This window comes from Zeus faber, assembly GCF_960531495.2.
Source record: "Zeus faber genome assembly, chromosome: 15".
Taxonomy (NCBI): Eukaryota; Metazoa; Chordata; class Actinopteri; order Zeiformes; family Zeidae; genus Zeus; species Zeus faber.
The window spans coordinates 18,801,468-18,944,655 of record NC_137194.1 but is presented as its reverse complement, the minus strand read 5'-3'; the positions used below and the strand labels follow the sequence as shown (position 1 = coordinate 18,944,655).

Sequence of the window (143,188 nt, the reverse complement as noted above, 5' to 3'; positions counted from 1 at the left end):
CGCCCCCTTCCACTCAAAGCCTCCACCCGCCCGGGAGGAACTAGGCTGCCGCCCATCGGCTTACTTTGACCCGGTGGTGGCGTGCGGACTGCTACACTTCCCGCTGCGCCGCGTCAATTAACCGACGGGGACGCCGACTCACACCAATCAAATCCTTCCGCACGTGGCGGAGCTCCCTTTTCGAACCGGCGCCCTTTCCCGGGGAAGCGCGCCTCTCCGCCGCCGGAACACCGTGTCCTTTGCGGAAGATGACAGCCAAGCACCGCAGAGGGAAGAGCAACCCCAAGCACGAGGATAACTTTTTCAAACATGACTCCCAGGAGCCGGAGGTCCGCGCCGCCGGAGGAGGTGGAGGCGGCGGAGGCGGCGGCGGCGGAGGCGGAGGAGGCGGAGGAGGGGGCCATTATTACACTGTGTTGTTAGCGGTGTTGCTCGCGGTGGTGGTCGGAGGTGTTTCCGCGGCGTGGCTGTGCTTCCAGCAGCAGCAAACCGTGTCCTCCTTGTCGGACAGCGTGGTGGCCATGCAGCTGAAAGTAGTGAGACTACAGGCCTCGCAGGAGGAGAGCAGGCTCTCAAATAAGGTACCAAAATTGCCTACTTAATCTCATGTAAATGCAAAACTATTAATGCCATTAACTGATTTTTCAACTTTGTTGTTTTTTTTTTAATATGGTAAATGAGATATATATATATATATATATATATATATATATATATATATATATATATATATGGTCCTTCGTTTTTGGAATAATATACAACTTAGAGAAAACAAGTATCCCGATTTTAAACGTGCATATATCTGTCAGAAGTCGGAAGGAAAGTTTAGATCTCCGGGACTCAAATGTCAAAATGCCTGGAGCGTCATTTGAGTGTGTGCGACTGGTTCTATTTCCACAGTGACAAGGTGAGAGAGAGAGAGAGAGACACACACACACACACACACACACACACACAGCTGTTGGCGTTTGTTATGAGGCTTATTCTGGGCCGTAACTTGCAGGCACAGTTCACTGCCACTTTCCCAGTGACTCCAGGGGTGTTGGCCTCTGCCTACTTACATAGACAAGCAGACTCAAACGTTGTGTGTTCCATTTCAGAATTCAACCCCGGCCCCGCTTACTGGCGGATTAAATCATATACCGCGTACTAGAAGTGTGCCAAGGTTAAATTTAGCCTGCCATTTTGATATGGCAGTTGAGAGGTTGCTCCAAGCGCAGGGTTTCGATTTGGAGCGATCATGTCGACAAGTGTGTGACTGATTCGGGCCGCACAAAGCTGTGGAGCAGAGATGTTTATCGTGCAAGATGAACCTCTTTTGGGGGCTAAGCCGTCCCTCTCACTGATGTAAATGGTCACTGTTAACGTGAAGTGTGCCTACAGTACATTGAATGATACAATGAATGGATGAAAATATATTTAATTCATGAAATGCAGACTGCAGGATGTTGCCCCATTTCTTATGTATGAGATGATCACTGTCCCCTGCCAGCTCCCGTGCCTCCATGACCCCCTTTTGAGACCTGATTCTGGCTGGTTGGTTCTCTGGTTTAATTGTTGAGGAAGGTTGGCGATTCCCAATTTTGTAGCCAGTAAAACTATGCCCCCTTTTTTTTTTTTTTTTTTTTTTTTTTTTGCGCTCATGGAAGTACAGTTTTCTTGGAGTTCACTTTGAATAAACAGAGCCAAACAGGGAAAATTCACCTTAAATCTACAGAGGATGCCGCTATCCCTAACACAGGACGTTGTTTCATTGCAGGAGCACATTACAGACGGACTGGAGAGTCGTTTGAATGCCCTGGAAAGGTCTCATGCGTTGTCCCAGAAGCAGGTGGGCCTCGCCATAGCCACGTTGGAGCAGCTTAAGACGTCGGACCTTCCCACCCAGGTTCTGTCCATCCACACGGAGATGAAAGCCCGACTGGGGGAGATACAGCAAGCCACCGTGTCCACGGAGCAGCTGGTCCAGCTGAGAGCCATGCTGAAGGAAAAGAGTGACGAGTTTGAGGGCGTCAGGCTGCAGGTGGAGCGACTTGCCGCACTCGGTTCTCAGCTCTCCGAAAAGATGGAGACCTTAACAGCGAGCCTCGGTGAGACGGAAAGCAAGATGGAAGGAAGAGCTGGACTGGTGGTCACACTGGGCGCTGCCCTGGATGAACAAGTGTCTGAGGTGCAGCTACTGAAGGAACAGCTTGTGGTTTACAAGAGTCGGCTGGAAGCCACTGCACTGGAGATCGCTGCTGTCAGGTACATCTAATTTAGAGGGGGGAGAAGCAGTAGCTTTGCGTGCTGTGGGGGTGGAAATAAATAAATAAATATCTTGCCTCCTCTGACCCATATCATTATGTTGACATTGCCAAAGCCCCTGTGTCTGCAAATGGCCGTGTGCACTCATCTGTATTTCTGTCTTACTGAAGTCTACTGTCACTGGCTCCCATATTCATTGTGTAAGTTTCCCTGATCTGTAAAAACATTTCTGTAGACACGGATGAATTGCTTGCTCTACAATTGTCTTTTATAAGAGTCATGAAAGGGGGGGGTTCACAGGCTATTTGCGTGGCCAAATTAAAGAAATCAGAGTTTTAAAATCAACAAGATGAGTTAGGCAATTGTCGACTATTGTGCAGTCTGGTCGCCCCATTGTTAACGACAAGTATGGTATACCACTGTATTTTTTAGAAACAAGTGAGTATTGACATATGAATTATAATTAAATGGGTTTATTATATTCATTATCTGTCTGTTTGTCTTTCAGAGAGCTGCTTGTGTCTGAGAGTGTCCAGCAGGCCAGCGTGGCACAACAGCCCAGCATGGTATGTTAGTACTAGCCTGCTACTAGTAGTAGCTGTAGTAGTGTGCAGGATCAGAGCACATTAGCCCCCAGTCTGCACTCAGGGCTCAGCTGGAGAACCTATGTCTCCAGGGGAACCCCCCCCCCCCCCCCCATGGAGCAAATTACATAGTATCCAGGGTCATGAATCTAAGAACACTGTTTGGTTATACAGACGTGGACAAATTTATTGGTACCTTAACAGCTCATTGAAAAAATGCCTCATTCCTCCTGAAAAGTGATGAAATTCAAAGCAATTTTCTCATGTATACCTGCATGCCTTTGGTATGTCATAGAGTAAAGCAAAGAAACTGTGAAAAGAGAGAAATTGTTGCTGAAGAGATCAATTATATTCTAAAATGGGCTGGACAAATTTGTTGGTACCCTTAACCTAATATTTTGTTGCACAACCTTTGGAGGCAATACATTTCTGTAGCTCTCAATGAGACTTCTGCAGCTGTCTCAGATTAAAAGGGTGCCTTCTCAAGACTTCATGTTTCAGCTCTTTCCGTAGACGTTCGATAGGATTCAGATCAGGGCTCATAGGCCACTTCAGAATAGTCCAATGTTTTGTTCTTATCCATTCTTGTGTGCTTTTACCTGTGTTTTGGGTCATTATCCTGTTGGAGGACCCATGACCTGAGACAGAGCTTTCTGACACTGGGCAGTACGTTTCACTTCGCCTTGATAGTCTTCGGATTTCATTGTGCCCTGCACAGATTCAAGGCACCCAGTGCCAGATGCAGCAAAGCAGCCCCAAAACATAAGAGCCTCCTCCATAGTTCACAGTAGGTATGGTGTTCTTTTCCTTGAAAGCTTAATTTTTTCGTCTGTGAACATAGAGCTGATATGACTTGCTAAACAGCTCCAGTTTTGACTCATCTGTCCAAAGGACATTCTCCCAGAAGCATTGTGGCTTGTCAATATGCATCTTAGCAAATTCCAGTTTCTTTTGTATGTCTTTCTTTAAAAATAGGAGTCCTTTTTCCATGGAGCCCACTGTCACTCAAAAAGCGGATGGTTCGATCAGACACTGATGGACCTTGGAGTTCAGCTTGTACCTCTTTGGAAGTTGTCCTTGGCTCTTTTTCTACCATTCGCACTATCCTTCTGTTCAATCTGGGGTCGATTTTCCTCTTGTGGAAACCTCCCTGGACGTCCAGGGAGGTTGGCTACAGTCCCGTGGACCTTAAACTTCTTAATATTTGCAACTGTAGTCACAGCAACATCAAGCTGCTTGGAGATGGTCTTATAGCCTTTACCTTGAACATGCTTATCTATAATTTTCTTTCTGATCTCCTCGGACAACCCTCTCCTTTGCTTTCTCTGGTCCATGTTCGGTCTGGTGCACACGATAATACCAAACAGCAAAGTGACTACTTGTCTCAATCATTAGGCTGAATGACTGGTTATAAGATTGAAGACATGTGATACCACTTAAAGAAAAGTTAGTTTGAAATATCACTAAAATGCAATTATTTGTAATCTTCTTTCAGGGGTACCAACAAATCTGTCCACGTCTGTAGTTCAATGATCTTCTTCCAAGAATTTTCAAAGGTAGATCTGACACCATGTTTTACACACGTCTGTCCCTTAAATAAAATTGCCAGCAGCTCTCCTTATGTCTGCAAAGTCCAGAAGAGCACACATTGTCCCCTTCCTATTTTTGTTCTACTGTGTCCACTGGGAACTTTAATGAGATTTTCATCTCATTAACCGCAAAAAGGCTAATTACCTGGCCTGGAGTCTTGGATGATTTCATAGATTCCAGTCTTTTTCTTGTAATAACCAGTTATGTTGCAATGTAAATCCCTCTTACTATATATCAGATGTTTTTGTTGTTATTAGCCCGCAGGACTGGATCCACTATATATTTATTTATTTATTTATTTATTTATTAATTAGTACGGGACATGTCAAACACCTCATGGTTGAAGTTTCATCCAAATCAAGCCACATACGGAGCAGAAAGTATTGGAAAAACGGACGAAGTTTGACCCCAAGTATTCAGCTGGTCCTGCTTGACTGACATGCCACTATTCGTAAACAGAATGAATGAGATGAGACTTGCAGTAAGATGCTTTATGACGTCATTGTACTACATACTATAAATGTGTTGGTTCTGATTCACAATGTCCATTCAGACCCTGCATAGTGTCTGGGGTAGAGTAGTGTCACTCTGTAGTAGTTAGAGATTACAAACTATGTGTTTATGTGCATATTTATGTATCTTCTTACCTTGTAGAGGTCTGTGGGTCTGTCTATTCATATTTTATCTCCATAGTCCCCATTACTTCGCCAGATTATTGAAAAATACAGAAAAAAGTTGTCCACTAAAACTCATGACCACTTGGAGTCCACTTTTAATGTGCAAGTAAGTAATCCGTTCTAGATTCAGTGAGCAGTCGAAAAGATGCCATGCAATGGTAATTACTTACAGAAACACCTCAACTTTATTCGTGTTTCATGGAAACTAAACTTATTGAAAATGTAATTCATGAAAAAGTGACCACTAAAATTACGTAAGTTTGACTACTATTGTAAAATCTCCATTAATACGTCCTAATTGACCCAACGTTACCTGTCACTGAGACTGCACAAAAGGTAAATTCAAGAGATTTGTCATACATAATGGCAAGGTTTGGTTTAAAGTCCAAAATAAACAGTTGTTTTCAAGAAACTTCATGTATAAACAATTTCCTACATCTGAACTTAACACTGTCTGCCTTTTCATTTAAGTTTGCTAAGTGTTGTGAAGTTCTTCCATTATAATTCTAATGCCTTATGTTAAAGTTCCATAAATGTCTGCATTAGCCATAGAAAAGTAATCTAATCAACTTAATTTTCCAATTGTAGATTAACAGAAAAAATTCCATGAAGTACTAATTAAAACTGACCTTTATTTTTTATGTTAATAACATATTTATTTAAAGTAATTACAAAGTTATTTTTCCAGATGACAAAAAATAGCCGAAAGTTGGACATTGGCGTATTTGAGAATACATAAGTGGTGTAAGAATATAGAATTTAACAATGAATGGAATAATCCTCTTTTCAAAATTGAAGAACCAAAAAACAATTTTGATAGAGCATTGATAATATTGAAAATTCAGATTTAAGTTCAGAAGAAAAATATTAATGAAACATTCACTGATAATCAACATGGTGTGTTTATGGACACATGTTTCCAGCCAGTTGATATTGTACAGGAAGTATTAGAGCAGCACTTGGATGACATGTTGTCTGTAGCACCGGCAGAAGGGAACAACCCTGCACCATTATTGGCAGATCAAACGACTGAAGCAAAATGTTTCCCAGTTCTTTTCCCAAACCGGAAGGTTTCATACGTGTTGTCGTTCAAGTTTTTGATTCACACCGCTCTACATTTGAATCAAGAAACATTGATACAACTTTCCATACCCGCTGAAAATTTAATATTACCGTTACGTTGAGAACAGTCACTTTGTGACATGAACCAACGCCATAAATCCATGGTTCGTCTGAGTGGTCCTTAAAAATCAAAATTGTAACTCGTGCTACATTGCACAGACTCCAGAGAACTGCAACACCTATCTAACACAACTAAACTCTGCCCCATGTATTGCTCCCTGCAACTATATTTTTTTATTATTATTTATTAAGGAGGTGGAGTCTCATTCTTTTCTGAACAGCGGAATCTGATGTGTAAAAATTGGCTTCACTGACAGCTTAAGATATTGAAAGGACCAATCTGTAATTTTATTGTGCAAATTGTCCATGAAACACTATAGGATCAGCAGAGGTTTGCAGATGTTGATGTCAGTCCAGGGTCTATAGGAGGAAATACTCCTCACCCCATGAGCAATGGTGGAACATTTTAGATTTCAAAAGTGGAGTGAGCTTCGGACTGTTTATTTAAAAAATAATAATAAATAAATAAATAAGACGTAGAGGTCTGACTTAATGATATTGAGTATAAGGCAAAGGTTCGGGCACCTTGGGCCAAAACGGAACTGACCCCTAAACTGTATGTCAAACATGACGCCCTCAATACAGCTTTCAAATGTTTCCTGTTGTCAACAAAGTCTTATTGGGATTTTTTCACTTCACTGCGGAACACTTTTAGTTTGGAATATTAAGCCTCCTTGCATGAATGGTATGTTTGAGCGTTTCAATACTATTTCAGTCCGAGGACTGATATGGCCATTCCAAACCCTTTGCCTGTATTTTCTGGAGGAACTGATTTAATTTTGAGGTTTGCTTTAGGTCATTGTCTTAGTGGACTTTGAGTCGACTCAACCTCTCCTACTAGCTTCTTTTGATATTTGATGGAATGCATTCTTCCGTCCACCCATACAATATTTCCTGTGTCCCCCAGCTTCCACACAACCCCAAAGCATAATGGGTCCACCCCTTTGCTTAACATTTGGCACAGTGTTCCTCTCTACAATGCTTCACCATTTTTATTCCAGACATTTTATTGCCAAAAAGTAAAATTTTCGGTTTAATCAGTCAAAAGCACATTGTTCCAAAAGATCCTTAGGCTTCTCAAGGTTCTCTTCTGCGCGCTTCAAACACTTTGTTGCGGATGCCTCCCAGCAACTCTGCCATGGTTGTCTTTGTTGGCTGAAGTGTGTTGTGTTAGTCTTATGATATCTAACTATATCAACTAGACCTGTCTGTGTGGCACCATGAAGTAATAGTTCCTATTAGGGCAGAGCTCCAGACTGTGACCACTTAGTCGCATTTTACGACCATTTGGAGACGGTGCTAAATATCTGGGGCGGTTTACCTTTCTTTAATTTAATGAGCATAAAGCTGTACCTGCACCTGCTCAGCTAGTGTGTTTAAACAAAAAGCAATAATAGAGCACACGGACAAGGTTAATTCACTTGCATGCACAAAAAGGATGTATGTGGACATTTTTATAAATTTCTGCTTAAGCCTTTTACAATTTGAATAGCATTCAAGTAGTTGTGTGTGTGAGCTGAGGCTTTCGTCATGGTTAACGACAGTAATGCACTGACCACATACCTTGTGTTTACATTTAATTTATTTGGTATATGTTTAAAAAACATTCTTTAATTTAGTTTATTTTCTGTTAAAGCACTACTTCACTTTGACTTTTTTCTTTACAATAAAACAGCACATTGTTATATCTGTAAATTGTCTATTACCAAAGCATTTATCAGTAATACAGATAAGATGGAAAAAAATATGAGTATTGCAAGTCTATTTCAGTGGTGCTCCTAAATATTGCGCTGGTGCTCCAATTTTCAGCAGGGAGCACCAGTGCTACTAGTAGAAAGTCAGTCTGGAGCCCTGTATTAGGGGTGTCACAATTCTCCAAATATTCGATTGAAACTTTTTTTCCAGCACTGATGGCTATGCCATTGTTAGACAGTCTTGATTTGTAAAGAAACTTCTTTCTCAAGTAACTTTTATTTGAATATTATAAATTTATGGACCATTTTCCATTAAAGAGATGCAAGTCCTGGCTTGTTAGTTGACGACTGCCCTCCGGAAGCGTTGCCAAGATGGTGCCAACTTCTCTTAAATAGACTTTGACTGCAGCACCATATAATGTTCAGCCGTTTGACACTTAAAATACTCCCTGTCCACTTTGAGGATTCTAATTTTATGTCAAAGGTTTATTTTTAATTTTAATTTTTTTCCCAGTCAGTGGGTGAATCTCAACCTTCTGCTCAGGAAGAGGAAGAAGCGGCACAAGATAACGAAGAACCTGCAGCACAAGACGAGGTAGCGTCACCTACTGAGCAGCAGGTCCCTGCAGCTGACGATGAGGAAGCTCCCGCGGCCCAGGAAGAGGAAGCTCCCGCGGCCCAGGAAGAGGAAGCTCCCGCGGCCCAGGAAGAGGAAGCTCCCGCGGCCCAGGAAGAGGAAGCTCCCGCGGCCCAGGAAGAGGTAGCTCCAGTGATTGAGGCAGGGGTTTCTGTAGCCGCAGAAGAGGAAGCTCCTGCAGCCGCAGAAGAGGAAGCTCCTGCAGCCGCAGAAGAGGAAGCTCCTGCAGCCGCAGAAGAGGAAGCTCCTGCAGCCGCAGAAGAGGAAGCTCCTGCAGCCGCAGAAGAGGAAGCTCCTGCAGCCGCAGAAGAGGAAGCTCCTGCAGCCGCAGAAGAGGAAGCTCCAGTTATCAAGGCAGGTGTTGCTGCAGCTGTGGAGGAGGGGCTTTCTGCTGCAGAGGATGTGGAAGAGAGCACAGAGGGAGAGAAGGACATGGATGCAGGTCCCGTGGAACAGGAGGAGACAGAGGCAGGGGGAGATGATGATGATGATGATGTGAAGAAGAACCTATCTGCCTCACTGCAGAAAGAGCCTGTGGAAGAGGTACAGACAGAAGAAGTAGAAGAGGAGGGAGACGAGGTAACTGAAGTAGAGCAGGAAGGAGAAGAGGAAGACCCTGACAAGGACCAGGAACCACAAGAAGTGGTGTCCAAGAGGGAGGAAGACGCTGAGGAACAGATTGTCAAGGATGAGGAACCGCTGGAGGATGACACCCAACCCAAGGAAGAATGTGAGTCGCACTGAGAAGATAAATTGTTGTTCTCTTTGTCAATTGATGGGTTTATTATTTTTCCTGGATTATTTAACATTTCAATAGGCGTACAAATATACTCAATCCTAATACATTGGGTTTTGGTTTTTTTTTTTTTTTGTATTTTTTGCAGAGTTGTGCATTTGGGTGATGAAGGGACGGCCTTCGACTACTGTTCAACTCACAAAGGAGAATGGACCATGTAAAACATGACACAGAGGAAGGAATTATCCACTAGATCGCAGATGTTGTCTGTGTAGTGTGTTCTGCATACGCCGTTGAGTTGGAGCACTGCTCTGAAGGCCATGTTGGATCTTCATGTACCTCAGAAGTGCTCAAGTTAGGCAATATAATATTTGATTCAGGTTTTGTCTGCCAATACCAACCTCAAAGCCTTAATCTATTTTAAGAAATATACTTGTCTGTCTACAGTGTTTCCTCCACTATTTTTAATGAGCCTCACTATGTGTACTGTACTTGAAGCATTATGTACAAAGTCACATACTTTGCTTATGTAAAAAAAAAAAAAAAATTTTCAATCAATGTAATCACTTATTTTGGCCCCTCGGACTACTGTTTTTTTCATATGAGATTTACACTTGACGTTTATTTGACATCTGCTCAGGGTTGTGGGAGGATTGGGGACTTGACCTCTTTACTGTCAGACCTGGTGAATAGAATCCCCCAAATTCAGAAATGCCAGACTTCTGCCAGGGCATCATAATGCCTCACAGACGCTGCCTTGCCTTTCACCACATCATATATGTGACACAAGTTTAAATGACCGATTTGCGATTTGAATCGGCTCCAAATTTGACTGATTGTTTTGTAGTTTGAAGCAATACACTATGTACGATGTGACTGGCAGGAAACCCAAGATTTTCGTCGTTACCTGAAATGTAATGTTTTTATGACTGGGTGGGGGGGGTTGTGCTACTTGTTTACACTGGCAAAAACAGACACATGATACATCAGTAAAAGAAGGGGGTGATGTGATCAACTAAAAGTTTCAAATATGGAAAAACGTATAGGTACTTAAGGGTCTTTTTTTTTGTTTTACTTTTTTGTATTGAATTGTCATGATTGTGATTTAATACTTCATGTGATAGTAGGTTTAATTAATGTAGAATGGCTCCTTGTATTGTTTGCACTTCTTTTGTTTAACAAGTAATTCCAGCCAGACAAAATTTATTCTGCAGTATTCTAGATCGTCGGACCCTTGAGGTCAGCTCAACTTATTTCTTTTTTTAAACATTTAAAAGCATCTTTTTTTTTTTTTTTTTGCCTTTTTCTTTCAAATAAACCCAAATTATTTTTTTTTTCTACACTGAATTGTTTGTTTTTTTTATGAATTATAAAATGTATTGTGGTCCTATTGGAAATGAATTGCTATAATACCATGACACCCACGTTGGATAACTAAACATACATTGTATGAGTCTACGGCCTGTTTGAAATACGTTTTATAAATATACTCTTTGCATGGAATTCAGACAAAAGCCGTAACGCTGATCTGAAGCCCCGTGCAGTGGAATAATTGGACTTCATTTAAGGTGTAGGTGTAAAGCCAGGTTTCGTGTGCAGCCTTTTGGAAGCATAATGGACGCCATTCAAGAAAGTGCAGACTTGTTTACACCAACAACTAACACTGCGGCTCTTTATGCTGTTATGCCTTGAGAAAAAGAGCTTTTACCTTTTATTTCGGCCTTCATGTATTTAGTTTAAAAATGGCAAAAGTCTATACGTTTCTCAAGATAAGGCTTGGGTTCACTCCACGTTCATCTGTCCAATGTTATTAGAAGAGGAAGTAAGGACAGAATGTGAAATATTTTCTTCAGTATACTGTAGGTCAATATTATGCACTTCTGCTGAATTCTTTGACATGGGATTTTGAATTTATAAGGTATATTTTCTTAACCCATGTAAATGTACTTAATGTGTCTCAGACATATGAGCATATTGCCAGTGAGGGAGGGGTAGCGGTCTCAATCTATTAGACAATCTCTGCTAAAGAGCCAAAAATTTGCGAAACAAATGTGATGTTTCATAACACTGTAGCAGCCTCTTCATACAATGTTTCCTTGGCTTTTATTTTTCCTACAATGTGTTTTAGGCTTTTGGTTGACAACAGCAAACAGCAGATTGAAATTAACAAAGAATAAATGTATTTTCAGAACACAAAATTATATCACTTGTCAATTTTTGACAAATCATACACTTGTCCCATGAGCTACTAGAGTAAATACGGTGATGTGTCCAGCCACTGCAAAGTGCATCCATTCAGAATTGCTTGCATCAGACTTGGTTTGTCGGAGGTCCCGTCTGGACGGACTCGGCTGTGCATCGATAGAAACCATCGCTCCCACCCTCTCTTTCCCCCCTTCGCTTCCTCTGCTCATTCTGGCAAAGTCATCTTCGCCAGCCTTTCCCATTCCATTCTGCTCCTCAGTCTCTGACCTTCCAAAGGGACCTTGCAGATGTACTTTCCCAGGTAAGGTACAGAGCCTGAGCCCTGTCTTCCTGTGGCTGTACTGTAAATCTGTGTCTTCATCTTTAATTTCACTTAAATGTACAGGATTCTTAGCTGTATGTGAACCGAACTCTGGATTTTGGGCTAAAAGAATGATTGCTTGGAATTTTGTTAATATTAATATTTCCTCTGGTGTATGAAGGTGTTTTTGGTATAAATTTCCACCAGCGAGAGGCTGCGGTGCAGCACTTCGCCGCCATGGATCAAATCTAGATTGCAGGGCTCTGATTTACATTTTGGCGAGGTCTACATTTCATACTTTTTCCTTTATCAATTACGCTATTGATCTTGAGATAAGGCGGCGCGGTTTTGTGAAAAACAAATCTCTTTTCTAAAAGGCAGCGCTGAGTTCTGTTCATCTGTCAGGATGCAGGGAGACTCCATAGGGGAAGGATCGATACTCTGTAAAAGCACAGCAGAGGAGTGTGTGTGAGGGCGAGGGCGGCTCTGTATAAAACATGACCCTCCTCCAAGATGCTTAGTCAGCACTGTGTCTGCAGAGCCTCTAAGTCACTTCTAACGGACTGGCTTCTGTCCAAGTGCTTGAATTTTTTATCGATCACATGATGCCCAGACCTAAAAGCAAGTTCCTGCCCGCTGCCCCTTTTTACTATTTACCATATGCCAACTGATCAAATCTAGCATTTATCTAGGATATCATTTCACTTTCATTTGAATGACCAGAACACTGAAGCGTATTAAGAATCAAAGCACTACACTGCGAATGTGACACCTTGGATGGACAGAAAGTCATACTGTTAAATTGCAATAAGCTCTCTAGGTTGAGCTCCAATCTCAAAATGTCCAAGCTCTTCTTGAGACATTTTGAGATGAGAGATTTATGATGCTGATTTAAAAAAACGGTATTAAATGATATTGGACAGTAAATGATATGGAATTTGTATTATGTTACTGAAAAGGCAATAATGACTATGGTGTGGAGTTTTAGAGCTCATCAGTTAATAAGGCATTGTTTTTTCTGGCAGCATTTCTCTCCACGAGGCTCTTAATAAAACACTTCTTAACCCTCTGTACACGGACTATAACCTGTGCTCGCTACCCCAGGCCCTACCTCACGCCGGTCAGAGATGAGGAGGCGGAGTCCCAGAGGAAAGCCAGATCTCGCCAGGCCAGACAAACCCGCAGGTCAACACAGGTCAGCAACATAAGGGGTTTAAACCGTCTTTTATGGTTTTATTGGTTTCCATTCTTCCGCTATTTGAGCCGAAGTGTGTGTGTGTGTGTGTGTGTGTGTGTGTTTCCGTTTCCCCGGCAGGGTGTGACTCTCACAGAGCTGAAAGAGGCTCAAAGCACCTACAGCTTCTCTGCTCAGGACACGCAGGAGGAGGGTGAAGGAAGGCGAGCCGACGGCTCCGGCGTTTGGAGAAGCTCAACCGAGCACAGATCGGTCAACATCGGCCGGGAAAGTCCAGCGCGGAGCCGAACGGACGAGGTCGCCGCATTAGAGTCACTCAGATTGTCCTGAAATCATTTTGAACGGTGACTTTGTTGTTATGTGTAAATATGTGATATTTTTACATTCACAGCAGGGTAATATCGAACCCAGACTGGAAGTCCATGCTGAATCTCCCACGGACATCCGTTCATATTCCTCCGTGAGCGGATTATGGGGCCTACCTCGCACAGACATTTCCACCGACAACTGCTGCAACGGTAAGAAAACAAATCGATAGAAACACAGAGGAGCAACGGCTCCAGCAGAAAGATAAAATACCCTGAACAGTTCGAACTACTCCCTTTGTGCAGTGGTCGAGGGATGGTGGAGAGATGAAAATCAGAATCCTGTCGAAGATGCCGCCCAGATCTCCTTTGCCCCAAAACCACAGCAGGGTCTGCGTTGCTACGACCTGGAAGGTTTAGATGAGGCAAATGCAAAGGTGCGTAGGAATTATCTCCATGCAGAAATCCAATTTACATCAGCACAAAACACCATAGAAAAGTTAATCAATACTGTACAACCAATGGCCGATGAAAACTAAATGCAGCCTGTAATTTACCGTCGATGCCACTAGATGGCGCTATAATATTATGCAACTTTAGCAGGGAGGAGACCTTGAACCGCAGCAGTTTCTGTGCACTTGTACTGTGATGATCTTGACGCAAGCCAGTTAGAAAAAACATATTTCTTACAATAGTGAAAATCCCTGTATTAGCCATGTTAAAAATAGATAGAAAGGGTAAAAATGTTTGTGTATATATAGTACAAATGTATGACCATATGTATATGTATGTGACAAATAACCTCTTGAACTTGAACTTGAAATGTACAAAATACACATTGTACAAGTACAAGTACACATTGTATATAAACACACATATATATATATATATATATATATATATATATATATATATAGATATATAGATATATATAGATATATCCCATCCCGCCTATCCCATATACACAACTCTATTCCCTTCTATTTTGTACCCCCACTTTGTATTATCTTTTTGAGTCTTATTTTAATTTATTTTATTTTATTTTATTTAATATTATTCTATTCACTAACTGCATTACGTTTTAGGAATCAGGTAGTTTCAGTTAGTTAGCTATGTAGGAATTAAGTTACCTATTATGTTCGGTTTAGTGACTATTGTGCATAATCTCCAGGTGCGTTGCAAAGACATTTCACTGCATATATGTATGACAGTATGTATATGTATGTGACAAATAAACCTCTTGAATCTTGAATATATACATTGAATCTTGAATATATATATATATATATATATATATATATATATATATATATATATACCGATCAGCCACAACATTAAAACCACCACTAATAACCACTAATATTGTGTAGCTCCCCCTTGCGAAGCCAAAACAGCTCTGACCCGTGGAGGTCTGCACTCCACAAGACCTCTGAAGGTGTCCTGTGGTACATGGCACCAAGACGTTAGCAGCAGATCCTTTAAGTCCTGGAAGTTGACAGGTGGGGCCCCCATGGATCGGGCTTGTTGTTCCAGCACATCCCACTGATGCTCGATCGGATCAGACCCTAACCCTGACTATCCACATGATGTAGAAGAAAATGTGATTCATCAGACCAGGCCACCTTCTTCCATTGCTCCATGGTCCAGTTCTGATGCCCATCGTAGGGGCTTTGGGTGGTGGCCAGGGGTCAGCATGGGCACTCTGACTGGTCTACGGCTACGCAGCCACATACGCAGAAAGCTGTGATGCACTGTGTGTTCTGACACCTTTCTATCATAGCAGCATTAACTTTTTCAGCAGTTTGTGCCCCAGTAGCTCGGACCAGAGGGCAAGACTTCGCTACCCGCACTCATCAATGAGCCCATGGGAGCCATGACCCTGTCGCCGGTTCACGGGTTGTCCTTCCTTGGATCGCTTTTGGTAGGTACTAACCACTGCATACCGGGAACACTCCACAAGACCTGCCGTTTCGGAGATGCTCTGACCCAGTCATCCCAATCACAATTTGGTCCCTGTCAAAGTCTCTCAGATCCTTACGCTTGCCCATTTTTCCTGCTTCCAACACATCAACTACAAGAACTGACTGTTCCCTTGCTGCCTAATATATCCCACCCCTTGACAGCTGCCATTGGAACAAAATGAGCAATGTTATTCACTTCACCTGTCAGTGGTTTTAATGTTGTGGCTGATCGGTGTGTGTGTGTGTGTGTGTGTGTGTGTGTGTGTGTGTCTGTGTGTGTGTGTGTATATATATATATATATATATATATATATATATATATATATATATATATATATATATATATATATATATATACATATATATATAATTTATATAATTTATATTAATGTATTTATTTTTTATTATTTGATATATATTATTAAATAGAAATAGCAAGCAGCAACTCTTAATAACATCTTTCTTGGAAGTCATAACACGTTCACACACAGGAAACCTCCGCCGGCCAAAAGCCTTAATTGTCAGCGTGTGCCTCAAAATGATGCAACGCTGAGAAACCCGACACAAATCACTGAATCATTAATCCGTCTGATTTCCAGGCGTGTCGTCGGACAGCCTTTTGAACTAGAGTAGCTTCTAATGCTATCCGATTCAGGGGGATTCGAGGAGGACCAAACGCTCCCTCCCTCCCCCTCCTGTCTTCTGGTGTCTCCACATCACATGGCTGCGTCTCAACATTCCATACCATATTGGGCAAAACTCAGAGGCACTCTCTTGTGCTATTAGCCCTGGATTCAGAGGGAGCGTGGATCTGCCTCCATCTTTTCCACCCGACTCCCCAGCCACAGTCCGAGTTACACCTGCGCTTTGGAGCCGCCCTGACCCGGTTCCGCTCCTCGTCTCGAAATCTAGAAAGGGCACGAAGGTAGCCGAGCTAAAAAGGCTCGGTCCAACCCGCAAAGACGCCACCGGGTCACCGCCCAGTGCGGTGAGTCTACTCCTCCCGCGAAACAAATTTAGTATCTAATTGAGGAGATCACTCCAGATGGGCCTATGAGGACGTTGCACGAAGCAGGAACGCCGGGTTTTCCCGGACGGCCGGCGTCCGCCAGGGGTTCAGCTGTCACCGGGGCAGAATTTGAAACGTGGCCGTGCCAGTAACACGAGAGTCTCCCCGAGTCACCGGGGGCCTAAATCCGTTCCACGATAAGCTTTTTCAGAGAGGAGGAGACGCCGACACCTGTCAGGGAAACGCCTCCGCTCCAAAAAAGGAGGATTTCGACTCCTTCCTCTGGATCCCCGTGATGGAGCTCTGCGAGCGTCGCCTCTCACGCCCGCCCCAAAAGCTCCAGAAAGAAAGCTTTCTGGAGCTTTTGGAGCGGGCGTGAGAGACGACGCTCGCAATAAGGCTAAGGCCAGTAAGACTCGGGAATGTTTTTCCACATGGAAAGTGAAGAAAGGAGCGAACTGGCTTCTCAGTTAATGGCTGGGGAGAAATCTTGGGGGGGGGGGGGGGACCTGAAGCTGAAATGCATACTGGTCTCTGAAGGCCCCGGCTCTGAACGGTGCCACAAATCCACTTCACTTCCTGAGGGATCGTCATGGAGTTCAGCGGCTCTCCGAGCGTGAATATCCGACCACGACAGTCGCAGCGCTGGATTTCTGATTTTTGTTGTTGCTGTTTTTGCTTTTTCATACTTAACACCTAATTAATCCCCGGTGGGGGAAATTCAAGAATGTCTTTTGGAATATCACGGATGTAATAAAACAAAATACGGCAGGAAGAAAACCCTCCCCACATATAGTTCATGGCATTGACGTTGAAGGTTTGGTGTGCATATTATATTGGAAATAGGTTGGTTACAAGGTTAGGGACTTAAGATCTGAAAAAAGTACACCTCTAATATGGCTCTTTAGTTTGTTATTTATTGAATACTTCTGAAAATAGGTGTATGCTAGAGGTTTTACTTTCTACAGGCCATCTACAGTATTTATTCTAAATTATTTTGAAGAAATTAAACATGAATAAATAATCAAAAAATAAATTATATATATTAGTACACTATACTATACCACCATCTTTAGTGAGCAGGGTCAGCAGAATATTTATTCTATGAAAATCTTTTAATTAAATTTAAAAAATTTTTTATTATAATATAATAAATTAATTCTGCTGACCCTGCTCACTAAAGAGGCAACCAGCGGACGGCACCTCCATCGTACCTAAGCCTGCCTGAATTGATCTATTCTTCTTTTTCTTTTTCTTTCCATCCTTGCTCTCTGGCAACCTGGCTATCTCTCCCGCTTCCTCTCAGCAGAGGATAAGGGATTTTGTAAACCGCCACCATATTGCAAGCCTCACTATAAAAAGCAAGCGGCAGCACGCACGTCAGACCGCGGAGGAAGACGGTCGATGGAGATGAAAACTTTCGAGGGAAATTAAAAAATAAATAAATTAATAAATAAAAGCAGCTGGATAAAGAACCAGACTAGATTGTGAGAGGTCACTGGCCGAGTCCTTCCCGGCGACACATTATCAGGATAAGATAAGAAAACACTTTCACATTGTGCAGGAAAACAACCACGGTTCTAACCGCAGAAACATGATTTATGCAGACTTGGTTCAGCAAATCCCTGAATTTTTTCCACCTGGGGGTCATTCCAGTGCTATCTTATTTTAAGATTTTGGAGGATAAAATGTAAAGTGGGGGGGAGGGGGGGGACATGACCTTTGACCTCCCACCAGGTTCACCTTAAGTCAGCTTTGATGACCACCAGCAACAAGTATGACTCGAGCTGTCACGGCAGACCGCGGCTCCTCGGGCGATAACGACTGACGTTATAGCCGCTGACATTGCGCGCGCGCGCACACACACACACACACACACACACACACACACACACACACACTCATTTCTACCCCCGTCCACATCAGTGGATGGTTTTCTTCCTCGGCCCATAGCAGAGTCTCTGGCATGCTGCCAGACAGGGCTGCCAGAGAGGGGGGGGCGACCAAACAGTGGAAGGCAAAGAGAGCGAGAGTGAGGGAGAGAGAGAGAGAGAGAGAGAGAGAGAGAGAGAGAAAAGGGGAGATGGAGAAGGTTTGTGTGTGATTTCAGGGGAACGCAGGAAGAGAAAGCATCTGGAACCAGCTCCTTCTTTCCTCGGACGGACCGCCTTGCTCCCTTTTCGTCAAATCTACATTTAGCTTTTCTTTCTTTCTTTTTTGCTTTACTTTTTTTGGGAGGCACAAGTTTTTTGTTTTTTTTTAACTTTCAGGTTTTTTTTATCCGAGCAGATTTGGAGAGGACCATGACGACAACTTCACAATCCGTCCAAATTTAGCAACATTTCTGTCCGGCCCTGGGGATTGTGGAGCTGAACTTAGACAGACACACACACACACGCACACACACACGCACACGCAAACGCACGCACACACACACACACACACACACGCACACACACACACACACACACACACACACACACACGCACACCTGTTGAGTGAGGATCCCCCATGAGTGCGGTCATGGGCATCATTAGTGCGGTTGTCGCCTGAGCGGTCGGCGGAGTGGTGCAGCTGTCGTGCTCTGCTGAGCGTCTAAAAGTTTGGAGGTTCCGCTGCTCGGCCGGAGAGGAGATGTCCTCCTACTTCCCCCGCTCCAAGGACCTGAGCCGCACCAGGAAGTCCCTGTCCGACTCCCCGCCTTCCTCTCCTTCTCCCACCGCTAAGAACTTCAGAGTAAGAGCCAAACTTTTTTTTTTTTGTCTCTCAGAGATATCGAGCGGACGTCACGCACGAGCATAGTTTAGGGGATGGAGGGGTTGTTCATGTCCAAAGTGATAGAACACGTCTGTTTGCTCATGCTCTAGGAACTTCAAAAAACAAGTATTTGCAGATGAGGGTATGATTTTTTTTCATATATATATCTTGTTTGCATTCATTCAGATATTGCTGGATGGTTGCTCTTGTATTTGTTTGTTTTAAACCACCGGAAGCATCCTCATCTTTGACAAAGTTTGTTAAAGTGTCCAAATACTTAGACACACACAGCTTGATCAACAGCCACAACATGCTGTTTTTGAACCAACGATCTGAGGAGAATGAAGCCGTTCTTTATTTTAAGGGACATGGATTGTCAAGCGGTGATGTAATGTTGTGGGGAAATATGCGGTTTCACATAGAGTAGTACTGGTAGAATTCTCCTTTTCTTTTTTTTCTGACTTTCATTTTCTATTCCCGCTGTATTGTGTCTGTGCTGGTAGCCAGAAGTGGATTTTCCATGATGTCACTGCCTGCTTTGCATTGGCAATGTTTGCAAGAGAGGGAGGGAGAGAGGGAGAGAAAGAGAGGGAGAGAGAGAGAGAGAGAGAGAGAGAGAGAGCGAGAGGGAGAGAGAGAGACAGAGAGAGAGATTTTCAGAAGGGGCCTTTCCCCCAAATTAGCACAAAATTATCTGTGTTCTACAGACACAGAAAGGAGAGAAACAGAAAAAAAAGGTGTGAACAGAAGCTCCGCAGCCTTCAGCTCATAAATCTGACTTGACGCCAGATTGTTGTGTAGCCATTAAGGCGTTATTATCAGTCCGGAGGCGTCCGGAGAAAGGTACTTTATATGAATAAAGCATTTTATTCTCGTGTGAGGTGTGTGTTGGGCTATTTCCTACTATCCCAGGCAGCTGAAAAGCAGCATTTAGTTGAGAAGGGGAGTAGGGGAAGCCTAAAACATAGTCAGGATCGTTCTATATTTGATGAGGTTTATCGGCCATGTTGATGTCATGCTTTAGTGATTTTTACAGCCCTCCTTCGCGGGGCCGTCTCCATGTGCACACCGGATCTTACGCCTTGTGTTGACGCGTTGGCCGGAGAAAGCCGTAAAACAGCGCTGTCATGTTTACAGAGAGGCCGCGGCCCGACCAATGCCTCCGTTTACGGGGTGTTTCGATCAGTCGCAGGCCCCGTTCTGTTGTTCTTTTCCATAGCGAAGGAATGTCGGGCCCAGCTCCTGCCGTATAGCGCACAGAGCCACGCCGGCCGGTGCTGTATCCCTATGTTTCTCCTAATAAGGCAACATCGACCGGGGCTTCTGTCAGCAGGTTCCCAACATCCACGGCTTTTGATGATAAGATCGTTAAACACTGTTTCTATCCTCCAGAAAGATCGACTACATTCAAACACAGTCGCTCAAGGCCTGATTCTTTCTCCTTTTACATAGAAACTCTTCCTTAAGGCTTTGTGAATATAGCATTGGTAGCAAAAGCTTATGAACAAAATATAAGTATAGATATAGATCTGTACAGTGTAAAACCCTGACACTCAATCAACTTACTTATAACAATGCATTTGAACAATAGTTGCATTACATTTATCTGTGAATCCTTAAGACCCCTGGGGGACCTTGGACCTCACTTTGAGAACCGCTGCAATATAGGACTCAAAGCCACTAAGAGAAACCAAGAAGAGTGTCAATTTAGGAGAGAGATTATTTCAGTGGACCCTCTTACTCTTCCATTGCTCTGTCCGGTGGAACAGAAACAGCAATTATATTTAAATTCCAAACAACAAATCCATCTTTTGCTAAATCCGCCGTTGGACCACAACCCTGGTGAATGGACCACCTGGGAGCGTCCTCGGCCCTTCTTCACGCGGGGGTCACGGAGGTCTGTTTATCCCCCGGCTTCGCCGTCCTGCCTCGGCACATGACCACATAAGGACCGGCAGCGGTGGCTCAAGTTGTGTAAACAGCGGCTGAGGAATTGCTCTTTTGGTGCAATGCGAAGCATCCCGCCCACCCACCCAAAGGAGAACCCAAAAGTGTCCCTTTTACACGCTTTCCTTTTCCGATGTGAACGCTTTCCCACGAAGATTGCGCTCTCGGCGTCTGAACCTGCCTCTCGGACCACAGTATGAAAAGAGCCGGGTGAAATCCAAACCACTTCCGAACAGAAACTCACCGCTTTTGGGCAAAGGACTAAATATCACAGCTCAGAGCCAGTCATGAGAAGCCCAGGAGAACATTAGAACAAACCGTGAAATGGCAGTCTGTCTCTCTCTGACCCTCAACATCTCAAGATTCAGGATTCAAGAGGTTTATTTATCACATACATATACATACGTTCATACATCTATGCAGTGAAATGTCATCGCAACGCACGGAGGCGCTCTCTCTCCTCATATCAGCCTCTTTTTTCAGGGCCGGCGGCGGCGGCACATCAAGGTGTTGTTCTCCTCGATGCCTTATAAGCCTATAAGCTGTCGCCGGCCATGTTTCTTGTCAGTAGAGCGGAGGCGGTGGGCACGGACCAGGCCTCGCCCGTAAAACTTCAGCCTCTAAAGTCGAGATATGTAAGGAGAAGTAATGCGATAACATCGTTAACCGCATTGCACACCGATGATGTTTTCCCACTAATCTCTGGATAAATAAATGGAAAATGGAAAATGGAATGCGTTGCACTCGTGGAAGTCTTGAGACGGGCGTGAAGGTCTGGAGTTCCCGAGGCTGAAGGCCGGAATCAGAAAACGGCAAATCTCCTCCGACATCCATATCAGACCGCATCCTCACGTCAGACCTCGAAAGGTGTCGCACAATAGGCTCCGATGACGTCATCATGGCGTCGGTGGCGTCTGTCCTGGCATTGACAGGATAAATGATATGGGCTCGCTTGGGTGTTTGCACTTCTCTCCTCCGGGACCCGAGACCCGGGAAAACACTGTCATAAGTCACTTAGAAGTTCACGCGGAGTCTTCTCCCGACGGAAAATATTTCACTCACTCTCGAGGCCTGCACTTAATTTTTAAAGTTCCAGCTGTATCTTGCGCAGTAAATTTTGGCAGGAGTGATTATCACACTCAAGCTTGAGGCCATTTTATTTGTGAGAGCGTTGGCTAACTATTTACTTTTCTTCCTTTTCAGCATGAAAGAGTGTCGCGGTAAGTGCTTTCTTTCGCTTCCCCTACGTAACTAATTCCCCCCCATAATCGTCAGAAAATAACGCAGAAAAAGGAGGGAAATAGACGTTGTGCTCCGCCCCAGGGTGGACTCCAGTGGAGGAGACGGCGCTGCAGACAAAGCCCTGGGTCGAACCAGCTCCTACATGAGGAGGGAGGCCAGGCTGGCATCACTCAATCGACTGGACGATGACTCCGGCCCCAAGGACTATAAGAAGGTATAATAATATTAAAAGCTATAAAAAAGAATATAATGTGAGAAGGTATCATTCTCAGCCCAGTGGCAATTACAAATTCAGCTGCAGTAATATGTTTAAAAATATGATAACATATTTTGTGTCAAGTGGAAAAGTCTCAAACCACGTAAGTAAGTGAAGAGGCACAGTGGTCGCTAGTTGACACTTATTCACAGGATAGTGGGAAAATGCCGTAACAGCAAAGCCTCATAAAAGGCCTTGTGTTTATCCTGATATACTCGACAAAACTTTGGTTCCACTCGGTCGGGATTAGACTACTCGTTTCCAGGAAGCGTCTACATTGTTGTATTTATTTCCAGATGTACGAGACGGCCCTGCACGAGAACGAGAAGCTCAAGTCCCGGCTGCAGGACAGCAAACAGGAGCTGGCCAGGATCCGCTCGCAGCTGGAAAGAGTCACCCAGGTAGGAACTAGAAACCCCATCACGTCTGTGTCCGACGGCAGCAATAAACACAAATCAAAACGCTTTTGGTGGAATAAATTAAGGTTGCTGAGGATGGACAAGGGTGATTAATGCATGACATCACCTTCTTCCAGCGTTTTGCATTAACGGCGCCTTGACTTTTTGGCTTTCAGAGACAAGACAGAATGTCGGAGAGGTCGTCCTCCGTACTTGAATCGGAGAAAAGGGTGAGTACCTTCACCCGCACTTTGGCTTTTTCATGGTTCAGAGGCGACTCCGTATTTCCGTATTATCAGTCTTTGAACGGCAATCGAACGATGCCTCTTTTAACATTTATTTTAGATTGCAAGAGAGCGTAGAACCGAAAAAACATTTGAGTTGTGAGTGCTGGGAAATAATAAGTATTAAAAATGTAGGACGGTTCTCGTTACTTTCTGTCCCAGGAAAAACACACCCTCGAGAAGAGAGTTTCAGATATGGAGGAGGAGGTGAAGGTAAGTACTGCCTCGCAAAGACCACATGTCATGGAGCCGGCGCGATGCAAACAAGATTAGAGTCCCATTTCCTTCAGACACTTGAAGTGTGTTTTATGTATGCTTTCTAAAACTCATTCAGATCATAAAAGAGTTCGTCAAAAAAACACACACACAAGTCAGTCCAGAAGGATTTACTCCAGGTCTGGTGGTAGTTGGTCTAACGGGCTGAGGGGGAAGGAGACGGAAGGTCAGGGCTGGAGGCTCATTACCCGCAGTGTCCCGCTGTGATGGGTCTGTTGTGTTGTGCCAGCCCTCCGCTCCGCTTGCTCCCCTTGTCAGGGTGAGCGCTGTGACCTAGTTCCAGCCGAATACCAAACCTCCTTCCAAGAGCGGGGAAAAAAGAGAGACCCACGTTTCTAAAACATTCCTGAACTGATTGTGCGCCCGGAAGAGACGGAGCGGGAAACGAGGCGAGGCCAATATCGGTCCCGGGGTGATGTGGCCTAGTACTGGGAGTCCACCACGCCTTTTTGACAAAAAACATTGGACCAATTCATTGGCCGATGGTCCATTGGATGAATCCCCATTTATCTGGACCATCAACCAATGGTGATTCATCAAACGGACCACTGGATGAATCTCTCCCCACGTCCTCGCAAATCATCGTCTGGAGTGCTAATAAATACATGAGAAATATTTTGTAACAACAATTCAATCTTCGGGTTTTGAGGCCATCGTCTTTGCCAGAGCGAGCCAACGGACCCTTTTCACGCGAAGAATAATGTGAGCAGTGAATGTCTGACCCCATGTTGTCGTAGTTTCCTCAGAGGGAAGCCCCAATGCGATTCCGCTGCGGGTACCAGCCCTGAGCTGGGCAGGCGGTCACGTGGGGAGTGGGGGGGATGGTGAGTGGTCCCCACCCGATGCGGACGGCGCGATCGACACCTGCCTGTCACCTCACGTTTAGGGCATGCCAACACGAGTGGAAGCGCACACACACACGTCACGTTACACCCTGAAAACACGTATGAGCAAAGACCCTCTTTTTCTCCTCACGTCAGAGTCCTTTGAGCACCGTACGGGTGTTGTTATCCCAGCATCTTCCGGTGTTTTTTTTTTTTGGGGGGGGGGGGGGGGGGGGGGGGGGGCACGATCGTTTCTGGCATCTGCTGGAATTATCTCAACTGTGAGAAATCCTCTGTGGTGTGTGTGTGTGTGTGTGTGTGTGTGTGTGTGTGTGTGTGTGTGTGTGAGAGACAGAGTCAGAGATGTGGGTCAGGATCTAAGAAGGGGGAGGGGGAATATCACGCGTTCTTTTTTTTTTTTCTTTCTTTTTTTTTTTTTTTTTAAGCTTAGCTCCTTCGGGTCTCCTCCTCCTCTTTCCTCTTTCGTCCGTCCGTCTTTCCAAAACGGCAAAGGTTTGTGGACGTTCTTTGAACTCCGTAACTGGGGGCTCGGCGAAGGGAAGGCTGCGATTTCAAGCGGTTTCCCAAAACAGTGTTCTTTGGGCTTGTAAAAACAGCTGGATGCACTCTTTACCTCATCCCTGGCACGTCCCCTCCGCTCTGCACACCAGTAGGCAGCGTGCGCGTAGACCACACGTGCACTGTGGTTAACCCCTAAAAAATGGCGTCAAACCACAGGCTTCTCCATTGATCCACGCTGAGGCTTTGGCCGATCCAGGCAAAGTGAAGGGAAATGCCGAAACATTTATTTCCCTTTGACGAATAAATGTTTTAGGTTCTCGTACCCCCACCCACCTTGCTGTTCCCCTTGCCCTCCTCCCCCAGCTGTACTTCATCTCTACATTAAGAACCTTCTACACCTTCAAGAGTTTCATGTACTGCTTCTCCTCGACGAGCCCCTTTAACGCTCCCTCATCTGTTTCCTGTTTGTGCACGCTTCCACTATTTGTTCGTCTCTGTACACGCTGTTTGTACCTGTCTTTCTCTTTGCACAAACTCCACCTCCTCGCACGCTCTCTCTCTCTCTCTCTCTCTCTCTCTCTCTCTCTCTCTCTCTCTCTCTCTCTCTCTCTCTCTCTCTCTCTCTCTCTCTCTCTCTCTCTCTCTCTCTCTCGTCCCTGTGTGCAGGCCTTCCCTGCCTTGGCTCAGCTCCAGGCCCTGCGGCGGGGGAACCAGCGTCTCTTGGCCGAGAACAGAGCCATGCTGCGGGTCCTCTCCCGTCTCTCTGAGATGTCGCCCCTGCCTGAAACCGAGGACCTCTGACCCCCGCCCCCACCCCCCTCCCCCGCCCCCCAACCACCACCACAACCGCCGCCACCCACCCTCCTCCTCCTGCGGCCATCTCTCCTCTTCCACTCCCCCCCTCTTTCTTTTCCTGATTCCTCCTCTCGTCTCCTCTCCAGGCAGGTTCCCTACCGTCTGACTACCGTCACCGCCCATCCGCAGAGAAATTGCACTCCCACTTTGTTTATGTTCCATTAACCCCCCCCCCCTACATTCCATCAGAGGGTAACCCCACTAACACCCCACCCACCCCATCCCCACCCCCCCAAACCAAACCATTGTCATGGGCCTCTCTAAGAACCTATTTTTAGTGGCGTTCATGGTACTTGCATAACGGCTGCTGAGCATCCCCGGAAAGATGTAATTATATTTTTCGAGTCTCAAACCGCGATAGATCCAGAGTCCACGCAGGCGTGAGGATGTTCAACTTCACATCCGCTGCCTCGTTGTTGCAGGTTAAAATTGAATGTGCGGTTTAATACGTTTGCAAAACTAACTCACTGACATTGCCTGCGATGCGGCGGGTGTGAGTTTCGTGTTGCTCAAAAGGGAATTGCAGAGAAAATCTTTAGCTAATAAGCCTGTATGTGTGTGTATGTGTGTGTGTATGTGTGTGTGTGTGTGTTTATGGACGTGTCTTTGTGGTTTTGTCAGCGGATCCAGGGCAGGGCGTCGTCTGGCCGCAGCGTTTTCCCTCATTATTACCAGCGCCAACGATAGTTTAAATGGAGGAGAGGGTTTCTCCTGACATGCATATTCATGGGGGCGCGTCGTCGCTGGAAACGTTTGAGCGAGCGGCACGCAACAGAGGTTTATTGTTCCCGTAGCTTCTCGGATGGAGGGGAAATATATTGACAAAGACTTTATGGTTATTTTTAGACGTGACTCATCCTGCGAGGGGTGCGACCTAGTTTGGAGAAGTTGACAATCTCCCTTTCTCTCTCTCTCTCTCTCTCTCTCTCTCTGTCTCTGTCATTCTTTCTTCCACCATTCACCGGCTGAGAATTGCCATATCCATCATCTTGTTGCATGATCTGACACTCTCAAGCATGTTCTCATTTATTTACTTGTCATTTTATTAAAGGCATTTCTTTTTTCTCCGCTAAAAGCCAAGATCCATTTGTCATTGCATCTGGAACATAGAGTTTTAGCATTTTAAACTACATGGTCCAAATATGCAATAGAATATTACACAGGGGTTGTAATAGAAACTCCTCTGCAGCGCTGTTTATATATAATACTGACCTCCATTTCCCCCACCGCTCCAGGTGTTAACCGAGCTCAAATCCGACAACCAGAGGCTAAAGGACGAGAACGGGGCTCTGATTCGCGTCATCAGCAAACTGTCCAAATGAAGCGGTCCCCGCGTCACACAAACCGATGCTGTTGATGAGATTTCAGCCCCCAAACACTCGCAGAAAACCATCCACTCGAACGTCGGGGAACCTTCCAGGGACCTTCCGTCCATTCAGTCAAGAGCCAAAGCACGAAAGATTGTTTCATTACAAGTTTGTTTTTTTCAATTCCCGCCCCGAGTGTGTGACTCATTTGCACCCAGACAGCCACTTGTTTTCCTTTTTCATTTCCACGTTTTAAATCCGGAAGCCATATGGAACGCCAGTCAAAGCCCGGAAGACGTCTGATATTGTGGCTAGAGATCACATCAGTAAATCCCATGAATTTATTTATTAATATATCTCTATGCACTCTGGAAAAATACTCTTTATCGTCTTGGTGACAAACAAGAGATTATAATCAGTAAACTTTTTTTTTTTTTTTTCTTCTCAAACCACAATAACACCGTCAAGTAGAACTTTTAATGGACCAGTGTAGTTTATTTATTTTACTTTTTTTTCTTCATGAATTGGTTATTCATTGAAATATTCCTGTTGCTTTTAATCCGTTTGTTCACATTGTTTGTTTTATTTTTGTTTTACTATCTAATGGCTTTGGAGCCCAAAAACTGTAATCTGTGACCTACTGTAAATATAATACAACATGTGGTATAATATATATATATATATATATATATATATATATATATATATATAAATAAAGAGTATAGGAGAACACCTTTATCCACACACACCAAGGTTTTCTCACTTTGCTAAATAAACTATAAAGGGCTGTGACTTTGATTCCCAATGATGGAGATGAAACCACATAAGACACGGACGCGGGTGATGGTAATTAAAAGGCCTTTATTTCCTATTTGTTTCTTACAGAACTGGTAACACATATGATAAACTCGTATTAATTTATTTGGTTCCCTTGAGGACTTTAATAAGGATCCCTAACGTTTGTCCACACAGGGGGAGGCGGGGCAGGGCGGCGGGGAGAGGGGGGTTCGAGAGGAGGTTTTTGTGAGCAACGTTTTTGTGTCCAGTCAAAGGGCTAAAGCATGCGATCAACAGTAGGCACAAAGTACTGACATGAACACGCGCACCACGACACAAAGACACGAAGAAACACAGCGAGAGGACACAACCTCGTTGTCCCCCGATGCTCAAAAAGATGACGGATGGGGGTCGATCGATAGAAAGAATAGGAAAGAAAGTCTTTTTTCGAATGCAACCGCATGGCGGGTGGAGGACGGACGGACGGACAGAGGGGACGGAGGTTTGGTACAGTCCTGCATGTTTGGCAGTAAAGAGTATGTCCACGTTGTAAACATGAAGGCCGGCGTTCTTTACACTTGGAAGAAAACATTGAAGGAAAAAAAATCCAATAAATAACAACACACGACAGTTTTCAAAATGGAGAGAGAACTCAGCTTTTCCACTAATTTAGCACAACATCAGCGGCGGCGTGGATGGGAACGGTGAACGCTGGTTTACACACACAGGACGACCTCTGGGAGAGAAGGAAATGTGGAAGCGAACAGGTTCTACGTTCAACAATAAAAAATACAATTAAAAAAAAACATAAAAAAAAAAAAAAAAAAAAAGACTCAAGATCGGATCTCACACACACACACACGCGGACGTAATTACAAATGGATGTTATGTTCAACAGAGGAGACGGGACGACGTGTCCTTTACCCGGCGAAGGGCTCCGGAGACATTTAGACGCGATGGTAAAATGGTCGACTGAGCTTTGGATGGTTTCCCTTTTTAAATCCCATCATTAAAGTCAAACAAAAAAAAAACTAAAATAAAAACAAACAGACTGGTGAACGGTGCTCTCAAACTGTCGTTGCGCAGCCGAAACAGCCAACACTTCCAGATGAAATTGTGCATAAATGACATCTACATAACTATCAAAAAAGAGTACACCATAACAATTTATATGTGTGTATAATTCAACGTGTGTGTCTGTGTTTTTTTTCGTTTTGTTTTTTTTTTCAAATAACTAAGATCTGTTTGGTTATAACACTGTCACCCATATAAGTGTCGATGTACATCTAAGGATGATAATGTGTCCCATGCATGCAGACCTGTACGGTACGAGGAGTTCGGTTATATGATCCAGTGCACGTCTGCTTTACATTTATTAGCTTTATAGATTCATCTCTTCAACGCGCACAGACACACGCACAGTTCTCAGTCTCTGTCCCCCATAGAACTTAGCTGTGACCTGGGCAGTGAAAAAGCATCGAAAATTACAAAAAATAAAAATAAAAAAAATTAAAAAAATAATAAAGTCACCCTGGATGTGCGCTCTGAACTTTGACTTAATCACATCCGTCCTGTTTGGGTCTCCGCGCCCTATTCCCGGCGGTGTGCACGCACGGAGAGCCAAACGGAATTCATTTGATCAAAGGCAATGGCAGCGCGCGGGTACTGGCAGTATTTCTAAAACTCGGGGCGACCGGGGACGAATCGGCGGCGTATCAGTCGGTCGCGGTCGATGCGATTCACCCTGACCTTGAACGGAGGAATCCTTTCCCGGCGGCGTGGAGAAGGATCGCCGCGGATTGGGCCGTATTAGCGTTGCCAGTCGCCAGGCGGCAGTTTAGCTTGAGGTCCACTAAATGAAACGGGATGTTTAACTCTAGGTGTGGCAGGCGGTAGAAACTGTAAAAAAAATGTTGCCACATATTTGTAAAAAACAAAAAACAGAAAAAAAAAAATCATCAATCATAATTGAATGCATAGTTCTATGGGTGAGATTCAGGCTCCAAACACTGAACGGGTTTTCCCTCATTAAAGTTTCTATGAACCGCTATGATATTAATAACAGTCACAGCTCTTCGCGACGTGGTTGGGGTGCACTGGATTAGTGGGAAAGGGAGAAAGAAACGAAATCCTGCTTAAGACCCTTCAGTCAGCGCGTTTTGCGCCGCGATGCTGCGCGTGGACGATTAAAATGCACATTCCACCGCTATAGGGGCACCGCGGAAAGTCCAAGAGCGCCCCGGATTGGTTCATAGATTGCACTCGGCCCTGGAATAGAACAAACTCTCATATAATATTTTTGTATTATTATCTTCGAGAACGTCATGTAGTATACTCTATGATTGGTACCACCAAAACGAGGCAAATATATTATTAACCACGACACTGTAAAATCAGCTCTACCTCTAGGAAAACAAGGACATCGTATAAAAGGACACACTCACTCGACTAAACACTCATTACTGTTCTCGGCGCGGACGTCGATATTAAAATGCGTTTTTCTGTCCTGTTTCGATGAGCAAAGAACCTCCGAACGGAATGTAAAAGAGCAACACTGGCCCGGGAAAATGAAGACGAGGTTTTTTTTTTTTTTGTAATTTATTTTTTTGTTGTTTTTTTTTTTAAACTTTTTTCTTTTTTTAATCATAAATCGACTCTAGCTTCTCAGCCGAGCTCTAAAGAGTTAGTGCTTGAGTTTTATGGCTTTAGTTTTTATCTTATTATTCGTCTATCCGTATACACATACACAAATTCGTATAATAAACACCTTGTAAAAGAGACACAGCCGTACGGGGGGGGGGGGGGGCGCGGGGAGGGGGTGTCAGGTCATTTCAAAGGAAGAAGGAGGAAACCCCATTTCCAGGAGGCGAGGGAGGAGGAGACAGACGGGACTCCGAGCCGTTTTTTCCCCCCTGAAGCTCTGCTCTCGCCACGTATTTCGACACGTTCCGGGGAAGGTGTCGGGATGGATTTCCTCCCAAATATCCGTCAATTCCGTCATCACCCGCACGCCTTGCGCACTGCGGCCAGCAGGGGGCGCTGTCAGGGGAGGGGGGGGGGGACACGACTTGGGAGACCCGACTATCCATGAAACCGTAATAAGACAGGAAAAAATACAAAAAAAAACAAAAACAAACATCAACAACAGAGAAGGAGTCCTGATAAAGCGCTGATATTTGCAAAGAAGACAAACGTTGACCTGCAAAGTAATGCAACCAAAGTACGAAGAACTTCTCAAAGCAAACTGACAGAATTCGGAAAAAAACACGAGGAGCGGAGGACGGCAAGCATGCGGCTACATCTTCATCCTACGTGAGGTCACACACGGTACTGGACGACACACTTGCTTGCGGAACGGCAGGCGTGGGGATGGGGGGGAAGGTTCTTATTAGTATTTACTCGTCTAATATAGTTATGACATTCTCTCCGACAATGGAAAATAAATTTGCTCGTTTAGAAAATATACAGTGCATGTTTGTTTTTTTTACCCCTCCCTTCTGTGAGTTATTAAAATGACGAATGACACCGATGGGGTTTTTTTTTTTTTACGCGCACAAGGTATTTTTGCTTTGTCTCTAAATCATGCTCTTATGTACAGTATTTTGTATAAACATGCAGTATCAACGTGGATGGACGAGGTGTCGAGGCAGAACTACGCGGCGACGGGTGGCTTGATTGCTTGCATGTTGTTCTTTTTTTCTTGAGTGTTGTTTTGTCAACAGAAGGAAAAATTTAAAATAAACGATACGAAACGCAATAAAAAAAAAAATTTAAAAAATGCAACTCGGAACGCCACATAAATATAAGGTTACAATTTCCGAACAGAGATTATTTAACGATCAACCAACATTCATTAAAAATCCCCCCCCCAACCCCAAAATATCATTTTTTATTTTTTTAAGTTACGAAACTGACTGTCGCTTGTTTGGAGACTTCGCGTTTGTGATTGTGTGACACTGCGTCTGTTTACGTGTGAAATACACCCGCTCCGCTCGTAACCCCGTCAACGGGAGCAAACCGCTTCGATCGCTGCAAATCTTTTTCCCGCCGCCGTCTTCCTGTATTAAAATCCACAAACCTAAAACCTAAAAAAATGGCGTCGAAGTCGTTGGGGAGCGGCGTTGTTTCGGTTTTCCCAAATCGCCGCGCACAGATCAATCCAATCTCACAACATTTCATCACAAAGAAAACGACATTGACCAGAGAACAAGGTAGTGCAATAAAATTCAGCAGTTTGGTAAAATGTGTATTAAAATACACACCGATCGATGCCTTCCTCCAGACCGTACCCTTGCAATCAAGTGAGAGAAGTAATATTTAAACAAAAAAAAAAAAGAATCAAATTTCATTCATAAAAAAATATATAAATAAACAGAAAAAAAATAAAAAAAATTTCAATGTAACAAACTGTTCCGCACTCTGATTTTCTTTGTTTTTCCAACATTCTCAAAATTAATAATTAAAGCTCTGATGTTTTTTTTTTTCTTCCATAAAATAAGTTGAACCGAACATTTTGATTTAAAGTGCTTGAGGAATAATAAAAAATAAAAATAACAATTTGATTTCCACACATAGACGGAACCCCAACTGGGGACAATAAGAGTTCCAGCTACGGCATCGACTTGAAATGAATGAATAAATAAATAAAAACAGAAGGAGAAAAAACACCACTAATTGGAAGGCGTCCCTGGTAGTTTGAGAATTGCTTATTTTTGTTGCTTGGAAGGCTTGTCTCCTTTATGACTGTAAGACGGGGTTGTTTTTTTTTTTTCGGGGTTTCCTTGAAGCGATAGATACCCTTGTTGTGAGTCCATGACTAATGGCAGTAGCACTGGACGAGTGAGACACAGGATCACAGGCATTTTTGGGGACAGGAGGGTGGATCGCAGGCAGTACACAACAGCTTTTTAAAACATTGCGTCGTTTCTTGTTGACGCCCGTCTCTCCCAAGTCTAAAAGGAGCCTCTGTGATACGCAGAGCGTCAGACACAAGCTTTGGGCGATTCTTCCCTCTCTCTCTCTCTCGCTCTCTCTCTCGCTCTCTCTCTCCGACAACCCTTCCCAGACCTCAGATTGCGATGGAAAACACACGTGGTCTCCATAGCGTAATAATGACGACCCGTTTAGTTGAAGAAAAATAAAAATAAAATAAAATAAAAAGTCATGGAGTCTCCCGTTTTTTTTTTTGTTTTTTTTTGTCGTTTGTTTTTTTTTGTTTGTTTGGTTTTTTTTTTCTCTCTTCTCAGTGTTTTTTTCCTGAGAAAACGGACGGGAGTGGGAGTGGGAGGGATGGGAACGGCAGTGAGTTTGCGGGCGGCGGGATATGTGCCTAACCCTATGCGCTGCCCGGCTCTAGGAATGTACTTCCAACTAACAGCATCATCTAGGAGGACGACTGATCTTTTTGGCAGGTGTGAACACACGGTGCACCAGGATACACCTAAAGGAATGGACCTGCTTGTGTTACTCTTCTAATACATGGCAGTATAAAGCATTTTGTTTGTTTGTTTTTAAGTAATTAAGCGTTTCACTTCTAAGCAACAGTGTCGCTAAAAGTATGGGATGACGAATACAACATGAGTGAAGGTATGTATTATTATTATTATGATTATTATATTATTATTATTCTTCCCTCCATCGCCCGTGAAGCCCTCCTCTTCGTCATACACGCCTCTGTATTCTCACCGGTAAAACCACAACCCCAATACAAAAATATATCTAAAGGAAAACAACAGAGTATCTGTCCATTGTGTAGCTTGTCTTCTTTTTGTTTTTAGTTTTTTTTCTTCCAATGGTAATGGGTGATTATAGCATGAGAATTATTGAAACACTTATTTCCTCACCATGTCAAATGCTATCTAGGTATCTTTTTTTGCATGGTGATGGAGGGGAGGAGGGGGTCTGTAGAGTCGTTCTATTCATCGCCATGTTGTTTTGGGTTTGACTCAGATGTGTGGGACTAAATGGGCGGGGGGATAGGAAAGGGGGGGTGATAGAGGGGGCCGGGGGGGGGCTGTGCTCGTGGAGTTTTACTTTTTGGCCGTCAGGGCGGCCAGCGAGGCGTCCACCTCCTCCTCGGGCTGCAGCGGATGCCACTGGGCGATGGGGCGGCGCGGGTTGGCCAGCATGTCGGACCAGTGCTTCAGCCCGGCGCCCGTGGACTTGCTGCCAACCCAGATCTTCCCGATAGCGTCGTTCTTGCCGATCTTGTCGTAGTCCAGCACCGTGATGACAGCTTGGATTTTCTGGAACGAGTGAGAAAGGAGAAAAAAAAAAAAAACAAAAAAAAAAAACCCTTCAGCAAGAATTCTAATGTCGTGGAAAAATACGTTCGTTTTCGATCATTTTGGCTTGTCTGGCACAGGTCAATCAATATATTCTGTGCCACCTGATGCCAAATACCAATGGAAAGTGTCTTATTACTTTAGTGCCAGTGATTCAAAATCAAACTGAAGGTTTGGAAAGTAAGAAGGTATGTGTTTTTGGGGTATTTTAAGAAAAAAATGTCTCCCTGCATTAATTGTGAAATGCATGAAAACCTTATATATATATATATATATAATTGATTAACATTTTATCTCAGTATTTCCAATATTAAAAAACAAAAATGTGTACGGAAAAAGGCATTATTTATGAAACAAGAGTCAAAGGCGAGTTATCAGCACGGTATTGAAAGTGTTCAAAAACACACCCTAGAGAGTGGAGTTCCAATCACGCCACCTCACCTGCATCTGCTCGAGGGGAATCTCAAAACTGAAGGACTCGTTGTAGTACGGGTTCAGAGTGTTCTTCTTCACCGTCGTCTTCTTCTTCTTCAGCCTCTTGCCGTTCTGCAGTAGGTTGATCTTCACATAAGGATCTTGAAGTCAAAAAAAAAAAAAAAAAGATGGGAGGATTATTAAAAGGAAATCCACTGTGTGGCTGCAATGCTGCCGTGCGCCGGCAGGAGGCGGCAGTGCTGCGGCCAGGGGGAGTAAAGTGCTGCAGCGTCAAAGCAGGGCAGACCAAATGGCTGAAAGTCAAGTAAATAACTGGCAACCCTCAATGCAGTGATGCAGGGTGCATCATGCATGGCATTTTCACATCATCCCCTCTAGTGATCATCATTTCTTCAAGAAATTCAAATGAAATCGCACACAACGCTGTCCCCATCACTAAAACAACATAAGCCTTTCATTTTGAAATGGAAAAACTTCTCGTAATCCAATCAACTGCACAGAGGCCGCCGATCCGAAAACTTGCATCGTACTCAGACGGAACGGGGAGACTATTTTTAAAGACGAGACATCTGACGCCTCGCCGTACCTGAAAGTCCTCCCACGTCCATTTTCTTCAGGTTCTTGGCTTCCAGAATGCAGATGGTGAGTTTGCCAGCAGTGGGCACGTAGCGCAGAGAGATGCAAATGTCACCCAGCTTCTCTGGCTGTGTGGGATGGAGGCGAGAAGGCAACGTTAAACACGTTTTGAATACAAAGTTACCAGAAGCAAGGAACACAGAACAGGCAACAATAGAACAAGGTAATGCAAAAAAAATATTAAATTCCTCTTTCTAGTTTTCCTCGATGCCGTGTGATCCGGGGCCTTCCTCACAATCAACAATCTATATCTGCATCTCTGTGTCATTGTTGTTGTTGTTGTTGTTATTCTTGTTGCGACAGTGTTTCGCAGCTTTTCTCCCGCCCCCGTTAATCCCCAGGCGCGTTCACATAAACGTGTGATGGTTTTGGGAACAATCCGGTTGAGTGAAACACGGACAGGTGTAATGACTTATTTCCCATCAGAGAGCAAAACGATTAACAAACCAATCATGACGCTGAAAAGCGACACGACATAATTGCAAACTTTGTTTTCGGTCAACTTTGCTTTTAACCCTCCTATCTATTACTCAGGTGTATTTTAAATGTATGACTATATTTCTATTAGCCTGATAACAAAATATTTCACTTATATTTATATCTATAGCCACAGTCAATACCAGCAACCACCTTGCCATAGCCTTTTCATTTATCTGTATATTTTTGTATAGTTGGTTTTTTCTGCACCAACCCCTCACCAAGACATATTCCGATTCCGATTTATACTTGTATAAGCAGTATATTTGCTTTGCTATTTGCTTTTTCATAGTTTGTAAATATTTCAAAAGCAGCAATGCACAATGACACACAGGATGATATTAAATCACTTCTGCTGATAATTAGGGGGCTAGACACAGAAGCCCGGCCTCGCCAAACTACTTCAGATGTGCCTCGGGCGGTGCCCATAAATTTCCATAAAATTGGCTCCAAATGTCTCGGTTGGCCACCGAGCTGCGACAAGCAGCGCACATGCCAGCGACAGTGTTTCACCGGGGCTGGGCAGGGACCTCCTTTCACGGAGATTCCTTGAATTTGTCCCACTACACCTGCACAGGGCTCAACAGCGAGAACCACCCGCTCCCTACCCACGTCTGGCCATAATTAGTATATCAACATTGCTGGATTATTGGATGTATTGTGCAAGACACGCAATGCAATTTCAACTTAAAGCTGATAATATTTATTAATGCATTATGAAGATGATAGGAATATCAAACACGTTTGTGTTATCTCTTTGTGACTTTAATGTGTAATGTGTGAGCTGAAAGTTGGAAATATTTTAAGAACAGTGTTGAAATAATGCAAATGAATGGCATGACATTTCACTTGATATATAGTATGTATGACCGTATGTATATGTGTGTGACAAATAACCTCTTGAATCTTCAATCTATATCAACATATTAGATCTCCATACAGAGAAAATATATTTTCGCTATATAAGAGCGGTGGGGGTGAAATATCATGCTGAACTAATTCAACCAATAAATCCCGAGACAGGCCCCTGGTGAGTCTGTCAAATGTTATCAACAAAATTGATGAAACCACTTATGCTGCCTGTTTTTTAAAAGTAATGATGATTCTCCAAGATTTTTCCGCAAAATGAAAAGCTACTGTATTGTCTTCACTCAGTAATAAAAAAACATAATGCCTGGCTAAACCGCTGTACAACATATCAGAATATCTATATTGGCAAGAATGTGCAGACATGACATGAACAGACCGAGAAGCATGAACATGTTGAATGCTGAAACGTGCATGTTGTGTTTGTGTGGAGGTTTTTGTGTTCTTTTTACGTACCTCTTCTTGGTCGGCGCTGTCGAGGTCCCGCCACTCCTCAATCGGCTTCGCCAGATCCAGGGTGTTCATGGGGAATTTAATCTCCCCGATGACGTCGTGTTTGGAGAAGCGGTCAAAGTCGTAGACGGACATCACCAGAGTCTTGCCGCCCATTTCTTGGAAGGGAATCTAGGAAAACAAAGCCGGCAGACGCGAACGTTTGACAAAAATCTCATTGATGAAATGTCACACGTACGCTGCTGATTAATTACAGATTCAGAAGGAGGAGAAATGAATCAGTACGATGAGTCAGAAGCGCAGGTTGCGGCCTCGCCCAGACCTTGGAAGGTGTGAATCTAGCGGCTGCCTCTTTAATGTGCAGACTCGGCAGAATCTCTCGGAACGCTGAGTCAGCAGACGGCCGCACCGGGCCGGCACCGGCCTCTCCTTTAAACGCGTTTTCTATCAGGTTATCCTTGACATTAAAGCGGGAGCTGGTTTCAGCCTCGTTGGCCACATCTTGTCAAGGTGCATCATAGAATTCCTCCACAATTTTATGCAAGACGCAGCAACACCTTGGAATAGTCTGTTCACGTTCATATCTTGTGTTAATGTTATTCATTGTCATTTGTAATGATTTTTTTTTTTTTTGTGAAATCTGCCTCAGTTTTCAAAATGAATTTAAATTGTTTCATATTTGATTTTTATCATATCAGAACTATATTATTATAGATAAACATCAGTAATGGCATTTCTAACTAGGTGCACTTCAATTATAAATATTAATGATTGGATAACAGGATAATTGGATAAATGGTGATGAACTAGAGAAACAGAGAGAAGAAGAAGAAACAGTCTTTATTTGTCACACAACACACCACAACACATGCTTGCACACACACACGCATGCACATGCACATGCTTTGGATGGTGGCTGGTGAAATGGTTCCTCTGCATTTAACCCATCCTGGCCTGTCCTTCCTCCGGGGCCACAGCCAGGAGCAGTGGGCAGCGTACGTGGACGCGCCCGGGGACCAGGTGATAAGTGTCCATCGCTGGTCAGACGATGATGGGTGCATGTTTTTGGTGGGGGTCCTTACTGACGTGAGGTGGAGGAAACCCCATGTGAGCACGGGGGGGAACATGCAAACTCCACACTATTTGGGATAGTTATGAGCAGACTTTCATAACTTGTGTACGAATAAAAATGCATTACAAAAGAAATGAATGAGGTGAGAGCGCGACGACGACTCCATCGACCTCAAAGCGCCCTGCGCCCACCTTGAAGATGAAGGTCTCGTTGAAGACCGGGTTGAGCGTTTTCTTGTGGACCTTCGTGTCAAACTTCTTCTTCTTGTCGGGGAGGACGAAGACCTTGACGTAAGGGTCCGACGTGCCACCGCTGTCCATGGAGAGCAGATCCGCCGCTTGGAGGATGCCCACCGTGAGCTGCGGAGCGGGAGGCAGGTTCAAATGCGGTTATCGAAGGAACGGGAGGCGGCGGGGTTAAAGACGTGAAAGATGGTGGGAGCCGTCGATGAAACGAGCGTCTCTTCGAAGCCGAGCTTGTCGGATAAGGGAGATCAGTAAAGCGCGTTTACCTGTTACGCCCGGCGTTCTGCGCACGGACAACGCTCACCTTGTTCTCCTGGAAGTCGTAATCGATGGAGTACTGCAGCTTCCCCAGCTTCTCCTTCTCCTTCACCTCCTCCTCCTTCTCGTCGCCGGTCAGCCCGGTCTCGGCGTCGTCTTCGTCGTCGTCGTCCTCCTGTTGTTTCTGCAACGACAAAACGTTCCCCGGCGGCGCGATGAGGAACAGGTCGGCGGCTGGCGGGCGGTTTGTTATTTCTGAGGGCGCTCGGCGCACCGTGGCCCCGGGGCTCGGCAGTCGGGTTAGTAGCGCCACCTACCTGCCACTTACTTCCCCCCGAGCACCCCGTGGTTACTAGTGCAATCTGCTCATCGATGACCACTGTTGCAACCTGACTTGATTTCACTATTCTCTTGGCTGACACCATTTGCTGTTTCCTCCATGAGCATTGTGGAAAAATTCTTAAGTCACAAAAGGCCGCTTTCATTTCATTTCAGAGACTTTTTAAGAAACGGCATTTCAACACACTCCGCTGGGTTTTGTGCAATGACTGGAGAGAAAAGGCATCAGGGAAACCAAAAGAAACAACATAATGAAAAAAGCAAACATAAGTTATTTGGAACAAAGTGTCAAGACCCCCATGCAGCTTATTGTCCAGAGCTCCCCTACACTGCACAAGAATGCACATTATATGTATATACCGTATATACATGTATATATATATAGATATATATAAATATCTATATATATACACACATATATATATATATGTATATATATATATATATATACACACACACATATATATATATATATATATGCTATTGTAAATCCTGAAGCTTACTGTAAACCCTGTGCTGTTCACTGACAATCTAAACCAGTGAAGGCCATGCACAGTAGAAACTGAAATGTGTGATTTTATACTGTGCGACCAACAGAGCAACTACTTGTTCAAAGTCCCCAAATGTTTCATCAGTGCAACACTTTATTAGCATATTTGATAGATATGATAAAAAATAAAATCATAATTTAAGGATTTTTTTTTTTAAATATATTTTTCATCTAAAAATGTTTAATATATTTTTTAATATACTTTGTTATATATTTAAGAAAATATATTTTTTATAAAAAGTAAATGAATAGAATTTTTTATTAATTCATTTTGGCTCATCTTTATTATTGATTAATTAATTTGAATATAAATATTTTTCAAATAATGTAAAAAATATATATATTATATACATTTCTTCATCATCTATTGGCGGGCCAGACCTCAGGGGTCTTTGTCAACCTGTGGCCCTTGGGACGGACGCAAGTTGGGCACCACTGATCAAAAATGTTCAATAAACAACGACACCCTAGAGACAATATTAGTGTTTGACCTTTATCTCCGCCTGACAAAAGTCATCATCCTGACTTGTAAATAATGTGTTTACACTGATTTAGATAAGCTCGTTCTCGTTCTAACCCCTTCGTCAAATATTTGTGACTTGCTGAATCACTGGAGGATTCATAATGATGATGTCAAAATTTTGTATAAATTGGACATCTTTTATCTCTTAAGTCCCATATTTTGGATTACCATTCATCCTCATTTTGTGCTAGATTTGGAATTAAGAAAGGGACTGAAAGAAACCCTGAGGTGACGGAAAAAGGAAAGTATATATAATATAATCAGCGTTGACTAGTCTTACCACCACGCACAGTGTTTTATTCTCTGCTCTCTTCTAAGGCAGTCGTGACTAATTGTTTGCATAATATCAAAGTGAAGCTTAAAGCAAAATTAAAAGGCTGGGTAATATCTCCGTGTGGCCTACTTTCTATGGCTGTCTTCTTGAAATAACATTGATGTCTTCGTAATATTGGAGCGGTCAGCTACTTACTGCTGAACTGGAAAAGGAATAGGGCACACACACAAACACACACATTATACTGTACGCACAATCCCATATACACAGCATAGGCACCTAACACACACATGCACACACACACACGCACGCACGCACGCACGCAAGCACGCACGCACGCACGCACACACCTACGTCCAACTGAATACATGCAGATCCCCAGGCATGCTTGAAACCTTCTTCTTTCACACCGCTTACAACCTCACACGTACAAAAAACCAGATCATACCCTTATTTGTGTCATTCTCTATCTCTACGTGTTAAATGCTTGTCATTCAGGCATGCCAGGCCACAAAATGCAGTATTCAGTAAACAGGTCTCTCTGATAGTGAAATATGAATGAATTACCTTGAATTCTCTAAAGATTGTGACAGAATGTTCTGATGGGTTTTATAACCAAGGTATATAAAAAAAAAACAGGCTTTTGCAAGCTTTAAAAGCTGCTGTCCATGAAATATGTCCTTTTAAGTGAAATGTCCATGGGAGAGACCATGCTTCAGAAGAAAGTCGCAGTTTCATTCAAACTTCCGGTGGGGTGCAAAGATATTGTCGTGGTAAGCCCATTGTTTTATTTGCGGTCTTGCATCGACAGTCGTCCACAGCCAAGCGCTTTTGCTGAATCACAAACTTTGCTCACACAGCCAATCGGTTATAATCTGCAGGTTTAATTTACTGCCATCAGGCCTGAAAAGACGCACTATAGTTCACTGCGTTATTCGTCTGTGGGTAAATATTTTTGCCCAGCATTTTTCTCTTGCCTGACACCCAAATTCTTTGAGGAGAGAAAGGGAGTCATTGTTATCACCTCACATGTCAGCAGCATGGGTCATCCAGGAAAGTTACTCTCAAGTCAAGTTGTGGCCATTCAATGGTACCTACAGCAAGGGCAGATGTTGGTCTTTGTCAAGAGATTCAAACAGCTTTATCTGTCGTGGAACTCTGAGCAGGTTTGCACAGGCGGAGAATAGCTTTGAGTGTGTGTGTGTGTGTGTGTGTGTGTGTGTGTGTGTGTGTGTGTGTGTGTGTGTGTGTGTGTGTGTGTGTGTGTGTGTGTGTGTGTGAATCCAAGGCCAGCAGCCTTGAAAATGTGATAAGAATGTGCAAATGTACAATAACACTGCGTTATTGTATTGTTATTAACACACGCTACTTGACAGTGCAATCACCGTGAAGGTGCTGCTCTGGTGGAAACCTGCTCAAAGCCTCCACTGAGGTAAAGGTTCACCCATGATTTGACAAATATCCAACTTCACCCTTTGCACATGCATGTTAGTGATCTCTAGCGATTCGCTTGGTGCACTCGTCATTCAAAGACTGAACCATAGGATGAGTTTCACGTTCATTTTAAACCGTAAACGTCTGCGCTAAAAAAGAAACAGCTCTTTGCTTTGTTGGGTTTGGCCAAAAGTGCAACCTCTGGATACTCAAGACATGGCAGTTGGTGCAGCATATCATTTCAGTGGATTTGCGAAGCAGCTTAAATCGCTCCCATAGATCCTCAAGCACCCGCAGCACCTAAGCTTGCAAGACTAAGGAAGCCATAGCACTCATTTGTCATCACTGCAATCCATCCATCCCTCCAAGCCCAGCACCCCCCCCCCACCCCCACCCGCCGCCCCCCCCCCCCCCACCTCTCCCCACCCCACCCCCGCCCTGGTCTGCGCTTACACAGAGCGGCCAGCGGGGGGCGCCGCGTGCCATCAGACCTACCGTAGGCAGAGAAGTCCACCACAGTCAAGATACACGAAGCACACATAAGACACAAAGCAGGAAGGAGGAGAGCAGAGAGAAAGGCAGAGATTGAACTCACAGCAGACACCAAATAACGGTAATCACAGCAAATACAGTCGGCTACGCTAAGGGGTGCGGAGAAAATGACACGTGGAGGATCCTCCCAATTAGCGCAATCGCTTTCAAGCCAGAAATGGACTAAATGACTAAATTGCTAATAATATATATATATATATATATATATATATATATATATATATATATATGTATTTATTTTAATTTTTTTTTTTTTTTATGTATCGGTTGAAGTTAAAATGCCTCAAACTCACACGTCAAATCATCTACAGTCAGGGGTATTTTAACAGTCACTTCAGAATTCTACTATAACGTAAAAACGTGTTGAGTTATGGGGTCCGATTTTTTTCTTCATAAATAATTATCTGTGTTTAATTGACCAAACCTATGTCATTTTCCACCCGAGACCCGAAGCACAAGAGAGGGAGCAACAGTAACATTACAACAATACAGTAAATAACGACAAATATAGGCGTGGTAAATGAACTTTCGATTGTGATGACAGAAACTGTCGCGAACAAAAAGCTATGTCGAAGAACTGAGATAGCGATCTGCAATGGCTAATTTTGCATTTTTTATTTTTATTTCTTTCGCCAATTTTGGTATATTTGTGTCACGAGAGCCTCTGCTGTGTAGTCGCCTTCATTCCTACAAATCAAGCGCTTACTTTTCGGAAGGCGCGTAAGTCATTTTGAGCGTGAATATCGTCCTTCACCCCAAACACTAACCCCCCGCCCCCCGCCAAGAAACGTACCTCTCCCCCCTTCATGTTCTTCATCCCCATGTCACCCTTCCCCTTCTTGCCCTTCTTATTCTTCTTCTTTTTGCAGCAGCATTTCTTGATGATGCAGAAGCAGCACGTGAGAATGAGCAAAGCGGCGACCACGGCGATGGCGACGATGGCCCAGGACGGCACTAAGAGAAAGCAAAAGGGACGAAACACAGACGGACAGATCCACAGACATGCATTCACACCCCGTTAACCAAGAAATACAGGGTTGACATTTGGCCGCAAAATTATTAAACCAGACTTAATGATATGGCCGAGGCCAAAATGTAATTAGTAAAAGGTGCTAAGTTAGCAATTAGATTGGTTGAATATTAGATTCTCTGCTATTGGGAAGGGCAGCCCTTGATCGATACCGAATAAAGACATTACATGCCTATCAATGTCTGGCGGGAGGGAGAAATCTAATTTTAAAATCACTGCTTGAAGGCACATCAATAGAGGCTGGCCCGAGTCGGCCGACCGGCTAGGCCCGGCCCAGACACTCACGTGGGATCTTGTCGATTTCATTCAGGAACTTGTTCTTGATCTCGTCGAAGGCGTCGTTCTTGTTGACGGCTTCGGTGGAGTTGTCCCCGGGGGTGGACGCCATGGGGGCCGGGGTGCCGGTCAGCGCGGCGGCCCCTGTCGGCTCCGGGGCGACCATGGCCGCCGCGTGCTTCTTCAGCGCGTTCCAATTCCCTGGCATTTAGGCTACGCTCACGGTCCCTGGGAAACACCAGAGGGGCGGAGGTGAAGATCCTCGGCGACACCCAGAGCGTCCGTTCATCCTCACTGATTGATCGCACAAATCTGGTCACAAGTGCATCATATGCTGGTAATGCAGTTTGTTGACATTTTTGTGCCTTTCCAAGCACTCGTATAACCTCTGGACAATCACGGGGGAAGGTGCTTAAAATATGAGTGGGCGTGCTTCTACGGAGCACAGTGGGTGCTCATACTATTTTCAAGTTTAAGTTTAAGAGATTATTTGTCACATACGGTCGTACATATATGCAGTGAAATGTCATGACACCCGGTGATTACGCACCAGCTCTAAAAGCTCGAAAAATACTCGAATGTGCGTAATCGACACCAGGCGCTCGCGCAGGCGGCCGCGAGGGGCGGCGCCACAATCGCGATTCTGGGTTCTATAATTATATAATAGGGTTAATTGTCTGTGTTGTATTAAATATACATACATAAATATATATATAAATATCGAAATCCTCCTAAATGAAACTTTACCATAACTTACCTCCAGTACTTGCCTCACAGAGTAGAAATCCTAACAACACAGGGAAATGAAAATCTTCACCGAAAAGTGAAACCGAATCCTCGTGACGTGACGTCAGCAATTGTTACTCGACGACACACGCCCCCCCCACAACAACGTCTCCGTTGGTTGTGATTTTACGCTACAAATACAAGATTCACATATGTAAATATCACCGCTGAAGTCGTCGATGTAACAACATCCTGAATGCAATACAAAATCACCCGAAAGGCCTGGCGAGAAGGCAGTTTACACGAAACAGGCAGCGTGAAAAAATAAAAAGAAGTGAATTATGCAATTTGAAAAAGTATTATGGTTAATTAAATGTTATTATTCAAATAGATGGATGGTGTTTGGCTTTAATTGAGATACTATTGGCATCCATATTAAAAACAATTTAACATCTTTTAAATCCTTGGCAAATAAAACTCGGATTATAAGTATCACAAATATATTCTCATTAAGGTTGCGTGCTCCTGAAGAGACACAATATATTATTAACAATATCACGCTCTTACATAATGTAATAGTGTGATATTAACAATATGACACGGATATATTAGTTACAACAGTGCCTCAATGAAAAGTACAAATTACAACTCAAGGAGCAAACTTTAAAGCCAACGTCCCGAATATTGTGAAATGTGGTAAAGTAGATTAAAGTGTTAGTGAGGAAAACACTTTTATGTGATTTTCCCCTTTTAAAATGTTGTCGGGCAACGCAGAAAACCCAGGACAGTGCTGAAGCTGTTAACATTAGAGGAAGTAACTCCAAACAGTTCACCCAAATCTACAGAGAATCTACAAAATTAGGAGACTTGTAAGGTGAGTTGCAGTTGGATGGAGCCGGGGACGAACCTCGACAGGTTCGACCAAGTCCCTTGTGCTGCCTTCAAACCGGAAGTCGTGCTAGTGGAAGAGAGCATGAGGCCAGGCTGGCGGAGAACACATTGCTTTTCTGCCACAGTGACGGACCCGGTAGATGCCGTTTTCTGTGGAACATAGCACTTAAATGGCTTTGATAAAAACCGTGGATTGATATAAAAGTTCTTTTTTTTTTTTTTCTATTTATGCATTCCGTGGAGGCTGTTTGGTGCTTGTAGGGAGGAAGCAGATGGAGGATTTGGATGCGGTGGTCGTGCGTGGCGCGGTGGGGTCTGGTGATAAAGGTGGTTTGTACTTGTATAAAAATATAATTAAATATGAACAATTAATAATAAAAGAAGGGCTTCTTTTGCCAGTGAAAACCAGGTGATCAGACATTGATCACTCAGTTTACAGATTGTTGTTCTGTTTGGTCTGGTCTTAGGGGTGGCGGTGGCTCAGGAGGTGGAGCGGCTGGTTTAGCAATCGGAGATTTACCGATTCAGTCCCCGGCTCCTCCTGGTCACGTGCTAAATTGTCCTTGGGCAAGACACTTAACCCCCTAACTGCTCTCGTTGAGCTGGTGTGCCCCTTGCACGGCTGCCGCCACACTCCATTTACCATTTTTTTATGTGGCACAGCGCTGCCTCACAGCGAGAAAGGTCCCGGGTTTGATTCCCGCCTGAGGCGCTGTTGGCACCGTCCTCAGCTGGGTCATCTCCCAATCAGGGGCATTTCTGTGTGTTCAGAGTTTGCATGTTCTCCCCGTTCTCACATGGGGTCTCCTCCAACGTAAAAGGACCCCAATTAAAAACACGCAGACCACTTTTCTGTCCTGCGCCTGACCACAACATGGATACACCACCTGGAATTGGTACGTCAGCGCCCGGTGACATAGTGAGGGCGGCCCGCTGCTCCTGGCTACCGCCTGGAGAAAGGACGGCTGGGATGGTTCTCCAGTCACCACTCCCTGCATGTGTGTGTTGTGTGTTACTAAGTGCATCAGCACCCGTGAGACCAATAAAATGATGATTCTATTCTATCACTACCGGGAAACAGATCTCTATAGATGTCTCTCTTGAAGCCACATAAAAATATCCATAAATATATCCATAATGAAAAATAATCCATCGTCAAACCTGCTTGGAGATGAATATGACGCTTTGTATCGGGCTTCTGTAAAGTTCACCAGCTATGAATGACGATATGTTTAGGAGGGAATTTAACATTCATTTAAGTTTGCAATAAAATATTAATAGTAAGCTGCATTTTTGTAGCTACGTGCATGACTAAAATTCGTATACATAATAACAGAGACTAATCCATTTAGTTTCATATATTGCAGTCTCTGTACATCACCATAGCAACATATCGTCATGCGTGTCTCCTTTTGCCGTCGTACCTCCCCCTCGCTCCCCTGTGCCGCTCAGAAAGCGCCGTCATGCCGTTGCCGTCTACCGCGTCCCATGTGGATGCGGCATTGGCGCGATAGAAGGGAATAAAAAGTGGGACGTAGTGCGGGCGAGGGACGTGTGGGGTGTTCCCTCCGACCCCGCTGCTGTTCCAACCCGCTCTTATCGGCCCCGGATATCAAACTGTGACAACTGCAGGCGGCAGGCTCCCGGTGCTGGAGCCGTGAGCGATTGGACCGCGGCTGGATTCAGAAACCCAGAGACAGATGACAAACGTAACGAGAGGAGACTCCTCCAGCTGATTTCATTAAAGCCCCGGCGATATGGGCAAACAAAAAAATAATTTCTCATCTCTCAAGTGGCGACGACACTGCCTCTATTTTTTGCTCCGCGTAAATTATTGAAATCGAGGCTGACAGCGGGAAGGATACGCTTATATTATTCAGGGCCCGCGACCGGTTACGAATGTCTGCTTCTGGAATAGCTCGCGTTAGGGGTGTGAAGGCTGGCATTTCAAACTATCGGTGTCTAGCCATCTTACACACCAGGAGGCATGCTTCATCCCGGCTGGATCACAGACATTGCATTGAGTAACCTCCCGCCGCTGTCAAGGAGCCGCGCGTTCCGAGTTGTTCACCGTCCGGGTAGTCGACCCGTTTCTGAGAGAACACCGTCGCTTTTTTGGACGCCGATCGCTGCGTCTCTTCTTAAAAACACACACACACACACACACACACACACACAGATAAATGCGAACGGCGGGATTTACAAACGACCTGCGGTATGGGCCGAGTGCACGCCTAACAGCACGCTGTCCTGGACGTCTGTATCGCGGTTGTTTTGTGTCAAGGCGGCAGGAATTAAATTAACATTCACGGGTTATTTGAGCCTTTTATCTGTTATACTCTGAGGTGTCAGTGAGAGGGGACCGAGAGGGCAGGGATGTGTTCTCTTGTTTTATGATAGCTATTAGTCCCGCTTCATGTAGCCAGCTCTTTTCAGTCATTCTGGAAATTAATTGAATGAGCCGTTTTCCCTGCCAAGGCCCGAGCCTTAAACCGGTCGAAAAACAACTCCTAAAATCCGGCAGGACCTTCAAAAAAGATGCACGTACTCTGTATATACTGTATGTGCTCTTGGCGTCAATGACACGCTATTCTTTGGTAAAAGACTGTGAAAGTCCTCTATAGATGTATAACTGTGGGGGTAATTAGTTTCAGTCGTCGGTCCTTTAACTCCCAGCGTGCATCTCATTTCATTAGTCCTCAGGATACGTTAAAATGGAACCGCAGCCCCCCGCGGCCCTTGCTACGGTCACGGTTTGGCCCTTATCACTAAAAACACTGCTCGGAGTTGGATGGATACCAAGCACATTTTATCTTGGTACACAAACAAACTGGGTGTAGCTCCACCGGCACGTACCAACATAAAGCGGAGGCTAATAAAGGTTTGAACGCGTTGGAACGCAGAAGGATGAGGGTAAACGGTGAGAAACTTGGTGTTTGCGCTCGTACGGCTGAACGTGCACCTGGGCGGGGCCCTCCAACCACCGTGCACCTCAAAAGGGAAACCGCAGTTTTCAGAGGAACACCGGAGGGAGTTTCATTTTGAATAAAAATTAATAAAATGAACGGGGCGGAGCGGAATTGATCCCAGGAAAATGCCTTGCATCACTTAAAAAAGAGGGGAGGATGATGAAATTGAATAAATGGAAACGAATTTCATTTGATTACATTACATTGATTACATACATTGAGAATGAGATGTGTAGAATGAGTAACGACATTGTATTACCTTATCTATAAGAATAATAAGATAATTAAAAAATAATAAAATAAAATAATATTTTTCATGAAAAAATAAGTATTTTTCATGTCTGGGTTATTGGTTGAAGATGATATTCAGCCTCGCCAAGTTAGATGCCCGAAGGAAAATCTCACAATGCTCAATATGACCAGAGTGTAAAAACAAATTGACCTGTCTATTCCATTTTATCTCTCAATCTATCTATCCGTCTGTCCATTCATCCATTTATCCATCCATCCATCTATCCATCTATCAATCTATCCGTCTGTCCGTCCATCTATCCATCCATTCATTTATCTATCTCATTTATATTCCTCAACCTCCTTCCTGATAAAAAAAAAAAAAAAGGTTTTAAGTAAATTCCGCTCTGTGCAGGCATTGGAAGTGGACTGGCCCTTATTAGTACCCAAGTGGGTTACGAGAGCAGTCATCCTAGAGAGGGGGAGCTCTAGTCTTGCAGCTGTTTTATTACAAAACAACAAGTACCCGTTACAAGAATCAATTAATGAACTACAGAAAGGCGGCCAAGTCCTTTGTCCAGCCCCGGCAACTTGCCTCATCTCCACTTCAAGCAGCTGCCTGCTCATGCCCGTTCTATATCTAAGTGTGTGTGTAGATCTACTTAGGCGTGTGGGGTTGTCTAAGTGTGTATACGTGTTTTCTTCGCTACAAACGAATATTGTCCGTTAGAAAAAACAAAGGGAGTATGCCGTGGAAAGACTTAATGCCATTTCTCAAAATGGCTACTTCATATAAATAGAAAATTGGTCAAGGGAGCATGGGCCTGCAGCTTTGGGCAATTGTTGAGAGCACTGGAGCGACAAATGAAGTATTGGAAAACAGGCATTGTGAAAAGGTTGTTGTATTCAAAGACCTAGACATGAAGTTTAGAGTGAGGGGCTTCTTTGTCGTCCCGGGGTCTCCGACAAACAAACATTAACCAGGGTCCTGGGAGATGCAAAATCATTTGAGTATGACCCCAATAGAAGAACTCAACCCCCACCGAGCCCTCGTGCCATCTGTGCCTTTACAGGTTCTGTGTGGGCGGGTGGTGCTCTCGGCTTCCAGCTGAATTTGCTTACATCTCGCGCTGCTTCATTTCCTACGAATTGCACTACTGCGATGTGACAGTTAGGATTTGCTGAATTATTATTGTTGTTTTATTTTTGAGCACAGGGTAAACTACGACACCATTCTTTTTCAAGACCAACTATGTGCTTTTGCCATTTAAGATGTTCACCAGACTGTCCTCCGTGCCCTGAAATTGCCTTAAGCTATTTTGGTATGAGTCACATAAATTATTGAGGGAATTAATCAAAGTAACTTATCATGGCACATGACATTGCCCTTGCACTCATGATTAATATATGAAGAGATTGTTCCACGCTAATAGAATATTGGCTCAACCGCTGCTGTGTCACGGCTGATCAATGACTTTTTTTTATGAATTAGTCCGAAAACTGGGGACCTTTTTTCCAACAGATACAGTGTTCAGTTCATGCAAGTCAACATCTAGTCTGCCTATAATACCACAGAATTGTAGGGTTCCGTCTCTCCTTTTTTTTCCTTCAATTAGCTTTGGCACAAGATGAAATCAGGTGTGTGCGCATGTGTATCATGTGTTATTGGATCATGGCGTGTGGGTTGGGCCTGCATGTGTGTGCACTGAGATGGCTGGTGTAGTTTCAATTAGAGATAATGTGTAGCTTTGTTGCTGAACTCTCAGCTTCCCTTGCTGCGGTAATTCACTCCTGCTGAAATGGACTGAGGGCTCCCACAGTCACTACGGTCTCATTTTGGCCAAATCCTAACTGCATTACCGTGTGGATATTGTGATGGTTGCACTGTCCCCTAATTTACTAACTAGGGATGAGATATTGTGTGCAACACAGTTTGAGCTGTACGAGCTGTGGCAGTGTTTATATTTCAATGCTTTACCACTACATTGCGAATCCAATAATTAAAGTTTTTGCATTTTTTTTTGCATTTTCTGTTACTTTCAAAATCAATCTAGAATTGATGAGAGCTTTCTAAGTGCTTTGTGTTTGCACCACTGTAAATGATGCTGCGACTTCTAATAGAACCCTGAATTTATTCCATTTCTCAGGCTCCAATGGCTTCCGTCATTGAATGTCACTGGAAAACTCTGAAATTCAGACGGTTCCAGCGAGCTCTGAACAAAAGATCGCGCAGCGGCACACTGCTGGGCGGCATCAAATATTGTGACAGAACCGATTTGTGAAACCTTTCTGAACCAAGATGGTTCCAGTCGTTTGCCAGGGAAACAAGCACGGGTGTATCCAGTTATTTAAGCCAGAGAACTGTAATTTACTCTAATTAAAGGTTTGAACTAATTATTTTAACTGTCCAAGTGCAGCTTAATCCCTTCCACCACAATCTTTCTTCCTTTTCACCAATTTAACATCCCTCCATTGATTGTATGAGCTTGGATATAGACCCTCGGAGAAGGACATAAATTCAGTGCTTTTGCCACATGTGAACAGATTAAATGGGTTATTTTTTTACTACTACTAATATATTTAAATGCAATAAAAATCCTGTAAAATTATCTTTATGGTCCAGTGCACTCTTCACAGGCGAACAACAGGATGTTGACATTTACACGTTCGCTCAGCGACGGATCTGCAAAACGCTCCTTGGCAGTCCTGCCTAAGCAGCCCCAGAGGACAGGACATTTTACTGATGAGTCAAAGCCCCGGGTAAAACCCCCACTAGTACCAAACGGCGCACGATAAAGGCACACATCGTCAAGCACACGGACACACATACAAGCTGCCACGACACGTGTCTGTGACCTCAAACCTAATGCAGGTCCATTTTTTACACATCTTGCTAAAAGATCGTCGCCGGCATAATGTCATTGTGTCGGTGGTATCGCTTTACTTAACAGGGTCGTCTTATTACGATTCGGATTTCTTTTCCGAGACGGACCTGAGAACAATATTTATGCAAAAAATACACGAATAAAACCCCCAGTGCAATACATTCACATGTTACAGAATCACTTCGCACAAGAGAGACTAGAACAAACAATCATCCTGCCCTCATCAGCAATGTACAATTTTTTTTTCTGACCTTAAGACTCTTTGCAGTGTATTAATAATTAACATTGTGCTGGAATAGTACTGGAAACCACTGCGTCCCCAACTCAGTGACTTAACCAATCCTGTGACGCGTGTCATGATTGTCAATTTAACTTCACTGTACTTGACAGCAATCATCTGACATGATTGTAAGATGGTATTTTTACTAATTATAACACAGTCTCCATTCAAATTCAGACTATATGTAGATGTCTGGAGATCATGAAAGGTAGATTTTAATTTGGAGAAGGCCCATATTAATTGTGTCATCAGGATAGTAATATATATTACAATGCTCGATTGGGAATGAGACACTATTCATATATAAAGTAAAGAGTATAGATAGACTGTGGTATAGACTTGTGTGACACACCTTTACTGAACTTAACATCATTCACCGGTTCCTTCAGGGGGATATGACAGAACGCAGTCAGTCCTAACATCAAAGTGCAGCACAATGTTGTTTTGAATCAACAGGAGGAACGTGTGACAAGGTCTAAAAACCCTGATTTGCGTGGTTTGTGAATACCGTTGGCTTCGAGAAAGGAACAAAAGTGTGAACGAACCAGTGGTGCTAGATATTGGAGGGCAGTCATCTGCCGACCCAAAGGGCAGTCCCTCCGGGCTCATTTGCAAAAACCTGCTGGCGGGGCAGAAACAATGGCTGTTTTCACCTGCAGCTGATTGTGACTCAGCTATTATCTAGAGGCGTTGTTGTAAAAGGGGGTGGGAGGAACGGAGGTTTGAACGCGGAGCGCGGAGCTGCAGGGATCATTTACAGCCGGCTGATGTGCATCCTCCCTCTCCCCTCAGCGCAACCCCTTTCCCCGTCCCCTGATAGGCCGATTAATCACTCTGTCGTTGAGATAGTGGTCCAATCTGCATGTAAGGTGGTGCAGGGGAGGGAAAAAAAGCAAAAAGAAGACAGGGCTTCTGCAGCAATGCAGATAGGCCATGTCCATTGAGATCCTGCTCCCTCATCTAAAAATGGACGACTGAGATTACAAAGGTTGATAAGTGTGCTCTCTCGTGAAAGAAATCCCCCCTTGATAAATATAATATATTTTTAAATGTCCAGATATTTGGACTGGATGATTTTCACAAACACGCAAAAGCCATTAACAACACCGATAACTCTTTCCCCACGATTACACTTTCCAATTATCCAAGATCTTCTACAATCCAAGATGAGATTAAGGGGGGGAGGGGGCAAGTGAAGGTCTTGCTAAAAGGAAAAAAAAAAAAAAGAGAAAGAGAAATTGCCTTGTTTATCTTGCCGCTCTCCAGATTAAAGCGTGATGAAAATGCCCCGTCAGAGCGGCGGGATCCTGCGACCACTGACAGCGCCTGATCGCTTAGCGCTGCCGCTCGGAGGAGCCGGTGCCAACAGCACGCTGGCACGCGGGCCTGGAGCCAGGTTTTGGGGGACACTTCGCTCTCTCACCTGGAGACCAGGGAGACGGCGGCACCCTGTTTACGTCTCGCTCCTCTTCCACAGTGGAACTATTCGGGGGCAGGATTAGCTTCGGCTGGAGACTTAATTTGATTTGGGAATAACCCCAACGTCTTCATGTAATTCACTAAAATGCGCAGACCGTATCCCCGGATCCGAAAGAGAGATTTGAAACATCTGAACCTGTCCGTAGACAGAAGTCGTGCTGGGCGATATTGACGAAGTCAAACGTCAACATTTTGGGCGAACGGATCGATATCAATAAATAGATGATGTTGTGGGGATGACTATTGATGCCTTCATAAGGTATTTACACACAAGAAACATTTGAGAAACAATCATTAGTAATGTGGATATTATGAGCAGGTATGTAGAGGTATTGATTAGAGCTAGAACAGTCAGTGAAATTCAGAAAATTGCATTATTTTCCTGCCATGCAGCCTCAGAGACGTAACATTTCTCATCTACATTTATCATTTACAAATATCACAATATTAGGACGATATTACGATACCAAAATTCCAGACGATATATAATGTCTCACATAACAATATCAATATTACATCTATATGTTGCCCACTCCCAGATAGAACAACATTTCGCTTCCATGCATGTTACAGTTGCTATCTCACGATCCTTTTGGGAATCGGTTCTCTTGACGACGTTTTCTTTGCATATTGGTCTGAGTGCATTACTGAAGATTGTGGATGCAGAGTTGGTGGCAAAACGCTGGTGAGTCACTGAATGATTTCCGCTACAACCTCCTTAGCTCTATGTCAGAAATAACCATGTTCAACTCAAGGATTTGACAATGATAAATGACAATTTGAAAAGCATTAAAATCCTATTATGGAATGGGAATTTTTACTTAACATATCACAGACATGGCAGATTCGGACTCGATTAAGATCCGGTGAGCACCACAATTATTACAAATCACGATTCGCAGCTATAATTTGTACAATTTGATTGGGGCTTTATGATTCAAATACAGAAGGGTTTTTGTTTTTGTATATATATTTCACTTACACTATATCATAGTTACAAGCAAAATAAAGATGAAAAACGAATAATAACCAGAAAGGTCCTATACATATAATAGTGTGACAGAGAAGGCTGCAGCTCATGGAGAATTTAAAAGAGTGACGAAGAGAGTTGTGGGGGCAAGTGGCACAACCACATTAGAACCAAACGCGGGGAAAGCAGTTGAAAGTGAGTTTTTGTTTTCTTTCTAAGTGCACTTGATCACCCGCAGTTTTCTTGTGGGGAAAGAAAATCTCAAGAAGAAAAATAGGATTGGTGAGCTTCAAAGCATCCTGTTACATCTCAGGTTACATGCCAGAGACTGTGAGAGAACTGAGTTTCTCAGTGTGGGAGCCACAGAAGCTGGCAGCATGAGGGATGGGCTTTAATGAGCCTGCCTGAATGTTTGAAAAGCCTGCGGGAAAAAAATAATAATAATAAAATAAAAAAAACAACCTTTGGAGTATTCTTAGTATCACATCTTACCAAGAAGTGGGTAAATACAAGGGAGCAGTGCTTTAACCCTGTGAGTTTGAGAGACTTTGGATTAGGGTTTAGAGGAAAGTGCATGATTAGATGCAAGCATACGTTTTAACACTGTATATGTCTGTGTGTTGTTGCATCATCAAAATCACCACTCTGGGGACGGATAAAACTGCTTTAGATTTCAGGATGTCACCTAAGGACACAGATAGGAAGTCATATGAGTTATTCCGATTTTTGTATGGGCGGTAAAGAACATTCGTAAAATTAAGAACTGTGATGATGAAACTCATTGAAATTATGGAGTTTAAGTTCATAAAGCTGCTGGGTTATAAAATGGAGTATGATTTCCCAGCATCATATGAAATACTGCTTCAGCACTGTCCTCTGCACAGACAGCAGCCTCGCTGCAGAGCCCAGCCCAGCAATGAGTGGTTGCGAGCTGCCCAGGATAAGGTTTTGTCCTTGGTGCCGTCTCCTCACGCTAGTGCCTCTGCCATAAGTCCCGTGGGAGACATCAGGGAAAAGGCGATCCTGCAGCACTCCATAAAGCCCCCACCCCACACCACATCTGTCAGCCCCTTTTTCATGTCCACCACTGTGCCCCTGTGGGGATAAGGTGCACCGCAAGCGTCCATCTTCACTCCTAGATCGCAGGTACAATACAGTATAGAGCCGGGGTATTTCGACTGTGATGTGCTGTTATTTGGCTTCACTCGGCTGTTTCTTAGCACTCCCAGAGGCTTCCAGAGATGTCAGTGCAGCCGGAGGGGTACGCAGAGCAGCTGTCAGCAGGGCAGCCGCCTGGAAAGTGTCCAGGAAAGAGGTACTATACGCAGCAGGCAGTCATAAATAAGGCTTAATCAATGAGCAAAATTTAGGTCCTTTTTACACCGAGTGGCAAAGATCCGGTGCGATCATTTGTGTTAGGACTCACACACACAGTTTGCGCTACGACGTGTGTGAGGATGAGTCCCTGAGAGAAATGTGGAGCTAGCAGACAACAAGATATACATCAGTATAACCGTCAAAATCCTCATGGTTTGGTATCAGCGAAGTTTGGTTCACATGCACTAGAAAAGAGATTGCACAACCTACACTGCACCTCCATGACGAGTACAACATCCCGAAAGAAAGCCTTTTAAAATCTGTAATCAAATGCCTAACATCACCTGGATCACAAGTCCTGCAGCAACTTCAGCACTGGACAGCGACATTATGCATCCCCACATTCCTAATCCACATTCCTGCTGTGAAGTGTTTAAGCCAGACCAAGAAGTTGGAATAGACTCTTACCGGTACTACAGTATCTCCTTAATCCTGTTCTCCACGACAGACCGACCCATTCACCACAGAGGCACTTAGGGTTAATGTGACACTGCCTTAATAACGTCCCCCCACCGCTCCAGCATCAGCAAGAGAAACTGCAGTCCTCCTCGCACTGTTTCCACTGCAGCACTACTTGCTCTACCGTGTACACACACGTACACTCACACACACACACACACACACACACACACACACACACACACACACACACACACACACACACACACACACACACACACACGCGCACACACATACTCACTCATTCTCTCTGTGACTACCCCCACCTCTCCTTCCCTTGATCCCCTCCTCCTCTCCCTTTTTCCACTCTCACTGTCTCTCTCTCTATCTCGCACTCCCCTCCCTGAATGGACACCCCTCCCATCTTTTTTTTCTCCATCTTCTTCCCCCACCCTTCCTCCCTCCACTCCAGCGCTTGGTCGCTCGCACACCCTGCTGATTTGCGATGCTGCTCACACAGTACTGTATGCAGCACTCTGTGGCCCGGTGTGGCAGAGAAGGGCAATCCAAAAGAATCCATATGCACTACTGTCCACCCAACACACACACAAACAACAACATATTTCACCGATGGCAACTCCAAAGAGCTCAGCCACCCCGCAGCCCCCCTTCAATTCATGTTCCTGAAAATACACTGTGCACTGTATGAGAAGAGAGTGAAGTGAGGGGGAGGGACTGTAAGTAAAATGGTGCACATGGAATAGTTGAGGCACTTCTCACTGTGAGATTGAAGGGCAAGGAGGAAGAGGAAAGCTGATTCTGTGTGAGGTTTGCTGCAGCAATAGGAGGGATGCTGCTCATTCTCCATGTCTGTCTCTCTATCTCTCCTGCAATGTCTGCCTGGATATGCTGCCATTTGCTTCTGTCACCATATAGAATACGGATACAAAAAATACACATTATATACAGTATAGTATGGATATATGGATATGGATATATATATATATATATATATATATATATATATATATATATATATATACACACACACATATATATATATATATATATATAAGAGCTATCACCATTATTACATAATTGCAATTATTTGAGCTCACCTAAATTATTTTGTTCGTTAAATTGAACAGTCGTATGTTTCATCCATATGTCAAAGGCTCTGCAAACCAATGTTAAAATCCACAATAAATAGAATGTGCATTACATTATATCATTTAGCAGATTTTGGTGGTAGTATCAAACCACTGCATATCACAGTCACAGATAAAACCCTCTATAGCAATAAGTGACATTTGTGGAGGCAATTTATTTGTCTCCACAAATGTTTACGTTCCAATGGTCAACCAAAATGGCTCTTTGGTAATAGGTACATACGTATTATTACACCATTATTACATAATTATTATGTATGTGTCTTGAGGCATTGTCTGATAGACCACTCACATTGACAATGCATGGAGGAATATTTCAGCCCTACTGTAGGTGGAGGGTGTGGGAATATCTTCATTGGAATGAATCGATCTCAACTACTATCTCGTGGGGTAAAACATCAGGGATGCTGATAAGCCGGTGCTTCAGAAGGTTCTGATGAACGACAAATCCTCAACTTCCCACACTGGATTCTTCGTTAAAACAAGGAAGCTACCGCACGCTGGCACAGATGGTGACCGCGCGAGAGCATTGAACCAAAAACAATGGGACAGAATAACAATTTATAACAGAAAATATGTTTAGCGCCGCTTGGCTGTGATGGTGCAGATGCGGCGTGAGAAGCCCTTGATCGTCTCAACAGATTTCCTTCCTTTCATGCAAATCGTGTCACTTTAATGTCTCCCCCACCCCCCCCCCCCCCAACATTAGTCTTGCACCAGCGTAAATATTCTTATTGAGTGAGTGAGTGTGACGCAATTAGTCTCTTAACACCATTATGGAGCCAGACAATTTGGAGCCCGCTGGGCATTATAGTGTGTCACAGAAAATTATCATCTTCCTTTGAGTCAACCAGACGCCTTATTGGCCTGCAATGACCACTTGAGACTAAAATCAATACGGCCTCATTTGAGAAAGAAAAAGAAGGTGTAGCGGTGGTGTTTTATCAATTTAATTGTAGTGCTGGCTGTAAATAAAAAAACAACATGGTTAGGAACGTTCCTTTCACTAACGTTACGTGATTATGCCTATTGACTTTGACAAAGCGTTTCCCTTTTCCCTCACTTTGACACAGAATCAGGTGATTTGAGCGACGGAGGTCAGATGTTTCCTTCTGAGACTAAATGAGAGGGACTACGGCAACTATTGCATTGCATGACGCGCGCAAATCGAAATGCCTTTAAGCGGAGAGGATGCCGAATCAAATCATCAATTCAACAATCTTCCTGTCAACCTGAGTATCAATAAAGCAGCATTAGGCGAAATTCAAGGAAATGACGACTGATGTAAACACATTCTGACACCACCCCCCCCACCCCCGCCCCCACCCCCGCCGCCGCCCGTGTGTCCTCTACCGAGAAATGATTGCACGTCTACCTACCGACACCGAGAAGGGACAAAAAGCCTCACTAACACGACAAATCGCATTTGCTATATAAGATGTTGGACATTCCTTCCTCAGGCATGGACTCTCCTCCAGTTTGAGCTAAACAGGTAGGAGGATAATCTGTTCTGTTAGTTCTGTTAGCCAGCTATACAGACTGCCAACAGGACAACAGTTAGCCGAAAAGCACATGCAGTGGTAGATTGGGGAGGCGATTCTCAGGGCGATCAGCAGTATTATTATTACATTGTCGGATGCACCTTTAAGTCTTCTGCTTTTGTACTAGGACAGCGAAGTGGTCCTAGTCCTTCAGTTATAATTCTACGCTCTTTGATATTTCATTAAAAATCTATAGTACGCACGCAGGTCTGTACGACCCATTACAACAGCAAAAAGGAATCAGTTGTCTCTCCTCTTTTCTCATTGTTAATGCTATCTCACAACACAGAACCTTGAAACCAAAGGGCTTGAATTTGACTGGGCTTATAAGCAGCGGCGACGCATCAATCCAACCCAGATTTACAGCGGGCGGTGTAAAGCAGCGCTGGATAAAAGCAGCATCTGCACTGACAAGACGTGAAACATGATAGGATCGTGATTTGTGTTTAAACTCTCTCACTGTAATGTCAGAGAGTTTTTTCTCTGTATTGGGGAGCGAAAAAACTCCGCTGGCCGCTGATGCTGTGCCCCGTCGCCTTGGAAAAGTTATTAAATGTAAAAAAAAAAAAAAACGAAAAAATAATAAAAAAGTTAAAAGTCTTGATCAGATAAAATGCTCCTTCTAATGAACAGGCCAAGTCTCCAGAGAGATTCTGTGCAAAAATGGGCATGAATATTTAATGGCATGCGTGTTTTTGCAAAAGAGTAACTCCTTCGGCTGAGCTTAAAGCAATGTAGTAACACTGTTTGGGAAATGACTGTGATAATGAATGAAATCACATGCATTTCCACGTGTTTCAGAGTGAAGTAATTAAAAGTTATATTAGATTGTATTAGTTATAGAGTGAGGTGGGCAATGATCATAACCATAGGTACATAACATGACTTTCAACAATAAACACTGATGCTATGCACATGGACCCTGCAAAATCCCATTTATCATGTGAGATGTCAGTGGATTCATGTATTAGATGGCTCTCAAATACATTCGATTTTTTTTGGACAAATTGACTGTCTGAGATGGCATAATATGTGCTACTGTACATACTACAAGTTTGTACTATAATCTACAATAAGGTTTCAACTAAAACCTTTCATAACTCGAGCAGCACACCTACTCTATCCATCTGCACCTCAATGAACAGCTTCACCACTGTTTCAAAACTTATTCGACACTGTGAGAAATTTGCCCAATATTGTTTGTGTAGCTGCTATGAAATAGGTCATGGTGAGGTGTCCCCGGCATTAACACGGTGAAAACAATGTTAAATTGCATTGGCTGCGCTGGGAATTTGCTCTGTTGAACGTGATTAATATCAACTTTTTAAAGAACAAAAATAAATGTGTTTGGATGAGATGAGTTTCTCCTCGGATGTGTCCTTTATAATAACTGTGCTGCATATTACCGTCAAGGCACAAGTTCCCTGACACTGGTCTCCAGGGTCTAAATTCTCATTCAACAGACTTATCAATGTTTATGTTGATTGCCGTCGGCATGGCTCTGGTACAAAAGCAGCCGGGCAATATCTGTCTTTCCAGGCGTGGCTTTTTGTCGTCTAGGGGTTTTATTAGCCCGCTGCAGCCGCCCGGGCTCGGGAGGGACCATCACTCAAGGAAATGTCTGTGATTAATTAGGTGAGTGCTGAACATCGCGGGGCATTATGGAGACTAGCACATCGAGGCTCCCTCCTACAGTAAATCATCCCTCTTCGCAGTGGGCTGCACCTTCGTCCTCACCACGCCCATCCTTCATATTACACTGCAGTGGGCTCCCCTCCTTCCCTCAGAGACGGAGGCTGTTTTCTCTCTCTCTCTCTCTCTCTCTCTCTCTCTCTCTCTCTCTCTCTCTCTCTCTCTCTCTCTCTCTCTCTCTCTCTGTCAACACAGATGGGAGACTGGGGGGAGGGGGGGGGGACCCAGTTTGATGATGACATCTAGTGGAGTCCAAAACATGTCAGAAGCAGATCTGCCCTACGTCGCCGGGCGCACACACAAGGGCGGACTTTCCGGCAAGTTTTCGACGAGCCCACGCGAGCAAAATCACAATTAAAAGGGCCAATACGAGGGAAAGCTATTATTTAGAGACTGATAAAACCTAAACGGCTCCCGCAGGGCTCACCGGTTTTCAGAGAGCGTCCAGCCACAGTCGGCCCGCCATCTGCGTTTTTGCCTGGCAGAGTACAGTACAGGGCAGGGAGGCCAGCGGCTTGGAGAAACGACCGGCGATGGATGATAAGGAGGAGAGGGAGGAAGCCGCGGAAGATGGCAGCACGTAACAATGTGCAGCGAGCTGTCCCGGGTTAAAGAGGCCAGGGACAATCATTGCAATAACACTGGCTGCTCTGAAGGGGAAGAACCCTCCACCCACCCATTTGCTTCGCTTTGTCTGTCTGTCTCTCTCTCTCTCTCTCTCTCTCTCTCTCTGACCACCAATGCTCCCTCTCCTTCTCTCCCTCGCTCCCTCCCTCTCTTCTCTCGTCTCTCGGTCAGCCCAGAGGCTAAGTGCATGTTGAGGTATTGCCTCGGCGTAAGCTCAAGTCCTATTTGCGCCCCAGACAAGCTGTTTTTCTTCTGTTTGCATACTTACAGGCAAATGTTGAATCTTGACGGGCGGCGGCGAGTAATCACAATAAAAACGCTGTCGATCACAGACGGGGAAACCTGAAAAAAGGAAACAGGGAGATCAGAAACAGAGGAAGGGATACGCTAAGGATCCGGTTTGGGCTTCTGTAAAGCTCTGTTATGGGGCATCTTAAACTGATCATGCTCAAATGTGGAGAGCAAGTTTTATCAATTTACACACGTAATTTTCGCGATCCTTAATCCACGATTTGCGAAACTGATCAGAGGTAAATCTCGTCAACGCTTTTTGCGGCAATTTGCAGATAAGAGATATTTCGAATTGAAACCTCGATCGCACGAGTTCCTACGAATGTGCTCTGATAAAGACGCAGCTATCAACGCAATTCATTTCGAAATGAAATTAGACGGTTGCAATCGTCGACGTCGCATTGCGGCGGCCACGGGGCGAAGTGGATTCACCGCTCAATTGAATTTCGACACTGCAATGAATTCATAACTTGTTCTTAAAGCAGGAGCAGAAGCCTGTTTTGACAGTTGCCTCCCTCTTCCATTAGCAGGACCATAATGTCCACAGTTTTGGGTTCCCAGAGCTTTTGCACTAATGAGTGGGATGTGTGGGTTCTCCATGGCACAGACGGCGGCTCACCGCATTTATCGAATCCCCCTCATCGTCCCGGCTCCCTAATAACAGTCTAGCTGTCGCAAGGCAAAGGATCGGGTTACTACTTATTTTACCTGACTGAACCTTCCCAAAGTCCCAAAACCTGCGCACGCACCAATCAGGCTGAGTCACCAGCAGGCTTGCTGTTCACTATGCAGCGTCCCAAAACACTATCTCATTCCTCTCTCGCTAAACACCTCATTATGAGTGAAATGTTTTTGTCCCAGCCTTATTTGGAGATTTAAATAAATGACTCGTGTTTTAGCAATAGCCGGGTTCTCTCCTCTCTAATAGACAATAACACCGGAAAAGATAGCGCAATTCTAATTCAAAACTCTTTCCTGCTGCATTTTCGCTGAGCCAGATGTCCGTCAGTAATTACTTCCTTCGCTCCTTTTTTTAGATTTTTTGACGACGACGACGATGATCTGTGGACCGTTACTTCCATAGTAATAAAATTAAAGAAACAATAATGTCACACCCCCGAAGGCCCCGACACACGCCGCGATTCAGTTCGATCCAACGCATCAGAACAACCGGCCCGTCGCTCCTACGCAGGTGCGACGCAGCCAATGACAAACTTCTCCGGCTGCTTTCCAATAAATGCGTAACGGCTGACCGAACTCATGCAACCAGTCGTATTCCGCCACAGCTCCTGAGTAAAATCTCTGAGGATTGTTCTATTTGTGGCCCAATTTCCTCCCTTCATTTCGGTAAAACAATCAATTTCATGATTCACCAAACTTAATTGCTTTATTGTGAGTGTATCGTGGAAGCCATCCACGGGGACGGAAAACCAACTTCAATTTCTGCAGACAATGGAGGAAACGGTTCAGACGCGGGGAAGTTGAGAAACTGCCAGTCATCACCAGGAGGGTTGCATGCACATTGTGCGTGCACTCAGCACTTGATTTTCTTTTTTCGGGGTTAAGTGATTTGGCTCATGGAAATGTCAGAAATTAGGAAAAAAAAAAAAAAAAAAAAAAGAGGTTTTGTGATTCATCGCATCTATCTTGTTGGAGGTTTCTTTGTCTCCGATGGACAATGTTCACCATAGAACAGTCTATTCAACTGGTGGCCCCCTCGTCGGCGTAGACTGACCCTTTCAAGTAGATTAAAGGTTACTAATAGGCTGGAAAAAAAAAAAAGAAAAAGAAAACGCCATAAAAATTAAACCACTGGTTCAAGTTTAAATGACTAATTGTCCCCCAATCAAAATGGGACGTTTTCCCTGTTGTCCCCAGGGCCATCCCAACAAATAACAATTTTTCTAAATGTGTCTCACTTTTTGTCAAACTACTGTACATTTCAAATATTAGGCAGGTTATTTTCCTGGTCACCACAGGAACAAGTGGGAGAACATTTTGGTAAATTGGCAAAATTATTTCTTGCTCCCAGTTAAGATTAAAACAACAGCGGAATGCTTGAGGCGATTAAAAACTAAAAAAAACATTGGCTATGCAGAAGCATTATAAAACAATATGAGAGAAAACATCCAAAAATACAGTTATAAGATTTATTGATGTTTAATTTATTTTTGGTGCACTTCTTTTCCCGTTGTTTTATGAGTTTTGTTTAAAAAACACACCAAAACAATGTTGATTCCGAGGAACTAAAAAAAAAATCTGTATGGGCAGGAATTTGTGTCACGAGAAACTGTTTGAAGACAGCCTTCCGACGGGCGCACGCACGCACGCGCACGCACGCCCGCCCGCACGCACGCACGCACGCACGCGCACGCGCACACACACACACACACACACACACACACACACACACACACACACACACACAGTCAAGGGAAGGTGACGTGCGTCCCGGCCGAAAGGAGTTCAGTGGATCTGCCCTCGATGGCTCTTCCTCAACGACCCGGACGTGTGAGACACTGAGATGTAATTGCAAGAACTGAAAGGTAATTGTGAGAACTGAATGGAAAGTCAGGGAGCATCAAATACAGTTTCAGAGCAAATAAATTAAATCTCATAATATATAATATTCAATTTCACGTTTATCGGAATTCAGTTCCAAACGAATGAATTCAATTCCAAACGATGCCATTCAGGTTCTGTTTTTTGATGCGATTATTCAAGTTGAGCAATTCTAATTCAAATATAAATTCAGTTTGTAGTGACACTTGGCCCCTGAATGTAATTGAATACCCTGCTCTGTACTATAACCAATACTTACCAATGCAGTTAGAACATATAAAACATTGAGAGCAAGGATTTTTTACGACTACACAATACTTTCTCATACCAAAATCGACATCCCTAAAATTCTCTGAACCCATTTTTTTCCTTTCCTCGATACTGAACCATAAATCGTGATCCCTCTTATCGCATTTTCACAATAATTATAACGACTTATTACTTAAACTGTTCGGGCATCTTTGTATCCGGTGCAGGTAACGCATTATTCATTTCAGATAAATAGAAAAGCACCAGGACGACAGAAGAGAAGCGACGTCATGACGTTGCAAAAAAATGAAATTCATTGTATTGTTGGTGTTGTATGGACCGCATCCAACCGTCAATTGTTTATTGTTGCCTTTTTGCTCCGATTGCACTCTTTTATTTTATTTTTTTAATGAAGACCATTTGTTAAGCCGTGTTGTGCAAATAACCAGGAGAGCCTCTGCACTAAAGTCTGATGTTCCCTCTGTTTCTATAATAAGATTACTGTGCACAAACTGAGACAACACTTGAATCGCCGAGCCCCCCGAGGATCCCCTGTCATCCCTCTCCCTCTCTTTCTCCCGCTCCCTCCCTTTCTTCCTCTCCCCTCGTTCTCTGTCTCCAAGACATGTGGCTCTCCTTGATTTCTGCCCCCAAACAGGCGAGGATGGAGGGGGCGGGGGGTAAGCCATGTGGGGCAAGGGGAGCTTTACAGAAGACTTTTTGGGGGGGCGCTCATCTGCCCCGTGGTCTCTGGAGCGTGGCGTATGAACAGTGGAAGATGTGCATGCGCGAGTGCCGAGCTTTACACGCAGGAGAGATCTGGCCCAAATTTAATCCCTCTATTGTGAGGATGGAGGGTTGGAGAAAAAAAAAAAAAAAAAGGGCTGTGCCGACTGAAATCCCAGTGGCAGTGCTGCAATGCAGGGGTTTAAACATGGAGATAGGAGGCAAATGAACACATTAAAGAAACGTGGCCCTTCTAGCAGCACGCACACACACACACACACACACACACGCATGCACACACACACACACACACACACACACACACACAACAGACAAGTTGACAGATGCGTGCACAGCAGGGCGTACAGTATGTACAGCAGCCACACCACGCCTGCGTAGTTCTTCATGTGCTGAGACTACGCAGCCGACTAGATGAGAGTGCCCGACCAGCTTGATGTAAAAGCTGCAAAATTTAGGAGCGGCCTCTCCAACAGAATGGTGTAGTTCACGGTGTAGAAACCCAAAGCTCGGTGCGGCACCTTGAATGACGGATGAAAATCACTGGAATCACCTTCGGCAGTTTTTCCCTGCGGCTGAAAATAAACGGCTGCTTTTCAAATGCTTTCTGTGTAGTATACACCTATACTGCCCCGGGGTTTTTACTGTTGATCCATACAATTTTTGTGGGGTGTGAGAGAGTACCGGGGTGTGATGGGGCGGTCGTCTACATGGCAGATTGCTGACTGGGTGTCTGTCACAGTCAGCAGAACCAGGCCGTCACAACGACATTTTGGCTTCTTTGCCCTGCTGATACAGCCGCCGCAGAAAGCAGCGGAGCGCAGCGCTGTCCGTCACGACGCGTTGTCGCTTTCCATCAAGATGATTTGGGGCTGGGATCTCTCATGACTTTCCATATATATTTTTTTCCATTTCTTTATTTTATTTTTTAGCAATTTTAGAATATTAAAAAAAAATAAAAATCTCTGCTTGTTTGTGCGGAGTTACTGTATTTGTATGTAAATGTATTAGTCAATCCATGTAATGGAATGGGCTGCTTTTTATAATTTGTCTGGGGTTGTGGAAGAGAGTACTGTAATGGTGTTTTTCAGTACTTTTTACTTACGTTTGTGATGGCGGGCCCTGTGAATTTTTGCTTTTGATGACTCAGAAAAAAAAATCCTTCCGCCTTAGGCCTATTATCTACCCAGCCCAGCGAGATTGCACCGCTATTGTAAGAACTCAGGAAGAATTACAGAGATTGAGATTGGCTTCCATACCAAGAGACTGCGACATAAAACACCTTTTAGTGGAGACTTCAATAGAAAGTACAAATTCAAGATTCACTTGTGTTTGGCCACAGACCTACCTCAAGTAAATTAGAAATTGCTGCAGCAAATCAATTTTAATGTCCTGCCCTGCGGTAGATAAACTGTAATTGCACCATCAACTGCATTACCCGGTGTACAATGAGCAATGGGGATGCTTTGGCCTCGTGGCATTTTTTTGTCAGTGCTTCAAAAAAAAATAAGTCTGTCCCAGCTCACCTCTTTTAAAGATGTGCCATTTTTCCTTTCTTTCTTTTTTTTCCCAAAACCACTGTTCATATATTGTGGTGATGGGCTCTACATCCCTCCAACCAATAAGACCTTATGCGCAGCAATAAGTCTCTCCACTCGCCAACTAGGAAAAATGATAACTTTATATTGCTGCCCTCTTGTGTATATACTTTATATATATATATATATATATATATATGTATATATATATATATATATACATATATATATATATAGTACCAGTGTACCTATGGCACCACAAAACTCAACATCAACTCTCCTGCCAAGAAACACGAGCGATTGGACATTAGACCGGTGGAAATCTGTTCTATGGTCTGATGAGTACAGATTTGAGATCTTTGGTTCTTTGCAAGACGCAGAGAAGGTGAACAGAGCAGTGCATGTGTGGTTCCCACCACGAAGCATGGAGGAGGAGGTGTGACGGTGTGGGGGTGCGTTGCCGGTGACACCATCAGCGATTTATTTAGAATTCAAGGCACACTTAATCAGCATGGCTACCAGCACACTCTGCGGTGGTACGCCATTCCATGCGATTTGTGCTTGGTGAGACCATCATTTGTGTTTTAACAGGACAATGACATACAATAACCCGAAACACACCTACAGGCTGTGTAAGGGCTATTTGACGGAGAAGGAGAGTGATGGACTAGATGGACTAAAACTTTCGAGTAGTGCTGTCTTGTAGTTTAGGAATTGGGGCATAATTTTTGTGAAGATGCACCCTGATGAACCCAAATCTACATACTGTACCAAACATAATTATCAGGGTATCGTTTTTCATCTAGATGCACATAATTAGATGAGTGTATTTATTTTTTTTTGGGGGGGGGGGGGGGGGCACAGATTGTTGCAAAGGCAAAAGGAAATAATAAAAACACTCCCTCGAAAAAGAGGCTAGACTTCAATGTCTCTGAATTAGATGCTTCCTGAGAGCAGTGTAGCACTGCAAAAACAACCCAATGCCCAGGGGACCTATAAACCCTTAATAAATGTCAAGTAAGTTATAGTAATGTTGTCCTCCGCAAGCGGCTATTTCGCTCGGACAGAGGCTCTCAGCATTAGAAACCACATTACCTCCAGAGATCTATCTTTAGCCAGGGGAGCAGAGAGCTCAGGTTGAGGTCCTTTCTCGTGGGCCAACCTTATCATTTCCGTCATGGAACTTCTATCTATCCCATATTGTAAATGTAATACCGTGTTACAGTTCTGAAACTACAATACCAGAGTTGTGGAGGCTGTCTCTTGCTTACTTTTTTGTATATGCAGGTGTGTATAATATACAGAATAGTATAATATGTAATATACTGCATAGTGTGGATAGTATATTAGTATATAAGTCACCTCTGAACTGAAGGGAGGTGGATATGAGGAGCTACTCAGTAGAAAGTCGATGTTTTTCGTGCCTCTTGTGATGTGGTCACAGAACAGTGTAGGACAAATGACAGACAATCCGCAAGAGGCAAAGCGAGTGGCAGCTCATTCACCTTCCCAGTGTGGGTGAACTCCATTAAAAAAAAAAGGGAGAAAAGGACCAAATCTCGAACTGCTACCCCACCGGCCAAACACGCCGGAAAAAAAACCAAACACATAGACTTCGTCCCACAAGCCACTAAGCGTCCTCGTGCCGCAACAGAAATAAAATAGAATAAAAGTCTGGATTATCATTATGGTAATCAGGGTTAATTTGCATGAACCGCTGTGTATTTATCTGTGAAACATACTTAAAAGGAGTGATGATGCAAACACAGAAAGTTAGGAAATGATTTACGACAGGTATTAGAAAAAAACAACATTGGTCTAGAAAATAATTGCGAATAAATTTAAAGCACGAGAGCGGTAGTAGGCAACTGGGTATACTTAGCAACTTCCACGGGCTGATAAAATGACGAAATGAACCGCTGTTTCCCTAAGTACTTCACATTAGGAGTTGTTATTTGCCACCGAAAAGGTTCAAATAATTTGCGCACATTCTATGAGTCCCTGGTTGTCGGGGTAGTAAGTAAAAAAAACAAAAACGATACCTAGGTAATCTATACATCCAAATCTATACGTTTACGTACAGCTTAGCCACACAGTATTTACTCAAACGAGGCGGTGTTCATAAATGTGGGTCCTCGTGTGACAAGTGTGTATCACAAGATTGCATGACAGGATGGATTTATCAGCTTCTATTTTCCGCGGAAGATAAGCATGAATACGAGCTCTCACCTGTATCTTTCCAGAGCCAATGTCACCTGCGTGACGCCAAGCTTTGACCCGAAAGCGTCGCGATAATTAACACTGCGATCAATTGTAACGTAGACAGAGAGTCTTTTTCAATTAAGCTTTCATTAAAAACCAAATTAGGTAGTGACCTTCCAAACATACTTGCACAGGGAAGACCAAAGAAAGGCAAAGACGTGTACTTTTAACACCCTCATTCCTAATTAAAATAAAGAACTCTTATCGTTCAAGGGCCTCTTTTACCGTCGCAAAACGCCACCATGTATCATCACCGAGGTGGTGCTAGGATCCTAAAAGTACCTCGTTATTAGTATCAATGTTTTTCCAGTACGACTTGAAAAGTGGGAATAAGCTGGAAGGCCTCTTTGCGCGGAAGTTTATTTTTTCAATGATTTATTTATTTCCCCGGGTACGCAGCAGTCTGGGATTAAATTGGGCTGTTAGGTTGTAATGAACAACAGCTGCGAGGTTTATAGTATACGGATTGGTGGCCTATAACAGTTAACCTACAAAACAAGTTAACCCAAAGTGAGGAGGACATCTGGGACATTATGTCGTTATTAAAAAAAAATAAAATCCTAAATATCATAAGAAGTGCACAGGGATAGAACGATAATTATGATAAAGGTATCCCAGACCCAGCCATTAAAATCCAATATAACCCAATGTGTCTCCTCAATACCAATAGTTTACTTGCGCGAGAGGCTTGACCCTCAAAATAACGTTGTGACTTTTGCCGAAGGGGGCACGGTGAGAGAGGCGGCAACGGGGGCCGAGGGACGTGGCCGTAAAAGCACCTGCCCTCGCATAGCCTTGTAATCTGAGAGGGGAATCAACAATCAATGACGCGAGAGATGAGACAAGACCAATCGATGCCCGTTAGGAACACCTCGGTAATTGTGCACTTATCAGTTTCCCGCAGCTAACCGCGATGAACTTTTAGGTGCATAAAGCAAATGACCGTTTCCAAGATACCATCAAAGGTCATGTTGAAATTTCTGCTTCACGTCGTTCGTGTTCCTCGGAAAGAATCCCAGAGTTTTGCTGTTGCCCATTTGGCTCAGGTCCGACGTCTAACATTACTATTGTGATCCGCTTTTATTAGCTATTGGCTATTTAACCCGATTTTTCTATTTTACCTGACGTAGGCGTAAACTGCAGTCTGTTTTTTGCTGTGACCCCTCAACATCATAAGGACCATCATCTCTTTCCCCCGTATAATAATTCCATCTCTGCGGTGCGACTAATGTTACCTCTTGTTGAAGGCCCTGCTGACAAGGACCGTGATGTACTGTCTGTTGGACTAATAATGACAAAAGTCGCATTGGCGAAAAAGCACCTGCTAAATGATGCAACGCAATGCAATCAAAGAATCAATATGAAGACGCTGCCGTACCCAGCTCCGCAGCGTACGCATGCGCTCGTGGTTGAACATCATCTGATGTAGAGGTGAGTGAAATAAGAAGAAATTCCTATATAAAAAAAAAAATGACAAAATCCAATCCGACCATCAAACTTCTCTGAATCTAAATAGAAATCATTACATTTAACGTCGCGCCAATTTAAAATCGCCGTCAAAAGAGACGTGAATAAATGCCCTCACAATGTGAAATCGGACTTTGACTTTGCACCCTCTGCCCAAAAAAATCCATTCCATTCACAATATGTTAATTCCTATAGTGACAGTATTGTATCAATTATTCAGGAGGAGAAAAGCTTGCAAAAAATAGTGCACCCCCGGCTAGGCAGCAGTAAATCAGTGCACACACACCATCTGCTGCTTGTCAAAGCCAATGGTGGCTGTGTGCATAGGAGAGTGACGGAGAAACAACAGTGATGGAGCATATAGGTGGATTTAAACTCAAATCATGTTAGGGGAGCTTGCACGTTGGTTAAAATTGAGATGATAAGGAAAAGAATGTTCTCTCTGCTTAACTGTAAACTGACACACTGAGGAAAAGCTTGTTTTGAACTTTGCAAAAGTAAAATAGGGTATTGCATATTATTTTTTTTATAAATATTATGCATCTCCCCTCTGGATGCAGGTGACACTTCCAAAGTGTTTTAAGATGGAATGAAAGAAAATGAATATAGATATATATTTGCTTAAAAGTAAAAATGATTTTAGTTCAATGACTCCTCCAATTGGAGCTACAATAAAAATAAATGTCCTGTAATTCAAATATTAATAACAAATGTATTTGATTCTGAGGACTAACAGCTGACAATTCCTTCGATTTTCTTGCGGGGACATACTGTTGGCTGGATATTTAAAAAAGAAACACTCTTGATCACCAGCCATCCTCAAATTAGGTGCAGCAAAAATTTAAACACATGATTTTCAGAAGACTATAAGAATATCTCCATGGACACCATGTTCAAAATGAGCGTTTTCAGAATTGGACTTTGGGGCTTTATAAATAGCTTTGATTGAATCGTTTTCTCATTGCCATTCTGCATTCCTTTTGTTTCTATCAAAGGAATCATGCCTTGGTCCAACAAAACCTCACAAAATCACAGAGGGTTCTTATCATGATAAGAACTCTGTATGGTTCAGTTATTCACTCATTTCATGAATTATTGTTCTTTTTGGGGAAAGCTCTCGTAATACTACCAATATAAGGAAATATTGTGACAATTACTGACAGGAACACTAATTATTTGTATTTTTTCCCCATAAAATATCAGATAATGGAAAGAATAGTGAATGGCGTTTAATATGTTTGCCTTCTGTTTTTCTTCTTTTAAGGATTGGGATACGATCAATACAACACCAACACTTCACATTATTAAATTCATTTATAGGTAGCTCGGCTGCCAGCAGGAGTTGGATTTACTGACATAAATAACTTGTATAGCATCGTTGTTAAAACCGCAGGTCTTTAGAGGCCGCCATGTTAAAAACAGCGGCTTCTCAATAGAAACAAACTGCGACCACCGCAGGCAGTACGCAGGCGGGGGGACCTTGTAAGGCTGTGTGGGTGACAGATCTTCGAATATGTGTTATATAGCTTTGAGATAATTTAACCCAAGGGGAGAAATTAACATGAAGTTTCAAATACTATAGATTTTTAGCAGCTTTGCTCTGACCCATCGTCATTTACATGTAAAAAGACAAGGTCTTACCAGTTCAGCAACCAGCCAGTAGGAGGCCGTGGTGAGACTAACCTCCTACATGGCTTCATTCACCCCCTGGTTAGATTCAAACTGTTTTCTTTTAAAAATTAAAAAAAAAAAGTTTATTTAAAATGCAAAGCTGTCTTGGCTTCCACACTGCATTGCTTTTGAGATTCCATTTTGGCATTATTTTTTTCCAATTTCTATTCTGAAAGGAAAGAGGCTGAAAAACGTTTTGTTTTTTTTGTTTGTTTTTTTGTGGAGGCAGGTTCTCTAACCTTTCAGCAGAATCCTTGGAGACAAGATAACAAGAAAAATGTCAATTCCCATGCGTGTAAGTGTATCTTTGGAACGGCACTATGCAGTTTAGAGTCATATTCCTTAAAGGGATGCACATGCCGGAGATGGCAAGGTCAATACCTGAGCTGGGCTGCATAACACCCAGCTCATCTGGTCATTTCTTCATGCCATGTCACTAACCTCCATGCCATTTGAGATCCCTCACTCCCTGTTGCTTTGCTGTCACTCCCTTCCGTTCACCTGGTCCCCCCCCCTGCAGCTCATTCCCTTGTTAGTCCCTCAGTATAAATGCCAGTCCACTTCCTTTCGTCCCCTGCCAGATTCTCTCTTGCATTATGCTGAACTTTCCCGCACTACAACCTGTTTCCTGTACCTTCTGTCCGAACCTCTGCCTGTTCCCCGGACCCTGTTTCTGTGCCTGTTTCCCAAGATCCTGATTCTCTGCCTGTTCCCTGGACCCTGATTCTCTGCCTGTTTCCCTGGATCATGATTCTCTGCCTGTTTCCCTGGACCCTCAGTCTCTGCCTGTTTCCCTGGACCCTGAGTCTCTGCCTGTTTCCCTGGACCCTGTTTCTGTGCCTGTTTCCCAAGATCCTGATTCTCTGCCTGTTCCCTGGACCCTGTTTCTGTGCCTGTTTCCCTAGATCCTGATTCTCTGCCTGTTCCCTGGACCATGTTTCTGTGCCTGATTCCCAAGATCCTGATTCTCTGCCTGTTCCCTGGACCCTGTTTCTGTGCCTGTTTCCCTAGATCCTGATTCTCTGCCTGTTCCCTGGACCCTGATTCTCTGCCTGTTTCCCTGGACCCGGAGTCTCTGCCTGTTTCCCTGGACCCTGATTCTCTGCCTGTTTCCCTGGACCCTGATTCTCTGCCTGTTCCCTGCAGGATATGTTTGCCTTCTCTGACTGATCTCCTGGATTTGACCCCTGCCTGTTTTTTGGAGAAAAAAAAATCTTGTAGAGTTCTTACTGTACCTGATTGTTTTTGTGTTGCGCTTATGGGTTCCCACTCCAATCTGTTCTGATTCAGTGAGTGTAGCATCGCCTGGGTTTCCATGAACTACATGCACGCATTGAATCACTTTTACAGCACACGGTGGAACTATTTCGATAAAATACTGTTCTAGCTTCCCAAAGCAACTGTTAAAACAAAATGCCTTACATAAAAAGTATACAGCGCTCCACTGGAGGCACAAGAGGTCTTTTATTTCACTCTTACTATTTTTTCCGTCGTCTTGATAAGAAATTAAAAGGACTGCGTTTATAAAGGGCAAACTGAGTCACATGCAAATTAAGTATTTATGGCACTGCCATGTCAACAGACTGTACAAATGGAAGGAACCTTAAAATGGAACACAGTACACTTTAAAAGGATAGATGACTGTAGGAAGGATTGAAGTGATACCGAAATCAAAGGATGATGCTAATTAGGGTTTGGCCATGTAGTTTTAGCCTCCCCGGCATTCAACCACTGTGGTTCTTTTAATGAATTAAACGTATGGGTGGCTGCCATTTGAGGCTTGATGCAAGGCAGCAATGAGATCAATATAACTGGATCATAGGAGGCCCATTATGACGGCTGAGGTGCATTCCTCAGTTAAATCAATCTTACCCCCGTTCTGAGTTTTCCCTTTCTATATATTCCTCTGACTATTTTTAGGAAGAGGCCTCTGCAATTTTTCAGGGTGGAATGGCCAAATAAATTATTTATCATTCTCTTTTAAATCATGTCTGCCAAGTTGGGAGAGGAGGTTTTTTTTTTAATCAAAGAACCAATGACCTTAAACTCCAACTTAAAAGTCCCTTAGAAGGATTTTTCAAAGCAGGACAGGAAACCAAATCACTTCCCGGGCAACTGGTGGTATATTTCAAAAGTTCTGTTCATTTCATAGTCCAAGACCAAGATCTTGAGATAATGTTAACTCCAATCTGTGATGTACTTAATCAGAATGCCGTTTCATTAAGAAATTACTCCATGACAGCGAGTGAGTTGTGAATAAAACATATTGAAATGGTTTTGACTGTGAAGTAGGTTGGTCCTGAACTGAATTGGAAACAAAACTTGATCAATGGTAATATTTTAGAAAATGTATTAATGAAATACACTATCTTTCGTTGATCCACCCCTGGAAGGGATCCAATCAAATATGGAGTTAATTTCCGTTTGTTTATCTGGTTTTTGCCTCCTGAGCGTTCAGATGTTACACAACTGCTCTCAATTCAGAGCAACCGAAGCAGCCTCGCAGCAGCAAACAGCAAGCATTCCGCTTTGAACATGAAACATTTTGACACATGAAATCGCAGCCATGAAGAAATGTGAAAATGCCATCAATGGCAAACAATAGACGAGCCTCGAGATCCTCCAACTGGTGATTTGAGAAACGTATACGGCTCAGAAAAGTGGCATTTGACCGCAGATTGTTCTTGTGATTATAATGCGCTGGCTCTAATGTGAGGATGTAGTCGGCGAGATTAGTAGTGTCCGGATCTATAGTGTATATTGAATATCGTGTTGCTCCTGCAAGGCCCAACTATTACCAAGCAAAAGAGGAAATGGATTTCCGCCACCCAGGGCTGAAAGGAAGGGAACCTGAGCAAATTATTGCCAAGTCAATACAGGCTCTTTTGGGACAATTCGAATGGACAAGGTTTCTTCTTCTTCAAAAAAAAAAAAATCTATAATGATTTTTGAAATGTATCGAACATACAACATCTATTCCTAGAATCCATTAGGCTATTGTTACATCGTTTTTTCACATGCAGTCAGAATCAAAATGGTTCCACCAAATGGAACGGAACGGAAGTCTCCTAGAAGCATTTTTGTTTGATGACAGGCAATGGCACGACGACCGGGAGCGGAAAGAGCTGAGGGGTGGACACTTCCTTTCGGATTTCAGTGCAAGTCTTTCGGCTCCACGAGACACTTCGAGTGACCCGTCACTCACCGGTTGTTCATTCAGGTTTTCCGGACTGCAAAACCAACTTTGGAGGGTCCGAGTGTGGTGCTGTGGAGAAGTGTGTCGGATTAAATCTAAAGTGTTGCCGTGGGAAATCTTTGCCTCGCCATGTCATAAGACTACTGTATCATTTCCCTTCATCATGTTCCAATATGTTGTACACACAATATATAACAGTCCGAATATGTTCGATTATATTTCATGACTTTATAGACTTATATATTAACTGCTTGTGGTCAAGGTTTAAAGCACTCGATGTGTTATAAAACAAGTTAAGCGTCTCGTGCCCCAACACGGGAACGCTTTTTGTTAAAAGCCCCCACATGACTTTCCTCTGAACACTGTGTTCTTCGTCTGCACGCTGACCTCCATATACTCACAGTTAATTGAAGTAACCTTGTCGTCACAAAGCCATTCACTGTCCTCAAAAAGAGACGTTCCTCCTTCCTCCGCTCTCGTCGCGCTCTTTCGTCCTCTCTCTGGCGAACTTCACGTTGTGTGCTTGTTATGTCCGGCCCGGCCGGCCCGGCCGACGCAGCGTCCCTCAGATGCCCGGTGTAACAGCACATAATCTCCAGCCGAGTGGAAGTTTGACGTCATTATAGCGTGTTAAATGTCTTGTAGCTAACATGCCATCATAATCAGACCGATTTCAAAGCCTATGTTTATTTTTAAGGGGACATAATATTAAAAAAACATACTTTTTCAGTGCTTGTGTACATACTTTTGGGTCTCTGATGGGGACTACTAACGCACAAACTGTGAAATAAGACAACCCAGTCGGGGTTTTTTTTGTGGGCTTCCTATTTCAGAAAAGCATGTGATTCAACAAGCCGTTCAGATTTGCCTCCCTCTCCTATGTCAAGTGGGGGCTCATTAGAATGAGAACCGCCCCCCCCACCTGAGTATCTCCACCCGCGGCTTCACAAATACGTAGCGCCGGACGTGCTAGAGTTATGCTGAGGCTGAGAGCTAAGCCTGGGAGGTGCTCTGTTTTCGGCTGCACGGACCAGCAAAATCTTTTCAAAGGAAGAGGAATCGCCAGCGACTGTCCGTGACAAAACTGCAGACAGGGCAAATGTAAAAGAAAAAAAAAGTTAAAAAGAATCGTGTTGTGTGTTTCTTTTGCCATTTGGCACTGGCTAACGCTAACAGCTGAGGCATACCTGTCAACCATCCCTTTTTCCCGGGATTCTGCCCTATTTTACCCTTCCCTCCTGCTGTCCCGACATTTAAATATCTACATAAATCTCTTGTAACGTTGACGGTAGGCTGCGCCACACGATCAGAGCCATCAGAGCCATCTCCACTCCGCGATCCGCTGGGGATGGGGACCTCAGAGACCTATATGTATATATGTATTTGTTAATAAAAGGAGTATAATATTGGACCTTTAAAGGAAGAAATTCACGGAACAAAAGAACGGTCTCCATATGGATTCTAAATTATAGCGATGACTTCATACAAAGCAGATGCACGGAGGCTACATACTCCACATGATAACCCTTGCACCATCTAGGGCCTCCACCTTTGGGGTTGGCGTCTATCAGCATTTACTCGCAGCCGATAGTGCTGGGGTTCTAATTTAAGCAGCTCTCAGGAGACTAGAATGAGCTTGACACGACATCACAAGCTTCCTGGCACCGGGAGGCTCCTGGCAGGCACAGGGTGCAAGTCAAATGGCCCCGCCTTCATTTTGATGTTGAGTAAATGTCGACCCACAGTACCGGTGGTCAGAAAACATTACGGAAGAATAGATGGATTTTTTTATGAAAGATGACAGAAGTATTGCGTGAAAGTAGGATGGTCTGGGGAACGTGACAGGGGTGTGATAGGAGTTCTGTGATATGGACAAGGACACCGACCGCGTTGTCCTGGAGACAGGGGCGCCAAAAATGCCTCCCGCCCTGAAGCTCGCAACCGTCGTGCCGTGTATGCGGTAGCAGAACAATGACCACACCACGCACCCAAGACTGATCGCTATAGATGAGCATTTGGTCTTTTTTCAAACACGCTATACACGCTCAAGTCACGCATTATGTACATGTGCCGAGCAGAACAAATGTCTGCTAAGGAAGATCGTTTGTTCTGCAGGCAAGTGGAGGTTATAAATAAAAATGAGGGGAGAAGATGTTAAGAAGGGACATAAAGACAAAGCAGAGCCTAAAGGCAGCATAATGTTTATATGTGGACAGCACAGGGAAAAACATGGGAATTTGCGCGGGGGGGGGGGGGCAAAAAGGCGGGCAGAGTAAATAAGACCGATCCATTGATAAAAGGGTTTTTTGCCCAGGTAGAGCAGATCCGGGTTACACCAGATGTGTCACACAGAAAGCTGTTTTGCCACAAATTGGGTGATTAACAGTCGGGGGAGCTGGTGCTGAGGCAGTTGGCCGGGGGGACGCAGCTCACTGGAGAGTGATTGGCTTTGAGGGCTGAGGGGACCAGATGGGACTGGGACACGGGTCTGTACCAAACAGCTGAATGGGCTTTCTGGGAAAATTCATCCTAATTTGCCACCCTGTATGTCCGAGCAGTTAATCCATCGCTCTGATTGGACGTTTTAGACGGAATCACATTAGCCCCGGCCTTTGGTTTTGCTTGTTTTTGCAGGCGGAATATGTCACTAATGTGCTTGTCTTTGGACAGCGTGCATTTCTTAAACAGTGGTTTCATACATAAGCGTGTCGGTGTGTTCCAGCGTTGCAGCAGCCTGCGCTTGGCACCACGTTAGCCCCGCCCCCGGCTCCTCCCCCTAAACATTAATTATGCAGCTCAATGCAGCACTCCGAATCTCTGCTGGAGCTCACCCACACTACAATACTCTGCCTCCTCCGTCTCTCCCGCTCTCTCTTTCACTCTCTTAGACACACACCGACACGGCATCTGTTCCTACTTCCACTTTGTTGAATAAATGCCCGCAAATACACAAAATAAACCCGACACACGCAGAGACTGTGCTTTTCTCTGAAGCATCACCATCGCATGGAATTAATTGCTTTCCAAATGCTTTTGAAGACAGCTATGTTCCTCAATGGTAATATTTAAGATAAAATATTAGCATCAGTGAAAATATTTTATGTATTTCTTAAATACATAAAATATGTATATATTTTTTTTATTTACCAGTCTGACTAAAGCCACTTTTAATGTTACCATAGGGCATGTATATCATGCAAATATAGGGTATATATGTTTTCAAATATAGGACGGAGCGTGCATCATTTCCAGTGAATTTCCTGCTTTTATCATAATTTCTTTATGAAAGGGGGTACTACTGCTGAGGTAGCAAATACAATTTATCAGCAAATATCAAAACCCTGATGTTCATGCAAATCCTGAGATTAAGTAAAGTATTTACCTTATTTGACCATGTGTAAACGCACAAAATGGCTCAAACCACCTGGCTTGCCGGGCGTAATTGCGCTAAGCACTAGTGTTTGTGTTTGTTTGTGGATCAGAGCGGGCCACGACACCGGACCTGGTCACAGGAGAGTCTGCAGGACACCATCTGAATCAGCTGCATGGGCTCAAATAAGCAGAGGGGGAAGGAGAAAACACACAACAAGGGGAAGCTCTGGCGCCTCAGCTGTTACCTCGGAGGCAGGCAGTGGGATGGAAATGTAGTAACTGTCTATGGAAGCAGAAACGCCTTCATTTCCTGGAGTCTTAACGCGATCAAGATTTATTTCTAATCTGCAAGCATGAGGGCGAGAGCAAGAGAGAGAGAGCAAATCTTGCTTGACCAAATCAGCCTTATACTGATGATTTACGGATTACACTATAATATCATACTCTATAATAGTATTGGATCATATCTGTATAATAACATATACATTTATATAAATATACATATATAAATACATATTATATATACATATACATTATGAATATATTGATACAATTTTACATTTGTGTATATATGTATTTACATGTATATATATATGGAAATATAGATTGTGTATGTACATGTATGTACATATAATACATACAGTATATAGTGTTAGAGTTATCTTAATATTTTGTACTATATATACATATAAATATAGATGTATATCTGTAGATATACATATATATATGTTCTGGCATATGTACAAACATATACACAATAAATGTGTACATTTATTTATTTCTATTTTTTATCCTGTATTTACCCTCTTTCTTTACACATGGCTTGTGGTGACAGTTGGAGTGCAGGTGTTCCTGCTTATCAGACCATGGTATCGGTGTAATCTTGTCTCGCGCCGTATACAAAATGTCGTCGTCCAAGGCTGAACTGAAAACAAACAAGCTCGGGCTTTTCTTTTTCTTTTTTTTTTGTCCAGGACTCACACTGTTTGTCCTCCCACTGCGGCCGTTTCAGCTCGTTCAATACGGTCTCTGTCTGTGTTTGCAAAGATACTACGGGTGGAACAAAAAGCCAAACACCGGGACAGATGTTCCTAATGAGGAAAACATTGACAGGGAATGCGCGGCCAATATGGCCATTCTGTCGGTACTGAATGAACAGGAGGCAATGCACGCGTACACACACACACACACACACGCGCGCACACACACGCACACGCACGCACGCACGCACGCCCGCACACTCCCCATAGGACTGGCTTCTCCGGCGTGAACACCGCCTCGTCCACTTCTCTTTTTAAAGAGCGGTGCGTCGCGCTCGGCGGCAGGTTAAGAAGAGGGGCTCTCTTTATGCCGCTTGCTGTCGGGTCGGCAGGCTGCAGCGGGCGGGGGGGTCTTTTCGTCGCATGTGCGGGGGGGGGGTCTTTTCATCGCACGGAGCCGGGTGGCGAGCACGGAGCGCGCTGCGGGGGCTGGGCACTGCAACGTGCTGCAGTGCTCGCAGCCCCCGCCGTACGCACACCCACCTCCCTGCCCGCTGGAGCGCTTGCTTCTGACACTCTCCCTCCGGCTCACGCTGGCGTCGTTCGTCTTGCCCTCCGCTCTTGACTTTCCTCTCGTGTTCCCTTTTCGTCCTTCCCCGTAGATTTTTCGACCCCCCCTGGATGCCAGTTGATTGTCGTTTCTCTCCCGGCGTCCGACGCGTACCGCGTCGCCCGCGGCCTCGTTGCTTCCCTCTTCATTGAAATGATCTCATCGCACACACTTCACGCAAACACGTGCGCGCATCTCCACACGTAATCCCCGCTCCCCGACTGTGTGATGAAGTGGCTTCTCCGTGGTTTTCATAAAGGCGCACTTGTGCTATTCTCTCAACCCGACGAATTCACCGATGTGTCTTGATGGGTTTTTTTGGGTTTTTGTTTTTTTTAGCGCCTTCACCTTGAATGTCACGGACTGTCCTATCGCCTCCGCTTGGAGTTGTTGTGTGTGTGTGTTTTTTTTTTCTCTCAGTAAACAGTGAATGATCAGAGGACATTACATTTGATGGCCCCCTCCTTCTGACTCAACGAGCTTTTGTAATTCTGCTAATTGTTACCGTGCAAGCTCCGCCATCAGTAACACGGACGCGCTAAACGGCCGCGCGTCACGCAGCGTGTCCCGCTGACGAGGATGCGCGAGGACAAGACTCAGATCCGCCAAACACGACCACAGAGAATTACATAACGCACCTGCAGAGGTGCAGGGGAGAAAAGCAGCGCACGGAGGGGGGGGAGGTTAAAAAGACCCCTAAAAGACCAACCGACCGTGAAAGTTCTCCAGACAGTATTATCTCTCCCCAAATTGCTGAAAAGAGACAGCTCATATGGAGAGGAGCGCTGTTGTGAGTGCATTCGATTTCAAGAACTCCGGGTCCAAATGTGAGATAGTGGCTTATTTCATCTGTATACACTGATGATTCTATTTCATGAGAAGTACTTCAACCTCCTTTAGAGATTCCAGTGGCTCTCTCTCTCTCTCTCTCTTTCTCTCCCCCTCTCTCTGGGGGGGCTGTTGTTTTGTTGATGGTGTCCACAGAGAAAAAGAAATGGGGGCGATGGGGTCGGTCTCTCTCTCTCTCTCCCTCTCCCTCCCTCCCTCCCTCCCTCAGAATACAGTCTAATTCGGGAGAAGAGCGAGGTGCCTCGTCTGGGCTCACCCACAGGAGCTGGTGCTTTTCTAACCGTGACTTTTTGAACGACCCTCTTCGCGCGCTCGCCCCGCCGCCCGCTGTGGTTCTTCCTTCGCAGCCGCAACCCCCCTTAACCATGACAGGGGGGGAAAACAATGTTTTGCGGCACAGCGGGTGTCCGTACAGTGCGACCGTATAAATGACGTGTTTGATATGTCGACTGGAAATGGTCGCTTTCAAGGCTATTAGCGCCCATTCAGCTTTTCAGGTTATTTGCTGGAATCAAATGTCACCGTCTCCTCCCTGCTGTTTGCACATCCACGCAAACCGTCTAATGTATGCGCATAGGAGGTTGCCAACGCGGTTTCGTGTTATTGCAAACAAAGCTCCTGCGAATTCCGTTTTTGATAATGGTGTTGAGCGGGGGAACACTTCATTACACAATTTGATGCGATACTTGACGTGTTGTCAGGAGCGTGTTTTCAGGGTAGAGGTAGGCGCCGGTGTCTTCCACGGCTCATTCTAAGGCGCGCCGTGTTCTTGGAAGGGGGAGAAGCTGTGTGAATAATGAAGAATTATTTCTGCAAGTCTTCAACACACACACACACACACACACACACACAGAGCTAAATGATGAACACGCACGCACACACACACGCACACAACTAGGGGCATCATCCGACGGGGGCTGGAGAACCTCCACAGAAAGTACAGCAGGTCAGTCGGGAGCTGTTCTCAACACAAGCTTGGGTTCCAAGTCTCTGCTGGGGCTCTGTCCGGAGTGCTGATTTATGAAACAGTGCCAGTACATCCTGTATCCCCTATGACCGAATGCTACGCCTCATACAATCGTCTAACATCAGTGTTCTTTGTCGTTTTGGTCTCCATTTTGCATAGATTGGCGCCTGAGGGTCAAATCATCAGTTACTTTATCTTGTCCGAGCAATGTCAAAGCATCAACGCTCACACAAGAGCGGGGACAGACACTTCACCCACCCACGCAAAATAAACCAACTTTAGTCCAGTGCAATGTACCTCCTACCCCCACCCCCACCACCATCCCCCATGTTGTGCAGCTTTTCAGAATTTGCCTTGACAGCTTCAGCACAGAAATCAGACAGCGCCCACTGCTGGCCGTTAACACATTATTCAAATGATGAAGGTCAGACATTGAAAAAGGCATGAACCAACAAACGTGAATTGTGTTTCAAATAATGGGAGGAATTTATTAAAATCCAAAGCTCCGGCATTTTAAATAGTCCCTCGCCCTGCGTATCCCAGTGTTCTTGAGCTTTCACTTTTCAGTTATTTTGATGTTACGCTGATTTAGTCATTCCTCACATGTGAAAACGCCGCAATAAACAGATTAAATAATATTTTGTTTTAACGTCCAGTGGTTGAATCCATATCAATCAGCCCAGTTCATGCAATCGGGGACGTGACTTCTGCTGCAGGCTCAGATCGAGGGACGTGTCACAATGGCAGACAAGCAGAAGAAAACTCATTGTGAGACTCAAAGACTTTTTTTTGACGGCGCTAATTTGTTTCTCTTACCTATGCAACCCCAACATGTATGCACTATGGATGGTGATAGGACGGAACTCAAATTCTCTAGAGTCTCTGAGCCCAACAGTCTATGCCATTTACAAAATATATATATATATATCTATATATATATATATACAGATATATATATTTACACACACACACACACACACACACACACACACACACACACACACACACACACACACACACATATATATATATATATATATATATATATATATATATGTTTATAAAGCCCCACACCAATCCTATCTGAGCCGAGGCTGGAAAGATAAACCTATTAAGATAAAAAGAAAGAGCGGCTTTGGGAAGGAAAACCTATGTCAGGGTGCGAGTCAGTGTCGCTGGTTGAATCCCTTCAGCCTGGCCGTGCCTGGATGCTGAGGCAGCTCCGCTCTGGGATGTAATGGGATACTGCAGCACTACAGGACCGTGTGCACAGAAACTTGCCCAGAAGCACCAGGGAGTCCCGCACTAACCTCCCCACCCCACCCCCACCCCCACCTTCCCTCTCTCCCTGCTCCCCTGCTCCCCTCCTCTTCCTCCTCCCCCGCCGCCACATCCTTATAACGTACAAACCAGCGCAACTACAATGGGCGAACGTGTAGAAAGAGGTGAGCGGTGTGCATGCAATTTGAGACACACATGACAACGAGGGAATGGCACGGCAGGCACTGACCAAGACAAAAGAAAAGAGAGAAACAACTTAAAAAAAAAAAAAAAAAAGTCCAGAGCGGAATAAAGCAGCGTACCTTTTATTGCGGCTTGTCGTCCCCCGGACTCACCCCCGATTTTCCTCGCGGGATCCGAGACACTTTTGAAATAGAGAGAAACAAGAGTCAATCTCCTTTTTTTTTTTGTTGTTGTTTTATCTTCCACTTCCCCCCCCCCCTCCCTGTCCAGTTTTAGAAGGACCAAGCCGGGGCTCTGAGACAAGCCCACCCGCTCTAGACGCACCTTCACCCCCGTCTTCACCCTGATACGCACAGCGGCACGCACTCACACGCGCCCCGAGACTGGAGCACCTTGACGGATAAACATCTGCTCGGGAGAGGGATGGGGGGGTGAGGGGAAAAAAAAAAACTACACACACTTCCTCACTCACGCTGCAGCCCCCCCCCCTTCCTCTCTCTCTCTCTCTCTCGCTCGCTCTCTCTCGCCCCCCCCCCCCCCCCCCCCCCCCCCTCTCCTGCTGTCTTTTCTCGCACTGCCTCCTCATTGGCTCCGCCGCTCTTCAGTAACATAAGCTCTCCGCTTTAATTGGAAGGGCGCAGTTTGTGTGGCGCATCGGGAGCCCTCCCTCCCTCCCTCCCTCCCTCCCCCCCTTCCCTCCCTCCCTCCCTCCCTCCCCCCCTTCCCTCCCTCCCTCCCTCCACGGCTCCGTCAGTTCTGCCCTTTTTGTTTTTTTTGCGCTCTCTCTATTTTTTCCCACTAAGTGCCCGTGGACAAGAATGCTGAGCTCTGCAATTCCGCACGCAGCGTGTAAAAAGAAAAAGGAAAAAAGGAAAAAAAAAAAACGGAGTGGGGGGTGGGGTGGAGAGGAGAAGCGTGGAAGGGGGAAAAGGGAGAGTGGGATGGGGGTGGTTTATGAAGCAAATCAATGGGCCGCAGTGGGACAAGCGGACGCGGGGAAAAAACACAGGGCAGATTTACTGTAAGCCACGGTGCGACGGCCACAGCACGTGTGAGGCAAAAAAATATATACACATACATACATACACATACATACATACACATATATACATACATACACATATATATATATATATATATATATATATATATATATATATATATATATATATATATATATATATTAAAAATCAAGAGAGAGAGAGGTTTCCCGGCGCTCACTGCGGAGCGGCAAGGTGGCTCTGCTGCAGTGTGGAGTCTCATTTCCAGGCAAGGAGGAGGAGGAGGAGGGGGGGGGGGGGTGGGGGTGGGGGTGGCAAAGAGGAAGAGCGGAGGCGGGGGTCGGATGCAGCGATGCCTGCACGGGTACAGTCTCGCTACCCTGCCAAGGGATGCGAAGGGAAGCATGAAGGCAGCCGCAGTACACGCAGCAGCTAATGCCTTTTTCCTCATGAATTATTGACGGTGCCCCCAAAGGGGGCGGCGTGGGGGCGGGGCACGGCGAGGCAGCAGACTCGGTCCTTCGTCTCTCTTACCCTCTGCACCTATTGTTGGAACCTTATGGTGGCCACTAACATATAAGTAGCGTTGGGGAAAGCGGATCGGTCTCGCTGCAGTGTTATGTTTGGATGGTTTTACTGCAATCTTATTAGTTGCGTCTAAAGATGGATACCGAACGGAGGTTCCCATCCTGGAGGAAATGTGCGTGGGTTTGACTTTGTGGTGTCCCGCTCCCTGCCCTCGTTTTCCTGCCTTTCATCCCTTACCTCTGGTGGTTCTCTGGGCTTGTTTGAAGTACAATACGCAACGAGATCAATAACCCATCATACAATAGCTATAGGCCACCTGCAGCCGCTCCATTGAGAATACAAAGTTATTTGATACCCAAGCGACAGAGTAAACACTGATTGCAAAAATCAACAGTAATCTCATGTCTTAGTCATAAGTGTGGAGATGCCAAATGCACTCTTGGTCTTTTTTTAAACAACATGCTCCAAGGTGTAAAGATAACCAGAATTGCATGTAAGAATTCATTTTAAAAACAAAAATGGAGTCATTAATGACTAGTAATTATGAGTGGTTTGATTACCCATGATTACCCAACTTCCATATGTTGACTACTGAATATTATCTACACATGTCAGTAAAGGTAAACTAGTCATTTTGAATACTATGATTTGCTGCAGCCTAGTCAGACTTCTAGCAGCTTATGATCAATTCTGCACAAGATGGCCCAGCTTTTATTAAGTGCACAAAAGCACAGATAACGACTTGAGCTGCTGCATGTATTTTATTTTATTTTATAACATTCGTTGGTAACATGTAAACATTCTGGTGCAGCATAATCAGAGAAAGATAGATAACATAGTCATGCATTGACTATTATAACATAGTGAACCTTTTGATCCGTTATTTGTGAAGACGGCGTTTCATCGCCGTGGTCTTGGCTGCTCAGGAAGGCTGTAAACAGTGACAGAGATGCCAGTGTTTTTGAAAACCTGTTCCAGGATCTCAGACACTTTTTCCCACTTCAGGCGATCAAGACCACAGCCGATGCTGTCAGATTAAAGAGAAACACATTTAAATACACTGATAAGGTCAACACATGTAGGACTGGGTGTCCCGAACCAGTTCCAAATTGCCTCTGTAACTGACAAGCCAGCACACTAAAGGTTGCTTTTATTGACGTTGACCAGCTGAATGCCTCTTAAAATAGCTCTGGAACAGTATTTTTCCCCCCTTCGGGTGTTCTGTCAATCCCAATTAATGACAGAATTTGACCTTGGGGTCTCTTGCGTGTTGTGTACACTTTAGGGGTATTGGTGGCAATCCAGCCAAACTGTACTTTTTTTAAAAACGTGGTACAATTACAAAATGTATATAGCGTTGTTATCTTTCAGGATAAATACAGTAGCAATCAATTTGGCAATTCATAAAAGATTATATTAGAAGCAAAAAGAGAATCTGTAAACTCACACCCACAATAGACAGCCCTAAACACCTGACATTAAACATTGAGATAATTTAATCCAGCCAATATGCACAGATGTGTAGTATTTAACAGAGATGGCAGATACCACTTCCAATAGGATATTTTTTCCAAGGTTAATTCTGGCATTACAAAATGAAATTCAAGGGCTTATTTCAAAGTACTTTTTGAACATTATTTTTTCCACTTTCAAGGAAAGCACTTCACACAAAGCAGATAAAATACATTTTCTATGTGATCTTTACAAATTAAAATACAATCTCAGTCTCAATGACACACACACACACACACACACGCACACACGCACACGCACACACACACTTCAAATGTACATTTCCCGGCATAACCTGTCATAAAAGCAATTCTGTAATGTTTTATTATGTTAGGATTTTATTAACAAAACCAGAGGAAATCACAAGGTCTTTTGAGGTACTTCAGCACAAAAGGGGCTATTTTCAAGGATTTTCCAGTACTTACATTTTTTAGGACAAAATCCAAGCTCTTCAGACACCTCAGGGATCTGGCAAGAACCCTGTTTTTATATTTAACAACTGGTAAGCCTTGAATTTGCTATATTTATTGATGCATTCTCTTAACTCAAAAAAACACTTGACTATGTTTTATTTCCCCTTCGAATCAGTGCCATTTCTAGAACATCATTTTGGATTCTCTCATAAATCTTTACTGACATCTCTAAATGATAACGATACAAACCGTGGCATTGAAATTCTGGTTACTCCGTTCAGTTTACAGTGAGACTTCATGTCTTCCAAGCTCCGTTGAAGGGTTTGGTAAGTGGGTTTGTCATTGAACTTTCTCTTTGTGACCTAAAATGCAACGGCAACAATTTACCATTCAAATAGTAGTTGCGATGATTTCATTTATTCAAAGGGACCAGATTTAATCTAGACATGGTGGTAGGGTAATATGAAATGGGGCGATATGGGATATAGGGTGATGTGGGAAAAAAAAAAGTCATATTTCAGGCCTTACATTATGAGAAATCTTAAGTCACATTTAGATTTAATAGCCTGTATTTTATACTACAAAACTGTTTATCGCCATATGAAGAGGTTTTAATTCCGTGTTGGTTGAATAAAATACAATAAACCATAACTTGAATTAACTGAACAGAAAAAAAAAAAAAAACAATTGATGGTGATATACTTACCAAATAATAAACAAATCGCCTGCTTCTTCTCAGTACAGCGCACTGACCCGGCATTTTCTCTGTGGGTGGGGAGGGGGGTAAAAAAAAAAAAAAAATCAAAATCAAAAATAAAAAAGAATGAATGAATGAATAAGTCAGAATACAAGATATTATCGTGACTTTGTGGATAAAGTGGAAAAGATAACTTTCGTTGTTCTGGACAAAGACGACCACACGGGTGAAGACCTGGGGGGGGGGGGGGGGGGATATATACTTTCGACTCGGACTGTTTTATCAAAGTTATGGGTTTCTCACCCTGTCCTTTTAACTCCTCGACGCCACTGTATTTCTTCCGGAACGTGACTGCGATGCCCGCCCCCATGTCGCAGTCCGCACTGATACAGTGGGCCAGCGCCTCGTCGTCGGGACAGGAGAACAGGTCCGCGCTCACGTGGTCCACGCTCCAGCTGTCCTCTGCAGACTGGCCAGCAGGGGGCAGAGTTTAGCAGCGACGTCATTCACCGCGGGGTGACCGCGGCGCACGTCAGAACACACAGGCGACGTCATAAAAAAAATATATATATATATTGAAAATCGGGACAAAAAACGGCCCGATACAAAAAACAAAAAAAAGAAAAATGTAAATGTTCAAAAGAATAGTTTGGAATGGTGCACAGCGGTGATTCTCAACCGTTTTCCGATTGATCTCAATTTGATATGGACCCTATTTGATAAGATTCAAGATTTTTTATTCGTCACATACATATACATACTTCCATACATATATGCAGTGAAATGTAATGCAACGCACCCGGTGATAGCACACAATATGTCCTAGGAAAAAAGAAAAAAAGAAAATAAAATAAAAAGTAGAAAATTCCTTTCTAATAGACCGACTAACTGACTCCTAAAACGTAATACAGTAAGTGGAATACTTATAGAATAAGATAAAAATATATAGAATAAAATACAATAAAAATAATTGAAATAAAATGGAATAGGTAGAAGGAATATGCCTATGTATATACAGATATGTGCATTTAAAGTGGCATGTGAATTAAAGTGGCATGTGAATGTGAATAGTGTGAGGTAGTGTTTGCGATAATACAGCACAAACCTCATAAATAATGATAAACCTCCACGACACGTTTATACAACATTTTAAGAGGGAAAAACATTGAAACTATGATCAAAACAGTCACAATTGTACATTTTACAACGGTCAGGTTGAATTGTTTGGGGTTTGTTTTGGGGGTTATTTCTTTGTTTGGTTTTTGGGGTTGTTTTTTTTTTGCTGGGGAACGCCTGGAACTTTTCCCAAGGGCCCTACGTTGAGAGAACCACTGGGGGGTGTTTTTGGGTTGTTGTTTTTTTAGGGCCCCGCGACAGCTGCAAAAGACCGAAAAAGTCCACGTCAGACGAAGGCTTTACCTGGGCCGTGTCGGAGCAGACCGCCTCCTGCGGGTCGGACGACATCGGCTCGGGATGCGCGGGGAGGACGCTTGCCGGTCAAACGCTGTTCGAACACCGGCGCTCGTCAATAAAACGGAGTCGTTCGGGGGAGTCCTACGCCGTGGTATTGCGTCGAGGCGTGTCGCGCATCATTCTGGCGCCTTCAGCGGCTTGGCGTGCGGAGGGTCCGCTCCAACTCTCTATGACGCCGCCGGTGCTCGTTCGCCGCCGGTGGACGCTCCTGCCGCCGCGCCGCAGCGACTTCACTTCCGTGTTTACGTTCCCCGCGGCTGGTTCCGAACGAGCGTCGGGCGCGCCAGCGCCTCCTGCCGGGGGTTTGGCGGTGGCGCGGGGAGCGCACGGTCGGGTGTGTTCTAAGCGTCGGATGCTCCGGATTCATATGAGGCTCCAACTTCAGTCGAATCCAATCATACGAAAGTCTCGGGTTCGTGTCATGAGGTGTTTGATTGATTTTATTTCGTATCATTTCATCACAAACCGGCCTACAGTAGAAGCAGTTCAATGGCAGCCACACTAAAAGGGTAATGAGCTTCCTTACTTTGACATGCATCACATCATAATTGACTTTAAGCCACAACGAATGGAAAGAATAGACATTTTACAAGCGACTGATAATTGAAGAAAGAAAAACACAGTCTTTCAGTTTTTTTATGTCTTAATCCTATACAAACAATGCATTGACGAAGACGATGATGGGTCAGTAGATTATTAACATTAAAGGAAACAAAATGCAGAAGTGGGAAATCCCAGCAAAAAACGATCGATAATCAAACTTCGACATTATTTGATTCCCAAGATGTCGGCACCATCAGAGAATGTGCAATAATGACTGTGTTGACCATGGTTTCAATGTCGTATCAATGTTATCTCACTAACTATAGCATAGACACCAAATCTTATCCACCAATAAAAATCTTTTCAGATTGGGAGCACAGAGACTAAATCTTATCAGGCGAGGATATGTGGTCTGAAGCGTATCGATTTGAGGGACCTTTATATGAGAACGGTTGAGAGATCACAGAGCGATCACAGAGCGGGGCTTTTGCTTTCTGAACCCGGATCTTCCACCTCTGATCAAAACGCGGCGGGGGGAAAAAAGCGCTCGTGCGTATGTTCACTGAGTCCATATTCCAGGCTCAGAAGTTTGCACTGCGTCGCCGCTCATTCATCCAGTCTCCGGGATTGACGTCCATCTGCAACATCTTCATCACCCACTTGTCCTTTTTCGCCCCGTCGATAAACTCATCCAGAGAAAGCTCTCCTAAAAGGCGGGGGGCCGTGAGAACATCGGGCGTTATTTCTCTTGGAAATTTGCCAATTTTCTTAAATATGTCCTTGTAATAGGCATCTCCAGTATTCACGCAGGCAAGCACTCACACAACGTCCACACAAATAGGCCTACCCAGTGTTCACACCCTGATTACAAAAAGCTGGTTTGTCCAAAAACAATGCCCAAACTAATCATCTTCTCTCACATCAAACATGGCGTATATAAGCACTCACCGTCTCCATTTTCATCCACCAGCTCAAATATCCGGTCAACCACTTGGTCTGGAGTCAGCAAGTTGCATTCCTCATCCAGCTCTCCATGGCAGGCTTTCTTAAGTCTGTATATAGACTGACAAAGGGAAAAAGGTCTTACCCGTATTGTTGCCTGTTTGCTTTTATAACTGCATTTTTCGGGACCGTAGAAAAGAGAATACAGGTCTATTGTAGTTCATGACAAACAAATGACTCCAACTTAGAATGTGTTACCTCCACAATTTCCAGAAGCTCTGTTTTGTCGATGCATCCGCTGCCGTCTTTATCGTACATTTTAAATGTCCATTTAAGCTTGTGCTCTAATTTCCCGCGTAAGACCAAGTTCAAGGCTGCCACGTACTCCAGAAAGTCTATGGTGTTGTCCTTTGTACACGGGGAAAGACAACAGAGCGCGTTACCACAGCGAAGCAGTTACAAACACCTTGACATTTCAAAATGCTGATATGTAGATTGCCTTCAAAAGCAATACACGGGGCATCCAAAAAGTCAATAATAACAAGTCAATGTGTCTGTCTTCTGTGCACATTTCCCATAGACAATCATGCTTTGTGGAACCGTCTACACAAACATGTTGGATTTCAAGGAATTAACGCGCCGGTTTACTTTACACACACTTACAGAAGTACTTACTCCATTTTTGTCAAAGGCCCGGAACATATTTTCGATGTAATCTGCAGCCCCCTTGTTGTCTTTGACGCCGAAGAAGCTCTTGAACTCGTGCATGTAGAGGGTTCCGCTGGGACATTCCACCACAAACTTTTTGTACCACTCCTGCAGTTCGGCCACGTCGATCTCTTTGTCGGAGTCATTCTCCTCGCTCAGACGCTGGCCCATTGTGGAAAACGCGCTCCCGCCGCTACTCTTGTCGTGATGGGGTGTGATATAAGAGCTACATCACATGAAACCCGCGTCCCCGACGGTCACTCCCGATTCTCGGCAACTAAAATCTTGGAAAAAAAAAAAAAAAAAAAAGTCCAAAAGTGACAGCGAAAGCCCGTGGAATCTGAATTGGAGATTGAGCTCCCCTCTCTGTGATGAAGTCGAAAGAAGAGCCTCGGCCCCATACGGATCACATGGTTTTGGAATTAGAAATACAACACGTCTAAATCAATTAGCCTAGGTAGAGATCATAAGAGGATTTTCCGAGCCGTCGACACATGTGTACCGCGGAATGTTTTGCAACTGTACTGCGTGCTGCAATGTCAGTCCATTTATAGGTCTAGGATGTTTACGGTTCCGTTGCTGAAAATGTTCACTAGCCTGTATGAAGCATGACTGCATGACTAACTGAAGATGTAGCAGGTGAAACGGAAGCCAGTGGGATAGGTGCGTGTAAGTTATTCCTATTGGGCCATGGGGAAATATGATGCAAAATACAGCTTTTATTATAAAAACCCAGTGGGGCAGGATTAGATTGAGGGATCAAATCAGACATCAGGTCCAGATCGTGTGCACTTTTCCTCAAGATAATTTGAGGCCTGGAAACTTGTATTGTTGAGTCATACCCCCCTTAATGGCAAGTGTTGCAATATTCCACTAAAGGCACTACAAACAACACTAGTGTGTAGTGGTCATTTGAAGCTTGTGGGTGGGCAACACATTGTACAAACTGGGCAAACCTGAAGCCATTGTTGCACTCCAAGCAAAAAGTGCTTTGGACGTACCTGGGTGAGGTGATGCATCACACAGACCAGTTTATAACACACTTGCCGTCCGTAGGATTTCTGTACATGGTGTTTATAGAACAGGATATATTTTCCTGTTGAAGATTTCTGAACTATTTTGTTCAGAAAACTGAGCTTCTTGTGACCTTTTCACTGGAATCTATATTTTTTCCCTTTCAATTGAGTCGAGATAAAGTCACACGGGAGGTATTTTACAAAGTCCTCGATTGCTAAAGAAATATAAATAATGTCAAATCAAATGTATTTTTAGAGACCGTCTATACTTGGTCAGTGTGTTTATAGGTTAAGGTCCTGCCCAATACCTTCTTGTCTCATGAAAGCTGCTGACAGGAGGTTTATTAAGTATATGGATTAGTAATCTTAGCCTTGAATGTCAAGGCCATCTCACTGAACGTTATCCTGCAACGATTAAAATGATTCACACGGCCTGTTGCTAAACTGATTGTGTACGTTTTTCTTAAACCTTAATTTACACCTCTGCTAAGATTCTGTTGCCAGCTTGCCTGCAAAACCTGATAGTGTTGCTTTTCTATACCATATTTGTTGATGTAAGACCAGACCAGTAATGGACCTATGCTAATATTCTATCATATGCAAGTCCATTTTCTTAGTGCTTAAGTTCCTTTGAATAAATTAAACGCCATGCTAAATGTAAGAATTTATTGCTTTTCTCAAATACTACGACGCAAGCTCAAGCAAATTATGTTTTTAAAAACATAGTGGACAAATTCACATTTCTACAAAAGATTACTATACAGATATACAAGGTTAAAATGATAGCTCTCAAAAAAGGACAGAGGCTCTATAAAGAAATGGAACCTGAATGTTAATCAAAAATAATTCATCCACACATGGCTTTATATTTGAACTCCACCACATATTTTTGCCCAAATTGAACTTCAGTGCCAGACATCATTATATTAGCAGACATTCTGTATTACTCATCTCACTGGTTAGATACAGCAGAATACAAATGGTCGTATAAATAGAAACTGACAGATTTTACACATTATTTTCAGGGTCAGTGCAAGACAAAGACAATAGGAAAGAAATCCCATAGGCCATCCTTCTATGAAAGATTATTTAGGGATCGACTTTTCTTATTTCAGTCTTTTTGTGTGATCAAATAAATATATAACGGAAACATTAAATATATACACAAGCCAACAAGACAACAAGTGCAGATATTTTGTATTTAGTTATACATGCAAAATACCAAGCATTTGATGGTTGCTCACTTTATTGTTTACAAAAAGACCGATTAACATGTAACAAACTGTAAGAAATGTTAGACAAATGTTAAGAAACATATTTTCCATCCAGTCAAGATTAAAGAAAGCAGAGTCTGGACAATTTGGATGTCTCAAATATCTAGTGATGGCAGCCTAGGGGTCCGCAGTGCTACAGAAATACCCTCAGTGTGGCTTCATACAGTGTTAAATAGAAAGTCAGCAAACTGGCTGCGTCTGAGGTCACTCGTCTCCCTCAGGCTCAGGCTCAGGCTCAGGCTCAGGCTCAGTCTCGGCCTTGGTCTCAGTGCCATTCAAACGATCAGCAGCGCCCCCTGTTGGCGAGTCAACGGCAGAACAGGCGTCACCCAGAGTGTCCTCCCCATCACTGCCGCTACCGCTCGTCCCGTCATCCTGAACGTCCGAGCTCAGACGGGTCGCGGACGGAGCTCGATGCTCTGATTGGTCCGTAGTGTTGTCAGCGTACACACCCAGGGCGAGGCCAGGCTCAGTGTCCCTCTCTGACGGCTCTCCTTTCCCATCTTCCCCATCTTCTTTTTCGTCGGAAGTCTCTGTCTGAGTTCTGCTGAGCTCTGAGGGACATTACATAACACTGTTAGATACATGGGACAGTGCAAAATGGTTAATTACCACCAAAAACCACTTAAGGGCATACATAGTTAGGGTTTAATTGCCCTGTATCAAACGCCTCGATTGACATATCGGTACAGATTAAGATAATAAATCTTAATAAAAACATATACATAATAATAATAATAATATAACAAAAACACATTTTGCTAAGTGCAATTTCCTGAATTAATTTAATACCTTATAGCCATACCAACTAAGTTGTTAGGAATTTAGGACAGTTACAGTTTAGAAAATGTGATGAACATTATGAAAGTGTCTCATGAAAGACATCAATGACAACAAGGACATCATGGATAACATGAAGGACGACACAGAAGTCAGAAAACTCCATGCTGAGGTAAAGCTCACCGCGCCCCTCTGAGCTGGTCGCTGCGTCCGGAGATGTGACCTGCGTCTCGGTTATGCTCCCCGAGCTTGTGGGACGGGTCGACTCCCTCTCCTCCTCCTCCTCCTCAGTTTCTCCCTCTTCCTTCAGCTCAATCCTGATCCTCTTGACCATGTGCTGATCCCCGTCAGAATCGTCCACGGCACATTTGTTCTTCACTCCACTTTCACACTTCGGTGACAGGGAATCGCTTCGGAAAAAGCAAAAAGGATTATCAATACATATAATACATACATGCACACCAACAGACACAATATTCTTGTTCTTTTATATTAGATGCACTGGTTTATTTTAGGGAATCGTACCCGATATGATGCTCCTTCACCTCTTCTGTGACTGGCTCGGCCTCGGCGCTGAGCATTCTGTCATTTGTAGAAAGTGAAGCAGTCAACGACAGCTTCGGCCTGTGAAGTGCCTTCGGTGCAGCTCCACCGTTCACATTGCGACTGCAACCCAAAATGAAAAGAAAAAACCATTGCGGGATCACAAAAATAGAGAAGTATTGGTCTGTGGTTGATTCCTGTGATGAGACAAAAAGCGATTAGTACACATTAACCTTGACTTGCTCGGCCACCTGGCTCTTAGCGAAGGGACAGTGGACTCAAATTTGACCCTAAATTTGCTTATTTCCAAACATTGAAGTTTTACCTGTCCGAGCATACGGAGGATTTGCCAGGGAACTTCACTCCGTTCATTCTGTACGTAACGGTCGCCCCGTTTTCCCTTTAAAAGACGTAAGACACAGAAACGCATTTAAAATTCGAGATTTCAGGACAATCTGTGCAAATGAGAAGCAGCTCAATCAACAATTCCACTCATCAGAACAACCAGAGCGACAGCTTTACGGTTGTACTTACTCTGCCGGAGGATAAACACAGCTGACCACCGTGACATTCTGAAATTATAAAGAACAAAGTCGATATTTTAAGGACTTTAAGCTGTTGAAAGCTGAACATCAAATAAAACTGATCACTGCTGTTATAGTGGTTAACTTATTAATACAATCCCTTATCTGGGATTTGCATTTGTCTTAATGCTATGATAATAAACAAATGCGTCCTTTCAAAACTGGGAAGGAACCAGTACCACTTTCTCAATATAGAAACCGATTCCATGTCCTGGACATTAGTTCGAGGTCACTACAATATCATTTACATATAATAATTTCTTTCCTCCATTGGAGAAAAACAACATGAAAAAAAAATAATAATAATAAATAAACATAAAATAAATCATGAAGAAATACATTTTCCACCAGTAGACTTGACTATATGACCTTGAATATGAATTTTGTATTGCAGGTATTCTCTGATACATTATTTTTGTTTAATATCGAGCGAATATCTGATAAAAGTATCCCAAATTCAAAGGAGGCCTCACCTTCTCCACTCCTCTGAGGAACTTGTCTGCTTCTGCATAGTTTCTCTTGGGGTCCGTGAGCAGCTCACACAGACGCTGAATAGTGAACGGGATGCTGGCAAAGGAAATGGAGACGTCCCCTTTCCCTTTAAGCGAAAACATTGATGACCAAATGTCCCACCTCACCTTTCACCTTTACTCACCCCTTGTAGCCGTCCACTATTTTAAGGATCCTCCGCTTCATGTCGTCAAAGGGGACGTGTTCTATGTTGGGATTGGGCGAGCGCCTTTGTTCCGGCGGCGTAGCGGCACGGAAATCATCCAAGACGTTCTCCATCTTGAACAGGAAATATGTTCTGAACTGCGACCACGGGACCCTGAAGCACGAAGCAAACATGAAGCAACACACACACACACACACACACACTGTTCTGGCCATTAGGTGTGTGTGTGCGTGGTCACTGCTCCCCGGTGGCCACTCACAGTGTCTCCCCAGTCCTGGCAATGTGGCTCAGGAATCTCTCCAGCACAGGGCACGTTTCCTTCTCCTCCTTCTTCCCAAAATCTGAAGATGAAACCTGAAGATCACTCGCACGTAGAGAACACTTGACTTGGACATACGCCAGTAGACACGGTACGGCAGCGAACGGGCAAACTCATCGATTTATTATAATCGCTCTCCTCCCGCGTAGGGGTAAAACCGATCACACTAAGATATAATGACTGTTTTTGACGGAGGGTCGTTATAGATTACTATGGTCTGGAGGGGAACGTGTTCTCACCACCAATCGTTGGCGAGCTACGCGCAGCTAACGTTAGCCGGTGAATGTCTGTAGTTCGACGCAAGACCAACGGGGGGGGGGGGAATAAAAATGAAAAATAAAAACAACCTTACAACACAACCTAACAACACTAACAACCGCTGCTGTTAAATGCACTTCGGTCACGGAAAAATACCTTTGAACGCTTCCAATACCGCGTCGACCTCCATGTCTGCACGCCGCCGCGTCACCTGGTAGACGGGAACGTAAACACACGGCAAGAGGCGGCGGAGGCTGGTGCTGCATTCAAGCCCCGTCGGAGCGATCGCGCTCGGCGAGACCTGCCTCGCTCCCGGCTACGCGGAGGTGTCCCCGCGCTCTTTTAAACGGCGCCCGGGCCCTCACGACGCATCGCGGGGGTCCGCGCGTTCTCTTAAACGGCGCCCGGGCCCTCACGACGCATCGCCGGGGTGTGTTTGCCAGTGTAGCCCGGCAGTGTTTGCGGACTCTGGTGGCTCAACGGATGCGGAACCCACTGCTCGCGCGCTAGAGAGCGCACTGTGGTTTTTGGGACTGCACGCGCCGAGGACACGCTCACGCACCGATTGGGCACACGTCATAGTCCGCCGGCGTGCCGTTTCGGCTCGACGTCACACGAAGTTTCTCCGACTCGACGGCTGGCGTGAGGCGAAACGTCCGAAGTCCGAAACGTCCGCCTCTCCCGCAGCGCGCGAACACCGCACCAGACGGGCGCATGCGTGCCGCGCGCTGCGCTGTGGACGCGCTCCAGGTTATCCGTAGCCTGCGCAGCGATCGCGCCGAAGCGCCGGAAGAATCCAACGGTCGGTGTTGGACGTGGGCGTGGCGCCGGGATGCGGAGCCAGGGGCCGGGGGCGTGCGGGGCCGCGCCGGGCCGCGTTTGCGCGAATTAGACGTGCGCGCTACGTCTCGCGTGTCGTCGTCTCACCCGGCCGGAGTGGCGTCACAACACAAGTGACGCCGCCGCCGAGCAGCAGCCGACGAGTCAGCGGCGGATCGAGCCTTCGATCCTACCTGACCCGCCCGGAGCGCCGAGCGGCCGAGCCACCGGAGCGCCTTCCGCCGCGACCGCGCTGACGTCGTCGGCGATCGTTCTGCGCGAACATGGCGGTCCCAGCCGCCACGGCCCCGCCGCTGAGCCTGTCCAGCCGGCTGGGCCCCCTCGCCGCGGGCGACACCGGAGCCGGCGGCCCCGGGGTGGACACCCTGCCCCTGCACTCCCCCTGGACCTTCTGGCTGGACAGGTAGGGTGGTCCGCCGCTCCCTGGGAGCCGAGCTTTGAGGAGAGGGGAGGGGGGGGACGCAAGCTGAGGACGGGCACGGGCAGACCCGGGGCAGGGTTACCCGCCTGCCCCGGTTAAAAGTGACTTCACTTTAGTCATATAACCCGCAGTGACCGTGTATCACACCGAATTCCGACCGAGGTCCCGCCAACATCCTTCCCCTCTGACCTAAATAGTCGCACCGTGAGAGGTCGCGCATTTGGATCTCATTCGGATCGCACTTCAACCTGCATTTAGATCCATGTAAATGTCAAAACCTGACCCATTTCCGCCAGCACAGGTGACACGGTGTGCGGATCCAGCGCCGCTTGACGTTTTAGTTCAAAGCTGAATTATTATTATTATTTTTTTTTACTCTTCGCCAAAATCTGGATTTGATTTGCCAAAATTCGAAATCTGTGGAATTGAGCAATCAAGTTCCCGGCAATAAGTTATGCAAGTCACAACAAAGGGTGTGTGTGTGTGTGTGTGTGTGTGTGTGTGTGTGTGTGTGTGTGTGTGTGTGTCTGTGTGTGTGTGTGTCTGTGTGCGCGCGCGTGCCTGCGCGTGACCATACCCAAGTGTGGAGCAATGGGGTCAATGGTGTTTACTGTTGACAGGGTTATTTGTCATGTGAGCCCTTTTTCCAGCCGGCCACACTTTGGGGATCAGATGTTTGTCTTTCACAAAAGGCACCAAATAAAACACATCACGATATCATACGAATTCACGTCAACGTGGTTAAAATGGCCGCATTTCTAAATATCCCACCTGGGTGATGTGGTTCATGTGAAGCAGCGGTTTGAACAGAGCACACCCGGGGTCTCATCATCGTCATCCAGAATACGGAATTCGAGGCTGTCGTGATAGGATTTCAATTTCCTTTCTCTCTGTGCATTTTGGTCAGATCTCTGCCCGGAACCACGGCGGCCGAATGTGAGTCAAACTTGAAGAAAATCTACACTGTAGAAACTGTCCAGGTGAGATGCTTCGCAGCCCCCCCGAATGAGAGCACGAGCCCGGAAGGCAACGTTCTCAGGCGTGCGTGTTTTCACAATGTTTGCTGTAAAAAAAAATTATATATATATATATATATATATATATATATATATATATATATATATATATATATATATATATATATATATAGTCGTGAGTAGTAAAAGAGAAGCTGTATGCAACTGCAAGCTGCAAGCTGATGCCTGTGGCAGAACTAAATTTTAAATCTTTGCTATAACAGTGCTGGAGTTATGTGCATTCATTGGCTCACCAATCCAAACGGGTCGAGTATTAGTTCATTTCTTTTGATATTCATACCAGATAACCAGGTTGCATTCATGTTATATATTTAAAGAGTGTCTTCCGCCTAAACCCCAAGCAAACATTATTCAAGTGTTTATTTCTTCCCTTGGTCGTTTCATTTAGAATTTTTGGAGAGTTTACAACAATATACCGGGTGTGTCCAGCTTGCCGCTGAGATGTAGCTATCACCTAATGAGAGGAGAGCGAAGACCGCTGTGGTGAGTATTCTGAAGTGCCAAAAATAATCAATAATAAAAAGATATAAAATTGGAAACGCAATCGAAGCTTACCCCATTTCAATTTTCTAATATCTCCCATCGCTTTTCTGTACAGGGAAGAGGAAAGCAACGCTAAAGGTGGGGTCTGGAAAATGAAAGTTTCGAAAGAATGCACGGTAAAGTGAGACATTTGGCGTTTCCAACCTGTTTCTGCTGTGCAGTTATACGTCTCCCTCACACATTTGTCTTCTTTTTCACAGTCGGCTGTATGGAAGGAGTTGTTGTTGGCAACTATCGGAGAGCAATTCACTGACTACTGTGCTTCAGGTAGCGGGACATTCTGATATGAGAAAGAGCCAACTTCATTTTTTCTTTTAAAGAGACTTTTTTTTTTTTTTTTTGCTATTGGGTTCATTGCATAGTGGTATCGGCTTTCAGAAATCTCTCGCATGCGTTTGGTGTTTTAAATCGTGGGCAATGCGTCCTCTCCCCGGCAGAAGACGAGGTGGTCGGCGTCAGCGTCAGCGTTCGGGACCGAGAAGACATCTTCCAGATCTGGAACGGCAACGCCTCCTGCGCCAACGAGGCCAACGTCCTGGGAAGGATCTATGAGCTTCTCCCACAAATATCATTCAAAGCAGTATTTTACAAGCGTGAGTAGCGGCGTCCTTTTCCGTCAACGCAATATTGCCCGACGCGCCGTGATTCGGTGGAAAAAAAAAATGTCGCTCACGTGTGTGTTTGTGGCTTCTCCTCTTAAATTGCAGCACACGAGGAGCACCACGCCTTTGAAGGAGGTCGCTCCAGGCATTAGATGCGTTTTGCACAAGAACAACAACAACAACGACAACAACAACAAAAAATGGACACTTGAGACACTTTCTTTCCTTATCAGCACGGTAAAAGATTGTAATATTTTGGGGAATTTCTTAGACCAGCAGAGTTGCACATATTTTCAACAGCAAAATAATCGCAGAGAAAGGCAACAAAATTGAGATCCAGACACGCCACCGTTTGTAGTTTTGCCAAAAACGACCAGCGACATCAACCATTGGGCCGTAATGGACGGGAGTTCCCCTTTTTCTCAGCACTGCTGTCATTCATAAAACTCTCAGTTGATAGTCATTCAACGTTTGATTTGGTAGAGAGCATAATGGCTTATTTGTTTGCGATGGCTGTTTTTAATTATTATTATTATTTTTTTTACACAATAGAATTTTCAAATACAATGTAGTTGAATATGAACATTCAGGTTTTCTAGACGTACAAACTTATTTTTTATTTTTATTTTTTACATTTTCGATCTTTGAATTACGTCTCATTTTGAATCGAGTTTAAAGTGGCAATCTCGAAGATTCGTTTAGTTGTTTTTGGCGGCACCTATGGCCAAAAGCGGTAATTGCAGGTGTGTTTTTGGCTTCCACTTCCCAGAGATCCAAACAGCGTAAACGTCAGTCCGTTGGTAGTCAGCACCTGGGCCACGCCTCCAGAACAATTTGAGGTCGTGATCGTGTGATTTGAGCGCATGGCGGGAAAAGTCGCAATATTCGCCCGGTTCTTAATACTCAGAATACTCCAAATGTAAGGGCTTTCATCAGCGGGCCAAAGGCTCAGTCACCTTTGTGTTACCTTACTCGGCGATCGATAGTGACCTAACAGACATTTATTTAAATTAAAATCTTTGAGATTGTACCTTTAATTCAGACAGATTTACCCTGACAATAAGGTTTGTGTGTTTTGTATGTTCCGGCCCAAATACTGCATCTTCTTTTGGATAGAATAGTCAATATGAGTAGGCTCTGACATGCATATAAAATATGAATGTTGCAAAAGAATGTTGCACTTATGCAGAGTAGTTCATGTTTAGTTGCTTTATTATGGCTCTAGTTTTGGTACAGTGTAATGAGGGAACGTTTCCGTTACGTCAGGCGATGGAAAGGCCCTCCAGGATACAACAGAGTTGATCTGTGCCTATTTGACTCTTAAAACACTTGCTTTTGAGACACCCTTTCAGAAAAAGAAAAACACTTTTCTGTTGTTTTTTATTCGTAGTATTTTATTATACAAGTGAAGGTTTGATCAAACTGTTGGCGATGGGGAGAAGTAGTGATGACAAGCCTTTTGACCGTCATTGATCAATGATTCTGTGGTAATTACCGTGGTTTTTTTCTCTTTTAAGACATTATGGGCAGTATAATTGTGGTAAATTAAAAAGCTCAATAATCTTTGCTTTAAAAAAAATATCCTCTGGACAGATCTGATCACAATATCGTTTGAATACATTACGGGGTCTAACAAACCGACCAGTTTATTAGACCGTGAACCATAAACAGGGTCGAAGCTGTGAACATCTCAAAAAAAAAAAAAAAAAAAAAAGCCAAAAGTCTGAATGTAATTCACAGTTTAAATACTTTCTCTCCTCTGTATGTTGTTTTTAGCTATATTTGTGGAGTATAATTTTAAAATCTGATCAATTTAAACGCATCACATGGAACTAGGTACCAGAAGGAAATGCTTTTACTTCCACCAAAGTCGCCTTTTGCGTGTTTCTCTCTCTCTCTGTGTGTGTGTGTGTGTGTGTGTGTGTGTGTGTGTGTGTGTGTGTGTGTGTGTGTGTGTGTGTGTGTGTGTGTGTGTGTGTGTGTGTGTGTGTGTGTGTGTGTGTGTGTGTGTGTGTGTGTGTGTGTGTACACAATAGGAAAGTACGATATGAATAAGGCATTACGTGACATCGCTTAACATACTAACAACAAAGTCGAGGGTTTATGAATTATGTTTGTGGCTTTGGGCCCGGAGTGTTTGAAGCATGGCAGTAACATGTTAAGAAGCATCGTTTTTGGCAAACATTTAAAGTTGCGTCGATATTTAGGATCAAATGCTGCCCCGTTGTTCTCACGGTAGTGCCCCTGCACGGATGATATGAAGTCAGTACCTTTGCGCACGTGGTCAAATCTCAGCCAAGATCTCAATCTTGAATCGTAACTCTTGTTGTTTTAGGATTGTGCCTTCTGTTTTTCAAAAATGTATAATGTTTTGTTTGTCCGTGCCATCCGTTAAACTATCCAATCTCTGTTGTCTTTACTACTACCTATACTTTTACACGTTGGAAAGTTATTCTACACATTGTACTGGTTGTGTTACCATACATGCAATAAGAATAATTAAGGATGGGCAAAACAAAATGACCTTTCACTTGAAGATATTTAGGACATACTTCTGTCAAGACATCATACTGAGAAATATTCTAGCCCTCACTATAGTAGCACAATGTTATTCAGTGTTAATCGAGGACATTTGCAAGTTGGTTTTTGTTTGTTTTTTGTGACGTGTTTTTATTTTTTATTATTCACATATTTCATGCATTGAAATTCTGCAATAAAAGACACCCATAAACAGTGCCACGGAAGTTATTTCCCCTCGTCTGCGGACCGGATTAGCGGCTTCGAAATCCAAGTCAATTGTTGAAGACTCCAGGAGAACGAGCTCAGTCTGGAACACGCTGCACATCTGAGCCACGCTGTCTCGACGGTGCAGGCTCGGGACAGTGATTAATCTCCCATGGGGTGGGCAGCAAGTTTTACCCAAATCTCGCGAGACTTGGGGGGGGGGGGGGGACCTCCCCTTCACAGAAACCCCACGAGACCTGTAAGAGTTTGGGTCTTTTATTTGTTTTTATTTTTTTTTGGATCACCAAGCTGATCCAAGCAGGATCTCGTAGATATATCATAGAAATGTCAAGATTTGTCATTTAAAATGGTGTTTTCTTTACCTGCGTGCTGCACCCATCGGGTGTTACGATTATTTTGTTGCAGCGGATTTTTGATGCAACTATTAAAAGTATCTATTGTATAAAAATGCGATTATAAATTTGTTGGCTTTTTTTTTTTTCCATGTAACTATTGCAACACGAGGGGCGATGCGATCGCTGCTTTAAGTTGTAGTTTCATCAATTAACAAGAATTGCCGTCATTTTGTGCTAAAGCTTTTACATCATTTTTTTTTTTTTTTTTTGTAAATTCACGCTGATCTGGAACGGCCCCGCGTGAGACCGTGACGTCAGCATTGTTTACTTTTGCCGAAGCCCCGCCTCCTCTCGTTAGCAACTAGTGGCTAGCTGGCTAGCTTCAAAGCTTCTCCCCGAGGTTCCCCTTCTCACCGACCCGGGTTCACGGCCGTCCTGCCTTTTAATTACCGGTAAGTCAAACGTCGAGTACGTTCACTCGTGAACTCGAGGGTCGCCAATTAAAAATTCCGCTTCGGTGGTATATATCCGGGTCGCATTTTTTTTTTTCCCCCCCTTTACCAAGCTAGCGTCGGGCGAGGCGGTTGGCTTCTGCTGTTCGCGATCAACAAAATGTCTGGTTGGAAATCAGCCTCCGGTCGCTGAAATGTGACCGTGGTGTCTCGCGGCTTGACGTTCCGCGGCTGTGAAACCAGGCCGCCGATCGGGGTGTCGGTTTCCGACGGTATCCTACGGTCCGTCTCCGGTCCTCCTCGCGAGCGCCTCGGTCTCGCACTCAAGTCGTTATAAAAAAACAAAGCCCAAAAAACAACACGGACCTAAGCTTCAATCGGAATCAGATACATAATAACTAATGACTAATAACCATTTGTACCTCAATCGGAGGGCGAATGGCGCATCTGAGCCCAGATCTACGCGGCTTTTAGCCCTGAAATCACGGTTCCCGGTGCTGGGTCGAGTGATTAAACGTCCGGTAATTAGCAACTACACCAGGCACGTCGGCTTTCTTTGTTTTCTGTGACTTGGACACGTGTAGGGTGGCTGGAAGTCTCAAATGTAGGAACATTGATTTATTATTATTGTTTGTTTGTTTTTGTTTTTTTTTATCGCATCCCAACTGCGATGATGTGCCTCACCTCAAAACTAATGGCCGAGGTCTGCGCTTCTCCGAAAGGCTCTAAGAGACACGATGCTGTTCTTTGTGAAAGTGAAACCACTTTGAGTCTAAACTAGAGCGTTGATGTTGAGTCAAAAACGACAAAAGTTGATTTCGGAGGAATCTATTTCAGTTGTCGCCCGCCCTGCTCCGGCACGTTTGACGAACAACCACTCTTTACTATTTGACTTCTTTGACTACGTGAAAGTAGTCGTCTCTCAATCCCGCCTGGCATTTTTATGAGCACTTCATGTGAGAAGTCATGTCAGTAATCTAACAAAGGTCTTCCAACAACAGACATACATGAATAAACACGCAACATTTTATTTTTTACACCATACAAATAACTATGTGCATCGCTCTTTTGACAACATACATCACAGCGAGGTGATGTACAACAAACTATAACGGTTTGTGTCATTGCAATAAGCTTCTCCGTCGGAATGTGTTATCTTGGCAATCTTTTATCTTTTATCTTCTAAGGTAGCCGACCGTTTCCTCTAGTAGAATGTCTTTTAATATTGGCTTCGACACTAATGATCAAGTAAAAACTGCTGGATAATAATGTTTGTATCCAAAATGTCTGGCCAAAATTGTCATTGTTTACTCACTTTTTTTTTTTTAATTGTTATGGTTTGTCTAAGATGACAAGGAAAACAATCATGTAAAGTTATGATAGAAATATTCTCTCCGATCGTACATTTCATTTAACTATACTTATTTGATTTGTGGCCTGATTTGGGGGGATTATAGAGGTTTATTTTGGGCTGGTTTATGTCGGCTGTTTAGAGTCAATATTGAGCCATCTTGTTGATACCGTGTGTTCCCCGCTCTCTGAGATAGATCATCCAAACATGGTGGAAATTTGCCCTTTCCTAAAAAGGCAAAGGCCTCTTTGTGGCCGTTCCTTGGCGTTTGTTTGTTGGTGCCGCCCATAGCTTTGGAATTGCCTCAACAACACCTTGAAAACTATAAATACGCACGAGTACCTATCAGTACTTTATTCATTACGGGCTGAAAATCCTGGAATCCTACAAGCTGTGTGGGGTCTGCCCGACACGCCTTCTACAATGAACAACTAGTTTATTGTCCAAACCACTTTCTGGATACTAGTCTGTCGGTCTAAAACTCTCTACCTGCATTAAAATGAAATTAATACACTTTTTTTAATCCACAGAGGGAAATGTCAGGGAAATAGATTTATCAGTCCCTTTAGTGTGATATTTGTAACAATTCATATTGAACCATTTCTCAAGAATGCCCACGTCTTGGGTAAATATTGATCGAATTGTTCAATATTTACATGTCGATTGAACTGATCAATATTCCTGGCAATGAAGTGCAACTTTTTTTTTTTGTTTTTTGTTTTTTTTGTTTAACATAACGCTTGTAGTATGGATAACTCTAGTAGCGAGAATGATCTTCGGTATTTGTAACAATAACTCATGTCGCAAATTAGTTTCAGCCTGTGGTAGAATGACCCACCAGCAAATTTTTATTATTTTTTTTAGACTCCCATCTGCTCCTATTAACTGCCTTCTTTATTTAGTTTTGTTTGTGCTGTTTAGTGTTCATCTCTCCCAAGCTGTATACATAAAGGCCGACTTGTGCATTGTGCTACCTGCCAGAACGGTTTATCGCACCACCTGGTTAATGGTAAATTGCTCCAGAAGGAAGATGTGTTTGCACATAAACACAGACCCAGGGCCCCTGTGTTTACAGTAGCCATGGCAGCAATCAGTTATTCAACAAATAGACCACGCATGTTCTCCTCTCTCTTATAGAAGTAGAGAGTGTTTATCTTTGTGGGAAGCGCTGTTAACTCCTAGTTTCTAACTTGGGAGCTCAGTTATTGCTGCTATTAAACGGTATAGCCAGGATTTGTTTTTTTGTTTTTTTCTACGCAAAAAAAACCCCAACTAAATTCAAACCCTTCTCCCAGACTTTCATTCAGCTTAGACAGTAGATCTCCCAATTGTTTCCGGCTTGTCTGCAACATTCTGAGGAAACAAAATATTGTTTGTCTCCATTCTACATATTCTGTATTTCATTATATAGAAAAAAAAATACATATATATATATTTTTTTCATTTGCCCTGTTTCCATCTCTTTCCCCAGGTCAGCGAAGTCCAGATGCATGAGTCTGGGTCCGAGCAGACAAGCCACAGCAGCGCATCTTTTCAGACACAGAGCAGCAACAACACAGAGAATGAGAATCAGCTGAGCAGAAGCAGCCACACTCCTCCACCTCCTGAGACTCCCAGGGTCAGTAACCGCCTCTGCGCTTTAAACACCAGGGATGGACCGATACTGATGTGGGCTACAGGTCGGATGCTGGTTAATATAGAGTCCATCCATATCAGAGAATAACCCCCCTCCCCCATCATAATAAATAACACCCAGTCCCAGAACCATTAAACACTATTAAACATGTCGGAAAAGTAACTTCAATTTCCGACTCATAGTAGCATATTCGATTTCTCGGATGTACACAAAATTACTAATGGAAAACAAAATAATTTCCCTAAACAAAATATAAACACAAGTCAACTTGGTGAATCATCCCTACTTTGGGCCTCGCCCGACACATTGACTCTTCAGCTGCAAAAAGTGCATTTGATATTTAAATGAGTGCTTGTTTTTTTGGGTTTTTTTTTTTTTTTCTCTCCCTCTTGGTTGTTTTTGTCTTCTCTTATTCAAGATGCAATGTGTTCAACATTACACAACACCACTTATTGGTTAAACGATCTAAAGGTAGTATGAGAATGGTCCGAAAGATACAGATTGGACGCGCTTCAGCCCCATACTGTGGGCTAGATGCCACATTCATGCACAGCCTGTGAATCGGGCAGCCTGTCTGGTGTGCGTTCCTCACAGCGCTTCTCTGTCGCGTTCACACACATTCCAGCAGGATGACGGGCCCCGGACACCTGACCGATGGCTTAAACTCTAAATGCCCGATTTGGGACATTCTTGACACAGCTGTAGTTTGTTGCCATAAGGGAAGAAAAAAAAAAAACAACAAAAAAAAAAAAAAGGCTCTCCAACTCTGAAGGTTGGCGCTAACATTTCCAGCCTCCTCCTCCCTATATTTCCAGTGTGTTTGTATTTGTGTTGAAGGAGGGAGGGAGGGTTCGTCGGCGGGGGAGGCTGGGTTAAGCTGCGAGCCACAAGGAAGGGGGAGGGTGTGCGCCGCGCTCGCGCTGGAGGGGGGGAGGGCCGTGTTATTCTGTTAGTTTTTGTTTATGTTCACATCAAATGGGTTAGTGAGGCTCCGCCGGCCTGCCAGGCACAACGCTGCTGCCGCCCCGACGAAGCACTTGCTCTCTCAGCAACCGCTCCCAGCCGCCGCTTTAAATGGAAATGATCAGGTCTGTCTTTTACCTCAGTAAGATCAGGCCCGGGGGCTATTTTTAATCTGAATACGGCGTGTGTGTGTGTGTGTGTGTGTGTGTGTGTGTGTGTGTGTGTGTGTGTGTGTGTGTGTGTGTGTGTGTGTGTGTGTGTGTGTGTGTGTGTGTGTGTGTGTGTGTGTGTGTGTGTGTGTGTGTGTGTGCATTTGAATGGTGCTGTGCCGTGCATGCGACAGAGCTCCCGGCTTCTACAATTTAAATCTGTGTTTATTTGAATCAGGGTGGTTATTATCCGTTTCCTCTCTTGTTTCACCGCCACCAGCGGCACCAACTCTGTTGATCTCTTTTGACCCGACGGTCCACTCCTTTCCTCCTCGAACTTATTAGTCAGGGCCGTCTCTTGGGGGGTGGGGGGGCTACGTGAGGATGGGTGTATTTGCTGTTCGCCAACCACGGCCGTTCTTTTTCATTCGTCTGTCAGTCATCTCAGAGTTCACAGGACCTGTCTTGCGGGAACAGATCCGTGTTTACACTCTGTTGCTCACCAGTATGACTTTCGACAATAACAACAACAGAAGATGTTTGGACTTGCTGGCTGCCATGGCAACGGGGATTAGGCGAGGGCTGTTGTTTTGTTGATGGTGTCCACAGAAAAAAAAAAAAAAAAAAGAAGGGGGGGTGGTGGGGTGACTGGGTCTCTGTCTCGCTCTCTGTCTCTCTCTGTCTCCCTCTCTCTCTCTCTCACTCTCTCTCTCTGTGTATGGGGAGGGGTTTTTTTTTTTTTTTGTTTTGTTTTGTTTTCTGGCCTAAGCAGTGACCACCTCTGCACCACCGTCGAATTTCATAATAAAGGACAAACTCAGAAGCCGTCACGTGTTATTGTTAGACCAGAGCCTCCGCGAAATTCTCTGGCAGTTTGTTTACCCAATCCAAAACAGAGCCGGCCTTGGAGAGAAATGTTTGTTTGTGGTTCAGACTTTAATTAAAATATGCGTCTCGAGTTCTGTTTTCGTAAACATGCTCTGTATGCTTTTTTTCCTCCTCCTTTTTTTTTTTTTTTTTGTATTCATTATTTATATCTCTATGCAACTTTGATTACTCTGTTTATGTTTACTGTAAACATCCCCAGAGCTGCGAGCGCTTGACAGCAGCGGGGGGAGGGTGTGGTAATTGCTGGATGCCGAGCAGAGGTGGTTGTTGTTGTTGTTGCGGAGGTTGTTGTTGTTGTTTGGGTGGAGGTTGTTGTTGTTGTTGTTGTTGTTGCTGTTGCTGCTTTGGATGGGGTTCTTATTCCCCTCAGGCAGCCGATGTTTGCTTCTTTGTGCGTTTTTATTTTTAACTTCGAGTTCTGCGGAGTCCAATTTTCAAACGCTAATAAAATCACAACAACAACAAAATTGACCAGTGGACTGACTAGTGCGGATAGATAGATACAGATGGATGGATGCCTATTGTGTTGAGCTGCAACGTCCCGGCAGCTCAGCACAATAGGCAAAATAACAATAAAGAAACAAAGCAATATAGAAATATAATAAAAAAAAATATATATGGAAAAATACAATAAACCGTTAACTGTACCCAATAAAAATCCGGTAACAACAGATATAACGGAAAATAACAGAAAAACAATTTAAAATATATCAATAAAAATGAAGACCTGAAAAATAAAAGGCCATATCCAAAAATGAAATATACGATATATAATAACAGTAAACCATGAGGCAGAAAGATGAATGTACAATCAACCTGACATAAGCACTGGCCTGAAAATGTGAAACATTGTCTGGTTTGTGATTTGGTTGAAGCTCTGGAGCTCTTGACTGTTTAATTAAATGAGAATATCATTTCTTAGTTTCGCCGATGGTTGTTGGCGGTTGTCCCCCCCACCCCCCCCCCCCCCCCCCCCCCACCCCCAACCCGTTCATCTGCTGGTTGGCGGCAGGCTTCCTCCTTTGCCGGAGTTTGGAGTGCGAGGCGGTTTGGTTTCTTCTAGTCGCCCCGGCTAAATACATTTATTCAAAAGCCTTATTTGTATTCTCTGTCAACAAGTCTCAGATCTTGATTGAAACAAAATGCACGCACACTCACAAACTCACTCCCACACACACAAACCTCACGTCTTGTGATTGTGATTATTATTATTTTTTTTTTCCGTTTTTTTGGGGTTTTTTTTTTTTTTTGTTGTTGTTTCTCGTTTGTTTGGAATGGGTTTGTGCTCATTCTCTGTGATAAACATGTTTTTCGGAAAGGTCTTTACATTTCTGTCTCTTTTTTTTTTTTTTTTTTTTTTTTTTTTTTTTGCATCTTGCTCTTTTTGCTTTTAAGTCTTTTGGATACATTTGTGTAATGTGTGTGTGTCTGTGTGTGTGTCTGCGCCTTTTAGGTCCCGGTGTCCATGATGACCCCTCCAGCCGAGGCTCCTCAGCAGCTGCAGCGGACCGCGACTCAGCAGTCGGTGTTGAACCCGCAGCAGCTCCAGGCGTTGCTCCACCAGCAGCAAAAAGCTCTCATGCTCCACCAGGTAGAGAGCTCTTCCCTGCTGCCTCTCTCTCACTCTCTCTCTCTCGTGTCTCTCCAAACTGAACTGACACCTCCTGAACGTGTTTGCAGCAACAGATACAGGAAGTGTTCAAGAACCAGCAGGAGCAACTGAACATACAGCTCATGCAGCAGAAGAACGCCGGCATCGTCAGCCAAGAGGTAAACACTCTAAACAGTTTTTTCTTTTTCGTCTTCTTCTTCTTCTTCCGTTTAAAAAAACAAAACACAACAACATTTTAAAAAGCATTTCAGTGAACTTGCACTCATCCGTGCACACTCTGTTTTCTCATCGTGGTAAATTTTAAAGCCGCATGAAATTCAGTACTAAGTGGGTCTTGGCTTTATTAGAAACATACCGGAGGTGCATAAAGAAGATGAACGGTTTGAAAACTGCAAACTGTTTTTTTTCCTTTAGTCGTCTTTGACATTGTATTTTGACCAAATCAGAGGGAACGGCGACAATTCTTATTTGCCCATAATTTAGCAGTTATTATTTCCTCGGTCAAGGCTGCAATTACGGCGTAGACGCGGAAAACCAGCCAGCCTTTAAAGTGAAACAATGACCCAGAAAACTTGTCACGTTCCTCCAGCTGTTGTTGTTCCAAAAGATTGTTCCTCAGCGCCACAAATTGACCCTGCTGAGTTTTCCAACCATGTTGGAAAGTTTTTCGAAAACCTCTTTTTTTTTCCCACCACGAGACCTATTTGTTTGTTGACATCTTGACTCAGGGCGCAGCCGGATCAGCTGTTTGTTTATGTTTGCTGTTTTTCCGATCGACCTGAGGGGGCGACTGCGTCATTAGATTTTTTTTCTTTGGGGGGGTGGGGGCCTGTTTGGGGGTTGTCGTCTGTTGCCGTGTTGACTGGAGTGTCTGTGGCTCCGCAGCTGACAGCCCAGCAGATGGCCATCCAGCAGCAGCTCCTCCAGGTCCAGCAGCAGCACGTGCTCAACCTGCAGAGGCAAGGCCTGCTGTCGGTGCTTCCCAGCAGCCCCGCCACCATCCAGGGTACGTTGGGCCCGCCGTCCATGCGCCCGCGCTCTCCAATCGTTCGTCCCATTTTGTCGCTTTGAAGCCCCGCCTCTTGGTGTCGGAGTGCGTTTTCGGAGCCTCGGAATCATATCCGAACATCCGCGGGTCATTTTTAGTTTTCTTAATCCTTTGTGTTGTGATTTACTTTTGTCCTCTGAACATTCCTCCTCCAAGGTAGCTTATGGGAGGAGGAATTAGGTCAAATCGATACTGGGGGATCTGGGTCAATCCAGTTGGTTTCCTTGGTATTTTAGGCCGGGAACATACACATCCAGGTACTGGTTCTTGGCTTAATACCAACTTTAGCCTGGAACAGAACTTGGGCTGTGACGGTAGTTGATGAACCGGCAAAATGTTGAATCCTATGTCATCCAATTTGAATTGACAAATTCAGGCGAAAAGGTGTGTGTGTGTGTGTGTGTGTGTGTGTGTGTGTGTGTGTGTGTGTGTGTGTGTGTGTTCGCCATGTTTCAAATACATATCCACGGTTTCCATGTGTTATTCCAGGATGTGAGAATGGCACCAGCCTGTCCTCTGCTGGAGACACCAGGGATCTCTCCTGTCAACAGTCGACCACCAATGGCTTCCACGGGCTCCAGAAACACAGAGAAAGGTGCTTTTTTTTTGGTTTACGCAGTTTGGTTTGGGGGCCCATGCGATCCGCCTATGAGCAGCTCCACTGACGCTGCACCACTGTCCTCCTTGCAGCGGCCCTCCGGATGACCCCTCGCAGAGCAGCCACCCGCTCTACGGCAACGGCATGTGCAAGTGGCCGGGCTGCGAGACCGTGTTCGGAGACTTTCAGGCATTCCTCAAGTGAGTACGCGGCCCGAATTCCCCCAAAATATGGTTTGATGTGCGCTGACCAGGATGTATTGAAGTACTCGGGGACTAAGCGTCAAATAATAGATGAATGATAATAGATGAAGGGCTGTTGACCTAAATGTGATAAAGATCATTTCAGATGAGTTGTTGTCGTTTTGTAAGTTAACAATTCTGCGAATTAACCTCGTTTGAAGTAACCTAATGACCTCATCTCCTCTCCAAAAGGATTTTCCTTTTTTAGAAACCTCAAAACAATTGACTTGGCTCTGGCATTTGTGGTCATTGTTATTTTTCTGTGAAGCTATGAGGACAATTGCACATACCGCATATTTGACTGTCATGTGTTTGTCGGCAGGCATCTGAACAGTGAGCACACCCTGGATGACAAGAGCACGGCGCAGTGCCGGGTGCAGATGCAGGTGGTGCAGCAGTTGGAGCTGCAGGTAAGTCTTTGGTTTATTCATGAATCTTCTCCGATGTCAAGCTAGAAGGCGCTATCTCTGGCCAACGACCAAATCCTTGAAAAATGAATTGAACTTTATATCAAAAGCACAGAGAGCGGGAAAAAGTCTTGTCTTCGAGTGGGTATGTGGGGTATTAATATTTAACCAAGCTCTCAACTTCCTTTTTTTTTGGGTCCAGTTGAAAAAGGACAAAGAGCGGCTGCAGGCCATGATGGCTCATCTGAAATCCTCTGAACCCAAACCGGCAGCGCAGCCCGTAAGTCACGCTCGCTGGCCTCTCCCCCGAAAAAGGTTTTGGTTCGCACGCAAACACTCAACTCTCCCCTGGCCCGGCTTTCTTAATGCGTGCTGTTTTTCTTCCCCCACAGCAAACTTCAAACCAGGCAACGCTACCCAAGGGCCCCCCTCCCATGAGCCTCTCCCAGAGCGCCACGGCGCCGTCCACGCCCCTGACGCCGCTCTCCGACGCCCCCTCAGTCCTCACGCCCAACGGCATGTTCAGTGGAACCCCCGTGCGGCGGCGCTACAGCAGATCCATGAGCCAAGGTGGGCGACCGGAGCGCTTCCCCGGTTCCGGTCGATGTCATGCAACGCGGCGGCGTTGGTAAATCCACCTTTGGTTTTTGTCCCTTTCCCCCCCCCCCAGACATCATGGACAACAAGGAGTTCTACCTGAGCACCGAAGTGAGGCCTCCCTTCACGTACGCTTCACTCATCAGACAGGTACGGTCCTGCTTCGCTCCTTCACTGTGTGATCTGACACTACAGTTCCATAATATTTAAGTATTAACTGAGAATGGATTTTCATATCAAAGCCAGAGTAGAGCATCTATAATTCCCTGTTAATCTATAATAAAACAGTTGGTTTCCCCCCCCCCCCCCCCCCATTCATCACAGGCGATATACGATTCTCCTCGGAAGCAACTGACTCTAAATGAAATCTACAACTGGTTCACAAGGACCTTTGCATATTTTCGGCGCAATGCAGCAACATGGAAGGTATTAATAATCATCACCCAGTAACATCAAATCACACGTGTGTGTGTGTGTGTGTGTGTGTGCCTGTGTGCCTGTGTTAGTCAGTGGTGACATGTATAATTAATCAGTGAAATACACATTTGCAATTATATTTTCCCTTTATCCCCCAGAACGCTGTAAGACACAACCTCAGCCTCCACAAATGTTTTGTCCGGCTGGAAAACGTGAAGGGAGCCGTGTGGACGGTCGATGAGATCGAGTTCCACAGAAGAAGGCCCCAGAAGACCACTGGCAACGGGTGGGTGCAACCCTCGGCCTCGGCGTCCGTGCCATCGTCTCCGCGGCAAACGTCGTCGTCAGCCAGACGCAGATAGTATTCGTTCTGTGTACCGTATCGTGGAACAAAGATGTAACTTTTTTAGCGTTTTGTGCAGGTCCCCCATGATGAAGAACCCTCAGAGCCGTCAGGGTTTAGCGGGCTGTGCTCCTCAGGTAAGGTTACACGATGCCTCGAAGCCCCGTGGCAACTCCTTCAGTTATTAACTTCTTTATCTATTTATTTGTTGAAACGAGTTCAACTCTAAGAATGTTTTTTTTTTTTGTTTGTTTGTTTGTTTTTCTTTGTTTGTTTGTTTTCTTTGTTTTTTCACCCAGACTGGTATGCCAGACTTCAACATCCCTCTGTACAACTCGATGGGCAGCATTCCCATGCACTCGCTGCCGCACGCTCTCCAGGAGCAGATCAACGGAGCGTTTGTGTACGGAGCCGGATACCAGAGCGACAGCAGCGCGACGCAGTCTCCTCCGCAGTCTTTGTGAGTGACGTGTTCAAGTGTCAAAATGTCGCCCAAAAGTGAGATATTTTAGCGTTTGGGTATACGGTATGCTGCGCGAACCCATGCGGTGTTGGCTGGGTTACACCGCATGTCCCAGAACGCTGTTTGAAACCGAAAGCGCCGTCGCTTTCTTTTCTCGAAAGTGTGACTTCTTTCCGATCGATTGATTTTTATCTTTCTCGGTCACATTGTTAATCCGAGGGTGCCGTTCTTTTTTGTGAATGCCGAATCGGTGCATTCTTGCCGAGAAAGGGGGACCCCATCACCAGCAATGGAAAAAGCATATAGAGGAGAACGTGCATAAGACAAATACATAGAACAGCTGGCTATGAAAGTAGTAAAAAGTACCATCTAATAGTAAAAAAGTCAATAGGATAAAAATAAAATACAGGATTATTATTTATATTATTATTACTATTCTTTTTTTAAATTTTTTATATATATATATATATATATATATATATATATATATATATATATATATATATATATATATATATATATATATAATTTTTCACAAAATAAGCTCACGGATTGCACTTTAATAGTTACCATGACCAGGCGCCTTATAATCTGCAACATTTAAACAGTGAGAATCAATCACAAATTCTACGTCAAATCTCTGTCTGATTTAGATTTTTATTTTTAAAATATATGTATATATTTTTTCAAATTCCAGCATCAAAGAAGAGCAAGAGGACGAAGAGATCTGCGAGACCTTCCCCTTCGAGTCTCCGGACAGCACGGAGGAGCTCGGCCACAGCCCCGAGATGAACCACGACGGAGGCCACGGCAGCCCGGGGAGGCCCCACCTGCAGCTGGACCGCGTGCCTTCCCTCTGACCGCCCGGCCCCGCCCCCGACGCTCCGCCGCGCCCACTTTCTACCACCAAAAGACTCGACACGACCGCTTCGAAACACATAACCAAACACATCTTTCTCCAAGGGCAATTACTTTTTCTTTTCTGATTTTATTTTTTTTTTTTTCTTCTTTTTTTTTTTTGTGTAATTATCGCCATTTCTTGTTGTTCTCTGACTGGCTCTCGTTTCTTCTCTGTACAGTACGCGAGGCCAGGCGAAGGCTTGTGTTGAAAGTGTCCGTTCTCCGAAGCGTAGTCTCACCATGTTGTTTGATTGTCATTTTCTACCTGCACACAGAAGGGCCGCGATAAGCCAAAGGAAAGGGAATATTTATGATTAGCACTTCACAATGAAAGCTTGTTTTCTTTCTCTTTTTTTTTCCTCCACATGTGGTAGATGTATACCATGTAGGGGCCCCACTACCTGAATTTATTTTTTATTTTTCATGGTGTTTATACAAAAAAATAAAAATAAGCCTGATTTGTAAAGGAACGGAGGAGAGGAAATAATGTCGGAAGGAAAATGTCACATACACTGCCAAAATGACGTGGTGTAGTCGTACTTAACATATAATCAATTGATAAAAAAAGGTATATAAGTAACTTCTGTATTTGTCCGTCTTTTTTTTCACCCTAACCATGAACATTGCTGAATTTGCTCTAATGGAGCGTGTAAAAGTAGATAATATAGTATTACTATGATTGTAAACCAACACATCTCTATGAATAATAAATGACTTGTGAAAAGTTTGTGGATGTTTCTTTGATCCCCGGCAGCGCCAATGAAGCCTCGCGGTCGTACGCCTGTTTTGAGTGATGAATGTGCTAACGGCCACAGCAATGAGTGCTTAATGGAAGAGATGATGACAGGAAAGAAACGCTCTGGCGGGCTGCGTTTCCCCTGTGCCGCGGCACACTTGGGCATCTAAAATAACTCCCCTACTATTTGTGGTTGGTAAAAAATAAGGTTGATTTAAAAAAAAAAAAAAAAAAAAGAATAATAATTCTACCATCGAGGTGAGACAAGGAATGGTGAAGTCAAGCCCATGCAAGCTTGTTCGTTCATTTCTAAAGCCCGATGTTTTAATCAATCAATTCCGTTACCGGAGCCTCGCGCAACGGGATTTGACCGTGCGTGCGCTCCCCGATTCGCCGGCCGGTCGCTCATCGAGCGCTCCGTGGAGGGTGTGTGTACTGTGTGAGCTGCTTCAGATCGGGGTGGGGGAGCTACAAGTGCAGATGCTGCCGTCTCCACTTGCCGGGTGGACGGTATCGCCTCGTATTCATTCAACCGACTGGCTTGCGTTGTCTCGCCCTGCGGTGCCTCAGAGGCAAACGTCTCCGCACGGTTCGGACAGCCGGGGTATTAGTTTGTTGGTAACCGATTTGGTATTTTTTTTCATTTTAGTCTCGGTTGTAACTGCTATTTCAAGTCGGTAAAGCTTTTGCGGTTATATAGCTGTGTGCTGTCGTATTTTGACTTTTATGCTAATTTGTCTTTTATCCACGCTGCTCTGTATAAGATGACCACTCCTTTAGATGATCCTCATGGTGATGAGCCCGGGGAGGCTGCAGGTCCTGAGTCCAGAGGTGTGTCATTAGACTTGATCATTCTGGGTGTTGTGCTGTGACGTCATGCGCATTGCACTGCCTTGCTTGCAAGACATTTTTTTTTTAAAGTATGTTAAATTGCAGTTATTGATTCAAAGGAATTGATTTTTGCTGTATATATGCGCTAATAAACATCGAGTGCGGCGTTTTCAGGGAACCTGGGTCCAAATTAATCAAACGCAAATCGATAACTCCTTACTTTGTAAATGTATACAGAGCGGATGCCCTTCCTATTTCTGTTTAATAATTGAAAATGTGCTTTGGATAGAATGGATAACTGTCTAAAGAACGTGGGGGGGGGGGGGAGTTATGAGACATCTATCATTTTCAAACAAGTCAAATAAAGTGTATAAGTCCCATTAACAACCCTCATCTACAGAAGTGAAACATGGTGCTCAAACCACATCATCGCAAGCTTGATGAAAAAGCTCTTTCGAGAATATGACTCCATCCCTCACGACACAGTCCCTGAGCGGTTGCGCACGTTTATTTGGAAGGTACTCTCGGTCGTACCTCGCGTTTACTTTTTGTTTTCCTCGTGCGTCTCCCTTTTTACGATTTAAAGGAAGGGTGCCGGAACCTCCAGGCCACCCTTCCAGGCTCGGGGGCAGGCCTGCCGTGAGAGACGTGCGCAGGCTGAGCACCATCTCAGAGCGGGAGCCGGACAAAGCGGACGCCGACCTCGGCCGCCTGGACGGCGGCGGCGGGAGCGGGTGGGGAGGCTCCAGCCAGAGCTTTTCCACGGACGACTCTTATTACCCGGCCTCTGGAGGTACCGTCTCTCTCCCCTCTGATGGGAAATGAGTTTCTATGCAATCATTTTATTACGCGGGGGAAGTAATTCCTGACACGGAAATACCCCCTATTAACAACAATGTTTTGCACCGCGTTGATTTAATCTGTGGTTTGAAATTAAGTGCCTGTTTGTGCCCTCTTTTATATCCTCCCTCCTCACCGCCAGATGACTGTGCAGCTCTCCTGCTGGCCTGCCTCCACTGCCGTTTCCATGCCTTGGCGGCCATGCTGCCGGACGTGTGTGGGAGGGCCGCGAGCCGCTGCTTCCCCTCGTGCAAATACGCCAAGGTGTCCAGCGGGCGGGAGCAGCCGGGCGGGGACTGCTGCGGCCGCAGGACGGAGCTGGACCGGGGCTGCACCTGCGGCTCGTGTCAGGACGCCGCCCAACTCCTGGAGCCGGCCATGGAGATATCACAGATCTGCTACCGCTGAAGGGTTCCTCAGGTCCTTCATGTCAGAACATGACATGAACCACTGAGCAGTCTGTAATATGCGTCATTAATGAACGCAAATGCTGTTCGAGGGCTTTAATTGTATCCAATGTTTTGCTTCTCCACCTCAGAAAAATGCACAAACGGCGCCACATCCGCTTTAAATGTCCAACTGCCATTTGCATGGAGTGTGAGGAAGCCCCTTGTAGACACGTGTCCTACAGCTACATTGCCGAGGGAACTGCACCCGCTGAGCTGCAGCGACGCCCGTGGTCACGTTCACGCTCCCCAACGTCCACTTTGCGCCTCGCTCCTCAAAGGCCGGCAGGCTCAGCGGAGGTTCGCGGGAGTATTTTTAGAGAGCGCGCTTTCGGATAGCGAGTCACGCCGGGAGGCGCCCCCCCCCCCCCGCCCCCCGGCGTCAGGAACGGCTCGACCTGGTGGCGGGGCTGCCAAAATGTGAGGTGCCTGGCAAAAGAAGCTTTTTCTGTCAAGGAAACGAATGATCTAATACGTGCAAGCTTTCCTTATAACATACACGACTCATCTTTAATTTATTGGTATCCTTGACAAATTTGATCATGTCGGTGTTACACGTAGCGTACATGTTTGTGCACGTTGGATATTCGTGCCCGGTGGATATTAGTGCACGGTGGTGCTCCTCCAACACGAAGTGTCAAGATACAGCAGCGTTCTATTTTAGGCGCAGATGCCATTCTGGTGTCAGGTATGTGTTGTTGCCTGCAGGGAGTTAAAATCGGTGCAGTGCGTGCGCATGATCCCGTTCAATTATTTTCGAAACGCTTCGTCGGTTGTGTTGTTTGAATGTTCCCGATGGCACTGATGGAGAAAGAAAGAAACAACAACAACGACAAAAAACACTGTAACGCGTCGTTTTGACCTCATCCCTCCACTGCAACACCTTTGGTCCGGTGTTGCCATGAACTCATCCCTAAACAAACGCGCCGAGGGAGAGGCCTCATACTGTAACGGTCTGAAAATAAATGTTTGAATTTCACTCTTTTTTGAAAAAAAAATAAAGCTAAGTCATGAATCAAAAAAAGTTTGTATGTAAATAAAACATTAAAATAGAAGACTATTTTAGGATGTTTAGTAGACGCTGTGGAATGTGAAATTGCTATAATGGGAAAGACACGGGACCTTGAACTCACCACACTGTAAACAGAGAGCGGGTGAGTAAAACAATAACAACACAGCAACATATGCTTAATAAAAATGGTTTCTAGTCGTTTGAACTAATATTAAATAAATTCAATGTTGTATATACTGGTTATACAATACAATACTGCACGTGCATCTTTTTTTTGCAATTTTCTTATAGTAAATCCAACCATGATATAATATTATAATTGAATTGTATTTTATGAGGACACAAAAGCGACGGTAAACCTGATGTAAAGTAATGTAACTGGTGCTGCGGTCGATTTGGGGGCCAAACGATCATTGAATGTCGCGTTTTTATTTCCATACTCCACGCTCCCTCCGCCGTGGAGCGGGTCAGCACCGTCGCCCCGTCCTAGCGGCGCATTCGCCGGAGGGAACCTTCTGGACCCCGGGCGCGACACGCTGCTGTGGGGCCACGGCGGGGATCCGGAGGGGAGGGGGGGGGGGTCGCGGGGCCGCGAGGGGGCCGGCGGCAAGCCTGTAGCCGGCGGCAAGCCCGGTGATCGACCGGGGCTGTCGATCGGCCGTACGGGCCTCCGGGTGACCGGCCACCGCGGAGGCCCGACGTGTCGCGGCCGTTTGTGATTGACGGGCGCTCCGAGCCAATCGTCGCCGTGTATGGGGGGGGGGGTGTGGGCCCCACATCCGGGTTCCCACCGCCGGGGTCAGCTTCGCGGGTGGGTAAAAAAACAAAACAAAAAAAAACCCCAAAAAATAAACACCAGCCGGGGAGCCGCGTCCCGCCCGTCGTCGCGTTTCCAGACCGCCCCGCCGTCCGCCGTCCGCCGTCCGCCGCCCCCCGCGCGTCGGACGGGACGGCGCCGACTCTGAAGGCGCTGCTCACGGCGGGACGGGATGCTCGACGCGCTCGACACTCGGCTCCCGCCCCCTTGCGGTGGAAGCGGGGGCACCGCGTGCTAATCGTTAGCTCCATTAGCTTGCCCCCATTTAAAGAGGAATTCAAAAGAAATCAATGAAGCAGAAGTGAGTAGCAATGAAAGAATAAAACCTATTTCAAAAAAAAAAAAAAAGTGTTTATTTAGTGCGTTTAGTTTGTCTCCACAACATTCCTGAGGATGCCTGGAGACGGCGGAGAAACGGTGACTCCGTGCTCGGGCTTCTGACGTCATGTTTTGGTTGCCCCGCGTGACGTCCCTTCGCCGACTCCGCTCGGGGACCCTTGATCCTGCAGATGCGGGACAGCGCCGCAGCGTCCACCCGCGTTGCCACAGAAACCAGGCTGGAGGAGCTGCCGGGGGATGACCTGGAAAGACTCTCAACTAGAAATGGGGAACTAAAAACATATATTTCAGTTGGTTTGTTAAATAAACGTGCTATTAATACGCTATAACCTACCAGGGAATGACCGTGTAACCGATGTCTTGTATATGATATCGAGCAAAATTATTTCATTTTATTAGAATTCCCAAAACACATATACTCACATCCTCATAAATTAGGACGTGTATGTATACATTGCAATCTACACAAACGGTAGATTATTGTCACGGCAGATCAAGAGCGTGTGTGTCCTTCATTACAAGACCATTCGTCCAGCAGCATTTCTAACTCTAGAGCCACTCGTACTAATTTACGTTTTATCGAGTGAACGAATGTCACAAGGATTTAACCTTCCAAAAAGGCACATTTCCTATCGATTCCATCGCCTTCGTCCCTCTCGCAGTAGGGCGTTGCCGGAGCTGCTGCACGCGGAGGCGGGGAGGGCGGCCTTGTCCTTCGTCCTCCGGGGTGTACGTGGCCGCGCCGCGGGGGTCGATCTCCGCGCGGGAGAAGCTCCGCATCATCCGGGTCACGTGGGGGCCCCGGGCCGCCCCTGTGGCCCCCGGCCCACACGCTCCAGGGGGAAGGCCTCCAGCACTCTGCAGGGGCCCTGAGGATGGATGCCCCTTCCTGAGGGTCTGGGAAGAGCGGGTACCACCAGCATGGAGGTCCAGATTTCTCTCCTGTAAGCCTTTTATTGAGTGTTATTTGAAATGTTCCATACCTTATTTTTACATTTCACCTTCTTTATTATTATTATTATTATTATTATTATTATTATATTTTTTTCCATGACATGAATGATGAATGGAGCGAGGAGCTTTCTACTGCTGGACACAAATTAATGGAAGATAACATATATATATATACAGTATATACTGTATATAAGCCGTGTGAGTTATTAGTTCACCATCTATATCATCTATCTATGCAGCCTAACCTGCTTGATTTTTTGAGGTGGGAGGAAACTGGAGTGTTTCTTATTATTATTCTCAACTGGAGTGTTCCTTATTATCATTCTCACTGCTTCATTAATTATAAATACAAATTTGCCTTGATGCAGTCGCCGGAGTTGTAATGGGACCCATTTTGCATGATGATACACAATGAGATGCATGAATGATGGTAGATTGCAAATACATGAACAACACACTAATTTACTTCAGATTGCGAGGCTTAAAGAGATTGAATTATCTCTCATTAATATATTCATTCTAAGCGCTAGTTGTTTTTTGCCTGGAATTTGGTTTGTCAAGTCCTCGTCGTCTCCGTACCCTGAATGCGGAGCATCAGGTCGACTATGGTTTGGGTCACGGGCAATCCAGGAATAGTTTGAAACACCCACGAAACAGTTAAAAAAAACAAAACCATCAACATTCAAATCAAACTTTTAATAATGTTCACAGGTTTCCCCACATTGCGAACTGGTGAGTTTTGAGCTCACCGATCTGACGCCAGTGAGTTACCGTCGCTACATTCATCCTCTGGCAATGGAGTTTGGATCCATGTCTATATGACTGAACCGATGTGGCAGAACGGTGACGCACTACTGTGTGACTGCTGTAAAATAGGGTGCAAATGATGGAGTTTTCTAACGAGGTGAGACCATGACTTTCAAAGATGGTGTCCACTCCAAGAGGTGATCTAGAAGAGCAAGTGGTTTCATAGGAAAGAACGCCGCTTTGGGTATGTTCAGCCCCGTGTGCATTGAGCCCTAAAGGCTTAAAACTTGCTATGAGGCTAAAATTCATTCAGCTAAAAAAATATAAAACCATGGGACGTTTCATGTTTTTTCATAATTCTGGCTTTAATTTAATATCTGTAACTTATTTTGGCAATCAACACTGTTAATTACATTCTGGCAAAAAAAACATTAGTCTTAATATGAAGCTCAACATTCAATAAAACTTTTTAAGATTGTTGCCAAATCTTTATCGTGACAGAACATTGAAATATCCAAAATGAAATGCACGGCCACGGGAGGCATTTTCCAACAGTCCAGTGTGACATCCTACTGCCTTATATGCCTTTTTGTTTTGTTTTGTTTTGTTGTTGGTTTTTTTTTTTTATTGGCAGAAGGCCCTTTTCCTACAATTTCCCTTCAGGACATTGTACCTCTAAAGCTAATCTACAAAGCACCAATCAGCAGGACAGACATCAGCAATACACTAACGGCGTCAATCTCTCTTCGTACAACACTAGCGAGTTTAAAAAAACATAAACAAAAAAAAACAAAACTCAACTCTAAGGCACTTCAATCAATGAACGGTAAATCACATTTTTTAGGTGAGGACTAGATGGCTAATCACTACACTTAGAAGGAATCACTCGCTGAAACTGTCAAGTGCGAAGAGAGAGACATGCTACCGCTCTACAGGCGCAACTGCAACCGTTGCATAGTTCCAAATAAATCCAAGGGTGTTGTTGTAACCGGGCTCTTGATACAGAAGTAATAGAATGTTTTACTACTTTTTAACATGTCTAAACTGTCCAAAAAGTACATTAAAAAAAGAAACAATTAGCCATACATCTTGGTTACATCTGAAAATCCCGAAACATCATATGCATTGGCTTAGAGGAAAATAAAACCATTGACCGACCACATTCGAAACCAATGTCCTGATGTCATTCCAGTGTTGTGCTAGTGTCATGTATTTAAAACAGATTTCTACAGCAGTCTCCTTATATTCCTTGACAATATCAATGTACACAAAGTTAAAAAAGAAAAAAAAAAAATCCTCAAAACCTTAAATCTAAATGGATTGACAGTCATAGTATAACAAAAATGTAACAAAATATAATAATTTAGGAAATGGCAGGGACAAATGAAAGACAAATAGTATTTTTCTTCCTAAGGGACTCATCATACCTACAACATATAATCACTGCGCTCATATACTGTAATTGTATGTGTTGAAAAAAATGAAGTGCCTAACATTTTGTGGACAGCGATAATGTAAAGTAGTAACGTAAAGTAACAACCTAATAATAATTTAAAAAAAATGCAATTAACACGGAATCCTTTCATTCTGATTGTTTAACAACTTAAATGAAACTAAGTATAATTATATCAGAATCTCCAGATAAATTAGGTTTTACATTCGTTTATGTGTGTTATCAGAGGTTACCATAGCTTTATCTTTCTTCTAATTGAACTGGTTGTTGCAGTGGTTTTTACAGATTGTTTTTCTCGTTACCTTTTTACTAATAAATAGTAATATCGCAATAGGCGTGCCAGTGAGGAATGTATTGTAGTATCTGTGTGCTATACATATTTAGCTTGGTATTGGATTATAACTGACTTGGCTCTTATGTCATTGGGAAATCTTGTGCATCTTGTCTCTGATTATGACCCTGCACTGATCACAAGACTAAAACAAAATTTCCTCATGCTGAGGTTTTATTACATTTTTACTCGTGTAACCAACCCATATTCTAGCTTTGGGTTTTTATTTAATTTGTATGCAACTTGTTTTTTTGGTATTTTTTTCAATTGACAACCCCATTCTTTTCCATGCCTAATTGTAGTCCTGGGGTTTTGGATTAAGTTTAATAATGGTAATGTGTACCAAATGGCATGAATGAATACCTGGATAACAACAAATTTCAAACTGAGCAGTCATAGCACATGAACAAAGGAAAACTGGAAGACTGAAGGGCTAAAGAGCTGCAGTCCAGACGTAAGGCAGTGGCCCATTCAAGTTCAATATACAGGTAAGACACAAGGAGTGTAAAGCACAAAAGTAATAAATATATTTTTTTAATTCTTATATTATTGCTATTGATTTAAAGTGTTTTCCACCACAACATACTAATATTCTGACCATGATTTCTAGCTTTCCTACATTCTTTGGAATCACAACAAATATACATAAACTAGCCTCTACCCATTGATAAATGCATATCATTAAATATTAAAAATTCTACTTTGAATTCATTGTCATAAAAATATTGATTAAAAACAAAACAAAGTCCTTTAAAACCAGTCCATGAAATTAAGGTTCAGGGCACAAATAGATATTACAAAAAGCCTGGAAAAGGTTAAAGACATGTAAACATTGGGGGGGGGGGGGCGGGGGGCGACGGCAAACCGACAAATACCAGAAAGAAAAGCTTCTGCAGCAGCTGAGATTAATGGGCGAGTATACTCAGGACGAAACAGAACTCTCAGAGCATAAAGAGGCTTTCAGAACAGGACACAAACAAAAAGACAGTCTCTTGAGTGGGCGTGTGGCAGTGTGCAAGCCCCCAGACAGATCCTCCCCCAGGTCCAGAGATCACATGGCGGGCCGCGTCACGGTGGATCAGCCGCGGGGTGGTGGTGGTGGTGGTGGTGGTGGGGGTGGGGGTCTCTTCCAGTCGGTATTGCATGCACTGACAACGGTGTTTCGGCGATCGGTTCACCGCTGCCTTCTCATTTGTGAAGTCCTTTCTTTAATTTGCAGTTACTGCCTCCTTCATTTAGCTACTGACACAAATACTCTGTACAGAGCGTAGATGACGGAGTGGAAATGTAGGCGGGATCTTGGCCAGTAGGGGGTGCTAACAGCCCTGCTCGTTCTCATCCATGCTTATGCTGCTCTTGCGGCTACTGTCTTTGGAGGCGTCCGGGGAGACGGAGGAGAGCAGGGGGTCCCCCCCCCTCACCGGTGATAAGGTGTCTTCCATCAGGACGTCGTTGAGCTTGGCGGCTATCTTTTCGTGGATGCTGTACTGCGCCTGGTTGTCGTGAGCCACGCCCCCGTGGCCGTCCGAGAAGCAAGAGTGGACCTCTGTGATCTCCAGGCCGGTGGGCTGGTTGGGGTCCTGGGAGCAGGTGTGGTTGTGTTGGTGCTGCAGTGGGTAAAGGTCCTGGTTGCAGTCCCCCAGAACGGACTCCTGCTTGATGGACCGGGCGGCCAGCTCAGCGGCGCACAAGACCGACGACGTGATGGCCAAGCCGTGAGCGCGAGCCTGCATCTCTAACTCCTACCACGGGGAACAGACGGGACAGCAGGAAAAAGCAACACCGCGGCTCGGTTAGGAAGGTAACGTTTTGGAAAAACGCTCAAAACCAAAAAAAGAAACGCTCAAAACCAATCGGCCAAGCTCTCTTTCGAGACATTCCTTGGCGGTTTCAAAGTCAGCGCTGTCGACTCTCATTTCCTACCTGTATCCTCAACATCAGATGTCGATTGGCGTGCTCCAGCTTCTTCTGCCTGTTCTCCAGCTCCTTGGCCCTCTGCTGCTCCCGCTGTAGCTTCCGGATGTAATCCACCGACGCCTTGAGAATCGTGCCTTTGTTCCAGCGCATATCTCTGCACACCAAAGGACACCATGTTCTTTCACTGTTTGTTGCACAGATTTATGTCACCACATGGTCACTGAGGTATTTCTGTTGGTTCTACGTATTATAGATATTTTTTAATGAAATGAGTGTGAATGAATTGAGATTCACTTACGGGTCATTTGACTTTGGAATCATAGTTCCTAACTCCTTGATACGATCGTTGATGTTGAACCGTCGTCTTCTTTCGACTGCAACAACAAAAGAATTGGCATTCTGACAACACCGAATACAACACCATAACCTCCCAAATGAACAATATCAAATCAAGGAGACAACATTGAGTTGACTCTTGACTTGACTTTTTTGTTTTCTTCAAAAATATTTATTTATTTCCAAAAGGCCGAGGAGATCAATTTGAAATACACAATTTAAATACATTCAAATGTCATTCAAACTCACTCAAATTATGGTTATCCTTCTTCTGTCTTTCCTTTGCCATCGCCCGTACCTCAGCTTCTGGGAAAAAGGTATTTTGTGTTCATCACGGTGCAGATTAAGAATGCAGTAAGCATAATGGTAATACCCTGCCAAATGTTTGAGTATCCATCTCTACACTGTTAGGATGCATAACCACACGTACCGACAGGAAACACTTCAGGCCTTTGATAGCTGTCAAACTTGCCACAGGATCCAGACTTGTCCATCATGTGCATAATGGCCGGAGATTGGGAAACTATGTGATAAACAACAGCATTAATATAAAATGGACAGGAACATAGAAATAGATGAAAATACACACGTTGTTAAAGAAATTCATAGCTGGGGCGTGCGTGATCTTCAGTGTATTATAGAGGATTAGAAATCTGTGTCAATGTCCAATCGCGAATACGATGGAGCCTTCATACCAGTATACTGTGTGTACATTTACTGTGTGTTTGTGTCTGAACGGGTACACGTGCCCAAGAGGAAATGCTCCCCGCGGCTTTGATTTGGTGTCGTGTTGTGTTTTGCTGTGAGCTTGAGTGTTGGTGCCACTGCACGGCTGTGCGGCACTTCTGCTCACCGGGGAATTCCCTTTTGATGTTGGGCAGATTGGCCGGGCAGGAGTTACTGATGGCCAGAGCTTGTGGGGGCATGGCCTGGTTACCATAAACATCTATCATGTTCCCGGGCAAAGGAATCTAAGAAAAGAAAAAGATAAGATAAGATCTTGTCAATCCCAGGGGGAAATTTGGGGAAGCGCTGAAGAATGTGAGGAGGCGTAGAAGAAACATGGTGAGAACATATTAGAAGTGGAACACACTGAACTTCATGCACTGCAGCGCTAATGATGAAGGGAAACGAAAACAGGTGTACCGTATTCGCCAACTGGAGTGCTGGATCCATCAGGCTGAGGATATCTTCATTGTAACTTGACTCCAAACTAATAATGTCATCGATGACATCATCCATCTAAAACAGCAGGGCAAAAATGCATACACACACAAGGACGAAATGAGAGAAATGGTTTTAAAGAAAGCGTTTTAAAGATGCACAAGCATTTCTCCTACTTAGCACAATGGGCTAAACGCACCTCTTTTTCACAATTAGAGTTGAGGGTCAGCAGGGCCATGGGGCTGTTGGGGGCGCTGTTGCCCTGCCCCGGCGGCATGCCCCTGTGCTCGCAGGACTGGTTGGGGCAGGGCAGGCTCACCACTTGGGAGCCGAGCTTCCCCAGGTACCGCTTCAGCTGCTGCTGCTGGGACTGCTGGATGTGGTACTTGGTGGGGTTCTCCAGGTGGGTCTGAACCTGTCGGCGGAGTGAAGGGACGGAGGGGACGCGTCAGCCAAGAGATTTAGAGAGGAAAGATGAGAGCGAAATCGCGAATGAGGTGGGTGGATTCCTTTGACTGGGGGAATCCTGGTAATGACCTTCACAGCACGGTGTGTGAGTGTGACCCATAGCACAAACACCTGGGTTGTTTAGCCACAGTCAAGGTAACTACACTAAAAGCTTGTAAGGCAGTAGTTTCTATTCATTTTGAAGGATACTGATCATCCTCCAAATTAGTCTAATTATCAGGCTGTTAAAGAGGCATCTATCTGATAATTGGCCCATAAAAGTTGCAGAGATAAGACCACTGTAGAAAACTTTGCCTGCTGTTGGCCTAATTTTTAATTCTCGTTGCAAAACTTTCCATATTGTCCATAAATTTTTAAAGCACCGATTTGCCAATAAATTGATAAATACTACGTGGAGATATTATGTTCTCAAACTTAGTTGTTAAAACTTTGCCTTTTTTTTGTTAAGTTAAGCCCTTACAATGTCCTGAGTTAAATACATGGACTACTGAGTTAAAACATTCAAAATAAATGAACACATAAAAAAACATGACTTAAACAATCATTTTTAACATACCTCAACGGGATGGTATCCAAGCATCTCCAACATATTTTCAACTTCAGTGGTCCAGTTTAAAAAGTGCCTTAACTTAACTAAAGTCTGAGAAAGACTGAACGCTATACTGACGCTGACTCCTGAGTTTCATCAGTGTTATGAGGACAGGCTGACTTGGTTTCAGCTTATAAATGGTGAGAAAAGTAATTAGTTCTGCATGTTAGAAATTTCAGCGCGACACAATGAGCCTTTTCAAATTTGTGTTGTTTTATGTAAAATCTGAATTTCGGCTTTTATGGCACAACTCTTTGATGTCAGAATGAGGTACTTACAATTAGTCTCATTCTTTTTGTGAGGCCACTGTGCTCACTGACACTTGCCTTGGGCTTCTTAAATTGACCATTTCATTTTAACCCTCTGGACGCATGGCCTGTGATCCTAATTCACTGTAACTCATCTCACAAAGAGACTCCCTCACATCCTCTCTGTCCGCCCTGGGCCTGTTTTTGTGCTTCTAAAATTAATTTGGTGGTTAGTTAGGAAGCGCATACTTCTCAAAACCCGCATTACAGCACACTTTATTCAAAATACAGCTTTTGCAGTGCCAATAAAACCGTTATTAAGATAAGATTTTGTGCTGTACAGCTCTAAATTCCAGTCAATACTTAAATAAATATAAAAACTAAAATAGATTAGCCACAAGGGTTGGTTCTATAAAAGTACTGAAGAGTCATTGCTGTTAATGTTAGCTGCCGTTCTGTCCATTGAGCTATCCATCCAGCCATCCGTCTGTCTGTCTGTCTGTCTGTCTGTCTGTCCACCCGCCTGTCTGTCTTTTTATCTTCTGTAGTGCAAACCTTGCTCAACAACTCATATGGAGATAATAGCTCTTATCGCAATATGAAGTGCAATTTCCCTGAGCAATATACAAATTTGATTTGCATTTTGTTCTAGAGATATACATCCTATATAAGTCAAACGTGCAAATCAATAGAGTATTAGGAGTTAACAATCAAAATATCTACCTATCTATTCTTAATACCCACATATCTACATATCTATGCATCTATATACGTATGTATGTATGTATGTATGTATGTATGTATGTATGTATGTATGTATGTATGTATGTATGTATGTATGTGCAGTATCTATCGATCTACAGTATCGATCGTCTGTCTGTCTGTCTGTCTGTCTATCTATCTATCTATCTATCTATGTCTGTATATGTTTCTATCTACTGTAGTGCAAACCTTGCTCAACTGGGCCATTTGGAGAAAATATCTCCAATATAGCAATTTGGCTAGACTTTTTCTCGAGATATACATCCTATATAAATCAAACGTGTAAATGGATAAGATATAAAACATAGGATAGTAAACATTCTAAATGCCTACATATCTACCTATATATCTACCTATATATCTTTCTTTCTGCAACGCTCTCTTAACAGGCTTGCCGGCCTGTGCGGTGAAGCCACTGCAGACGATACAGAATGCGGCGGCGCGACCGGTGTTCAACCAGCCAAAGAGGGCACATGTCACTCCGCTGCTCATCGAGCTCCACTGGTTACCTGTAGCCGCCCGCATCAAGTTCAAGTCTCTTATGCTGGCCTACAGAGTGATTGCTGGGAATGCTCCCACCTACTTAAATGCTCTTGTAAAAGTACATGTTGCCCCCCGGATGCTGCGCTCATCGATTGAGCGTCGCCTGGCTCTGCCGGCGGTACAACCACGGCAATCAAGGTTATTCTCATTTGTAGTTCCACGTTGGTGGAACGAGCTGCCAAAACCAACCAGAGCAGGGGCCTCCGTCTCAGTCTTTAAGAAGCACTTGAAGACCCAGCTCTTCAGAGAGCACCTCCTGTCCTAACTTACAATTACTTAGCATTACTAAGCAATAGTTACACTAATGTCTCTGTCGCAATGTAGCTTGAATGTTATTCTCCCTTGTAAGTCGCTTTGGATAAAAGCGTCTGCTAAATGACTAAATGTTTTAACTGTAGTGGAAATTTCAATTGCATTTTATTCTGAAAATATATATCCTACATAAATCAAACTTGTAAATGAATAGGATATAAAACATTTGAACTTTCTGTCCGTCTATCTATCTATCTATCTATCTATCTATCTATCTGTCTTTCTATCTTGAGAGAACAGAAACCTTTCTGTCTTGCATCCCTTTTCATGAAACAATGTAAATGTTTCTATTAAAGCACAATACATGGCAGTCATTACAGGGTTGTAAAGATGATCAGCTTTACAACTCAATTATGTCGACATCACTGAGGGGGGTCCACATTTACAACTTGCCTGTGACTAGTTAAATAGTACAACACCCCTGTAGCCAAAGGTCAAAACAGCAAGATTTACCCCATTAGTTGTGGTGCCCAATTGTATTCTTCAACAATGTCCTATTTGCTACGCAGTCTTTAAGAATAAAGTGCTCTGTCTGAGGAGTTCATATGCTAACCCTGGTACTTGAAAAAACAAACAGCATGCTAATATAAAATATTCAAAAAGTTTACATAATACCAAAGAGGCGAAGACTGGGGTAAACTTAGTATGATCTTCTTTAACTCTGATGACGACAACATGTATCGTGACTCTTTCACTAAAATACCAAAAATGTATTCAAATGTAATCTAAATGTAAAATTCAATGTATTTCGTGTGGTAATCAAATACCACACGCAAAGACTTCAAAACGTTCAACCTCACTGTTAAATATGCAAAGAGCTTAGAAAATCTTTTGGAAAATGTTCAGTGTTGTTCTGCTCCTTGTCAGTTACCTTGTTGAATCTATGGTTTTAAAAACTAATGGTCCATACATTTAAATGTTATAATAGCAGTGCATCACTACTTTTGATTATTTTTCACATGAACTTGTACAGCAATGGCTATACTGCCAGGCTAAGGCAATGAGTCAAATAAAAAATAACTGCAAAACAATTCACAATCATCTTAATATGCTCTCTGGCCACAAGCCACCGTAATTGTCTAATCCAAAAAGAACAGACACATTTTGTACAGAACAGTGTAGAGTACTTTGTTCTTTTCACGGTACCATAAATCCTATAAAAGAAATCTATAAATCATTTTTACCCTTTTAGGAAGTGATCCTACATACATTTCAAAGCAGTATTTTTTTTCCACTTTTAAATATGCCATGGAATGAATGCAATGGGGGCTAATTATGAGCATTCTTCACTGAATTAGTGTTCGGTGTGTGGTAAGGCTGTGCTTGCCCTTGTCTTGATCCCCAAACTGATCCCTTACTTATTCCTTAGAAGGCCAGGGGTCACTTGGTTAATTAAGGGTCCAATCACTCTTTAGACAAACTCATCTAAGCTTAATGTTTGCACTTTTGAGGTCCAGCAGCTCTGCCTGGTACCCCTGAGCTTTGCGTGGACTCTGTTAATCTATTCACAGACAGGGGAGCAGGTTAACCCTGCTCAACAGCGCCAGGCTGGAACAATCTTTTCATTTGGGGACTTCAGTCAATGAAGAATGTCTGTAAGCCTATGCCAAATCATAGAAATCACTTGTACTTGTTGTATTGTACAAGGGTTGGGTGGTGGTGGTGGTGGTGGTGGTGGTGGTGGTGGTGGTGGGGGGGTGCCCTAAACCTCTCAAAGGGTTGCAGATTATTGAGACTAAATTATGTTTATGCTGCATTAGGAGAGCAATGGTTTCAATGAATATATTTGTCTTTCTCTGCTGCCTGTAGGAAAAACATGGCAGTGCAACATGGCGGCCTCCGTGAAGCCGCCCCGCCCCCAACGTAGATATAAACGTTTCATTCTAAGGTAACGCCAACATGACACTTCTTAATTTCATGAAATTATACACTAGTTAAAACATACTTATGAATATTATATTCCATTTCTGTCAAGTCTGTTCTGTAAATTCTACACACTGCACCTTTAACATGAGTAAATGTGATTACATGATATTAAGATAACTTTAAACTTTCACACAATTCGAAGAATGCTTTTATGTTAAACACATAAAAGGTCCTTAAAATAAAAACTGTAGCCCAATAATATTTTCTCTCTGCTATGCATACTTGTTTACTTATATACGTATATATATGATTAGCTACATAATTAAATTGTTAAATAGCCAGATAAAGTAAAACTTTCATACTTTGTAATATGTGTATTTTTGATAAACCCACGACTGTAGACTCATATAAAGCCATTGTCTATAACAGCGCAACGTTAATGGTTAGAAGTTGTATGAGTGCCTAACACTGAAATGTTGAATCTCAAAATACACGCGAAACACATTCACACACATCTGTCTAAAAGGCAGATATATGCACAAATATTTCATCAAATGATACAGATGTCCATGTTGACTTCGACCATATCGAGCATGTTGAATTAAAAGCACACCCCTTGTGTATTGTATATATCATACACAAACATGAAACGGAAGAGATGTCATTAAAAAATAACCAAATTAACAAAAATACATATATTCACATATACATATACATATACTGAATTTTAATATATATGACACACTGCAATGTTTCTAAAACCTTTTCCTTGAAGACAATAAATTCTACAAAAAGACAAATATTCAGTATCATTCAATAATATTTATTATATGATACAATATTAAGAAAACTTACCAAGCTGCCCCTCTTAATGTATTCTCATATGGGTTGAAGCTGAATGATAACAAACCTAATACTCTCTTCTAGTACAGAAACACTTAAACAGTCTGTAGTTCCTCTGACTGCCAAAGAATCAAAGCTATGAAAAGATGTGAATGTAGCTGAGCAAATAGGATTAAAGACGGCTCAATCCAAATGGCTGGAAGCACAGCATGCATTAAAGAGGAATTCTCTCAGGAAAGATAATCCCCATATATGCCTTTTAACACACCTCACTCACCCCTGTGTTTTTAGACCTAATCATAGTAAAACCATAATTGCAGGACTGTCCACCAGAGGTTAGTAGGCTAACTTTTTCAGTATGTTGCAATCATTCATCTTACTTTAGTAAGAACTCAACTAAAACTAACTTTGGCACCTTGCAGTGGGCCATAAAAAAAAACCAAAACAATAACAAAATAACAACCTCTGACATTTGATACCTGAATTGCACGTGGACACTGACCTTCAGCACCTCCATTGGTACTTGGGTGGCAGGGGGCAAGCTCGCTGGGGCATTTACGTTGATGGCAGGGGTCTGGGTGGCGCTGGTCTGGGGGAACTGCGAGGCGCGCTGTCGCTGCTGCTCGCGGCGCTCCTGCTCCTGGAGCTGTTCCCGCATCAGCTGCTGCCGAAGCAAGACCCGCGAGGTGGTGGCCGAGGAGCTTAGCGGAGGCTTGGAGGAGCCATGCTGGTCTGAGGGGCTGCTGGATGACACATGGAGAACAGAACATTAGAGTTGGATGCAGGGGTCAAGAGTGCAGGGAGAGCAAGAGAGAGAGAGAGATAAAGACGGTAAATATGGAAAGAAAAAAGGCGGAGCAGTAATTCCTCAATAGAATAAAATGATGTTGGAAAGTGAATAGAGGAGATAGAGGTTACATGAGCAGAAATTTGAATATTTGGAAGTAGATAGGAGTATAATGTTAAATTGATGACGGAGGGAAACCAAGAAGATGGCTGCCTGGGGTTTAGTATACGAAATCCATTATTTTTGGGAGTCAGTACTATTGAGTACCACAACACTACGTGGCATTCGGTCCTAAATTTTGACAGTAATTGATCTCTTCAATGTCTATCAGCCACTCAGGTTTTGACATACATTGTTAATTGTATTAATAACATTAAAATCATAAAGTTGATATCCATGCAGCTAATTCTAACAGAAAAAGATAAAAACCGTGCACAACCCAGGGAGCAGCACTCGCCACAGTTTTAGAATTAATTTAATAATTCAGATGAGGTGATGTAGAGAAAAGCGAAGCAAATTGTTTCTGTTTTCACAGTGCCTGACAAAATTAGATGCCCGCTCCCCAGATAGGACCCGGCACTCCTAAAATAGAGAGGCTCTGCTGAAGCAGAAACCTTCATCTACTGAGTGATCCTTTTGATAAGACATTTTAAGAAGTAAAATGTCTAACCAATCCAGCTGTGCAGTAATCGCACTAATTAGCCAGTGAGGTCAAACACAGCTTCAGTCTACGGCATATTCACCGGGTGTTGAGCCCTGCGCATACCATATTTCCACTTTGCTGCATATAATCTCATTGTCTAACCTCACAGCCAATACTGTTTTCAAGAACAAAAATGTGATACAAAAAAAAAGAAAGAACAGCATTATCAAGACCATATTAATGGATAACTTTGCATTCACTTTCATTTACACAAAAGCATGAAATATCAAAATCACTTCTGATAGCTATGCTTAAAATAAATGTTACGACATAATCAAAACAGATCTGCCAACCAATTTATAATTATTAACATGGAAAATGAATTTCCATGTTTTGAAAGATAACACAGGAACAGTCAGTACTTTTTTTTCAGCCATTTTGGAATAGGCAAAGCCATGTAGGCATGTCTGGAGGGAGCGAATCAACTATTTGGGCTGGTAGACCTGATGACTTTGCAAAGACCGCAACAGTTCCACTGAAAATGAATATTTACTTTGCTCTCTGAATGCATGAAGATCTGGAAATCTGATGGATAATTGTTGATAATTGTTCTAAAATCTATATATCTATGTTGATCCTTTATTCACGTTGATAAATCTCCTGAGAGAACCCCATCAAATATAGCTAAGTAAACTTCATAACTTTTAGACCAATTTAGGAAAGAAAAATACCCCCCCCCCCCCCCATTTATTGACACTTGGATATCCCCCTTTGGAGATTATACACAGCCATGCACTGCTGTAGCTCAATTTAACTATTTGTGTTGTGTGGGTCACTGACGAGATACAGCGGAGCAGTGAGGCTTTAACTTTCTCGGCCATGACAACATCTGAAATTTAAATACATTTTTTTCTGGCATCGGACTACTTGGCTCTTACCATTAGTCCAACAGATTTCAAGCAACATGGCGGCAATTGTGAAAGAAAGGTAGATGTATAGATCTATAGATACATCATGCCGTGAGAGAATATTATACCCAGTTTATATACTGTATAGATGTGTAGAGAGAGAGAGAGAGAGAGAGAGAGAGAATGCATTCCTGATCATCCAGGATTGCGATTGTGTGTATCTGTTTATTTGTCTGATTGACGGATGTGTGAGTGTGTATGTCTATGTATGTCTGGTGCCTACACTACTGTATATAAAGCTTTCCTATAAATAAAAGCTCAAGTGCTCTCGCTCAGTTTCTCCCGTGTGGCCTTTTGCCAAACAGACCCCCGAAGCACATAAAAAGCTCTTTTGTCCGTCCTCCACTGTTGTGTGTGCGGGAACACCGCCTCCTGTGTTTGTGTGTGTGTATGAGAGAAAAAACAATAGTTACACAGTCTTGTAGAGCCAACCCCCACTCCTTCCCAACTCATGATTTTTCTGACTTTAGTCACTCCCTCACTCTCCACGTTTCAGTCCAAACTGTTTCTGAGTTTGAACCAAGGGCCGTGAAGCTCATTTTCACATATGAATGACTGATGCTGCAGCATCAGCATCAGCAGTCAAACATGTAAATGAGCAAGGCTCAGAATTCAGGGGAATGCAAGGCAACAAACTCCCTCTTAAAGACTGAAAGAACCATAGATCACAATTCTACTTCTAAGAAAACACATTAATCTTGATATATTATCTCGAATATTAGTGCTAATATGTTACACTGAACACAATACTGTGATTATCCTTAAATACGATAAAATAATTTGTTTTGTAAATTGTCAAAACAAAAATAATTACAACTGCAACCACTTTCATGATCTCCAAAGTCTACAGTTATTTTCTAGTTTCCTCCCACTTAAAGTGATCTCATATTAACTCTCAACTTTATAATTGTTTTACATGTATCTAATTTGTCCAAAAAGTCCATAAACCCTTATAATCAGAATTAAAATTGAAATTACTTTACACTATACATAACACTACAGTCTCTGTCATTAAGCACAAGGAGAAATCTAGGAATAGATATGCATTGAAATACAACAATATTAACACAGATCTGCGTACACTGTCCTTACTTTGCCCATTACATTTAAGTACACAAGCACACTGAGAGTGACACTTGTGCCAAAAACATGCCTTTCTGCCAATCCTGCAGATACTCACAGACGGTATAATGAGCAGGGTCTGCACATATGCACTGCCAAGGCCTCCATGTTTGTTTGTTTTTCCTCAAGGTGCACCACCTGCCCTTGGACAGCAGTGAAAGTCATGCTGCCAATGCAGTACTGAAACTGTGTCACAAGGGGGAGGCTCCCAGCCTGGAATCTCCAATAGCCACACGGAGGCAGAGGGAAAAGGCCAACCCAGTCCTAGCAACCTCGGCCCCCATGCACAGAGGAGTGTAAAGTTATAGTGCCCCTCCACACTCCTTTGAAAACCAAACAAAGAGTGACAACATATGATTGTTCACATGTCAATTCTGTGACTCACATCACACAAACACAAACAGCTACACCAAAAAAATATGTTGTATCCAAGTATATGACCGATGCCGCTAAAAATGCAAAAACGACCAAATATATATTTTTTTAACCCAAAGATATCATAAGATATAAGCAATTCCTACAACAGAAACAACTAAGTCACACTTGTAATTTAAAACTCAATCAAATGTAATTACAATACAACTGATAACTGTGCATGGAGAACGTATGTCACTGCTGTGCCGAGGCCTTCCTCCGCCAGGGGGTGCTCTCCCATCTATAGCTTGCACGCACCAGGCTACATCACGCCTGGAAGCGTCCAAACGAGATGACAAATACCAATATCGCACAACTCAAACTGAACACATGGACAGAAGGACTGGCCAGCCCTCCCACTAAGTGACAGCCATTACTTGTATTGTTCCCTGGAGATGCAGCCGCCGGTAATTAGATTGTCCTCTTCTGTGTCCGTCCCCCCCCCCCACCCCCTCTGCCAGACTGCACGTGTCTTGTTCACACGGTCACAGCGTGGACTGGGAGTCCCTGACAGACTACACACAGCCTCTCTGCTGGTATGCAACTTGCTGGAAGTGACCCAGCGCAACTGCACATTGATCCACCTTCACAGCTCACCACTGGCTGCGGCTAGCTCGCTGTCTCAAGTAATAAAACAGCCGGCACTCATGTTAACCTGCTGTCCCTTAACAGCTCGGCTCTTGGGTACGTTAGGACTTTGCACAATTCCAGAGAAGGCCAATGCAAAATCAAGTTCACAAAAACCTATCGAGAGCCATGTTATCATTTACTTCTCCCCTCCACAAATCCCTTTTTATTTACATCGAGTCATCACAGCGTTCAAATATATTAGAATTTGATGACTATACATAACAGAACAACTGTACGTAATAGGCTTACTAAATGCTAAACGCTACTGGTAAATGTAATCTAGTATTGGAGATAGAAGATGCGGAGCTTGTAATGCGACTGGGGAAAAACAAAACAGATTTATAATTAAGTCATTTTCGCTGGGTTTTCAGGAAGTCAACACTGGCTGGGCTTGCATAATCTCAGCTCGCAGAGTCCAGCTTTACTAATTCGATTTTGAGGCCGTCATAAGTTTTCCATACTTGTTAGCAGTAACTCTAGCCCCCTCTTGTTCCGCTACGCTTTGACTGGAAGGAATGCACATAGGACTCGAGGACTTTCCCATTATTATGAGTTAACTTCTTTAGGATTCATCTGAAGAAGACACAGGGCACACAACCAAACAGTTCAGTGTCGTGGTTGTTGGGACTGAGTATTTCCGCTCATTCTGGACTGGACAGATTTAAATAAAGGAACCACACAAATGAATCATGGTCTACGTTCATAAATGCGGCTCAGCAACACTAAAGTTCCGGTGTCTGTAACGATTCTAGCTATTACATGTCAAATTAGCTTAAGATGCCACTGACAACATGGTGATATACTGAGGTAATAATTGTTGCACAACTACTTTTTATTAGCGCGAGTGACAGAGCAGCTGTCTGTGTTGCTCAGCCGGACTCCGTCTGAGAACAGGGAAGTATCCTACAGGAACAAACTGCTTTGGAGACTTTGTAAACATTTCATACTCTGCCACAAATTTAAAAACACATTGTTGTACAACATCTAGGTTTAGGGTACTTCTCCTTAAGAAACGGAACCAAGTGTGCTTTATTAACTACATATGGTACTTTTCAAACCTGTAACAGCGACGCACTGTATTTCAAGGGCAAATTATTTCTTTTAACCCCTTACTCATATGATGTACTCAATTTTGGGCAAATCAGTGAACACAGCACTTTGACCTCATAGATTATTTAACGTTCTCTGAAAACGAACTTAATTACATACTTTTTAATAAGTGAGAGACATATTGCGTTTTACAATATGAACAATATTTTAATGCATTTAAAATAGATTGTGTCAATCCCTCACTGCTTGCACTTTGCCCCCCCTCCCAACACACAACCTGCCCGATCAAAGATACCATGCTTCGACACGCTGCCTTACCTTTACAGCAGTATTTGGGAGAAAGTCACAGACCAATGTCAGAATGTAAACTACTAAATTGGGCTACTTACTCAACTGGAGGTGAAATTGTGATATGAGCGAGCGTGCATTTTCCACGGACCCATGGGAGTCTACAGACTCCCGGCTTGGGATCCTGTGTCCGTAGTGTGTGTGTGTTTATATACAGTAGATCAAATAATATAATTCTACATAGTCATGAAAACGTCATGTTTAGACCTGGGCAAGATTTGACCCTTTAAACTAAACAGCAAACAAGTCTGTTAGATTTGCTTTCCAGCTCACTTTGTCATCAGTTAATGTCTTCGTTAAAGTGGATCTGATGTGTTGGACGTAAAGGCCACGGCAGGCTGTAGTGTGCACATTCCAGTCAACAGGGATGAAGTGACACAAGTGAAGGGTTGCCAATTAATGTCTTCATTTGCAGCTCAGAGACCCACCAAAAGCCTCGAAAATCAGCCCAATTCAACGGCAAGATGGAAAAAATGCAAACCCTGCACTAGTGGAGACCAAGGGCACAAACCAGAAAACAAGGACATGTCTCCCATGAGTGATAGTTACTATCACTGATGGGAAGTAATACTTAAGTAGGGATTAACTATAACAAATTATAAGGAATACACTAAATGCTCTGAGCTTCACACCAATTCACACAATTTTCCACTGAACAAAGATATTTGTCAATATCTTTGTCTCAATAAATTGTCTAAATTGCTTGAAGTTTAACATAATAAAAAAAAAAAAACTCCAACACTCAGCTTTGGATTCAACACATCCACTGCTAAATTTATACTGCTAATTCACACTGCATAGACAACTAGCATCACAGCCTGTCTTACATCTATATTAGGCCCACAAAGTCTGGCACATCCTCTGTGCAACTTTGAATGCGCTGTCAAAATCTGAGCACCAAACCCATAAACACTAAGAAAGCGGCAAACAAACGTCTGTAAAAGTTAAAGTGGCATATCATTGCCTGAATGATTTCAAATTTAGAGACATTGCCTGTCACAAGGCATAACACCATCATAAAAAAAAAAACAACAAAAAAAAAAAAAATGATAATCATTATTGTAGACAACAGTGGCTCCAACCTCCTTGTGACTATTATTACATCAGGCTGTTTGCATCTGCTGAAACTTCTGAACAATCGTTATCCAGCTAATAAAGGAAGGAATCGCTGCTCTCTGTCTGTCTGTCTGTCCACTCTCTGTCTGTCTGTCTGTCTGTACGTTCTTCGGTTATCTCCGCAACCGTTCATCCGATCTACTTCACGCTTGGCAGGTGTATTGCTGGGGACCCAAGGGTGTCCAAAAGCGCAACTTGGGCGTGTTTTTTCTCTTTCCCGCAAGAAAGAGTGTTCCCCCCCCCCTGTGAGACACCGCGAATATCACAAACGGTCATGTTTGGAACGGGCACTGCACGAGTCTAACTATAAAAGGAAGGAATCTCTGTATGCATGTCCTCCGATTATCTCGGCAACCGTTCATCCAATCTGCTTCGCGCTTGGCGGGTGTATTGCTGGGGACCCAAGGACGTGCAGTGTTGAATTTTGTGCAATTCGGAGACGCGACGCCTGTAATATTAATGAACTTTGAATAAACAGCGAGCTAGCGGGGGGGGGGGGGCTTCGCCTGAACGCAATCGGCCCGTTCTGAACAGGCATGTGTGGTGCGCACGCGCGGCCCGTGCAATACTAATAAACTTTGATTAAACAAGCCAACAGCAAGTTAATCCAAAAGTGTTTTTCACCATGGGTTACCGCATATTTCACAAACAGGCATGTTTTGACCGGGCACTGCACTGGTACCTCAAACAACATAAACAGGTTAATCGAGACTTCACTAAATAACACAACATGCATATATACAACTTGTAAATACACTCGGCAGTTTCAACAGGGTAATTACATATAGATAGATTTCACGTCATTTTTTAAAAATAGAATATAATGCAAAAGAGACCGAAAGAGACCGTCTATTGCACTTTTCCAGTTACACAGGGAAATGCTGCAAGAAACACTCCGACACAGAAGTGCAGGGAGTGCAAAATACAATTCCGCTCACATATGTGTAACAATGTAATTACATTTCACTAATGAAGAAAATTTGCTTAAAAATCCCGAATTGGGTTAAAGGGTAGGGGCTAGATGAGATGATGGTTCATCCCCTGGTTTACACCCGGATTTTGGCTCAATTTAGTGAAAACAGAATAAACAGCACAGACATCTCCACAACAAAATGCTAAGATCCAGTAAGGAGAAAATAGTTTGTGTCTGTCTGCCAAAGGTCTGCAATAATAGCTCCCTCTGGACACAGAGGAAGTCTGTCTCCCGCTCTCCCCCGTCTCTCTCTCTCTCTCTCTCTCTCTCTCTGTCTGTCTCTCTCTCTCTCTCTCTCTGTCTCTCTCTCTCTCTGTCTTACTGCCACTAAATAAAATGATGAATAAAAATGGAAAAGTAAATAAAAAATAGGTTTGTCCAAATTTGCCATTCATCATCACTGATGTACAGGTGTGGCTCACTGAATAAAATGGCGTCTAGTTCTCGTACAATGTTTTCCTTTACAAAGAGGGTACTAGAGAGTTATATTCAAAAAATGTAGAATTCACGTTGGAACATTCTAACAGGATATCCGACTGCACACGGATTTTTTTTTTTTTCCCCCCAAGGCCTGTACCTGTTGATGACTCGAAAAAATCAGAAGGATGGTGACAATGATCCGGACCCCATCCCCACTGAGGAACACAGTATTTTGAACAGTATCTCAATGGCATTTCAATGTGGTATCACTTATTTAATAAGAAGCTCGGAAGAGAAACAGACACAACAGAAAGCAAAAACAGGTGGGGGGGGGGGGGGGGGGGGGGGGAAGGAATCACAACATAAAATAAATGTTACTTCATTCAGCAGTTGCCCACGGTGCGGCTATGTTGACGTCCTAAGAAGTGTATAGAATTCTCAATTCTACCCTATATTGCGTGAGGATTTGAAGTGAAAGAATTATTTCTAAATTATTATATTATACATTAATTTCAATTGCCAAAAGTGTTGGGGAGGCGGGGGGGGGGTCACAGTTTTAAAAAGCTGATCACGTCTCTTTAATTTAAAGAGTTAGATTTGTGTCTTGTGACGAATGACGCGGCTGAGACTATAATAAAGGAGATTGTAACGAAGGCTATTTCACTGCAGGTCGCTCGGTGTGTGGGACCCATCGGTGCACGGTGTTCCGCGTGGTTCGTGTGTGGGTTTTTTTTTTTTGTTGTTTTTTTTTTTTTTTTACAAAGCGGTACAACGTATAATTCAAGCACATCACAGGCTCACGTCCAACGCGCATTAACTGTCAACAAGCAGCATCCCGTCAAACTCGGGTGGCGTCCAAAAACAAAAACAAAAACAAACAAAAAAAAGCACACCGACACCTTCCATCCCCACAGCAGGATAACATTTGAAGTTAATGTTGACAAGGCAAGACAACACCCAAGTATTGCATAACTCCAGACCGGCGGAAAAAAAAAACCGTCGGGCAGCGAGCCGCGAAACAACCGCGCGCCGGACCCGGCTCCGGTAACGGCACCGGGATGACCACACACACACAAACACACACACACACGGCGGGCATTAGCATTAGCCTTAGCATTAGCTTTAATACCGACTAATGAGTTCATCCGACGGACTAAACGGGAGAGACTCAAAGAGGACCGGCCTGTTCTTTATGGGCTGGCTCTTCAGTTCGTAATAGGTTTTCGGCTCCTCTCGGAGGTCCTCTTCTCCGTCCTGGAAGTCGGCAACTATCCCGGACTCGGACTGCATTGTTTCGCCGCCGCGACAACTTTCCGAAAGGCGTTGAAACCCCTCCGGGATGGGGGGTGGTGGTGGTGGTGGTGGTGGTGGTGGTGGGGGGGGGGAGTGGGGGGGCGAACCCGACGGGCGGCGTGCGAACCGCTGCACGCGCAGGACCGGCCAGCCGCTGTGGAGCGAGCGAGCGCGCGCGCGTGGACCACCCCCCCCGCGCCTCCACCCGCCGCGCCTCCACCCTCCGCCTCGGTCGAGCGCAAACAGGCGGCGCCGGAACTACGGGTCCCGGCATGCAACGCGGTTCGCCCGGCGTCGGCGGGCTTTCATTGGCCGCCGCGGCCGTTCTCCAGCGGACCTGGCTCCGGCGCAAGTTCGCCCTTGAAATAGTTCTTTAATATATATATTTTTTAAAAGTAATGATTAAAAAATTAAAAAATAAATAAATAAACAAAGAAAATAAGAGCGGAAGGTCGCGTTTCGTCCTCCGCGTGTGGACCCGTTCTCATGTACTCCGAAGTCCGTTTTATCTTTCGAATAAACGCGGGTCGAACGCCTCGAAAATAACACGTTTGGTCCAAGACGTCACCCAAGTTGAGACCGATATTAAAAAAAAAAACCACACACACACACACACACACACACACACACACACACACACACACACACACACACACACACACACCTTTTAGCACACGGACGCACGGAGGGGGGGGGGGGGGGGTCGCTGACATCATTTCTGCTGTCGCTCCTCGTTATCGCTCACTTCACTGCATATATGTATGACAGTATGTACACGTGAGTGACGAATACAAATCGTGAATCTTGAATCTTTAAAACAAAACAAAAAAAAACAAAGTACACATTTTCTTTCACCCGAGAAAGCACATCGCAGCAGCCCGTCACCGAACACGTTTAACAGCAGATTTGACCTGTGAGAGTGTCATTAAAAAAAAAAATATATATATATATTATTATTATTATTATTATTATTATTATTTTGTATCTCTCTCAGTTCTAACCCTTATAACCTCTCGTACCGTTTTCGGTTTTTATCTCCTTGCAACAAACATCTGGGTGTGACAACGCGCGCCCGCCCTCGTC

General features: G+C 44.0%; 9 protein-coding genes across 17 annotated transcripts; 4 read left to right on the top strand and 5 right to left on the bottom strand.

Annotated features, from left to right (window-relative positions):
• Window positions 1–89: 89 nt before the first annotated feature.
• On the top strand, window positions 90–10,687 carry LOC307240961 (uncharacterized protein). The gene is made up of 5 exons (XM_080014889.1): window positions 90–581; window positions 1,760–2,247; window positions 2,756–2,813; window positions 8,489–9,341; window positions 9,496–10,687. Coding segments are annotated over exons 1-5 (1,734 nt in total). The 5' UTR covers window positions 90–248; the 3' UTR covers window positions 9,498–10,687.
• Window positions 10,688–18,409: 7,722 nt separating this feature from the next.
• ppp1r12b (protein phosphatase 1, regulatory subunit 12B) lies at window positions 18,410–27,772 on the top strand. Of its 4 annotated transcripts, XM_080015941.1 has the most exons (8): window positions 18,410–19,059; window positions 22,231–22,247; window positions 22,351–22,483; window positions 22,822–22,926; window positions 23,100–23,153; window positions 23,370–23,420; window positions 24,221–24,307; window positions 26,920–27,772. In XM_080015941.1, the coding sequence occupies exons 1-7, from the start codon at window positions 18,958–18,960 to the stop codon at window positions 24,269–24,271; spliced, it is 513 nt and encodes a 170-aa protein (XP_079872067.1). In that variant the 5' UTR covers window positions 18,410–18,957; the 3' UTR covers window positions 24,272–24,307; window positions 26,920–27,772. The 4 variants fall into 4 exon arrangements, with proteins under 4 accessions (XP_079872067.1, XP_079872066.1, XP_079872064.1 ...); XM_080015940.1 differs by lacking the exon at window positions 24,221–24,307; XM_080015938.1 differs by lacking the exons at window positions 24,221–24,307; window positions 26,920–27,772 and adding an exon at window positions 25,496–25,747.
• A 6,025-nt stretch (window positions 27,773–33,797) lies between these two features.
• On the bottom strand, window positions 33,798–43,681 carry LOC307240940 (synaptotagmin-1-like; the record flags this gene model as incomplete). Its single annotated transcript, XM_080014859.1, has 8 exons — window positions 33,798–34,013; window positions 34,494–34,627; window positions 35,074–35,191; window positions 36,924–37,091; window positions 38,184–38,351; window positions 38,542–38,679; window positions 42,961–43,121; window positions 43,483–43,681. 8 exons carry the CDS (start codon window positions 43,679–43,681, stop codon window positions 33,798–33,800), a joined length of 1,302 nt encoding a protein of 433 aa, XP_079870985.1.
• A 41,521-nt stretch (window positions 43,682–85,202) lies between these two features.
• Window positions 85,203–88,800, bottom strand: LOC307240927 (ADP-ribose glycohydrolase OARD1-like). The gene is given in 6 exon segments (XM_080014841.1): window positions 85,203–85,381; window positions 85,384–85,487; window positions 86,635–86,747; window positions 87,092–87,150; window positions 87,386–87,551; window positions 88,502–88,800. Coding segments are annotated over 6 exon segments (528 nt in total). The 5' UTR covers window positions 88,547–88,800; the 3' UTR covers window positions 85,203–85,340.
• Window positions 88,801–89,679: 879 nt separating this feature from the next.
• Window positions 89,680–90,919, bottom strand: guca1b (guanylate cyclase activator 1B; the record flags this gene model as incomplete). Its single annotated transcript, XM_080014846.1, has 4 exons — window positions 89,680–89,804; window positions 90,047–90,161; window positions 90,299–90,448; window positions 90,716–90,919. The coding sequence occupies 4 exons, from the start codon at window positions 90,917–90,919 to the stop codon at window positions 89,680–89,682; spliced, it is 594 nt and encodes a 197-aa protein (XP_079870972.1).
• A 1,503-nt stretch (window positions 90,920–92,422) lies between these two features.
• On the bottom strand, window positions 92,423–96,828 carry LOC307241350 (serine/threonine-protein phosphatase 4 regulatory subunit 2-A-like). Its single transcript, XM_080015397.1, has 9 exons — window positions 96,355–96,828; window positions 95,881–95,962; window positions 95,601–95,774; window positions 95,419–95,512; window positions 94,896–94,933; window positions 94,687–94,761; window positions 94,344–94,484; window positions 94,002–94,228; window positions 92,423–93,592 (listed from the first exon to the last, which is right to left on the bottom strand). The coding sequence occupies exons 1-9, from the start codon at window positions 96,386–96,388 to the stop codon at window positions 93,243–93,245; spliced, it is 1,215 nt and encodes a 404-aa protein (XP_079871523.1). The 5' UTR covers window positions 96,389–96,828; the 3' UTR covers window positions 92,423–93,242.
• Window positions 96,829–97,132: 304 nt separating this feature from the next.
• Window positions 97,133–102,377, top strand: LOC307241351 (eukaryotic translation initiation factor 4E type 3-like). The gene is made up of 7 exons (XM_080015398.1): window positions 97,133–97,441; window positions 98,367–98,439; window positions 98,885–98,979; window positions 99,095–99,155; window positions 99,240–99,306; window positions 99,477–99,632; window positions 99,747–102,377. The coding sequence occupies exons 1-7, from the start codon at window positions 97,302–97,304 to the stop codon at window positions 99,791–99,793; spliced, it is 639 nt and encodes a 212-aa protein (XP_079871524.1). The 5' UTR covers window positions 97,133–97,301; the 3' UTR covers window positions 99,794–102,377.
• A 747-nt stretch (window positions 102,378–103,124) lies between these two features.
• On the top strand, window positions 103,125–115,505 carry LOC307240803 (forkhead box protein P1-like). 4 transcript variants are annotated; one of them, XM_080014667.1, is made up of 16 exons: window positions 103,125–103,173; window positions 105,996–106,142; window positions 109,614–109,751; window positions 109,841–109,930; window positions 110,658–110,778; window positions 111,310–111,415; window positions 111,511–111,618; window positions 111,983–112,070; window positions 112,270–112,347; window positions 112,460–112,637; window positions 112,738–112,814; window positions 112,989–113,090; window positions 113,240–113,367; window positions 113,504–113,561; window positions 113,724–113,884; window positions 114,585–115,505. In XM_080014667.1, exons 2-16 carry the CDS (start codon window positions 106,011–106,013, stop codon window positions 114,745–114,747), a joined length of 1,728 nt encoding a protein of 575 aa, XP_079870793.1. In that variant the 5' UTR covers window positions 103,125–103,173; window positions 105,996–106,010; the 3' UTR covers window positions 114,748–115,505. The 4 variants fall into 4 exon arrangements, with proteins under 4 accessions (XP_079870793.1, XP_079870795.1, XP_079870792.1 ...); XM_080014669.1 differs by lacking the exon at window positions 103,125–103,173 and adding an exon at window positions 103,330–103,455 and having other exon boundaries at window positions 109,847–109,930; XM_080014666.1 differs by lacking the exon at window positions 103,125–103,173 and adding an exon at window positions 103,330–103,455.
• Window positions 115,506–121,439: 5,934 nt separating this feature from the next.
• Window positions 121,440–135,966, bottom strand: LOC307240987 (microphthalmia-associated transcription factor-like). 3 transcript variants are annotated; one of them, XM_080014924.1, is made up of 10 exons: window positions 135,920–135,966; window positions 132,844–133,081; window positions 126,910–127,125; window positions 126,693–126,788; window positions 126,400–126,517; window positions 125,977–126,069; window positions 125,796–125,852; window positions 125,509–125,584; window positions 125,217–125,364; window positions 121,440–125,035 (listed from the first exon to the last, which is right to left on the bottom strand). In XM_080014924.1, the coding sequence occupies exons 1-10, from the start codon at window positions 135,946–135,948 to the stop codon at window positions 124,610–124,612; spliced, it is 1,497 nt and encodes a 498-aa protein (XP_079871050.1). In that variant the 5' UTR covers window positions 135,949–135,966; the 3' UTR covers window positions 121,440–124,609. The 3 variants fall into 3 exon arrangements, with proteins under 3 accessions (XP_079871050.1, XP_079871049.1, XP_079871051.1); XM_080014923.1 differs by having other exon boundaries at window positions 132,844–133,084; window positions 135,920–135,962; XM_080014925.1 differs by having other exon boundaries at window positions 125,796–125,849; window positions 132,844–133,084; window positions 135,920–135,962.
• Window positions 135,967–143,188: the final 7,222 nt, after the last annotated feature.

Bases quoted from the DNA above. Each gene is read 5' to 3' on its own strand.
- LOC307240961 (XM_080014889.1), top strand. From the start codon at position 249: ATGACAGCCAAGCACCGCAGAGGGAAGAGCAACCCCAAGCACGAGGAT. The intron at 2,248-2,755 runs GTACATCTAATT...TTTGTCTTTCAG, and splicing joins CTGGAGATCGCTGCTGTCAG to AGAGCTGCTTGTGTCTGAGA. The intron at 2,814-8,488 runs GTATGTTAGTAC...TTTTTTTCCCAG, and splicing joins TGGCACAACAGCCCAGCATG to TCAGTGGGTGAATCTCAACC.
- ppp1r12b (XM_080015938.1), top strand. From the start codon at position 18,958: ATGTCCTCCTACTTCCCCCGCTCCAAGGACCTGAGCCGCACCAGGAAG. The intron at 22,484-22,821 runs GTATAATAATAT...ATTTATTTCCAG, and splicing joins GCCCCAAGGACTATAAGAAG to ATGTACGAGACGGCCCTGCA. The intron at 23,154-23,369 runs GTGAGTACCTTC...TTTCTGTCCCAG, and splicing joins TACTTGAATCGGAGAAAAGG to GAAAAACACACCCTCGAGAA.
- LOC307241350 (XM_080015397.1), bottom strand. From the start codon at position 96,388: ATGGAGGTCGACGCGGTATTGGAAGCGTTCAAAG. The intron at 95,963-96,354 runs GTATTTTTCCGT...TTTCATCTTCAG, and splicing joins GGTATTGGAAGCGTTCAAAG to ATTTTGGGAAGAAGGAGGAG. The intron at 94,934-95,418 runs GTGAGGCCTCCT...TTATAATTTCAG, and splicing joins TCCTCAGAGGAGTGGAGAAG to AATGTCACGGTGGTCAGCTG.
- LOC307241351 (XM_080015398.1), top strand. From the start codon at position 97,302: ATGGCGGTCCCAGCCGCCACGGCCCCGCCGCTGAGCCTGTCCAGCCGG. The intron at 97,442-98,366 runs GTAGGGTGGTCC...CATTTTGGTCAG, and splicing joins TGGACCTTCTGGCTGGACAG to ATCTCTGCCCGGAACCACGG. The intron at 98,980-99,094 runs GTGAGTATTCTG...TTTTCTGTACAG, and splicing joins GGAGAGCGAAGACCGCTGTG to GGAAGAGGAAAGCAACGCTA.
- LOC307240803 (XM_080014667.1), top strand. From the start codon at position 106,011: ATGCATGAGTCTGGGTCCGAGCAGACAAGCCACAGCAGCGCATCTTTT. The intron at 112,071-112,269 runs GTAAGTCTTTGG...TTTTGGGTCCAG, and splicing joins TGCAGCAGTTGGAGCTGCAG to TTGAAAAAGGACAAAGAGCG. The intron at 113,091-113,239 runs GTATTAATAATC...TTTATCCCCCAG, and splicing joins GCAATGCAGCAACATGGAAG to AACGCTGTAAGACACAACCT.
- LOC307240987 (XM_080014923.1), bottom strand. From the start codon at position 135,948: ATGTGCAGACCCTGCTCATTATACCGTCT. The intron at 133,085-135,919 runs GTGAGTATCTGC...TGTGTCATCCAG, and splicing joins CCCTGCTCATTATACCGTCT to CAGCCCCTCAGACCAGCATG. The intron at 125,365-125,508 runs GTAAGTGAATCT...TTTGGTGTGCAG, and splicing joins ATTCCAAAGTCAAATGACCC to AGATATGCGCTGGAACAAAG.